This window comes from Alosa alosa, chromosome 8, assembly GCF_017589495.1.
Source record: "Alosa alosa isolate M-15738 ecotype Scorff River chromosome 8, AALO_Geno_1.1, whole genome shotgun sequence".
NCBI classification, from domain to species: domain Eukaryota; kingdom Metazoa; phylum Chordata; class Actinopteri; order Clupeiformes; family Clupeidae; genus Alosa; species Alosa alosa.
This window is the reverse complement of record NC_063196.1, coordinates 15616933-15761111: the sequence shown is the minus strand read 5'-3', so window position 1 is coordinate 15761111 and position 144179 is coordinate 15616933. Positions and strand designations below refer to the sequence as shown.

The window sequence follows — 144179 nt, the reverse complement described above, 5'->3', positions numbered from 1 at the left end:
AAGAACTAGAAAAGCATTTCCTGAAGGAAATACAGTGCATGAAAATGCAAAAATATGATGTAAAATATCATACAGAGTAAAAACAAACTATATTGGTTGCTAGGTAGATGAGGTTTAATATAGTTGGAATGACTGAACAGTTAAATAGGTGTATAGTTTAAATGGTTAAATTATTTAGGTAGCTAGTTGACGATAACTGACAGTTGGAATGGCTCTAATATTTGCTAGCAGTTATGCTAACCATGTTAACAAAGATAATAATGTTAACAAAGTTACTATGCTAACTAGCATGCTAACATGCTAGCATGCTAACTATGCTAACCATGTTACTTAGCTAATCGTTTTTAGCAGTTTTGTTAAAAATGCTAACTAACATGCTAACATACTAGCGCTAGCATGCTAACTATGCTAACCACGTTACTTAGCTAATCGTTTTTAGCAGTTTTGCTAAAAATGCTAACTAGCATGTTAACTATGCTAACCACGTTACTTAGCTGACTTAGCTAATCGTTTTTAGCAGTTTTGTTAAAAATGCTAACTAGCATGCTAACATGCTAACTATGCTAACCATGTTACTTAGCTGACTTAGCTAATCGTTTTTAGCAGTTTTACTAAAAATGCTAACTAGCATGCTAACATGCTAGCATGCTAACTATGCTAACCATGTGACTTAGCTAATCATTTTTAGCAGTTTTGCTAAAAATGCTAACTAGCAGGCTAACATGCTATCATGCTAACTATGCTAACCATGTGACTTAGCTAATCATTTTTAGCAGTTTTGCTAAAAATGGTAACTAGCATGCTAACATGTTAGCATGCTAACATGTTAGCATGCTAACTATGCTAACCATGTGACTTAGCTAACTTAGCTAATCATTTTAAGCAGTTTTGTTAAAAATGGTAACTAGCATGCTAACTATGCTAACCATGTGACTTAGCTAACTTAGCTAATCATTTTTAGCAGTTTTGCTAAAAATGCTAACTAGCATGCTAACATGTTAGCATGCTAACTATGCTAACCATGTGACTTAGCTAACTAGCTCCAGTGGGTAGGAGTCATAGTTGATGACAAGTAACAGTTACAATGGCTGAACAGTTAAAAGGTTCAGTAGTTTAAAGGGTTAAATTGTTTAACAGTGAAATATTGTAGTGAGGACTTTTATTCTGAAACAGTTTTGGCAGAGGAAGCAGTTGAATAGGGTGTGTAGTCTTAATAGGGCCAGTTTGTATGCTTAAAAAGCCCGAGAATGGCAGTTGGGACAGGTGGCCCCAACACCTGCCATAGGATTCTAATTGCTTAACGGCTCTATTGTGATGTCATCAGCCCATGTTAAGTCTATGGGGAAATTTTGAACAGTTTTAATTAATAGTTTAAAAAAGTATAAAAGTTACAAAGCTGAAAAAAATACATAGCACCCATGTCCCAAGTAAGACCTAATGCAAACATAGTTTGAATGAAGTTTCTAATGCTAAACGGTTGAAGCTGCATTAAACGCCTAGAAGAAGAAGAATAAGAAGAAGCCTAGGAAGAACAGTACAGTGCATTTTCATGCACTGTAATAATAATAACTAGAAAAGCATTTCCTGAAGGAAATACAGTGCATGAAAATGCAAAAATATGATGTAAAATATCATACAGAGTAAAAACAAACTATATTGGTTGCTAAGTAGATGAGATTTAATATAGTTGGAATGACTGAACAGTTAAATAGGTGGATAGTTTAAATGGTTAAATTATTTAGGTAGATAGTTGACCTATAACTAACAGTTGGAATGGCTCTAATGTTTGCTAGCAGTTATGCTAACTATGTTAACAAAGATAATAATGTTAACCAAGTTACTATAAGCTAACTAGCATGCTAACACGCCAGCATGCTAACTATGTTAACCACGCTATTTAGCTAATCATTTTAGCAGTTTTGTTAAAATGCTAACTAAAGATGCTAACATGCTAACCATAATACTTAGCTAACATAGCTAATCATTTTTATCAGTTTTGCTAAAAATGCTAACTAGCATGCTAACATGCTAACTATGCTAACCATGTTACTTAGCTAACTTAGCTAATCATTTTTAGCAGTTTTGCTAAAAATGCTAACAATGTTAGCAATGCTAACATACTATGCTAACCACGCTAACTAGCTACAGTGGGTAGGAGTCATAGTTGATGACCAGTAACAGTTACAATGGCTGAACAGTTAAAGAGTTCAGTAGTTTAAAGGGTTAAATTGTTTAACAGTGAAATATTGTAGTGAGGACTTTTATTTTGAAACAGTTTTTGGCAGAGGAAGCAGTTGAACAGGATGTGTAGTCTTAATAGGGCCAGTTTGTATGCTTAAAGCCTGACACTGGCAATTGGTCCAGGTGGCCTGAACACCTGCCATAGGATTCTAATTGCTTAACGGCTCTATTGTGATGTCATCAGCCCATGTTAAGTCTATGGGGAAATTTTGAACAGTTTTTAATTAATAGTTTAAAAAGTATAAAAGTTACAAAGCTGAAAAATACATAGCACCCATGTCCTAAGTAAGACCTAATGAACATAGTTTGAATGAAGTTTCTACGCTAAACGGTTGAAGCTGCATTAAACGCCAAGTAGAAGAAGAATAAGAAGAAGCCTAGGAAGAACAGTACAGTGCATTTTCATGCACTGTAATAATAAATATAACTAGAAAAGCATTTCCTGAAGGAAATACAGTGCATGAAAATGCAAAAATATGATGTAAAATATCATACAGAGTAAAAACAAACTATATTGGTTGCTAGGTAGATGAGGTTTAATATAGTTGGAATGACTGAACAGTTAAATAAGTGGATAGTTTAAATGGTTAAATTATTTAGGTAGATAGTTGACGATAACCGACACTTGAATGGCTCTAATGTTTGCTAGCAGTTATGCTAACTATGTTAACAAAGATAATAATGTTAACCAAGTATGCTAACTAAGATGCTAACAATGTTAAAATGCTAAGTATGCTAACCATGTGACTTAGCTAACTTAGCTAATCATTTTAGCAGTTTTGCTAAAAATGCTAATCCAAGATGCTAACATGCTAGCATGCTAACTTTGCTAACCATGTGACTTAGCTAACTTAGCTAATCATTATAAGTAGTTTTGCTAAAAATGCTAACTAGCATGCTAACATGCTAGCATGCTAACTTTGCTAACTTAGCTAATCATTATAAGTAGTTTTGCTAAAAATGCTAACTAGCATGCTAACATGCTAACTATGCTAACCATGTGACTTAGCTAACTTAGCTAATCATTTTTAGCAGTTTTGCTAAAAATGCTAACAAGCATGCTAGCATGCTAACTATGCTAACCATGTGACTTAGCTAACTAGCTACAGTGGGTAGGAGTCATAGTTGATGACAAGTAACAGTTACAATGGCTGAACAGTAAAAAAGTTCAGTAGTTTAAAGCGTTAAATTGTTTAACAGTGAAATATTGTAGTGAGGACTTTTATTTTGAAACAGTTTTTGGCAGAGGAAGCAGTTGAACAGGATGTGTAGTCTTAATAGGGCCAGTTTGTATGCTTAAAGCCTGAGACTGGCAGTTGGTCCAGGTGGCCCGAACACCTGCCATAGGATTCTAATTGCTTAACGGCTCTATTGTGATGTCATCAGCCCATGTTAAGTCTATGGGGAAATTTTGACTAGTTTTTAATTAATAGTTTAAAAGTATAAAAGTTACAAAAAAATGAAAAAATACAAGCCCACATGTCCTAAGTAAGACCTACACGTAAACATAGTTTGAATGAAGTTTCTACGCTACACGGTTTAAGCTGCATTAACTGGTTAGAAGAAGAAGAAGAAGAACTAGAAAAGCATTTCCTGAAGGAAATACAGTGCATGAAAATGCAAAAATATGATGTAAAAATATCATACAGAGTAAAAAAACAAACTATATTGGTTGCTAGGTAGATGAGGTTTAATATAGTTGGAATGACTGAACAGTTAAATAAGTGGATAGTTTAAATGGTTAAATTATTTAGGTAGATAGTTGACGATAACTGACACTTGAAATGGCTCTAATGTTTGCTAGAAGTTATGCTAACTATGTTAACAAAGATAATAATGTTAACCAAGTTATTATGCTAACTAACATGCTAACAATGTTAAAATGCTAAGTATGCTAACCATGTGACTTAGCTAACTTAGCTAATCATTTTTAGCAGTTATGCTAACTATGTTAACTAACATGCTAACCATATTACTTAGCTAACTTAGCATAACTACTAAAAATGATTAACTAACTATGCTAACTAACATGCTAACTATGCTAACCATGTTACTTAGCTGACTTAGCTAATCATTTTAAGCAGTTTTGTTAAAAATGCTAACTAGCGTGTTAACATGCTAACATGCTAACTATGCTAACCATGTAACTTAGCTAACCATTTTAAGTAGTTTTGCTAAAAATGCTAACTAGAATGCTATCATGCTAACTATGCTAACCATGTGACTTAGCTAACTTAGCTAACTAGCTACAGTGGGTAGGAGTCATAGTTGATGACAAGTAACAGTTACAATGGCTGAACAGTTAAAAAGTTCAGTAGTTTAAAGGGTTAAATTGTTTTAACAGTAAAATATTATAGTGAGGACTTTTATTTTGAAACAGTTTTTGGCAGAGGAAGCAGTTGAACAGGATGTGTAGTCTTAATAGGGCCAGTATGTATGCTTAAAGCCTGAGACTGGCAGTTGATCCAGGTGGCCCGAACACCTGCCATAGGATTCTAATTGCTTAACGGCGTGATTGATGTCATAATCATAATGTTAAGTCAATGGGGAAATTTTGATTAGTTTTTAATTAATAGTTTAAAAAGTATAAAAGTTACAAAGATGAAAAAATACAAAGCCCACATGTCCTAAGTAAGACCTACGCAACATAGTTTGAATGAAGTTTCTACGTTAAACGGTTTAAGCTGCATTAACTGGTGCTAGAAGAAGAAGAAGAAGAAGAAGAAGAAGAAGAAAAAAAGCCTTGGAATAACAGTACAGTGCATTTTCATGCACTGTAAAAAGCCTTGGAATAACAGTACAGTGCATTTTCATGCACTGTAACTAGAAAAGCATTTCCTGAAGGAAATACAGTGCATGAAAATGCAAAAATATGATGTCAAATATCATACAGAGTAAAAACAAACTATATTGGTTGCTAGGTAGATGAGGTTTAATATAGTTGGAATGACTCAACAGTTAAATAGGTGGATAGTTTATATAGGTAAATAATTTACTTGGTAGATAAGGTTTAATATAGTTGGAATGATTGAACGGTTAAATAAGTGGATAGTTTAAATGGTTAAATTATGTAGGTAGATAGTTGACGATAACTGACACTTGGAATGGCTCTAATGTTTGCTAGCAGTTATGCTAACTATATTAACAAAGATAATAATGTTAACCAAGTTACTATGCTAACTAGCATGCTAATAAGGTTAAAATGCTAAGTATGCTAACCATGTGACTTAGCTAACTTAGCTAATTATTTTTAGCAGTTATGCTAACTATGCTAACCATGTTACTTAGCTGACTTAGCTAATCATTTTAAGCAGTTTTGCTAAAAATGCTAACTAGCATGCTAACATGTTAGCATGCTAACTATGCTAACCATGTGACTTAGCTAATCATTTTAAGCAGTTTTGCTAAAAATGCTAACTAGCATGCTAACTATGCTAACCATGTGACTTAGCTAACTTAGCTAATCAATTTCATTTTTAGCAGTTTTCCTAAAAATTCTAACTAGCATGCTAACTATGCTAACCATGTTACTTAGCTAACTTAGCTAATCATTTTTAGCAGTTTTGTTAAAAATGCTAACTAGCATGCTAACTATGCTAACCATGTGACTTAGCTAACTTAGCTAATCATTTTAAACAGTTTTGCTAAAAATGCTAATTAGCATGCTAACATGCTAGCATGCCAACTATGCTAACCATGTGACTTAGCTAACTTAGCTAACTAGCTACAGTGGGTAGGAGTCATAGTTGATGACAAGTAACAGTAACAATGGCTGAACAGTTAAAAAGTTCAGTAGTTTAAAGGGTTAAATTGTTTAACAGTGAAATATTGTAGTGAGGACTTTTATTTTGAAACAGTTTTTGGCAGAGGAAGCAGTTGAACAGGATGTGTAGTCTTAATAGGGCCAGTTTCTATGCTTAAAGCCTGAGACTGGCAGTTGGTCCAGGTGGCCCGAACACCTGCCATAGGATTCTAATTGCTTAACGGCTCTATTGTGATGTCATCAGCCCATGTTAAGTCTATGGGGAAATTTTGAACAGTTTTTAATTAATAGTTTAAAAAGTATAAAAGTTACAAAGCTGAAAAATACATAGCGCCCATGTCCTAAGTAAGACCCACGAACATAGTTTGAATGAAGTTTCTACGTTAAACGGTTGAAGCTGCATTAAACGCCAAGTAGAAGAAGAAGAATAAGAAGAAGCCTAGGAAGAACAGTACAGTGCATTTTCATGCACTGTAACTAGAAAAGCATTTCCTGAAGGAAATACAGTGCATGAAAATGCAAAAAATATGATGTAAAATATCATACAGAGTAAAAACAAACTATATTGGTTGCTAGGTAGATGAGGTTTAATATAGTTGGAATGACTGAACAGTTAAATAGGTGGATAGCTTATATAGTTAAATGATTTGCTTGGTAGATAAGGTTTAATATAGTTGGAATGATTGAACGGTTAAATAGGTGGATCATTTAAATGGTTAAATTATTTAGGTAGATAATTGACGATAACTGACAGTTGGAACGGCTCTAATGTTTGCTAGCAGTTATGCTAACTATGTTATCAAAGATAATAATGTTAACCAAGTTACTTAACTTAGTTAACTTAGCTAATGTTTTCATTTTTAGTAGTTATGCTAACTAGCATTATGTTAACCATGTGACTTAGCTAACCTAGCTAATCATTTTTAGTAGGTATGCAAACTATGCTAACTAGCATGCTAACATGTTAAGTATGCTTACCATGTGACTTAGCTAATCATTTTTAGTAGGTATGCTAACTATTCTAACTAGCATGCTAACTATGTAAAACCATGTTACTTAGCTAACTTAGCTAATAATTTTTAGCAGTTTTGCTAAAAATGCTAACTAACATGCTAACTATGCTAACCATGTTACTTAGCTAACTTAGCTAATAATTTTTAGCAGTTATGCTAACTAGCATGCTAACTATGCTAACCATGTTACTTAGCTAACTTAGCTAATCATTTTTAGCAGTTATGCTAACTATGTTAACTAACATGCTAACTATGCTAACCATTTTATTTAGCTAACTTAGCTAATCATTTTTAGCAGTTTTGGAAGCAGTTGAACTAGCAGTTTTGCTAAAAATGCTAACTAGCATGCTAACATGCTAACCATGTTACTTAGCTAACTTAGCTAATCATTTTTAGCAGTTTTGTTAAAAATGCTAACACTGTTAGCAATGCTAACATGCTAACTAGCTACAGTGGGTAGGAGTCATAGTTGACGATAAGTAACAGTTACAATGGCTGAACAGTTAAAAAGTTCAGTAGTTTAAAGGGTTAAATTGTTTAACAGTGAAATATTGTAGTGAGGACTTATTTTGAAACAGTTTTTGGCAGAGGAAGCAGTTGAACAGGATGTGTAGTCTTAATAGGGCCAGTTTGTATGCTTAAAGCCTGAGAATGGCAGTTGGGACAGGTGGCCTGAACACCTGCCATATGATTCTAATTGCTTAACGGCTCTATTGTGATGTCATCAGCCCATGTTAAGTCTATGGGGAAATTTTGAACAGTTTTTAATTAATAGTTTAAAAAGTATAAAAGTTACAAAGCTGAAAAATACATAGCACCCATGTCCTAAGTAAGACCTACGAAACATAGTTTGAATGAAGTTTCTCACGCTAAACGGTTGAAGCTGCATTAAACGCCAAGTAGAAGAAGAAGAAGAATAAGAAGAAGCCTAGGAAGAACAGTACAGTGCATTTTCATGCACTGTAATAAGAAGAAGCCTAGGAAGAACAGTACAGTGCATTTTCATGCACTGTAATAATAATAATATTAAGAATAATTCAGATAACAATAGAGTGCATTTTCATGCACTCTAATAAGAAGAAGCCTAGGAAGAACAGTACAGTGCATTTTCATGCACTGTAATAAGAAGAAGCCTAGGAAGAACAGTACAGTGCATTTTCATGCACTGTAATAAGAAGAAGCCTAGGAAGAACAGTACAGTGCATTTTCATGCACTGTAAAAAGCCTTGGAATAACAGTACAGTGCATTTTCATGCACTGTAATAAGAAGAAATCGGATAACAGTAGATTGCATTTTCATGCACTCTAATTAAATAAAAAGTATTAAAAACCCCATGACATCCAAGCTAAGTAACTAATCGGATCCTTCATTACAATCTGGTGTAAAAATAAACGTAGACATCCCGCATGAGATGTTTGATTGAAGTAATAATGCTTGCTCAATGTTCCAAACAAAGTAGCAAAACAACCAGATGTGCAAACAATAGCCAAACGCCTAAATTAACAAACGCCATTTGGGGGAAATCAAAGGACCACTCTCGACTGGGTGTTACAGCAGAGACGTTGTGAATGATCGGGGTCGCCAACGTTTTGTGACATCAAAATAGGGTCACGTGGCAAAAAAGGCCGGGAACCCTTGTTTTAGAGGACATTGGGCCCTCAGGCCACCCTCATGAAATCTGTTTCTGACAGTGTGGTCAGAGACATTCACACCAAAGGCCTGCTGAAGGTGATTTGGTAGGGGGAAATAATTCCAGCTGTGAATGGGCTTCAACTCGCAGGCAGGTTGAAGTGCTTTGTTCTTAAAGGATCTTTGTGATCATTGAAGCGTGAAGAAAAGACTACTTTCTCGTGTTGTCACCATATATAGGCACAGACTCTAGAAAAAAAAAACAACCTGAAAAGCATGGCTGGAGATTGGTTCAGATCGATGAGGTCATCTGAGATAGACTTCCCATTGGTTAACATAGAGTGAACTCAACTGAAAGAAAATTCAGTGAAGAAGGCCGTGAAATAGTAATGTATTTATTTGAGAGTGCAACCAGTAGTGATAGATAGATAGATAGATAGATAGATAGATCGCCAAGGGGAAATTCAAGGACTCAATGAAACCTAAAAAGTATGAATGAGGCTTTTGATTTATTTGTGCCAGTTTTTAGTGGAATAAAAACATAATTTATATAACAGTAGCACTGATTATGAGATTTAGGTCTTGATGTGTGGTAATGTCATATGTTTGAGTCAGGAATAACACTATATGTTGGATGTAAAATACAAGTGATAACTAGTTGTAAGCACCTGCAAAATTGAAGTTTTTCAGTATGCTTAATAACCTTGTACTACCCTTTTGTTACTGTATGAATTTACTCCATGTACCAGAATGCTTTGTAATTTACTTGCTTCTGTGATTTACAACATTCTATACAAATGTCTTTGTTTGTTTTGCTTTTATTTGAATTGTTTAAGCAGCCAATGATTATTTGTTATTTGTTTATGCCCGCGAAATCGCGGGGAATGTGAAGGTTCCATCTCCTCAGAGAGAAGGCTCATCAGCCACGTTCCAGAGAGTTATGGAGCGGACTGTTGGGGACATGAATTTTCTGGAAGTTATTGTGTACTTGGACGATCTGATCGTGTTTGGTCGCACTGTAGAGGAACATGAGGAACGGCTCCTTAAGGTTCTGGACAGGTTGAGGGAAGAAGGTCTTAAACTTTCTTTGGATAAGTGTCAGTTTGGGAGGACGTCTGTGAACTATGTTGGGCACATAGTTTCACAGGACGGTATAGCCACTGACCCCTCCAAGATAGAAGCTGTTGTGTCTTGGCCTCGACCACAGACCATCACTGAACTCCGGTCATTTTTGGGTTTCTGCAGCTATTATCGCAGGTTTGTAAAGGGTTTTTCAACTTTGTGCCATCCACTAACAGATCTGTTGCAGGGCTCTCCGTCTGGCAAGAGGAAAAATTTTAGTTCGCAGGCGGCCGATCCAAAACCGTCATTCCGGCCCTCTGAGCCCTTTGGTCCCAGATGGGGTGACCAGTGTGAGTCTGCGTTTCAGGAGCTTAAGTCAAGGTTAACTCAGGCACCAGTGTTAGCGTTTGCAGACTCCTAAAAGCCGTATGTTTTGCATGTGGATGCAAGCTTGGACGGTCTGGGGGGTGTTCTGTACCAGGAGCATGTTGACGGGTTGCGTCCTGTGGCATTCATCAGTCGCAGTCTTTCCCCTTCAGAGAAGAATTACCCAGCTCACAAGCTGGAGTTTTTAGCTTTGAAGTGGGCTATAGTGGATCGGCTGCATGACTACCTTTATGGGGCCGCCTTTGAAGTCAGGACGGACAGCAACCCTCTGACTTACATAACTAAGTCTGCCAAATTGGATGCCACTGGTCATCGCTGGTTGTCGGCATTGTCCACTTATGACTTCAGCTTGAAGTACAGGCCTGGGCGGAGGAATAAGGATGCTGATGCACTGTCGCGACACCCTCACATCAGTCTGTCCCCTGATGATGAGTGGCAAGAGATTCCGGCCCCTGGGGTGCGAGCTATTTGTCAGGTCGTGGCCACGCAGAGAGCTGGTTGCCCTTCTCTCTGATCAGATTTGCAGTCATGAGTCAGCCGTTCCCAAGGCGTACTGTCATGTATCTGCCGTAGCATCTGATGAGCTGCCCACATTCAGTTCTGGTGAGCTTCAAGAAGCCCAGAAAGGTGATCCTGTTATAGGAGAGGTTTGGCATGCTGTAAGACAAGACACCTGTCGGTAGCATTCAGACGAGGCACCCCGATTTGAAAATCTGGAAAAGGGAGTGGCCAAAGTTGTCCATTGATGGCGGGCTACTATATAGGACCGTAAAGCAGGCCGACCAGCGCGTGAGGCAGTTGGTATTGCCTAAGCAGTTTCATAGGCTTGTTTTTAAGTCTCTGCATGATGATATTGGACATTTGGGGTTCGATAAGTCATATAGCTTGGTTCGTGATCGGTTTTACTGGCCTCGTATGAAGACTGATGCAGAGAAATACTGTAAGACGTGTGAGCGCTGCATCAAGCGGAAAACGTTGCCTCAGCGGGCTGCTCCTCTTTCTCACATCCAGAGTTCAGGGCCCATGGATCTGGTGTGTATCGACTTCCTTTCGATTGAGCCTGACTCTCGGAATGTTGGTAATGTGTTGGTCATTACAGACCACTTTACGAGATATGCTCAAGCTTTTCCTATCAGGGACCAGACAGCTGCCACTGTTGCGAAGACTCTGTGGGAAAAATACTTCATTCATTATGGGCTGCCTGCCCGTATTCACTCCGACCAGGGTAGGGATTTTGAAAGTAGGTTGGTGAAAGAGATGCTGACCATATTGGGGGTGAAGAAGTCACGTACGTCCCCGTACCATCCTCAGGGGGATCCCCAGCCTGAGAGGTTCAATAGAACCTTGTTAGATATGTTAGGCACTTTGGAGTCCCACCAGAAGTCAAAATGGAGTCAGCACATAGCGCATCTGGTTCATGCTTATAATTGCACTCCAAATGAGACTACTGGGTATTCGCCCTATTTTCTGATGTTTGGTCGGGAAGCACGGCTCCCTGTTGATGTTTGTTTTGGTGTGTCAATGGATAACCGGTCGTCCTCCTCACATTTGCAATATGTGGCAAAGATGAAGCAGGAGCTACAAGCTGCTTATCAGTTGGCTCAGGCATCTGCTGACAAGCTGAATCATAGTAACAAGGTGCGCTATGATCAGAAGGTCCGGTATCACCGCCTCGTTCCCGGGGATCGGGTGTTGATTCGGAACCTTGGTTTGAAAGGGAAGCAGAAGTTGGCAGATAGGTGGAGTTCTTGTCCATATGTAGTGGACAGTCAGCTTTCTGACCTCCCTGTGTACAGGTTGAGGCCCAGAAAGGTCCTGTGTGTGAAACCACACAGAATTCCCTGCCTGTACTGGAGTTGAACTCCACTGCGCTGTGTGTCTCCACTCCACCTACTGTCCCTAGGTTAGTGCACACACCTAGTGATGTAGTCGCATCTCCCCTCAACACTGCACTCCCCATCTCTCCATACAGGTCCCTTGACGTAATAGAAGACGTAGCAGCTGCAGGCCAGGATGGTAGCCGTCCTGATATTTCTGTAACTACCCCTGCAGCTCCTTCAGACTCAGTGCCCCTTGTAGTGCGTAGGTCACATAGGGAAAGGAACTGCTTGACTTATTGCAAGCTAGGAGTGCAGAGCAGCAACTACATAGTAGCCTCACACATGACAACAGTGCTGCCAGGTTACACTAGTTCTCATGCCTGGTGGTGTAGCTCCCAAGCACTATGTAACACATGTGTACGCATGCCTTTACTTTTGCCATGCACACCCGCCATCACACCCATAGCTAGTGTTTGAGTCCTAGACTATGTTTGTTGTTTTGGTCATTTGATTTGTTTTCTTTGGGTTCCCCCTCATCTTTCTACCTATGTGACTCAGCATGGGGGCATGCTGTTTAATTGGTGGGGGGAGAGTGTAAGCACCTGCAAAATTGACGTTTTTCAGTATGCTTAATAACCTTGTACTACCCTTTTGTTACTGTATGAATTTACTCCATGTACCAGAATGCTTTGTAATTTACTTGCTTCTGTGATTTACAACATTCTATACAAATGTCTTTGTTTGTTTTGCTTTTATTTGAATTGTTTAAGCAGCCAATGATTATTTGTTATTTGTTTATGCCCGCGAAATCGCGGGGAATGTGAAGGTTCCATCTCCTCAGAGAGGAGAAGGCTCATCAGTCACGGTCCGGGTTTGCACTGGAGAGAGAGGATACTTTGCTGCCTGTAGTTTGTGGAGACCATTGGACAAGTTCATAGGCCCACTTACTCCGTAACATCAGCGCATTGTACTTGCTTACCCCTTCTCTTTTAAGTTACCAGTCTGCTATCATTTGTCTAGCTAGCTATTTGTTCAGTGCTATTCATAAATCTATGAGTGCTATAGCTGAAGCTATCCTGACCTGGGTAGCTGACCTGCTAGCTAGCTCCTGTTGCATTCTCCTTCGGAGATGGACTCGATTTGTGCTTCGGTGCTGGGGTTTTATTTGATTATATATGATTAATAATACTGTTGTGATTGGTATATTCTTGTGATTTAACTTGACTTGTGTATATTGTATTGTCTTCCATACAGGTCTCTGTTTAGCTTAACCTTTAACGTTACCATTCGTTAACGTTTGGTTTTCCCCTTGAGTGAATTGTTCGCTCGCTCACATTTCTCAGCTATTGGGTTGTCACTTTTATTACGTGGCTAATTATTATTAAATAAATATTTGATTATTATATTTCATTATACTTTGGGTGTATTGGTAATTCATTTAACTACCTTCACCACTAGTCTTATTATTTTCACATTGATTATTTAAATTCTGTAGCAATACACTATACACGAGCTATACGGTAAGTGTAGTATTTTTACAGTGGAGGCACCGCGCTATTCAATTGAATTTATTGTCTGTAATTGTTAGCCTACTGGTATTCAGGAATCTCAGCCCGCTCACCATTCCACCGCTGAGACCTTCAGGATCCTGTTTGCGCCATTTCATTAATTGTTTATGTATTGTAATAGTGCCTGTGCACACACCCGTTAAGAAGGGGTTACATAGTGAATATAATTTTCTGTGATTCCTTGCTCTGTAGTGAATGATTGCCATATTGTATTCAATGAAGCCAACCCTATAATCTCTAATGTTTAACTCTCTTTTCTACATCTGCAGTTTCTACCATCAGGTTCTCTGTGACATTGAACCAAAACTATGATTTTCGCTTAGATAATAAAGCATCTGTGTTATACAACACATATAGAAGTGATATTATATCTGCAGTGAGTACTTTGATAGTATTGCACACTATCAAAAAGCATTACCAGCCACATAATAATAGTATATTCATGGTTTGAATATTTGAAGAATATTTGCCACCCATATACATCACTACATGCTATTGTCACTTAGGTAGACATGAACTTTAGAAGATTACCAGGATACGAAGCTGATTCAGCAGATGTCACACGTTTCAGGTAATTGTTTGAGCAATGCAGTATCAAACTTATTGTGTTCCTTGTTTTGAATTTCCATGTTTTAATTATGTTGTTCTGCCTCATCAGTCCAGGCAGTGTGATTGTAGACCTGTCCCTTAAGTTGACAGATCCAACCGTCAGTTTTCTGAGTGTAAGCAATGGCATAATAGCGGAACTTAAGGCAAAAAATTACAAAATTGCTGATGACGCCTTTGTTGTAAGTGGTAAGTTATGTTAAAGATGTTTGTTTGTTTTTTTAAAATGTGAAAACAAATGTATTGTTGGATAAATACTTGCCCTGATGTTTTCTTTTCTTAGAGAGAACAAATTTGAAGGTGGGCAGTGGCCGCCTTTTTCCTCAGCAAAACATGGAGTTACAATGCAATGGAAGTGTAACTGAATGGAGATTTAAGGGGCAGACAATTCCTGACTCGTCAGGCAAAAATCAACTTATCAAAATAGTCTCCCCCTCTGACAATGGTAAGTTCTTGAACAAACAATCTGATTTGCATTTACACTTCTCCTTTACTTCAACCTCTACTGATGCCACAGAAAACCAGCCTATGTATGCCTTTTGCTTTTTCAATTGGGGAGTAGTAGTAATGTAACAAAATGTTTTTTTTGAAAGAACAAATTTGCAAAGACAGAACCACCATTGCCATTTATGCCTATGCCACTCATATTCATGAAAAATTGTGCTAATCTATCCATCATTGCATTAAGCATTATTAAAAATGAAATGGGGCATTCCCAAATTTCTTAGATTGTAAGTTAGTTTCTTAACTCATCCTCTCTCTTTCTCTGCATGTGGCCTCACCTTACCTTTACAAAAGTTTGTTTGTTTCAATTGGCTATAATTGAAACAAATTCAATTGTTTTTTGGTTGATATATATTTTTTTATTTATCACACCTTTTATGGTCTTATGTTGGCTTCTGGCACATCCATAGGCCTACAGTTCTAAATACAATACATACAATTTACAACAGTTTGTTGTTATTGTATTTACTTAATTCTCACATATGTAACAGGTTGACGTTGCATAAAAATGTAAAATAAATTGTTGGAATAGAGTAGATGAACCCAAATTGGGATCTAAAGAAGAAGAAGAAGAAGGTTACTCTGGCAGGCCAGCGAACCCTTCTTCTTTTTCGGTGAGCTTTTTTATGGCAGTTTGCAAACAGAGTGCATTACCACCATCTGCTGGACTGAGGTGTAAAGGCAAGTGTACCCTGTAGCCTCGTTCTGGCCGCCCGGTGAATAAGGCGAATTGCGTTTGAGATGGATACCCCAGCGCCAGCTTTTTTTCCTACCTCCCATTCTCGTGTGTGTTTGAGACCTCAGCACAGACACCTGCAGTGCAAAGTAGGGTAGCTTACCCACTTCCCATACAGGGATATTGACTGAGCGATATACTTGAACTGTTTAGCGCAAATGAAAGCTAAAAAGAAATACTCAACTTTTTTTTGTTGTTGTTGCAAACACTAGTGCCACCCTCGGTGGCTGCCCAAAGCCTAGGCTAGTCAAGTGCCCATAAGAAAAACCACCCCTGATTTAGGATGTTGTAAAATAACAAAATTGTTGGACGTGTACATAGGTTAAACTATGCAGGATTAGCTTTATTTTGTCCCTTATGCCTGTTTCATTCATCTGGATCATGAGGGAGGAATGAAACATTATGTCGTCAACCTTTTTCCCCAATTGGAATAACTATTTCTCTTATAGGCTATTATAATGGAGAAACACTAAGGTTAGGAAAATAAACCACATCCAGCATGAATTTGAACTTTTACTTAAAAAGAAATATATGAACAGTGTCTAACTTATTAGGCCAAGAACGTCCCACCCCCTGGAAAAACGAGGAAGGAGTGTCTGTAGTCCCCTCTACAAAGATATGGGACTTCCTGTTGCCAATGATACAAAATTACAATTTGTACAACATTGGTAACAGGAACTGCTGAAATCTGTATTTCTCCTGTCTCAGGGGAAAATGAGGGAATGATGCATGACCATTCAAAATATGACTAGGTTTCTAACGATACAAAGCTTAATGCAAATGGTTGAAGTGTCCCTTTAAAGCAGAAAAGGTGGAGAACCCCTGATGTACTGTACATCGCAAGTACTGTATTACATCAATTATAGCCAAGACAGTTTTGATAATGTTACATGCAATAAAAGGCAATGGTTTAAGCTAATCACTAGTCTGAGAGATTACAAATTATTAGAGCCTCATTATATGAGCGTTGTTTTTGAGTATTGCATTTTTAAAAAATCTTAGTTTTTTTAGTCAAATTATATAATGAACATTGGTTTATGATTGGAACTGACATTTTACAGTTACTGTGGGTTTTGTCTCCTTACAGGTCGATATGAGTGTGTATCAAGCAAAAACTCTCTGCCGTTTATTCGGTGGGAAAACATTGATGCAATACAACAATTACCTATAATTGAGACAAGTCGAAATAAAAGAATTGTGTGTCAAAATGAAAAACAGGTGACCCTGCTGTGTTGCTCAAACTCGGGTTATACCGTTAAGATGGTGAAGATGGATGACAATGGTTATCTCAAGGAGCAAGGTGACTTTTCACTCAAAAGGCAGATGATCACATATTTAGTTTATATTTCATCATATTTACTTTTTGTCTTAATTATATGTTTTTGTAATATTATTATCTGAATCTTTCCTTAGGGAAATCAGATTGCAGGTATTTATACAGTATACAAAACTGTACAAATGGTCCAGGAAAAGCTCAACTCATCTGCAAAGTTGACAACCCAGCCTTGGATAGCTTTAGTTACAGTTCAAAAACCTTTACCTTAACTTTTCAAGCTGAAGGTAAGGTTTCTCCCTCTCCCCTCCATTCAGTATGCAATGCATATTGTATATCTTAACGCCCATGTCTATAAGATAGGGAAAATGAAATCAGTAAACCCTTTTTTTGACTTTCAGGGTTTGATTGTGAGGATGAACAGTTCGGAGGTGGAGACAATGGTCAACCAGGAGAAGGGAACTGTAATGTAGATGAAGTTGGTAAAGTTACAGCTGTATGCAATGGGACTACAGGTGAATGGGAGAACCCAGAAAGGAACTGTGTTTTGGTTGTGATCAAAGAGCTGGAAAAAGAATCTCTGGTAATATGCCTGTTTTATTCATTTCCATAAACCAATGATTATCTTTACGCAATTTTATTGTTTGCTTGGGTTTAATCTTGCACCAAATTTATTTTCAACAATAACAGCCTTACATATAATCAGAAGTACATTTCCTGACAGATGAAACTCTGCCATAAATATATTATCACTGAAATCACAAAATCAAAGATTTCATCAAAACCTTGGGCATATTGTATATTCACAGGGGAAATACAAATTCATCAGCTATTATGAGAATTATTACAACGGAAATATTCATCCTTTTGGGGTATAGGCTAGCTGTTTTTTTCTTATTCTTTTTGACTGATAACAAGTGCACAGAGACAATGGAGAATAGTTCTGAGGCTAATTAAAGCTGACCTGGTCACTGCTTCTGCTGTCTCTCTCCAGTTCCATATATCTGCAGGTACAAAACAGAACTAGGTCAATGGCAGCCATGTTGATGGGTTTGAATTGCGATTCCTAGAAAAAAGTGGCCCAATGTGGTCTGAGTTCCAGTTATAGTTTGCATAACTCCCACTGCACACTTTTGATGTGGAGCTAGCATTGATGTTAAGTGATGAATTGGTTGGATGGACGTTAGGTCTACAGTCTGTAACAGGGGTGGGCAAACTTTTTGGATCAAGGGCCACATTGGGTTTTGAAAATTGGCAGGCAGGCTGTGGTTTGCCCACCCCTGGTCTATAATGGTAGAAATATACAAATACTCAAACAAAATAAGGAAATATTCTAAGGAAGGCAGGACATTAAAAATACATCTAATGTCAATATTACTGAAAGACATTACAAAAGAATAAAAATGATGTTCCTTGCCCAATTATTATTTTGACTACAAAACATGTAATATTTTTTTTCTCAATATTTAGAAATACAAAGTCAAGTGCATATTGACATTGCATATATCAATATGCACTTGACTGTTGTATCCATCTGAGTGCATACACACTTCAGTCAGTTTTGACATACAGAACATGACCAGAGCACGTCAATGCAGTCTTGCAGTAGGAAGAAAAGTTCAAGTGCTAAAATTTTCTAAAGCTGAAACCTTTAAACGTTCAAGTGCTAAAAAGTTTTTTTAATACATTTTGAATACCTCAACACCTCATCTTTGAACCATAGCCATAAGTGGCACACCTATAACTAAAATGGCCTGTGCCATAATGGCCAGTCTGTCCAATATTGTGATAATTCTGCACCATTATATTTCAACTTTATTGCCATATTGTGATACAGATCACAGATTTGCATGATATTTTTGCCTGCACACAGGGTCCAAAATTTGCTCTGTCACTCACCAAATGTGAGTAAAAATCTATGTTAAATCTGCAGAAATTAAATCTGTTGCCATTGACAAATTGATTAAATAGGCCTACTAAAGTAAAATGGCTTGTCCATGAACATGCAATTTCCCATTTTGTTTGTTAGTTTATAGGCCGCAAAAGGACCTTCACGTAGCATTGACAAAATCTGAATATCTAATGACCCAAGATAATGCCTAAGCACTATGCGCTATACAATATACATAAATAAATATATTCATGCGAACTTAAGCATACAAACTCTTTGGACAAATAATTAATTAAGATTGAGTACGGGCTTTCATTTTTGCCAAATTAACTTACTGCCATTTAATTTAAAACCTTGAACATTTAATAGTTTGATTGTGTTATAATCTATCTCTCTCTCTGTCTAATTTCTAGACTCTGACAGCAACAACGCTACCTGGTTTTGTGGAACGATTAAGTAACATCACATTTCAAAATGAAGATCGGATAGCCAACTCCACATCAAATATTGAAAGCATTGTAACAATCCTGAATAATGTTGCAAACATTACACAGGAATTAACAATCAATGAGGATGTCATAGGGGTATGTACACTATAAATATCTTAATGATTAAAATTAAGGGTTATTGCACAGGACCTAACAGATTACTAGTACTGAGTGAATGAAAGAGACACCTACTCAAGCAGGTATACACCATAGTCTCTATGCCTGGCAAACACAAAAATGTCTTTCTTAACATATAGCCTTCTAACCAAGGTCTTGTTACACATTTAGACATTTGCATTGCATCATTGTTTCAACTGAAATTATCAGGACAATGTACGCTTTCCAATAATCAAAACAATATGCTATTACACCGTGTCCTAACTGCATGCGATGAAAGCAAGCACTAGCCACAAAATCAGTTTCATTACATTGTTTTCAATCGGAATCTCCTAACTGGATGCAACTGTGCAGCGCTGGTACTGTGCAGCGTCATAAGGCGCAACATTTTGAGCAAAACTTTTCTTGGATGCCCCGTTTTTTCTGCTATTTTGAACAAGAAATATAATGCAATAGAACAGCATATTTAATTTTCAGTGTGGACATGCCACAGATGCCAACATGCAGTTAGGATACATTGTTAGAGTAAAGGGCTGTTCACACCAAGAACGATAACTATAATGATAACTGTAAAAATGTAATTGAATGATAACATCCACATAAACTATAACGATAATGCAGAGGTGGAAAAATCCAGCTTTAGCATTCACTTAAAGCTGCAGTTGGCAAGATTTTGATCATATTCACTGAAACCGAGTCTATTCACTGTCTAATCAGAGCAGGGCTGTGTGAGATCTGACTGTCAATCACAGTCTGGTGCACACTGACGAGCACAAACTCAATGAGAGGGTGCTAGGTGGTAGTGGGGGAGGGGCATGAGAGTTGTAAACATTCAAAATTTTGGCTAAGTCCCCTCAATCTGTCAGATTTGCCAACTGCAGCTTTAACACAGATGATCGCACCAATTAGCTGCTCTACCTGTCTGAAGAATTGTGGTAAAACACCCTTGCACCCCGTGCGGAAAAAACACCCTTGCAACTTTGGGCCAACGGCCTCAGTGTCAGGAAGTATAACGAGTGTAACAAATGGCTTTACTGCATTTAAATACACATACACGCCAGGCACCGGCTAGAACAAGGTAGCCAGCGTAAAAAAAGCAAAAACCGAGAAAACAGTGAAGAAATTGCCAATACTGCATAGTTTCTCTTAAACTCAATAGCACAAAGTCACAGTTCTCAATACTCTGTATCCAACCACACACAGCAAGTTAGCTCTCTTCAGACTTCTCTTTTTTTCTGTTTGAAATAAGCCTGCCTTTAAATAGGCCAGTCAATTGTCCAATCAGGACCCGGGCTAAACCAACTTAGAGGGGTGACTGATGGTCTGTACCAATATCCCTGACTGTAAATCTCCCCTAGTATACAAGGACACATAGATACACAAGACATAAACACATACACAACAACAAAATGACACCCTTCAATCACAAAAGTAAAAGGTGAGTGCATGTGAGTTTGGATGCACGAGGCAGTCTATTAACAGTTTAAAACAGGAACATAGTTAGGAACAGATTTAAGAACGATAAAAAGCTGATAGCCAATCAGAATCCAAATTTTAGCCATCACACTCATCAATACGAGGAGAGACTTTAACAATAAATGACACACTCACCAATGATATAGTTATCTGTATAGTTCAGATAAGCACATCAGTTTTATAGTACAGTTATCATTCCTGGTGCGAAGACCTTAAAGCTCGCCTTTACTTTTAGTTGTGCTATGGGGGAAAGCATAAGCGTTAAAGGAACATGCCAACTTTGGGAAATTAGTAATGCTTATTTGCATTCTATCACAGAGTCAGATAACAGGACATTTCTTCTCTGTGAGTGCAATAATCCAGTCTGACACGGCTGACGGAGGCTAGTTGGCATGTTCCTTAAAGTTCTGCCTCGATAATCAGTACTTTTTATGTTATTTCCCAGGATTTCATCTACGTCTCAAGCATCATTGTATTAACACAAGACCATAAAGGAAAGTAAGAGAGAGGCCGCACTATGCATATATACTCTAGGAGAGAGGCCGCGCTATGCATATATACTCTAGGAGAGAGGCCGCACTATGCATATATACTCTAGGAGAGAGGCCGCGCTATGCATATATACTCTTTTATTTATGTATAACTATCCAGGCCAGGGGCCTGTACTACGAAGGGAGCTTAACCTACCCAGATGTAACCCAGGGTTACTTTGTTAAACCGGGGTTGACAAAACCTGGTTATCTTAAGTGGTGTTAATCGGTACTACGACGCTGATTATGAAGTTGATTTGAGCGGGTTAACCTAATTGGAGTTTGTCTTGCTCACATAAAAGGGCGGGTTGCAGCAAAAGTCACCACTTTCAATGATGACGCGATCATCTTATTTTACGGATGAGGAATGCACAATTATTATGCCAAGTTATGAGGAATTAAAACCCACTCTACGACAAAAATCAAATACGTCGGCAGTGAACAAAGCAAGGCAAGGTATTGCAAATCGGGTAGCCTAAATGCCTAAAAGTAAAGTTTTATTTCCACATGTTCTTCAAATATGTGTTACGGAGGATTAATAGCTTGCGGAATGTCTGAAATAAGTTGAAATAATTAAATTGCCTATTTTGAGTTCATAGAAATGCCTACAGATGCAACACAATTTTTAATTGCCATGGCAGCATACCTAGGTTAAAACATATCCAGCTTTCGTAGTACGGGTTAATCGGGAAGTTACGCCACACGTGATCAAGTTACTCTCGAAGTTACCCGGATAAGCCAGTAACCCCGCTTCGTAGTACAGGCCCCTGCACTCTTAAAGTTTAAAAATAGACAAATTGAGTGAAGCCTGCTCCTATCCTCACTGATTAACACAAGACCAAACATGAATGTGTCATTCACAGCATACATTTACAGAGATTTTAGAAGTGACTACCAAACCAGTTTCTGTTTTTGGAGTAATTGACTGTATGAAAATATTGCCCCCCTGTGTGGTTTGTTTGAGATGGGGGTGGCCATTTGGCTGCCTTGGTCCAAAGATCCTGGCCTCACATAAGCTATTCATGGGTTTCATCAGGTCCCTTCCGTAGAACATCAAGCACCATGCAGTCTTTATTCATAAACTAGGTACTTGATTTTATAGGCAAGGGACCTGATGAAACCCATGAATAGGCTAACTGGTATGACCTATTTCCAACTAAATAAGCTAATTTCCCAAAGGTTGGCAGGTTCCTTAAAGTTCTGCCTCTATAATCAGTACTTTTTATGTTTTTTCCCAGAATTTCATCAACGTCTCAAGCGTCATTGTGTCCAATTCCACCTTTAATACCTGGGGTGAATTAAATGATGTCAACAAAACAGCAAGGAATGTCAGTGCATCTTTCCTGGGCTCTATTGAAGTGATTGTGAGATCCCTGCAAGGGGACACATCTTTTGAAACAGGAACAGACATTATCCAGCTACGTCAAACTTTTGTCAACAGCTCATACAATGAGACACTAGGCGCAGATTCATCTGCTGCAGTCTTCATCCCAGAGGAGGGGAACTTTGCAATTACAACCATCACATTCTCTACCCTAAATAATGTCCTACCAGCCAGGAATAGTAGTGACAATGATAGCAGTTTATCCAACTCCATCAATGCAGCTGTGGTTTTATTCCAAGTAAATGACACCATCACCAATATCTCGCTAAGCTTTGACCTCATAAATGAAACACTAGAAAATCCTCAGTGTGTCTTTTGGAACTTTGAGCTTTTTGATGGATTTGGTGGATGGGATTCATTTGGATGTGAGCTCATATCGTTCGAGAATAACACCGTCACTTGTGAATGCAACCACACAACTTCCTTCTCAATTCTAATGTCACCATCCATTCCCCCTGGCATAAGATTGTTGCTGGATTTCATCACATACATTGGTGTGGGTATATCCCTTGCCAGCTTGATCATATGTCTTATCATTGAAGGATTCATATGGAAGAGCATGACCAGAAATGACACGTCTTACATGCGGCATGTCTGTGTGGTGAATGTTGCTGTGTCACTTCTGATTGCTGATATCTGGTTCATTATAGGAGCAGCTATATCAGACTATCAATCAGTAGCTGTCGGACCATGTACAGCAGCAACCTTTTTCATCCATTTATTTTACCTAGCGATGTTCTTCTGGATGTTGGTGTCTGCTCTACTCCTGTTTTATCGCACTGTCATGGTTCTCTCACAGATGAAGAGGTCAACAATGCTGGCAATTGCATTCAGCCTTGGCTATGGTGCCCCCCTCATAATCGCCGTGGTAACTGTTGCTGCAACTGCCGGAGGTGGAGGTTATATTCGAGAGGAAAATGTCTGCTGGCTCAACTGGAATAAGACTAAAGCACTTCTGGCTTTTGTGATTCCAGCATTGACCATTGTGGCCATAAACCTTCTAGTGATGATTGTTGTTCTCTTCAAAATGTTGAAAAGGGGTGTTGGAGACACAACGCAGAATAACGACAAACATGCCCTAGTGGTCATAGCGAGATGTGTCGCCATCTTAACCCCCCTCTTCGGCCTTACCTGGGGTTTTGGCATAGGCATCATGGCTGCGCCTGAAGCTGTAGGACTCCATGTTGTTTTTGCCGTTTTAAATTCATTACAGGTACCAACACAACACAATCTGACAATAGTAGTTATCCCAAATCATGATCAGTGTATATTGTTTAGCATAATTGATAAATCCATTGTTTTCATTTTCTAATTGATTTTGGAAAATCATGAATGTAGTAGTTTCCTAAACAAATCAAGCAGCTGATGTACAGTAGCATCACATTCAAGTTAACATCATTTTCATAATATACAACTACACTTTAATAACATGATTGCACTTTTTATTTTAAAGGGTCTTTTCATTTTGGTCTTTGGAACACTACTGGATAGCAAGGTAAATGGTTTTACATGAGTATTTTACATTAAGTGTTTTTATTTTAACTTGCACAGGATGCGGTGGACATGTTGATGTTTGGTGTACAGATCTACCTCAGTTTTCATTTTCTTCTATACAGATAAAAGAGGCCTTAGTAAGAAGACTAAGAAACCAAAGCTCTGGCTCGGGTGGCACAAGGGTAGGCATTCTTTGATAATTAATTTATCCATATTATATATTTTTTGTTGAGTTCCAGTGTGTGTGTTTAGGGATGGCATCCATTGTGTTGTGTATACCAATTCTTGTATATTATGCTGCCTACCTCACACCAGTATCAATGCCCCCATTGGACCTCACGGTGATGCTGAAAGGTCTTGCTTGTGGTGGTGGGGGGTGACTTATTTTAAGACATCTCATCCTGAAAACATGAGATGTCTTAAAATAAGTGCATTAAGTAAATTTGTCTTGATAAGACTCCTTAAAATATGTCAAAGTCTTCTTAAATTAAGTCAAAATGATCTTTCAAGAGAGCGCTTTATTCATTATACTAAAAACAATACCAAATTGTTTTTTTTTCCTCATTATAAGATTAATAGCACTTGGTTAGATTTCATTTTTTGCAGTGTAATTCCTAAAGTAAAACTCCTTAAAACTGAGCCCTCTTTTTAACCCTTTATTCAATAGAGTACAAGTGCTGGGACGTCATCGAACGTACTCGATTTCTTCAGAGGGATTCGAAGAAGAAGTAAGTTTCCTTTGTTGAAACAATTTGGTTTGTATGTCTTCCAGAGTTGGATATTGATAATTTTCACTCAATAATTTGTGCATTAGTCTCAGGCCATTTGACATGGGAATAGTTTAGTGTAACAGTTTGGACTGTGACCAATATTTATTTGCCAGCTTTAATCTTTGATTGCTTTCTTTTTCAGATGTGTACAATGTCTCAGGAGGACCTGTTGTCAACTCAGGATCTGGGACTTCAAGCAGTTACAGCGCTGTCAACTCCTCTGGGAACACTTAATATGAAAACCTTAAAACCATGGTGTGAACTATGGGGGAGCCAGGGGGAACTCCGCTCCCTCTTGATGAGACAATGGAAAGACATGGAAAATTTTGGTTGTCTCTAAAAGTGTTATTGATGTGCTGTTTGCCATGTGTTTCTAGTTTCCTGTATTGTCATTATCATCATCAGGGTCAGGCGTAAAATCAGGGTATTTTAAAGTACAATTCATGCATTTGGACGATTAGTTGACTTAAAGATAGGCTATCCTTAGGAGACGAAACAAGGAGCGATAAGAATAGAAAAAAAGAGAAAAAAAAAAAGTATTTTGAGATCTTAAACTGGACTTATTTCCCCACTGCGAAAAAGGGTCCCTTATGAAAACACAGGTGAGATCTCATTTGAAATGTTGCTTTTCTATGGCCATTACCATAAGACATGACAAATAGAAAACAAGGAAACTTACTGACAAAATTTGGTTTTCCAAAATATCTAAGCAGTGTAAACAATTTAAGAGCAACAACACAGTTTTAACTAAAGCTGTTTTTTTATTTTAACTTCTGGAAACTTGAATCTTGAGAAGCACAATATCTTGTGTAGTATACTTGTGTTTCCATTCAGGTAATGGATGCATTATTGCCATTGTTATTGCCATTCCCTATAGACCTTTTTCACACTTCCGCATTTTCACTTCAATGCAGTGTAGCAGAACTTCCGGTTACCATAGCGGCAGATGATGGATGTGGGCTGGCAGTTTTCATAACATTCAGCAGTTTTGTATAACATTTTTGTATATACAAAAATCTAGTTTATCATTAAAATGACATGGTTGCTGTCAAAATTTGCCGCTGTTAGTTTGAACACATTTTCGAAATATCTTTTTTTTGGATGAATGGGAGTCAATGGTAGTTGCAAATCTCAGACTAGCGGTGAGCAAGGAATATTTTGGTGGATTGTGTTACATCGGTACTTTGGTAGGGTAACCAGGCTCACAGTAAAAATCTAGCTGCCATATCTCCATCAACAAAGCATACAACGGAACTGGATTTACTCATCCTTGACATATTTCCGTTTTTTGCGCAAAAGGTCTATTGGGGTTGCATGTATTGGGGCATTTGCCTAACTACCTCTATTAGTAGGGTGCAGCATGTACATTCTCATCATCCCCTCCATGTGACATCAGGTGTTCTACAGCAGTGGTTCTTAACTGGTCTGGCTTTGGGACCCACAATTTCCCATGTGTATTAAGTTGTGACCCATATATGTTTTGCCTTTAAAGCCAACAGATACAGTGAGTGACATGGTAACACACGCAAAGTGCCTTTACACGCAAAGTGCATTACAGTGGGCGTCGCTTTCAAATGGCCACTTCAGTCGCACATTACGCGGCGTGAAGCTGCGTGAAACTTTAGCACCACTTTCAGCCACTGTGTGTCGCTCTGCCACTGTACATCGCTCTGTTAGTAGCCTGATTGCCACCCCTTCTGAAAAAGCAGGAGGCTACCGTTAAACAAAGGCTAATTGTTGCCGAGAGGAATCCCAGCCTACGAATTCAATAACAAAATAAATCATGCATAATTAAACATTACCTCGATTTAGACTACTTGGGTAGCCTATGGCTTAAGGCTTGACTACACGGTGGTAACGAAAATCGAAATCTGCTTTTGATAGCCTACCGGTGCCGCTCCACAAAACAAAAAAATATCTTAATTTGCTGTCTACGTTATTGTCAGTGTTGGGGGTAACGCAACTACGCAAATCAAAACAGTGTCTTGTGTGATAATTGAGCCAGTAGAGAAATAACTGTTCAGAATTAATCTGTAGCCTTGGGTAGGCTTCTGCAGAAAACAATGTTGTTCTTTTTACACCATGAGTCTCCTTATTATGGGCAAAGATGGCAGCTTTGGTTCTTTTTCGTAGGTAAACTTCAGATGTCTATAGAAGCAGTTTGACCTTCACATCTACTGCCAAACACATTGTTTTATTGATCAGAATTCCTTTGATTATGGAGATGTAATCTATCAATCAGCATGCAAAGGAACTGCAAAAGCTTGATATAATCAATTCAATTTTCAACAAATGCCTTATTTACACATCACTGTCATGTGCACTGTGGTAAATTGGTCCTCTTTGCAAACTCATCTAAAGATCTACTGGTTTACACTTTTAAACAAGGACTTACTGACACTATTAATGATACTGTAGATATTTATCCTGTCTGATTAGCTAGACTTTCCCTTCCACTATCCTTCCCCCTTGAAGTGTCGGTTTGCACTTGCTAGACTGTCATATACATTAGAAATTGTTATTTAAATCTTGCCTGGTTAAATGAAGGTTCAATTGAATACATAAATCTGATTGTTTTTATTTATTGTGTTGTACAACTATAGATACAACAATGCAATTAATGGGATTGACTCAGCAATTCAATTACATGATGTCAACATAACAGTGCATGGTCTGTCAATGACTGTTGACTAGCAGAAACAAGTGATCTACTGATGCATTCTTCAAATGTTCAGTGATTGAACAAATTGCCTGCAATGGAAAAAAAAAACAGGCAAACATCACATTAATATTACAGTCATTCAGCTTCGCTGGTACTTGAGACTTAAAAAAATGTTTTTTACTACATTTATTTGATTCAATGGACATACATTCACACATACATGTGTGTGTGTAAGAGAGAATGTGAGTATGTTTGATCCTGTAGGGCTATTCATAGGCGCCACCTACCTCACTGTCAAATAGAACGCCGCCATATTTACGACCGATCTCGCCCAGTATGGCCGCCCACACTGCACATTTGAATGTGTGTGAGAGAGAGATATGTGAAGAAAATGTCAATTTTAGGCAGTGGGGATAGCTTGAAGGCATTCAAGAGTAGAGGAGAGCCTGGACGATTGAAACACGGGACGAATGAAACATTCCAGTTTTCTCCGAGTGTATAGGCAAAGTCCTTTTAGGCAAGTCCCTCCACTCGGCGGCCATATACCAACGTTTTATGGGCACTCATCGGGCACAGTCTTTGGGTCGAACTGCGCGTGCGCAAGGCTTCACGACACCAATCTTGCTCCAGCGGCAAGATCACAACACATGATTGGCACGATGTCTTCACAACTGTAAGACTAGCCTTTTGCATTCCTAAAGGAAATGGTTACAGAACGTCCTTTGAAGCCAAGATTCCTGTTTTCATTTGATTATGACTATTGTGTTAGCCACCATTTGTCAGGAAACTCTTAAAGCCCCCCTGTGTAAGAAATTCTCCCATCTAGTGGTTAGGAGTTATATAGCAACCAACCTCTCAAGCGCTGCCTCGTTTAGAACTTCGGGAGCCGTCACACATCAAAACTGACACTAGTTCTGGAGTCCTAGCACGTTGAAGCATAAACTTCTCTCTGAAAGCGTAACTCTCGCCAAAATGCACCCTAGGGTGTTTTGTGAATGTACACCAGTCAAACTTTCGTTTAAAAAGCTTAATTATGTCTGAAGCGCCACTTTCAAGCTTGTCCGTGTTGTGGAGTTTTGAATGGGAACTATTTTTGATACATGATCGTCCAAAAATCGCTATTTTTAAAACACTAAGAAGGCTCGACACAGCATGAAACCCCGATCGAAAAATCATCAGTGTCTCTACACATGAACTTCGAGCATTGAGAACATTGTTCGTGTACACAGTGTTCACTAAAAGAAATGTTTTGAACAACTCACTTGGGTTTTGTGCTTGCTGCCATCAGTCAAGGGAGTTGTCCAAAACCTTTTTTTTTAGTAAACTATGTGGACACTAACAATGTTCTCAATGCTCAAGTTCATGTGTAGAGACACTGATGATACTTCGATTAAAGATGTAGATTTAAATGAGGATTTCTAAGTAGGCTTCGAATTGGTGGTGGTCATAATTAAACATGAATGAGGCCACATTTATGAATGGTAAATGTTGATTTAGTTAACAAACAACTGAAAACGTTGCACAGGGGGGCTTTAACCCTGACCATAACAAGCTAAGCTTGTCCATTGCCTGTCTCCACTCGGTCTGGAAGATACTTGAACTCAACCACTAGAAACTGAAATGCAACGGGCAAATGACAAATGATGTATTTGTGTTTGGTATCATTTTTAATGTCTCAGTGCGAGAAGTAAGAGGGTCTCAATTGTACAAATGTAAAATAAGTGTATATCTGTTTTCTGTAATCTGGGAGAAAATGGTCCATCTTCTGCTGGAAAAATCCCACCACCTTTTGGTGGTCTGATAAGGATACCCTGCTGAGACTGGGGTCTCCAGGTTTGAATACTGTCTATATGTTAATTCCTGCTTTGTAGTGTAATGTAAGATGCCCCTGTTCTGGCTGGATACTTAAGGGTGATGAAAACCCCATTCTAGGAGTTTGCCTGCTTCTCAGGACTCTCACCTTATGTGTAGTTGGATTTAATAGGAAACCTTCTGTTTCTCAGAGCCTTCAATCGTAGTTGAAATCTTTGCCAGGTATGCTATATTTTGACCTTAGGTTTATTTTAAATTGATTGTTATATTGCTTTGAGGTTTACCATCTATTATGTGTTTATTGGTTAACTGTAGTGTATGATTATTCCTGATACTAAAATAAATTGTTATATTGATTAACAATCTGTAACAATCTCTCTTGTGGTTACAGTAAGGAAATTATGATGAACAGTATTTGGTGAAGAGGTAATCCGTTGGAATAGCCTATATATTACTGATTGGTGGTTGATTCAACCATGGTAGATATGTGACTAGTATTTAAGATATAAATGGAGTCAGATGGTCAACTAATAATTAATAGTTCAATTAAATCTCATTGAAGCACCGGATAAGACAGAACACGTATTTTCTGGGAATTGTGCTACAATTTCCCGGCTTTCACAACACACCATATGATTGGCTCAATGTATTCACATGTCGACGTTTTGCCGAGGAAGGGGTGGGATATGTGTAGACAACGGCCATATTGGCGTGACAAACTAGCCCCATGCATTTCTATGGAGTATTTTTTTGAGTGCTGTGTCTCCTCATTAGAAAGTCTCTGGTATAGGTACCTTCTGAGCCTACGTCATTACGTTCACTGGAGGCAAAACAAACCATCACCTCAGCTGGGAAGCTAAACGAACAGTCATATTCGGGAGGCTAAAGGTTATCATGGTCTCATCTTGCTGTGCTGTCGGGTGCCAGAACCGAAAAAGTCATCGGTTAAATTTGAAATAAGTAGGCCTAGGCTACAGTTTCCAGTAAGAACGTAGTTATTCGTTTGACTCACGATAACCCAAGCCTTGTATCGGAACCTCACATATTAGCCTACCAATCGTCCTAATCGTATTTCCAACCTCTTTACATGTATGTCACGTATTCATTTCTATACAAACCAAGACTGCGGATTCCTAAAAAAACACAAGCGCCCACACCATAAGTGTATCTAAATAAACTATGTAGCCTACCAAAAATGTAATTTTACTGTGACTCGAAGAGCTAAACCAAATCCTTGATTACTAGCTACTAGGCTACTACTGTATAAGGCCCAGCACTAACTCCGAGCGTGGTAAACAAAATTGGATATTTCAGGCAGTAAAAGCCCCGGTAAGAAACAAACTAGATTTTGTTCAAATCTAGACACCTATGGCTACTGAAAAATGTGAGGTTCATTTATCAAATGTTATTTTGAAGTATTAAAAAACATTGTTGTTTTAGAATTTTCAAACGAAATGGTTGGTAATTAGCACGTTTGCAATAGCAGCTACATCTTTGCCTTGTGACATGGGCGGGCGCTGGCTCGGTAAAATGTCGGTTCGGCAAACACAAAACTCACCACGTCATTGTAGGCCTATTGTAAGTCTTGGACATGACCATTTAGGAGATAGTTATATGCATTCAATGATTTATACACCCTCAGCTTCTCCTTACTGTAGACACTCGGTTTTTCAATAATGTCCGGCCATTCAACTGATGGCAAACCTGTCTTTCCAATCACTGACGGTATTGGGTCTGTCAGGATGGTCCCATCTGATAATGTAGCCCTAGTTTTTTCAAATAATCCTCCCGATCACGTACACTGAGTGTATGTACGTATTGTGTTACATCGTTACACATTTTAGCAAAGACTTTAGATTACTGTCTGATTTTAGCCGCCTCACTAGTACTATTCAAATAGCCGCCTCACTATCCAAACGATTGTTTCTGCCTCCAGTGACGTCACGCCCACCCGAATGTTTATGTTTTCACCACCGTTGCGAAGGGGCTAGTGATGATAGACAGACGTCCTTCGGTCAAAACATAGAGCATGTTAACCTTCTATCAGTATCTTCCTGCTCATTGTATCACAGAGTTATAAACGAGTTTTGATGCGCAAAAGTAAACTTCATTAACGGTTACATTTTTTTTATTATTAACGAGTGTTTTTCATTTAAAGGTTCGACTTAATGCTTATTCAGTAGACCATTTAGTGTTATCCAAAATCCCAGACTTTCATATCACATGCTTGTTTACATGGAAAGCAAAACAAGCTATAGTGACATATGTCATCCCGACCAGGCTGTAACTCCATGTATTTTAATTAAATGCACAAATATCTGTGTTTAAACAATCATTTATGGAGGTGAGACATGGAAAAACAGTTTTAGGATGATGAAAATAGCAGCTACATTTGGGCCCACCAGGTAGGGGGTCGAGTTCCCATGTTATCCTATGGAGACTGACGGCCGGTGGGTCGTTAGCCTACTTGGATGTGCCGTGGCCTAACCCAGGTAAAAACCTAGTGAAACGACATTTTCAACTATAGCCTAAACATGATATAAATGGGAAAGCTTACCATTCTAGTTATAAACATGGCAAAATCATCCACAGGGCATGATATTTCAAAAACTGCTTCATACACGCTCACGATGATGGCAATGAGATGTTATCAGACATGCACGAAGACGTATAGCCCTGCAACAATCTATCTGAAATAACACCTATTGGGAGTAGCCTACCATTCATGATATGTAGTACAATTTTTAAGTTATGGGACGTTTACATCACAAACTGTAGGCCTATGTTTCATTCGTCCCCTTATGTTGTTTCAACGGTCCCGACCAGTAGGGACGAATGAAACACACAAAACAAATTAAGAGGTGAATGAGGTTTCAGAAACGTTTTCTAAACAGTTCACGCACGTCCCACTTTTGCTGTAGCCTAATAATTCCTGAACGGTTTTGTACAAAGCTGAAAATGCATTTGTATTTGACAGAGGACAGATGTAGGTTATTAGTGACCAAATATTAGCTTTCAGTGTGGCACGATCGGTTTGTAAATTACGTTTAATTAAAACGTGTTTCAACTGTCCCGGCTCTCCCCTACTGATGCCTATCAATATGCTGTGGCTGGATGGGTCAAAAACGTAAAAGTGCGGCACCTGGCCACCAAGGATTTATATTTAATCATGGGAAATGTAAGTATTATGTAAAAACAATTCAAATATATGATTTTGGTGGTAGTTTACTCTGACTAGGTACATATAGTAGCGAGTTGTTAGCTAATGGGCTAACAGCTAGTAAGCTACCACTCATTTTAGTGTCAATTAGCTCGCAGCTAGCGGTCATTAATCTGAATAATGTTCTTTAATGTCAGATGTGTTTATAAGTATTTTATACAGTCCGTGGTTTATACTCATTGAAAGAACATGAATGGAAGGGAAACGAGACGATTGTGACTTTATGGGAACAGTTTGTGGTGGGTTATCAGCTGTTAGCTGTCAGACGGTCAGCTGTTGTGACCACTGAGCGGCTGAGCGGGGCGCAAATCGGTCATAAACATGGCGGCGCAAAGCTACAGTGACGTCATGTGACACAAACGAATAGTCTATTATCAAGTGAGTAAGTATCCAAACGAAATAGCTTTCATCAGTGGCTTGTACATTATTGAACCCCATTTTCTAAAAAAAATTGGCCCACTGTGTAAAATGTAAATAAAAACAGCATGCGATGATTTTCAAATTATGTGTACACCATTTGTAATTGCAAAGACAACATATCAGTTGTTGAAACAAGAACTTGTTTGTTTGCTTTTTTGAGTATATAGTTTCCTTTGAATTTGATGCCAGATTTTTTTTAAAAGTGTATCTACAGAGCCCCTAAAGGCACATATAAAAAAAATATATATATAATTTTTTTTTCAAGGTTTTGCCGCACAACAGAAACCAGAAAAAAAAAACCATCACTGTGTTGAATCACCTCTTCTTTTAACAATGGTCTCGAAAAATTTGGGAACAGAGGAGAACATGCTGATAGTGAGAATGAAATGTCCCATTCTTGCCCCCAATATCCAGTATTGGATTTCAGCTGCTATGTTGTCTATGTTCTTTATGCAACTAAATATGGGTTTATGTGATTATCATATTCTGTTTTTATTTGCATTTGACAGTGTCCCAACTTTTTGGAAATGCCATTGGACTTTTATTTATGGATGGGGTTGGCCAGTAATGGTGCCAACTGCTTCTTCCTATACGTTTTGTCGATTAATCTTATACATTTTGTTTACTTACTCTACTTTTCTTTTTATAGAGGTCAATCAATATGTTCACCTAGTTTGTAGAACATATGTGTTTGTTAATTTGTGTGTATGTGTCAGTGTATGTGTGAGAGCGAGAGCGTATGTGTGAGAGACACATATTGACAGTGTTACAAATATGTCCTTACTTAATAATTTCAGGGAGTCGAGGATCCTGGTAGAGCCCATTATGCTTGAATCCGTGGAAACCCTCAAAAGGAACTATCCTGACACTGTTTGATGATTTTCGTGATTTTTGTGCAATCGCAAACAGCTGTTAAAAGAGACATCATGATTTTGTGGTTTTAGGTAACTAAAGGTTTTAGTTGTGATCACGAGATTTTATTTACAGAAAAAAAATCCCCTTGGAAAACCTTGTCACCCTTCTCAGAACATCTCATGGTGCAAAGATAGTCTCATGAGGCAAGAAGCTTTTTAGAATGACGTTAATATGCATACACACCATAACAATACATCTGTAGGTTTTGTCAAACTAGCTAATGGAAAAATAACCCATGTGAAACTTGCTTCGTAGTAATAACAGGCCCCTAATCTGATGCATTTCATCACATCTGAAATGGCAACCCCAGTGACTTACCACAGAAGTTGGTGGCATGTGAGCTGGAACCCCCAATATTTATTTATCAATTAAATCATTGACCAACCATTTACCAAAACACACATCTTCACTTCACACAAACACACAGTGCTCTTATTGATATTACCTCCCGACCCATGTGAAATGGCACAATGTTGTCATCTTCAGCATGAAGAAACAATAGTGGAGTCTTTAGCTTCCTCACACTAAGACATAAAGTAGAGATATTACAGAAGTACATTACAGTAACTATTATGTTCGTGCTCTTATGTTTTTTTTTAATTGTTTTGTAAATGTTACTCCTATGTAATGCACTTACTTTTCATCATTGGGGAAGACCACTTTGTTTTCTGATATGACATCTAAGAAAAAATATTCAAAATATGGGAAATTTCGATAAATCTGAAAAGTAACAAAAACATCATTTTGTTGGATTAAATACAAATTCAACAGCAATAAACACACAATACTTAGGCCACACAAGGTATGAAAAATAACTTTCTGGACATAAATTACCATAGTTCTTATACTTGACCTGATAAAACAACAACCTGTCAAAAGGTCATTTCAAAGTAAGCTTGTGTGTAGATAAAATGTATGATGAAGTATGCTGTGTAAATGTCACCCTGCCTACCCTGGAAAATGGGTGACTGGCTCCTGCTTCCCTTATGTTCGAAAATGCTCCCTCTAATATGACCGCATCCACAGTGACCCCTGGAAAAACAGTTATAGTGGTTAACATATGCAGTACTGTAGGTTAGTACTGTAGCATCATTAAGGTATGAAGGCAAAAACCAAACAATAGGCTTTATGAACCAGTCCATATATCACTTGAGTTTGGTTGGAAACTGGCCATAATGAGGCAAACTAGGCCAGGACCTTCACATTTCTTGTGGATTTTTAGGTAGCACAGGATGTACTTTGACTAGAGAGTTCATCTTTAGGGATATAGTTTTTTGATTGGGCAGTGTTCTAGTTATTAGGGGTCTTAGCAGTGAAGCTGCAGGAACCCTATTGTTTTTGTTCTAATTACCATACATATTTTCCTTCTCCCCTAAAAGTGTTTGTGTAGCAAAAACCTAATATAATGAAACATGTTGTGTTGGCCACAGGAATCATTTTGCGACTTCTGTGACCTTCTAGGGAAATGTACTGCCCCTCAAGGACCCACACACACATAGCTTATTCCACCCAAGCATTCATTAAAAGTGATCATGCATGACATTTTATTATTAATAATGAGGATATTGAAGAAATCAGGTGATCAAAATAAAGCAATCAACAATAACGCTTGACATGCACTTAGTCTCAGTCTCAATTATCTCGTCTTTTGCCACCATGACTTAAAATCTTCTACGCCACAATTAAATTAATATTTCAAAAAGCATCATCAAAACTCAAAGTCTTTAATCAATGACAATGCTCAGAGGTCTTACACCCGGGCTAACTGAAGCGCTCCAATCACTTGTTTTAGAAGACTGGTCTAATTTTTTCGAACAAACACGCTGCTACTGTATCATGTCTGGTGTAGTCAATTTCACTGATTAAAGTGGAAGCTAACTGTTGCAGCAGATGCTGCAGAAACGGAACGCTTCAATTATGTGCCCGGTGTAGCCTCCCTGTTAGGCTTGGATGTACTGTTGCTACATGGCCTTTGTATACCTCCATCCACCTACTCAAATGCAGAGTTGGTCGTTCACCTGCTAAGTGACATGAGTGGCAATACTGAGATTCAGGGTTCAAGTCCTGCCTGTGACGATTTGTCTCTTGAACTCTTTTATCCCACCGCAACTTCAAATCACATTATGCCACAATTAATGTTTCAAAAAGAATCAACAGGATTCACTGCAGTCAATCGTGATTCTAAAAAGATTTATGCTTTTACCAACTATTGCCACTGTTACTTATTGGGTTTGCTGGTGTAGTCTGCCACCCTTTTGCTCCACTCTGCTTGGTGACGCAGATTACACCAAGTGCGGCTTATAATTAACTTAAGCAATAAGCCCAGAGACCCCGTAGGTTACACTGATTTTGGAACAGCTAAGGGGCAACAGGACTTCAGTCAATCACAATTCTCAGATCTTAGGCTTGGACATGGTATTGCCACACAGCTTTTTGGTAAGAGGTTATGGAGCTAGTTATATACGTGTTATTTCTATGGAAATAAACACATTAAGGCTTAAACTGCTATAGATACAGATGAAGTGATGGCAAAATGAATGGGGGTCAATGAAATAATAACTCTTAGTGGTCTCATAATATGAGACCTGGTGGTAAGCTTTCTGAATGTGCACTTGATTGCAAGACTTGCTTCCGGATATGTGTAGGAGTGGCTACAATCTGTAGAGTTAATAATACCATTCTGCATCTCACAACAACTGATATTCACAGTTACCTTTCAGGTAAAGAAACACAAAACATGACCAAGGATATTACAACAACAAGGATTTTAAAACCCAAAAATAGACAATTTACCTTGGTCTTGAAGTTCCAAAGCAGTGTTAGTGGCTACTCTGTGGATGGATTAACATAATTCAGTAACATATATACCATTTTTGATTCACCTAAGGTTGCATAGTAATCCCTTGCCAAATTATACAATTACATGTTCAAGGTCCACTCAGTATTTGCTAAGTATAAAGACTTGCCATTTTATGTGGACTCTGTTGCACGAGTTTCCACACTGAAGTGACAGATATGAGTGATAATTGAATGCTGTGATCATTAGAAGATCTGGGGCGCGTTTCCCAAAGCCATAGTTGCTAACTAAGTTAGCAACTTTGTTGGTTGCAATGCAATTTCCCATTGCCAACCAACTAAGTTGCTAACAGGTTGGCAACTATGGTTTTGGGAAACGCACCCCTGACTGGCCAATAAGTTAGTTCATCGGTAAATTGGTTGCCGTTCATTAAATGAGGAGTGTTGCGCTGTGTACTGCACTGTGTAAAAAAACGTATTATGGTTATACTGTGAAATAGCTGCAGCTGTATTCTAACGTTTCAAGGTGTGCAGTCTCTTCTATATTTAAAATTTTTAAAAAGAATAAAAGAAATCAATAAAAGCAGTGCACAAGAGATATTACCCATACACAGCATGTAAACATAACTATTAATTTGTGCAATAGCTTGCAAAAGTCTTTTAAAATGATATCAGATGAGTAAACAGAATGAGTAAACAGAATGTGCCTTTGCACCATAGATGAATGGTTGCTGATAATGGGCAATGTAGATATTGCATTAAAGATCAGCCATTTCTTTCTACAACAGTCAAGAACCCTTTTGCGGTTATGTAAGCACATCATGTAATCTGAAAACTGCTGCCCTGATTAAATACAACTGATCTCAGCTGGTATTCTGTCTATAATGGAGTGGAATGTAAATGTCTATGTGACCCCAAACTTTTGACCAGTAGTGTATCTGTAATGTTGTACTATTTCTGAAGGCTAAATAACTTGCTTGTCTGTTGAATGGGTTGAATATTTTGCAACCCACTGCATGTTCAGTGTATTCTAAATACCATCACTCACCCGGTGCCCAGTGAATGTCCCCAGAGCATCACTGGGCTGCTCCCACTGCGTGCTTTTACCCACTGGTACACATAGAGGGTGTCAGTAGTCAGGCCTGCTTCAGTCGGTTCACCAGAGGAATCTCCAAAACCTACCCAGATGTCAAGGCTATTAGGCAAGGATTACACTGCAAGTCTTAATGATCAATTATGATTTTTTGCTCAAATCCAATTTTTTTGTTTGTTCACATTCTTTTTATTAAATGTGGCAAATATGAAATTCCTACCCCAGTGTGCAAAACAACAAACGAACACATGTACAGCACGCAGCTAGCCCTGACTGACTTCCTTCATAGCTCTCTTCCATTTCTACCATGCTATAACCCACATCTGCAAGTATGCTCCCAACTTCCCTGACACTCCAGTGAAATGTTTGGAATAACTTGATCAAGATTGAAGTAAAAGTTGCATGAATTCTGATATAATCATTCAGACTGCAGCCCCATCCCTATATAATATTATATATATAAAAATTAGACCTTTATCTGATTTGGACCACATATATGGAAGTGCCATTAATCAGAATTGGAAAAATTGTATGCGAGTTGCACTGTTTACACCGTTTTGAAAACATCAGATACAGTATGTGTTACATCAAGTGAAAAAAACAGATTTGGTCTATAGTAGTGTATTCATTGAGAGTAAGGATACTGACGTATGTTTGTATAGTTCAACCAACCTCTGTAGTCCAGGGACACAACATGGAATCCCGCAGCAGTCAAAGCCTGCAATAATTTAGAGCAATATCAATAAATTATTTAGTTCAATGTTTACACTAATTGTAAATCTATATAAAAAAAAATAACTCACATTCACAAGACCAACTCTGTGACTGGTACCTCTGTTCCAAAGAAGTGAAGACAGAAAAAGAGACAAACACATTTAACTATTGGGTCATTCCACGTCAGTTCAACCAGGGCCCACGCACTTAGGTCTCAAAAAATTCTGAAAAAATTACCAGGTGTACCTATGTTACCCAGGAGACACACTGTAAAATTACTCTTATGTAAGATCAATACTTTCCAAGATACAGCCAGTTTTACAGGGGGAGGGGGGTGTCGATTTTGTTCGGCCTCTTTTTTTTGTCAAGACATATTTGTACTCAACATAGGCTCTTGATTTATTTTCCTTACTGAGATAAGTAGAAACACTCTCACAAAAAGCAATGAACAGAAAACAAATCCCTTCAGGGTCTGAACAACAGACCTCACAAGTCTGAAAAATCATTTTGGTTATCATTTTCAGAGCACCCAAACACCTTGTGGGAATATACAAAGATTTTTTAAATATGTTTTTCTTTATTCTCCATGATCCTTCTTTTTGAAAACACCAATTTGACTTGTCTTATGCAAATCTTTATTTGAGTACAAATATGTCTTGACAAAAAAAAGAGGCCGAACAAAATCGACACCCCCCTCCCCCTGTAAAACTGGCTGTATCTTAGAAAGTATTGATCTTACATAAGAGTAATTTTACAGTGTGTCTCCTGGGTAAAATAGGTACACCTGGTAATTTTTTCAGAATTTTTTGAGACCTAAGTGCGTGGGTCCTGGTTGAATTGATGTGAAATTAGATGCTAAGCTGCGCTATAGAGACAGAGTTGAAGCTGATTTCTTGGAGGGTGATCCAGCACGAGTGTGGAAAGGACTCCGAACCATCACTGGCTTTGAAAGAAAGTCCCCTCCTATGATGAATGTGAGTAAAGCCCTCCCTGATGAACTTAATGCTTTTTATGCTCGCTTTGACATGAAAAACACAGACTATCTTGTTTCATCACACTTCAAAACACACACACACACACACACATATCTGACTTTCTCCAACTTTTGCACATCTCCATAGAAATTTTTATTTATTATTTTTGATTTCTCCTCCATCTACCCATGTCCTTGATTGCCCAGCCTTTTTGCACACTGCCCTCTCCCCACATACACAGCACACTATCCCATCTCCCCTGTCATCCCCCCAACACACACACCAAGACCCCTGGCAGTTGGGTTAGCCCCTTGAGCCGTGGATCTGCCCAAGGTTTCTTCCTTGGTAAGGGAGTTTTTCCTTGCCCCTGTTGCTCTTGGGTGCTCCTTGTTGGTGCCCCCCGATTCCAATCCTCCCCCACCTTTCTTATGCAGCCCTTGCCACTTAATCTACTAAACCCCTCTTCTACTGCACTTTTTACCCCCCCACTTTGCACAAATAGGCTGACACCAGACATAATTTCACTGCATTTCTTACTTCCAGTAACTATATGCATGTGACAATAAACTTCCTTGTATCCTTGTATCCTTGAATGACCCTATTGCTAAATTCATCTGAAAACTGCCAATCCTTTAGATTGAATTGGGTCAACTGTCAATAGGCCAAAAATAGGTCAAAAATGGCTGACAGAATATTTCATATCAAATCACCAACACGGATCTATTCTCTCTCATTCCTCCATGATTTGCAAAGCATCATTTCAAAATCCTTTCGAACACCTAAACATAGTGCACTCCATTCTCCTGAAACCTCATGCAATTCCTCACCTTGTGCCCCCATTTCCATGCAGGTAAATGAGGACTGGAGCTCCATTTTGTAAGGTCTGCTCATACCATCCCAGATCCTTCCCCTGAGCTTCCTGCCAAAGGGAGTCTGGAACGGTATGCCTGATTACAACAAATGAATGACTGAATTTTGGAATAACACCATTTTAATTCATGAATTTCAGTGTGATGATGACCCATTCAAACAGAATTAGGTTACTTAATTAGACAACATACAACTGTCACCCTGGCAGAAGACATTGCTCAATCAACACAAAGGGCATTAGGTGAGAGTTCTAATTGTTGTTATATTCAGTTTTACATGATATGAACAGGAAATAGGCCCTACCAGACTCCCAGAGTTATATCCTTCTCTGATGACATGTAGATGTTATATGTGTGATTGAGACCAAGGTCTGCAGGTTGACTGAGATCAGCGAAGAATGGAATTCTGGCTATGAAGGAAATCAGTAGGCTAAGAAATAGGCCTACTAGAACATGTGAAAAACAGTGTTGCTTGTGCCTTGCCCTGAGTAGGCTAGAGGTCAAGTTTGAATAAACTGTGTATTTTTTTTCAGTGTAATATCTTACCAACATGAGAAAATACTGCGTGGTACAGTATTCCGGGAAAAAGTCGCACTACAAACGGTATGCACAAATACAGGACCCCAAAAGCCACAACCAACCGCTTCAGTGTCTTCATGCACCGCCTAAAAGAAGAATAAATAGGCCTATTGATAGGGTGGTAATGGTAAAAGAGTAGCGTTGATTAGTGATTTCTTATTATAATTTATTATTATTATCTAAACAAAATCCCAACATCATCTAGCCTATAGACTAGGCTGTAACATAGGTTACGTGTCTGAAACCAGTTCACAGTCGACGCCAATTAGTCCAGTGGATCTTTAATCTAAACGGTAGCCTACCTTTCTTGCGCTTTCTCATGACTTGTTTCCCGATGAACTACCCATGGCTTTTCATCTGTAGATTTGCCAACTCGGTCAGATCGTTTCCGCATAGTTATTCGTTGGAGGTATTTCGACTCAGCTTTTAGGAGAAAGTGGGCTATCCTATCCGCTTTGTAGCAGCTCATACAAACTCCACTATGATGTCAAGTTTTTAGCTCACGGGAGGAAAGTTCACAGTGTCGTGAAAGGATTGCGCTAGACATGGGCCATTGAAACAACTGAGCACATAACTCCCTTAGAAGTCATTAACAAAGCAATCAAATTTCTATAGCCTACAGGATAGGACACAAACATAATATGCTAAATGTAGTCTTAATGAAGCCAAATGCTATATTGCGCTAGCGTTACTTCCTTGTTATCCTATCCGGACCAATTACATCCTTCGTTTCGACATGACATGACATTTGTAGGCTAGATTTCAGCGTTTGGCACAGACAACACACACATCTTTGTAGTTTTACCTGCACGTTTGTTTTACATAGGGGTGTGACTTTCGAAACCGACGTCTCGAATCAGTGTCGAGGCTTCGAAGCACAAGTGTTTCGAAACACTGCTTCGAAACGTGGTTCAAAACAGCCATGTCATGTGATCACTGCTTCGAAACATCGTTCAAAATCCCCATGTCATGTGACCAAAGTTAAGTGAACCTTCGGTGCCTTTCACCGGTGTCGACAGGCGTGCCCGCACGTTCAATTAACAGTGTAGCAATATGCGTTATGCAATAACCATGACGGTGTAGTGGTTAGTGAGGGTGTTTTTTGCACGGTAGCCCAGGCTGCTCAAATGTGGTTCGATCCCCGTTTGATTTGTAAGGTATTGTTTCAGATCGTATCTGTTTATGTTTTCTTACTTCACCATTAACCACACAGTTTCAACTAAACTCTCAGAATGGTCAAAAATCGAGAGTTTTTATAAGAAAGTGATTTAGAGAACACATAGTGGCAGCAATAAGACTCCCTTTATTGTGACTTCATGTGGTCTCCCATCCAGTAATTGACCAAGGGCATGCTGCAGCTTTTGATAAAGACTGAACACAGGTAACACAGCGAGCCACGAACTTTAAAGACTGAATCTCTAATACGAAGCATTTGACAGATTTGTTTCACCCTAAACAGCTCTGAGGTGTCGGAATTGTTTCAAAGCTTCGGAACAATTCGGCACAATTGCTTCGAACGTTTCAATGTTTCGTAAAGCCTCGCTTTGCCCATCCCTAGTTTTACACCATAGCTGTGACGTGCAGTGTGGACAGGAGCTGGATAAGTAGCGTGCATTCACAAAACCAAATGTAGCATATTTGTTGGTTCCCTGTATTAGCCTATTTACCAGCCCACTTTCGCATAGGGGGAGGGGACATTATCTGTCACTCTAAAACAGGAATGTCAAATATACGGCCCGCAAGATGATTTTAAACGGCCCGGCCGCACGTCAGTCCCTCAACAACGAGAGAAAACTTCCCTTGTGTGTGTGTGTGTGTGTGATGTATCACACCAAATTGGCCCACCATTCCTTCCCAACTATGCACAGTATTCCATTATCTGCATGCCATCAGGCTATTTACAAATTTCTATCAGGTAAAGTTGAACACGTTATTAAAATTAACGCGCACAGATTTTGTTTGAGCAGGAGACAGCATACGCACGCAGGCACGCAACTAGGCTACTTGTTTTTTTTTTACTCGGCTATATGGTTATCAGCACACAATGTTGAGCTAATTCACTAACTCAATAGGCTATTCATCATGGATATCACAAGTTTAAACAACGAAAACAGAACGGATGGAGGCAGCAAAGCTAGAGGAGTTATTCCAGATGGACAAGAACAAAGTAGGCAATTGGTGTGCTTGTCAGAACGTTAGACTGCATTAGGCCTACAGCTGTTTAAAACCAGACGTCACGACGCTAAAACAAAACTAAAGGTTTTACTTTAAACCTTTACTTTAAACCTTTACTTTAAACTTTACCTATAGGGCTGTATCAAGTTGTCCAAATGAATAGGTCATCGTAGATGTTGTTGTATTATTGCATGTGGATACTGTTATGCTATGTAGGCTACTTTTTTACAATGCACGGACCTAAAACCGGGAAACGGACAAATATTGTACACGCGTGATTTTTTTTTTTTTTTTTTTTTGCGGGGATGGGGGTGGGTGGGTGTGCGTACCGTAGCTCTCTCTTTCTCTCTCTCTCTCACAAACACACACACCTTTCTTGGCCACAGTTTCTATTAGTGGTGAGCACAAACAAGTGTTATGGACATTGTTATGGTCATTATTGACTGCAGTTTATTGTCAATGTCAGTCCATGAATGAATATTGATCAGTTGTTAAACTAATAGGCCTAGAAGTTGCATTTGAAAATGTTACTGTTGTAGGCTATGTTTTTTTTTCAGCCACACTGTTTTAAAGTGGTTAGGACCATTATTTCACACCAATTTTGAATAAACCATACTGCAATACAGATTTCATGGTTGCACCATGCACATGTTCGCCGATTATGTGGCCCTCACCTATAAATTCAATGATGTGGCCCTCTATGAAAATGAGTTTGACACCCCTGCTCTAAAAGCAGACAGGTTACTGCAAGTACCTGTTCAATCCAGTCATGGAACAATGGCTTGAGAAAGACAAAACAATTCCTTGACTGCATCAGAGAAATTCAGTGCAGATAAGAATCATGGTGATAGTGATAACAAACGTGGATAAGAAGATAAGAAAAAAATCTGCATGAAAAGACACTGAAAAGATGCCTGCAATAAATGCACCTATTTTTGAACCAAGTGCAGGAAGCTACGTCAAAGCGGGAACTCTGAAATCTGTTGAAATGGACGAGAACTCTCCATTGAAGTGAAATTGAATAAACCAATCACAAGCATGCAGTGTTAGAGGCCGTTTACACGACATGCCGGGTGGATTTTCTCTTACCGCTTTCACACCTTTAACGACTCCGGCAAGAAAAAACCTGTTGTACACACAGAGGTGTAACCGGCTAAATGTGCTGTAGTGCATATGCCAGACCAGTCGGTGGCGCCCGCTGTGCAGAAGCTTCCGCGATAAATTAGCGTGAATCGGCGTGAAAGAAAACATTGTTGAAACAGTTTGTTAAGCCAGAGAATGTCTAATAAGTGCTCTGGTTAAGCAGTCGCATGAAATAAGGAGCCTACAGACAATTCGATTTTCAATTCAACTGTTAAACTAGGGATGGGCAGAACGAGGCTTTGTGAAACAACGAAACGTTCGAAGCAATTGCGCCGGAATGTGTCGAGGTTTCGAAACAATCCGACACACGTAACTCCATGGTGACATCTAGTGGCCAGTTTTGCTAACATCACATTTTGACCGTGAAGCACAACTGCTTCAGACAAAAGAATATAAATAGCCAACATGGAGCGCGTATTTAGGTCCACAGCCACGTGGTTCAGTGGTTAACAAACTTGCATTCGGCCGGAGCGGCCGGAGTTCGACTCCCTGCAGGTGCTTAGAAATTTCAGACTAGTATATAGAACATTTTTTTACATTACATTACATTACATTACATTTGGCTGACGCTTTTTAACCAAAGCGACTAACAACATGGTAAACAGTAAGTTTTAGAACAATTCTCACAATTTTAGGACAGTTTAAAAAAAAAACATTAGAGTACAGTAAGAATAAGTCGTCGGTGAGTGCTGTTTTTAGCAGTTACTTGTCAGTTTAAAACGGCTGGTGAGTGCTAGGATCAGTAAGACTTGTTGTAAGTGTTGCTAAGAGAGTAGATGTTCTCTAAAGAGCTGGGTCTTCAGGAGTTTTTTGAAAGTGGAAAAGGATGTCCCTGCCCTTGTAGGAACTGGCAGTGTGTTCCACCAACGAGGAACAACAGATGAGAAAAAGTTTGGATTGGCTTGAAGCGTGCGGTGGTAGAGCTAGGCGTCGTTAGATCAGAGGGCGCCTTGCGGTCTGGAGGTAGTGTAAGTCTGTATGAGGGCATTCAAGTAGGTGGGAGCAGAACCGGAGACTACTTTGTAGGCAAGCGTTAGAGACTTGAATTTGATGCGGGCCGCCATAGGTAGCCAGTGTAGCTGGATGAGCAGCGGGGTAACATGTGCCCTTTTGGGTTGGTTGTAGACCAGGCCCGCGCCCAGCGTTCTGGATCATCTGAAGTGGTTTCACTGCGCAGGCTGGGAGACCTGTCAGGGAGGGCATTGCAGTAGTCGAGTCGTGAGATGACTATTGCCTGAACCAGAAGTTGGGTAGCATCTTGAGTCAAGTAAGTCCTGATTTTCCGTTATGTTGTAGAGTGCGAAACGGCATGACCCGGGCGACTGAGGCAACATGATCTGAGAAGTTTAGTTGGTTGTCGAGAACAACTCCTAGATTTCTTACAGTCCTGGTCGGTGAAACAGACAGGAGTCAAATTTGATGTTGATGTCGTGGTGTATGGTAGGTTTAGCTGGGATGACCAGCAGTTCAGTCTTTGAGAGGTTCAGCTGGAGGTGGTGTGCCTTCATCCATGTAGCTATGTCTGAAAGGCAATCTGAGATCCGTGCTGAAACCAGGGGTGCGTCAGGTGGAAAGGACAGATAGAGCTGTGTGTCGTCTGCATAGCAGTGGTATGAGAAGCCGTCGCGAGCGGATAATCTGTCCCAAGGAGGTGGTGTAGATAGCAAAGAGGAGGGGCCCATCACTGAGCCCTGGGGGACCCTGTGGTGAGATGGTGAGGTGCGGATAGCTGACCAAGCCATGATACGTTAAGCGAAGCGTCCTGTGAGGTAGGATTCAAACCAGGAGAGAGCAGAACCGGGAGATTCCCATGTCAGCGAGTATAGAGAAAGGATACGGTGATTAACCGTGTCAAAGGCAACCCGATAAGTCAAGCAGAATGAGTACTGATGACCGGCGGTGCGCCCTGGCTTCTTTAAGGCTTCTGTTACAGACAGCAGAGCCGTTTGGGTAGAGTGGCAGCTTTTGAACCCAGACTGATTTGGATCCAGAAGGTTGTTCTGTGAAAGGAAGTCAGAGACCTGTTTGGAGACTGCTCGTTCAATGCCTTTGGATAGGAAAGGCAGTAGTGAGAGACAGGGCGGTAGTTCTCGACTTGAGCAGGGTTAAGAGAAGCTTTCTTAAGTAATGGTGTTACCGGGCCACTTTGAGCGCTGTTGGAAATGTGCGGAGGTTAGCGAGGCATTGATCACATGTGTGATAGCTGGAGCGATGGTCGGGCTGATGGACTGAAGTAGGCTCGTAGGTATAGGGTCCAGCGAGCATGTGGTAGGACGGCTGCATGTCAGGAGTCTGGACACTTCACTCTCGGAGAGAGCGTGAATGCTGAAAAAATGTTCCAGCAGTCCCTAGAGGTTGTAGGAGTCGCGGTATCTGAGTCAGATCGTTGAGTGGGCATGTAGAGAATTGACTGCTGATTGCCGCCACTTTGTTTGTAAAAAATGAGGCGAGGGTATCTGCAGTAAGGCTGGATGGAGGAGGAGGCAGCTGAGGGTTGAGTAGCGATTTGAAGGTTGAAAAAAGTTTTCGAGTGTCTGTAGCGCTGTTGATTTTGTCATGGTAGAAAGCAGTCTTAGCAGCAGTGATGCTGGCTGAGAAAAGGAGGTCAGGAGTGTCTGGTAGTTTTTGAGGTCGTCAGCTAGTTTGGATTTGTGCCATTTCCTCTCCAGCGGCTCTGAGTTTGAGTGCTCTGTCGGAGGGTATCATTTAGCCATGGATGAGAATGTTTGGATCGAGCTGGCCTTGTGGTAGAGGGCACAGCTCGTCTAGACCGCGAGGTCAGTGTGGAGCAGAGCGAGTCAGTGGCTTCATTAACCTCCAGAGGAGAAGGTGTTGAGTGGAGGTGGACCGGAGGCAACCACAGAGGAGAAGTGCGTTGGAGACAGGTTCCGGATGTTGCGGGGAGCGTGACCATCGGCTGAGGAGCGGAGGCTGTTCTGACAGGCTGGCGTTGAACTGGATGAAGAAGTGGTCAGAAAGATGGAGAGCGTCACCATGAGGGTGTCTGTGCTGCAGTTCCGAGTGAAGATCAAGTCAAGCTCTTTGCCAGCTTTGTGAGTCGGTGGGCTTTGAACCAGTTCGAGGTCAAAGGAGTGGACCAGGGCCAAAAAGTCCGTTGAGCCTGGGGCATCTAAGTGGATGTTCATATCCCCGAGAACAAGAAGCGGACAGTCATGCTCAGGGATGGAGGATAGCAGAGTGTCAAGTTCGTCAATAAAGTCGCCTAGTTGGCCTGGAGGGCGGTAGATGACCAGCACGTAGAGTTTTGCTGGGGCGATCACTGTGATGGCATGGAATTCGAATGAGACATATTTGTTTGAAGGCAGTAGCGGGGTGAATTTCCATTTGTTGGAGATCAGCAGGCCCGTCCCGCCTCCTAAGTCCAGATAGGCGAGGGGGTGTGGGATAGTGTAAGGTTAGTGGAGAGTGCAGCCGGGGTGGCAGTGTTCTCTGGTTTGATCCAAGTCTCAGTGAGAGCAAGGAGTTCCAATGAAAGGTGGTTGGCATAGCCAGCTATGAAGTCGGTTTTGTTGACTGCGGATTGACAGTTCCACAAGCCCATGGAGAAGGAGGTTTCTGTCGGTGAGGACCGTTTAAGTTCCTGGAGGTGAAGGGGATTTCTGCCCCTTTTGACATTTCTGCCCCTTTTGGCATGATGCCGTTTTCTGCAATGGCCGGTGATAACAGATATGGTGGAACGGCACATTTTTCCTTTGTCGGTGCCTGTGCTCGGTGAACTTGCACAGGTAAACTTGCTTGTCTTGACCGTGTCCGTCTTACACGCGGCTGGCTGAAAGCGGGGCTGCAGCTTATGCTGCCGCTTCAGCAGCAGCCACTATTTTATTCTGCTAGGAATTGCATGCAGCTGTCCTCCTGTCTCACTAATGATGCATCAGCGTGGGCCGCCCTCTGGCGTTAAGCACAGCTTAGATTGTTCAAAAGGGTGTTAATTACTGTCAACTGAAAGTCCGCTCGCTCACACCGACCGAAACTCACAGTTTCAAGTAGCCTCCTCCCTCAGCTGTTCCCAAACGCCCAGAGTCCAATTCTAACAGTTGGAGAGGATTTGGCCAGTAGTAGCCTATGTGTTCTTGCTTTCTCTCTCCCAACTCACTGCAGTTGTTGTCTGATTACCTGAGAGGTGCTCCGATATTATCAGGAGCTAGTCACGTCTGATCCCGCCCTCTGACGTTCGCACAGCTTAGATTGTTCAAAAGGGTGTTAATTACTGTCAACTGAAAGTCCGGCTCGCTCACACCGACCCGAAACTCACAGTTTCAAGTAGCCTCCTCCCTCAGCTGTTCCCCAACGCGTAGAGTCCAATTCTAACAGTTGGAGAGGATTTGGCCAGTAGTAGCCTATGTGTTCTTGCTTTCTCTCTCCCAACTCACTGCAGTTGTTGTCTGATTACCTGAGAGGTGCTCCGATATTATCAGGAGCTAGTCACGTCTGATCCGCCCTCTGGCGTTCGCAGACAGCTTAGATTGTTCAAAGGGTGTTAATTACTGTCAACTGAAAGTCCGCTCGCTCACACCGACCGAAACTCACAGTTTCAAGTAGCCTCCTCCCTCGGCTGTTCCCAAACGCCCAGAGTCCAATTCTAACAGTTGGAGAGGATTTGGCCAGTAGGCCAGTAGTAGCCTATGTGTTCTTGCTTTCTCTCTCCCAACTCATTTTTATATCTGCCAGTTAGATGTTTTGTTATTTCAGTTTCATAGTACATTATCCTTTGGAATATGCTGGAGAGGAAAATGCTACAATGGTTTTAAAATGTAGGCTATGCTTATGGCCCAGGGTTTTTTTTGGGAACATGTTGTAGGGAAATAAAGGATACATGTGAAGCAGGTTAGACTAATCAGGTACAACATGGGAAAAACATTTTTTGTATGTCAACATACATTTTTATTTAGGAATAACAGTTGTTCTGCCGTCTTGGCATTTAATCTGTTTCTTGTTTTTGAATAAACCTCCCCAGCCTTGGAAAAAATTCTTTCACAAGGCACACTTGTTGCTGGCATGCACAAATATGTTTTTGCCATCACAGTTAGGTTTGGATAAACCACTCTCCTCTCCTGCCAGTATTTCAAAGGGTCAGCTGTTCTTGAAATAAAGGCATCAGTCATATACTTTTTTTACTTCTGCTACTACCTAAATATTAACGTCACTAGACTATATCTATCTAAACTATCGATTACTGTCTGTCTCTAGCCTGTCAATTAATCTATATCACTAACCTATCAATCACAAGAATGCACTATAAATCGCTATATCTCTATATGTCTCTATGTCGCTATATCTCTTAAAATCTCTCTCCTCACAAATAAACCACAAAGATAGGATGTGTTTGAATGACTTTTAAGCATTCTGGGACTTTGTCATTTAGATCAAACAGGTGTTTACTTTCGGGTAATTGGCTGTGACGGCAAGTGTGCCACCTGTCCAAACCAAATTGAAACACCATGAAGCCTCACCAAGCCATGGTCACGTGACATGGGCGTTTTGAACCACACTTCGAAACACTTGCGTTTCGGAAGCTCGACACTGTTTCGAAACGTCAGCTTCGAGAGTCACATCCCTATGTTAAACTAATAAAGTTCATTTTCAAGGTATGTGACTGCTATGTGAAATTTCAAATGCTTAGTCTACGCATTGCATTAGGTCTGAGCACCACTGGAGAAAACACTAATGCAGTAAGCTAAGTTAAGCTAACGTGTGCTTCTAACTTAGCCACTAAAGGCTGATAGGCTACATTGTGCACATAAATCATGACCGGGGAAAGAAAAACATTTTAATATAATAAATAAATGGTTTGGTTTGTTTTGACAAGAATGTCAGGTCGAGTGCCGTGGCTGAGTTGAGAGGTGGGGCTATGTCGTCATGAAGTTGCCGGCTTCGCACCTACAGGCGTCTACACGGCGAAAGTTAGCGGGCGGTTTCAAAAGTTCCCGCCGGGAAGCCGGTTTCAAAAGCTATCGGTTTCAGTCTCCTAAACTGCCGGCGTCGTGTACATGCAAGGCGTAACCGTTAACAAAACCTCACCGGTTTCACAAAAACCGGCGTCGTGTGCACGGCCCCTTAAATTCTGATCTATCTATCTGTTTATCTTTAATTAACTTTGGTCTGACTCAGCCCACTTCATGCATGACTTTGCGCATGCACTGTTGGCAACGCTGTTAAAGGGGAACTTGGCAACAATTTCAATGTAATAAACCCGTTTAGAAATCATTTGGATGGTTAAATGACCTGTTCCGGTGAAAATGGTGACTTTCCCCGCTGTGCCTAGCGTCCCCAGGCGGAAAACCAACCTTGCAACATTGAGACTACCGTCCCGGAAAGAGGGTCATTTTAAATTGTGTTTCTTACCTTGTAACATCCACATAGTTCTGCCAAAACTTATGCTAACCGTTCGCTAGCTTGTAAACAAAACCATGTGCTTTATTGTTACCTTTTCCCACAGTTTGAAATAGCACAATGCACAATTTCTCCAGCAGAGGGGGAAATCCTGCCAAGTTCTCCTTTAAACTCACACCCCATATCTTTAACAAACATATTGATAGACTACACGTTTTGCCCACTATATGACCTGATGCTATGGATATGGCTAACAACGTGCCCAGAAACCTACAACTGTTGTATGTTCTACAAATCCCATTTGGGGGTGCGTATTGTTAACACCTCATCAGAAATAAACTCTTTACATTTCCAATTTCCAAGTGTGCTTCCAGCAGACACCTTGAGTTCAGTTTTCCACCTCTGGTCTGGAGTCATGCCAGTAGTTCTAATGAATTCAGGGCAGTTGATGTGGGGCCGGAACGTGCATGTCTGAATACAATAAAGTTCATAAGAATTTTCAAATACATTCATAGAGTTTGTAAAAACTGGTAAAAGATAAATAAAACATAATGTAGCGATCTCACCCTCAGACAAGAATCACCTTTGGCCAGGACAGCCATTTATTGGAACAGGCAGACTCATACACACTTAGACAACTACATAGGGCAACACAGGGGTAGTCTCAGCCGCACAATAAGGGTTTACCACACACATCGACATGGGGATAAACACATGAGGTACCATTAAAGAGACTAACACACTAACAAATACACAACATGGTACACGCAACTACAACTATTATAACCGACATTACACATTATAGAATTCACTTGCACTGCATTCTGGGAGACACTCATTCAACGTTAGACATGTACATCCACCGACGCTACAATAATAAATAAAATATTGAAAGACTAATTGACTTAAATAGAATAAATGAAAAGAAAATATCACAAAGGATAAAAATGGTAGCCTGACAGACTCAATTCTATGCTATGGGGCATATTGTAGACTGTCTTTGTGGCTTAAAGGGACACCAGGCAACGTTTTCGTGTTAATTAATCATCTTAGTAAGTCGGTATGGTTAAATGACTCATTACAGGGCGAATGAAGACTCTCTCGCCCACCCCTACTGCCTGTAGGAAGAATATCCCGCTTGCAAGTTCGGTGTATCCTACCCGCGACCTTCAGTCTCACTTCAAGTCTCAGACATTACGAGAAGCAGGATCAGTTTATATCCTGCATCCCCAGCACAGAGGCAGCTAACGAAACCCGGCTAGCGATTGTTGCAAATGTGTGTATAATGGCAGAGCCAGCGAAGAAGCAGTAAAAACCCTTGACGGAAGATGCAAAAGAAAAGGAAAAAAGCTTCAGACCGAGCAAGGGCTCGCACACGTATTGACACATACTGTACAGACGCTAGGGGGAGCTTCGTAGAGAAAAAGCACTCAAAGGTCCCTATTATGACAGTCTAAAGCGCATGGTCACTGGCGAATAGTTTAAACAAATTTTGGGTTTTGTCCAGTCCGTATTGGGTGTGGTTGAGTTATGAAACGTCTGACGCACGGCGCAAGAAGGTGGGCCTTATGTTTTTTAATCAGTCATGGGTGTGTTTTGGGCGTAACATCATTTAAAGCAACACCAAAGAGTTTTTTGTACCTTAAAATAATGTTTCCAAAATTTTTTCCGTGGTTCATCAACTCGTAACAGGGTGAACGGCACTTCTGCATTCGCTTCGCGGCCCTCTATAGGCTATAATCGCACTATGTAAGTTTGCCAGATCGGGTAGCGGGTTTGTAGTTCGATGGAATGAGACATAAGAAACTACAAATTTGACTTGCATGATGTCGCAATACATCGTACTTTCATAAAATCATGCAACATGCGACAGAGGAAAAGTTCTTTGATGTTGCTTTAAACGAATGAGAATGACATCTGTCATTCCCTTTAATTGCGCGGAGTGCAACTTCAAACTGTGCATCGGTATTTTTTTTTTCCAGCTGTGCTCTCGGCTAATCACTTTTAACAGTCATTACCAATTTGCAAATTATGGTGAATAACTACTCATTGTGAGATGTATTTCGTAATATCTTTATTCTAATTATGTTTCCCATTGTAGCCTAATCATGTAATTTGTAATGTGTTGCATGGATGATAGAAAAAATTGGTGCTTTGTGCACCCGCCCATCTGACTGTTGATAATGCGCTTTTAAAATAAACAACTCGCCATGGACTTCTGACCAGTGGGATGTACTACAAACCTCGCTGAACATCCCCAGGCTTTCTTCGGATAACCTAGATCGACAAATATGAAACTCGTAATCAAAGTTAAACGGTACCACGAAGCTCACTGATGACTCAATTTGTCAAGCCAGGTTTTCCTCTTTAGGTTCAATGCGCGTTCACATAAAAAGGGCGTTTATCGTGTCATTTTACTCACCGTCAGAAAATGGATAGATCAAGAGCGCTGTATTTCACTCAGGACGAACAGGTTATCATTATGAACTCCTACAAGGAGTTCAAGCAGCAAATCACTGCGAGGGGCAACACTGTTGCTCATAACAAGGCTAGGGTGGCATGCTGGCAAAAAAATAGCAGATAGTGTAAATTCGTAAGTGAAGTCTCCTGCATATTGTCTGCAAAATAAGTAGGCCTATGCCACAGGCTGAATTGTTATCCGATTTCAACTTGAAAAAAAATGTTCAACCTGCTTAGTGTAAATGTATCTTATTCTGTAATCTAATCAACCACCTTATGCAAGAATCATATACCATATGTTTGAAACAATTGGGAGTGTACCGCCACACATTTAGTGGTTTTGGATGACCTGAAAGTTGATAGAATCCTTCCTTCACAGTTTGAGTGGGCAAAAAGCCAGGAAATACCATGAACACGTCTAATAATTTATTGAGTGCAGCTACAACCTTTTGAATTGCACGGCACACCGTGTTTTTGCTTAGATTTTCCGCATCACCAACTGCATGTGTTCCCGTGGCAAAAAAACGCAGTGAAACACAGACACACTGCGGAACAGTAAGCGCACGCCTTCTTTTTGTGGCATTAACTACATAAGGTCCAACAAGGGCGATCAAATAGCGAATGCCCTCTGATGAGAACCTGTATCTCTCATAAAGAATATCCTCAGGCAATGCTAAAGGATCGGATCTGTCCCGAAACACCCTCTGTCTCCGGAGGGACAGGCTACGTGTGTAGGCTACGGCCCGTAGACATAGGCTACATTGCTTGAGAGTTAACTCCAAAAAAAATCTAAGATGGAGGAGCTATGCGCTCAATTTATTAAATCGTGAGCTCCTTTTAGTAAATAGTGCTCTCATTTTACAAAACTTAAAGTGAGAGCACAATTTAGTCAAATGAGTGCAAAATTTAGCAAATGAGCCCACTATTTAGTACACATACATAGTATACAATTTACAAAATTAAGCTACAAAAATTAAGGTGAGAGACTAGACTGTGAAAAATTAAGTTTACACAGGTGGAATGATCATTATTTCACCAGGTGCACGAGTTCACAAATTGTCAAACGAACATTGTGCACTCACAGATGTGTCGATCAGGGGTGTAGTGGTAAACTATGAATTATGTGATCACAGTAAGGTGGACTGCGCCATATCCACATATTGTGAATGTGGATAATACAGTGTGAATTTTGAATGTTAAAAGTTGCAATTGGTTAATAAATTCTTTTGAGAGGTAGATAAACTCTAATAAGAGGTAGATAGACTGGAAAAACCTAAGGTGAAATTTCAGATTTCACAGTTCAGATTAAAAATCACGTGTGTCTACAGTGCGTGGGCCATGATTTGATGCCTGGCTGCACTTGTTGAGCCGTAGTTTTTTTCACACAATTGTTCTTACCCACGCATATGACGGCACAGCAAAGAAGGTATGTCTGAAATGTTCCTGGACTGGAGTGACCCAACCCTCTGTGATAAAAAAACCAGGTGAATACTTTCTTTTTATAATGTGTCCAAGTGAAAGAATGGAAGGATGCTACAAAAAAAGTGAGTGGACTCATCCCATCCATCTGCTTTATTTATTCTGTTTGATCATTTAGGGCTTTTAAAGGTTAGCACAGGTATGTCTGTTTTCCTGTTATATACCCTGAGTTAACATTTTTGTAGATTAATTGAAATACCATACAGCAGTGTAGTCGTGTAGTGTATGGTCTTTATAAAGGTGCAGAGAGATAAAATGATTGTTGACAACACCTAGGTCATATTAGAAATAAGGAGAAATAATTTACTCAGTCAGCTCTAGCCTACCAGGTTTGTTTTCTCTTGCATTTTGTGAGCCACATATACAGAATAAGATAACCCTCAGAACAACATGCATTAAGGTATACATTTGTCTTAACATATGTATCTGATTAAATTGAACAAATACACCATGTTTTCTGTTATCACACAAATTATTCCATTGACCTTTTCCAAAAGCTCTTTTGTGTCAGAAGTTAGCAAACCTGTATTTTAATTAACGTATCAAGTGAGGACGTGTGGGTGTGGGTTAGCACTACTAGGCTACTGTCTACCTCCTACACTCTTACTGTAAATAAATTAGGCTAATGCAAACAGGTCTAGCAGCCTTTGGCTGCAGAAATGCTCTGAAAACTGTAGTTGTGTGGTGTGTGAAGGATGAGGAGGAGACGGAGTATAGAGATCTGGTCATGTTGTGGAAACAACCACTTCCTCTTAAATGTGGCCAAGACAATAGCCTAGAAATTACATTACATTTAGCAGACACTTCTTGACCAAAGTGACTTACATATGTCCCTCTATATTACAAGGGATCACATTGTCCCCAGAGCAACTTGGGGTTAAGTGCCTTGCTCAAGCACAACGGTCGAAGCCGGGAATTGAACCGACAACTTTCAGGCTACTGCACGCTAGCCCAGCTCCTTAACCACTACGCTACCACCACCCAGCACCGTAGCAGGGTAGTCTAGCAACTCTCCGTTGGCTGCGAGCTGGAAAAATGAAACTTCAATCAGGCCAATCACATCGTATATAGAGTCGGCAACGGTTCCGTGTGAATTCTCTGCTACTTGAAAACAATGAAAATGGATGCTGCTGCTGGTTAAATGTGTGCAGCAGGATGTTAAACATTGTCAGGAGATAAAAATCTGTGACATGAAATTAAGTTCTCGGCTTCCTAACTGAAAGGAGAGAGCATGCACAAAGTGTGTTGGGCCGTTCTCATGTTGATTGTGTGTGTAAACAATGGATAGATACATAGGCTGAGGGTTAGATGGTTAAGTAATTATTAAAGAGGCCCTATGCAACAATTTTTAGCAAAAATGACCTTAATTATGCAGGTTAAGAGTCGTTCTGATGGTTCTACAACACTTTTGGGTCGTTTGGTGGGTGCTTCGTCTCCCCTAGTGCTTCTCAGCGGAAAAACCGAATATGCAACTTTTTGAATCGCGGTCGAACACATCCGGATGTAACTTCGGCGGAAATACTCGAAAATGTAGTCAGATTGTAGTTTCTAGACTGTAAAACGGACTCCGACTTGGCTTTGTTGCTGTTGAAATTGTAAGTAGCCTACCCTTGGATGAACTTCGTTTTTGTAATGTGATTTGATAGTCTCTTGGACAATGTGTTTGCTCAACCGTTTTATTGTGAGCCCTATGTGTTTAGCTTGGTTTATTGATGGCTAACTCGCTAGCTAGTGGGGATTTAGCGTAGCAGTCACTTGCTATCGAAGCTGCAGGGGGAGCTATGTTGTGAAAAATGGCAGCCCAAATCAGACAAAAACCCAGAAACAGCGAAGGAATAATCAGACCTGCATAGGGCTTCTTTAAGAGAAAAAACATGATTATCTGACTCCATAAGATTAATGACTTGTATCTCTAATAGATTACCAAGTAACTGGTTTATTATCTACAGTATAGGGTAAAACATGGCATGGCACAAGGCTTTGAGATATGCAATTGGTGGGTAAATTAACAGTTTATTAGGCATTAAGCCTTAACGGTAAATGTATACCCAAAATCACTTAAGTTGAATGTAAAAGTAAACTCAAGTAGGTAAACATAGCCTACTGTAACAGTGGAACAAAAGGAAGCTTAACCAAAACAACAAACTTAAAGGAGAATTCCGGTGTGATATTGACCTAAAGTGTGTTGAAACATGATACCGAATGTGAACGTATGTCTCATAGCCCACCTCGGCTTGTCCCCTGCACTCCAAAATCTGGCGCTAGTTAGCCGATGCTACCAACAGCTTTTTCAATGGTGGTGCTTCGGCATCGGGCTAGCCATGCAAATAAATCACTGTTTTACACCATTTACGAGACTTCCGAGGGCCCTGACATTTAAAACGAGACATTGAGAACTTTGAAAAAGCACTGGTAGTTTACTTACAAGACGATTTATACAGACAGTATCAGGGCTCTCAAGTTTTGAGGACCGGCAAGAGTGACATTCCCCGTCGACAATCAACTTGACTTCAAAGGGTATTCTGAAACCATCTGCTTTTGGAACGTAAAAGGCTGGTCTTACAACATGTAAGTCTACTGTTTCTAGTGCAATTTTCTTTGCAGCCATCTGTTGGGGCAGCAGCATCAGAGCAAATGACACCAACAAATTCAACAGGCCATATTTTAACGATCTGAAACTCACAGTCTTAAGCAGATGGCTTAGGGTGTGGCCAGTCCAAAATAGCTATCTCAGTGTAAGATCGCTGATTAGTTTAGGATAAATTCGCCAGGCGCCAGGCACATAAAGGGTTGTTATTTTTATGGGTGTGTTTAGGGCGTAACATCCATTAAACCAATGACAGTGACAACTGGTATTCCCTTTAAGAGCAAGGAGTACAACATCAAACAGCACAACATCAAGGAGCACAACATCAAACAGCACTAAACCTTGTTTTACTAAAATGTGTGTGTGACAAACAGAGTATAGCCTACATGCATCTGCACTCGCCTATTATTTGAACTCATCCAAACTGAAACTAACTTCACTGTGGTTTCATAGGCAACAATAAAACAGTTTTACACTTAGTTGTTTACTTTCACTATTGACTGACAAGGGTTACAATCGAAAACATAGCCTGAAAAAAGCAATACTTCCCCCAATAATGTTTGAACGACTGAATAAAAAACCTAAGGATATTCATCCTACGGACAAGTCACTAAGGGCTGCTTACATTTTGTGACAGTGCACCCTCAGAATAGCTGTGCTTGTATGCACTTTTCACTTTAGACCAGGATTTTTCCTTGGTCAGTGGCGTAATGATTTTTAGTAGGTGTAAGATAGCGATTTTTGGATCATGCACCTGACCACACATATTTTTTTAATTGATACCATGGGCACAATGTTCACTCGAACTGGAGAGCATAGCGAAAAAATCATCACTGTCTTGGATGTAAGATCATCATGTGTGATCTTGGGTGTAAGATCATCAAGTGCATCATGCTTGGCGCCACGTTGTGCAGAGTATAAGATAGAGTCCATTAAGTTGATTGAAAGAGCTGCCTCTGTGCTTGGAAGTACCCCCCTAGAGCTGGTTGTTGAGAGAAGGATGCTGCAAAAACTCCTTAGCATTATGGACAACACCTCGCATCCACTGCATGGTCAGACAACAGTGTTTTTAACGGGAGATTGCTTCAACTTTGCTGTAATAAGGACTATTATAGAAATACATTCCTTCCCACTACTATAACAATTTACAATAACTCCCCTTTGCGTCATGAGAGGAGAATCATATTCTGAGAGGCAATGCACAGTTTACAGTTTACAATCAATTGCATAAAGACTCCATATCATAATAGAAAAAGACATCAATTGTTGAGTTCTCTCCACCAGATTGTGTCTAATGTGAGCCCTAAATCCAGCAGGAACACACATACACATACACACACTGATAAGGCAGTATTTATTTATTTATTTATTTTAAGTTTAATTACACAGGGAACAAGATGTAGGTTTAAATAGCCCATTTTCCTCACATTCAGGCCATTCAGGAGGCAGAGCGTCTTAGAATTGACCCCCAACCTGGCCCTATGCCTGATGCTGAAGAACCTGTTTGATGCCCTCTGTCTCAGCCTGAACCTGAGGTTCTAGCTAACCCTGAAGTTTAGTTTATGGCTAAACCCTTGGTTGACATGGTGAGATGCTGTCAATGAGCCTGGAGCTCAGTACCTACCATCACAAATATTGTCAATAATTGTTTTATCTCTCACAGATGAGTCAATCTAGATATGACGATCAAGTCTCACTCTTATTCTGTGAACTATCTCCCAATCTATATGAGAGGCACTGGCAGAGAGTTTGGAACTGGAGAGAGAATGAGTGTTCCATTAGTGTTATGAAGTTCTACAAGGCTCCTGGATGCAACCGTGGTCTCACCACACTGGCTGCATAAGTGGTTGTGATTGGTTCCTGGGGTTTTGGTGATTTGGAAATCAGCTTCAATGGAACTCCAATGAGACCTCCAATCTCGTCTCCAGATTCAAATTTGCTTATTGAGAGGCTAGATACACTGATTGGGTACTTAAGGTCATGGGATCAAGGTCACATTGGTTTCTACACAGTGTGTGCACAATATCTCCCAAGTGGCTTGACAGAACTACATCAAACATTCCAGTTAATCACTTCAAAGGCTAGATGTGCTGATTAGGCACTCAGGGTCAGATGTACTAATGCTTTTGCGCCCACTTCAGGCGTATTTGTTTCACAACATGTTTGTAAACATGGCGAGGTATGTACAAACAGGCCCCACTGAGGTAAAAGTGCAGACGGTCTGTCACGGGAGCTGAGAATGGCAAATTGTGCCATGTCATGCATATGCATTCATAGGAGAGTTAGGGAAAAGTAGGAGTTTTGTGTAAAAACATGGGAGAAGAAGCATAAAATGTGCCTAATTAGGTATTCCCCTGTATGTGCGAAAACTGTGAAAACAGTCTTCTCTGTTTTCTGTGTTTCTGTTAAATGTCAACAGGCATGGCAGTTCCAAACTCGGTCATCATCATAATTATCTGCTGTGGTATGGTAACAGGCGCATTCAACCAAACCCCTACATTTCGGGTAAATGAGACATTTTTGTATTTGTTAAGTGAAATCTATTTATTTAAGTTGCAAAGTAATGTTATCTAGAGAGGATGTCTAGTCACTAGAAGGCAACATACCATATGTTTTGTATAATTTCAAGCAATTCTGAAAATGTAATATTGATCCATAATCATATAATTTTTCTTCAATAGCTCACAAACAAACATGAAAGCCACCCCCACCTTAGAGTGAAAAGAACAGGCAAGTAGATTGACTTTTTTGGGACAGATTTCTGTTACACAAGGTAAGCTGTCATAAGGATAAAAGCCAACAACTGTCCTAGCAAGCTCAATATCATCTAGGCTGTGTGCGTGAGTTCTTTGAACAGTGGCAGCACGCTGGCATGGGAGGCAGGGCCAGACGTTGATAACACGCTGGGCCGTGCTCACCAGCATGAAGCTGAAAGCACATAGGGGACATGTTCGGTCAATGTAGGCATGCAACATTCTCACTGGAGAGTTTGTATAACCATATCTCCTGCTGGGAGATGGCCTTTGACCTTTGAATCACCTACAGTACAGCAAACTTAATGTAAGCAAGTTTGACAAATAGGGCCATTAGGTCACTCACATGTTCGACCGATGTCAGAGCAGGCAAAAGCGCCATTTTTAGGGACAGCATCTCAAACTCAATATCGCCTTGGTGACAGGTGCCACAACAGATGCGAGGCCTTCCTGAACTCTCTTAGAATTTCAGGCCAGAAATGTGGCCAAAGAATGATACCCAGATTGCCCATGCCTTCAGCCAGCCCTGCCCATTGGTTAACATTATGTGATCTCGATGGAAAGAGAAACTTCAGTACACACCAAACACAATCCCATAAACGATGATAACTGATTTTATAACGGATTATTGTTATTATTCCTATTTTCAGAGGTGATTTATTTAGACCTAAGCACAAAAACAAGTCAATACAAAACCTATTTATTTAGATATTTTAATGGGCACATTGTCATGTTTTCCTTTTTTCAGAGTCCCCAGTTTCTCTTCCAGTTCAGGTGAGAATTACCTGTTTTATGTTCAACAAATAGCATATTTGCAATGTTACTTTCACGTGTTCACATGTACAGCATTTTTCACTTGACTGTGTAATCTTTTCATGTTTAGTGTCCAACAACACAAGTCAATGGTATGTTTCTTGTACAAAAGAATAAGACATGATTTTGAGAATTTTAGTTATCTCCAGTGCCATATCAGTAACTTAGTAAGTTTCTCTACTTAATGTCTCTTTCTTTGTCTGCCATAGCGAGCAGAATTTGTGAAGGTGTTAATAGGTAAGTAATATGGCCTAACAAGTGCGGAAAGGGAAGCACTGACAGAATGGACACTTTGTGCAAATTGGGGACAAATGTCATTATGATGGAAAACTTAAATTCTGAAGTGTAGCATTTCATATTTTAGAGAGAAGGGTGATAATGCATGACATATTCATTTGTAATTTGCAATGTTTTAATCATTTTTATAATCTTTACAGCACTGCCCTGCAATTGTATTTGGCAAATGGACAGGTCCCTTGTAACTTCACTCTGGAGCATTATGCCTGTGCAGAGGTACAGGCACATTCAGATGAATTCAATAAAATATTAGCTTTTTAGGAAAATGCTTTGAAAGTGAAACTTTGTTTTTGTGGAATACTGTTTATGTTTCTGCAAACACACAGCTCTCAGAATTCTTTGCAGAGCAACTGGCCCAACTCCTGTTGTGTGATCTGTCCAGCAACATGAGCCACTCCAGGGAGATTTGGAAGCTCCTCTTCACCAAGACCTCGGTTGGCTATGGATATCTCAGTAGCCTCTACTACTACATGGTCCCCAGCTTGGTATTGTGGGCATTTAATACTTGTTTTGATACTGCCACACTTCAGGTTATATGTATGATTTGCTCAAGATCACTGTGATAATTTCTCTTTTAATTTCCACTCCTTACAGCCTCTGATAGTCATGAGTCCATCTGTGACTCATGTCCTGGACGTCCTTGGGGAGCTCCATTTGAACTTGATCAGTGACCTGCAATGGAAAGACATCAGTTTAATATCCATTATATTTGGTCAAAGCCTGCGTCCATTTTTACCTTCAGCCTCTGCAAGCCTTCTGCAGTGTGTCAGCAGCAAGAACCTTACGTGTCAAACTTACCAGCACATGTATGTGATGTATTGATACACATGATACACGCAACAACGTGGCATGATACATTGTGATGCACTGCCTGTGCAGTATTCATTTATTCCGATATTATGTATCACTGAAATTAGGGCCTTGGTACCTACGAAATTACAGCTGTGGGGATGTCCTTTACCAACTCCACTCCCACTCGTGTCATATTGCTTAGTATAACAGATATGATATGATGTATGACATGATATGAACAGATATTGCACATTATTATACATTCTAAAACTGATAGTTCCGGTGCTTGATTGTGATTGGCTGAATCACGTTTCATGCCGTTGTAAAATGCAGCATAAACATACACCTTGACCGCATTTCGTTCTATATTACTACGCTACCATAACTTTGATACAAAAGTTTAAGTAGCTGCGTCTTGATGTTGCTTGGCAACCATTCAGATAGAGGAAATATATTTATTGGCGGAAGAATGATTATCTAGGAATAACTCGTTATATTTCTAGTTGCTGTGCCTTTACTTTATGAAACTTTGCCAGGTATTTATAGTAACAGTTTTAGAAAAGCAATAAGCCATTCAAGTCCGTAGGTTACACTGATTCTCCGCTGGCGTGTTGTGCCTAACAACACCCCTTAGCTGTTGTAGAATCAGTGTAACCTATGGCCTCTCAGGACTTATTGCTTAAGTATATTGCAAAGCATTACAATCGTAGGGCAGACACAGTTTTCTGTGAATATCTCAAGAACCGTACAGTTTAGGAGGACCATTTTTTTTTGTATGTTGATCTCAAGGAGCCATGTCAACCCATTCCATAACCACTCATTTCATGTATAGCGCCACCTAGTTAAACACAAAAAAGTAAAAATGAGGTGTTGTAATCCCAGGTATCTGTGACCTAACATAGTAAAAACTGCACGAAATTGGAAGGGTAGGATCATTATGACACCCTCTGAATGCATGCCAAGTTTCGTGGAATTCCGCTCATGGGGTGCCACACAATAAATTAATTTATAATTTATGTTACTATACACCAACTGGCCTGTAGGTGGCCGGAGACAGTTTTCTGAATATCTCGAGAACCGTAGGGCCTAGGAGGTCCACCTTTTTTTGTATGTTGGTCTTAAGGGGGCATGTCAACCCATCCCATTACCACTTATTTCATGTATAGCGCCACCTAGTTAAAAATTAAAAAGCCAAAAATTACTGGGCGGCGGTCATATTTTGTACCGCTCTGCGGTACATCTAGTTATCACTAATTTAATGTTTTGTCTTCCCCAGTTTGAGTGAGCTGAGTTATGGGTTTGATCATCTGGGAGAACACCAGGCAGAGAGGGTCCTGAGATTCTTCATCATGCCTTTCCTGTTCAGAAACTCAACAGGTGGGAGACTGGATTTCCTTTTTGAGGACTTAAAAAGTGGCGTGTTTGTTTCACATAGATCTATCTTTCTTGAGGTCACCAAGTACTATTGGTATGAAAAAAACCCCCGAGAACAATTGGTTCTACCTAGCTCGAGTTGCTGCAGCTACAGTGCTACACTCTGGGGGCATGAGCATGGGGGCTCATTAACAACACAAGTCTTTTCTATTGTTCAAGCTTGCTGCGTTCTACTTTATATTTTCGGAGTGTCTATTTACACCCCTGGTACGAATAGCCTTGGCCACACAGCTGATCTATTCACACCCTGTGACATAACAACAAAAAGACGTTGCTCACATGCACAAAAAACGTGGCGGACATTCATTTGTTGTGGAAGTAGATAGTGCAGTGGTCAAAGACATGGTTTAGTACGTGGGAGACTGGGGTTGGATTTCTGGGTGATGTGTTTTGGCAGAGTGAGTGCGCACGTGTACCAACGTTTGAACAAGAAATCGGTTCTCAAACGGAAGTTTTGATTGCAACAATTAGCTAGTTCACGCACCAGGGTGTAAATGGCATACATAACAATATAGCCTACACCAGGGTACAAATAGCATCCACTTCTAACTATACATTGATGCAAACAGCATAGCCTACCGTGTCTATTACACAGCTGAGCTATTCACACCTTGTGACATAACAACAAAAACATTTTGCTCGTTTTTTTTTATTACATTGTATGATCAATATGCCAGAGTAAATGCACAGAGGTGCAAATAGCATACACTGATATTTGTACCAGACAGGGTATTAATAGAACACATTGCTGTGTGCACCGGGGTACGGATAACATACATTGATATTTGTACCAGACGGGGTATTAATAGAACACATTGCTGTGTGCGCCGGGGTACGAATAGAATTCACTTCTAATTGCACCAGGGTACGAATAGCATACTCTGCTAATTGTACCAGCGGTGCAAATAGCCTTACCCATATATTTTTCATACTATATGACATGTCATTCACAACGCAAGTATTCTCATTACTGATTTTAAAGGTAAACTTTTTGACAAATGGTATAGGGATATACATTCAGTTGTATATGAGCAGATGAACAATACATTCTATTCTAATACATAATCAAAAATATATTTGTGTTTTATTCTCAGACTCTGGATGTATCTGTAACAACAGCACAGCTTGGCTAATTGACAACTTTGGTCCATTCACTGTCCTTATCCAACTCAAAAGTCTATTTGATCTCAATACGCACTTTGATCCAGTATGCACACATTCTTTTCCCAATCAATCTCTTGTCAATACATAAATAAATAAATCACTAATCATTCATTGTGTCTCATGATCATTGCTAAATCGTGTGTCCCTCTCCTTCTACCCCTACCCCCCTTCTCTTCCTTCATTGTTCTCTCCGTCCTTCCCTCTCTCTCGGTCTCCTCTCCCCCGCATTCTTTCTTTGTCTCTCTATCTCTCTTTGCAGCTGGCAGTGTTGGATCTTCTCAGTCCTAAGCAGAAAGCTGAATTAATGGTTCTGCCCCTCCCTCATCCCCAAGGGAAAGGTGAAGTTGTCACCAGAGTGTTGGATCACCTTCTGAAGTCACCAGTAGAGAGGAATCTTCCAGAAGTTCTAAATCAGACCATCTTGCTGGCAAAACAGGTGAAACATCGCAGTTACTAAAGCCCAATTTATGGTTCTGTGTAGAGTTGATGCCGTTGCCACGCAGAGCCTGTGAGTCACCGTGTGTCCCCCTACATGCCCTACAGCATCACCACACAACTCCTCAAAATTCTAACTTCATGTTGAGGCGACGCTGGTTGCAAGGACCGTCTCTGGCCAGCTCCTATGGAGTTTGTGCCTCTTTTATGAGCGAGCAGTAAAACAATTTGAGCGCAGTTTTAAGCAAGCACACAAATTATATTTTAAGGAAAAATGAAACTCGAGCATAAAGAACTTGTAGTTGAGCAAACAGATATCTATTCTGTGCTCCATAAGCTCGCCCTGTGTGTTGATAGCCAGTATGCTTCAGCAGCCTGCTGTTGGTTATAGCAATAACTTGGTTACAATGACCGGGTTATCCTATTGTACACTCTCGGACTATCTTGATTTCTGAAACATTAACTCTGTTCACTCAAATTAGATTGTTATTCAAATGTATTATGTTGACCTGACTCGTAAAGATCTTCCCTAATATCATGAACCTCTCCTGCCCATAGAATGAAGCACCTTGTGAGTTTTTTCAAGCAATGTAAGTCAACTCAACTTCCTATAGTAACACAGATATGCATTTAAACACTGAGGGCATTTTAAAGGCAATTCCTGCAATGACTCATGTGATTATAAACTTAGAACATTTTGGATACTAATGCCTATAATCCCAAATGTGACTTCTTACAGCATACATATTTCCCCCCACATCCTCACATTAAAATATTGTCACTTGACTTTTGTTTGTTTATTTTTGTTTTGTTTTATTTTTGACATGTCCCAAGGCTGGATGGATCTCTTACTTTAGCACCAGGAACTCAGGAATCCATCATCAGAGGAGCTATGGAACAACTGCTTCTCCTCAGTCCAAATGGTAAACACACACACACACAGACACACACACACACACAGACACACTTGAGTCCTTTAATTTGAATCTATCAATCACATATCTTATAGAAATACAGCTTTGACAATCATGGGGACAGAAAACATTGCCTGTGCCACACAGCAAGACTGCCTATCACAGCTGACACAGAGCAGAATTTTGCCAGCTGTTTGGATTGTCTCTCAGATAGCCCTGCCAGTTGTAGCCCACTGACAGCTAGTGTAAGAACATGCCCCAGGCTGCCAAATACCAATAATACTGAGAAAAGTCTGAAAGGAAAAATAAAAGGTGAATTTTAGCTGTTCACAAACTCATTTTTGTCTTTCTTTTTTTCTGCCTGTACAGATTGCCTAGTGTCTAAGGTGAGTTTACTTTTTAATAAGATAATTACACTTCATGCATAGTCAGTTTATGTAACTTTCATGTTTGTGTGCATAATTTCATATATTGTACATCATTTACATTTCGCTTCATTTCTTGTTTAGTGTCTTAGAACACCAATCAATGGTAAGTGTAACCAAACTAATAGTTGGTTTTAGGTTATTCAACTTGCTTGAGCAATGAATTGTTATCACCTGCTTAAATCTTCCATTTCTTAACCTAACTTTCTTTTTCTTCTGTAGAGAGCCAAATATGTGATGGAGTAAACAGGTAGAGACCACAAGGCCAACTCAGATTAAATAAAAAAGAAGGTCTGACAAAACTAAAACGTTAGAGGGCTTTTCAGTAGGCAGACACTATAATGATTGAAAATAGTACTGTAGTTCTAAATTTTGAAGTGCCATGTTTTGGTGTGTGTGTTTGTGTGTGTGTGTGTGTGTGTTGGGCACGCAAACCTCAGTTTAAGTCATTCAATCTGACCTCTGCCATGTCTGCTACACCCCTGAGCATGATCTTGTTTTCATCTCAACAGCACTGCCCTGCAGTCAAATCTGGTGGCTGGACTGGGCCTCTGCAACATCAATCTGGAGCATTATGCCTGTGCACAAGTGAGATAAATTAAAGTTTCCAGAGTAACTTTGATGCAAATAAACTAGTCACATACATACATGCACATGGAGTATCTTATGGCAAGCCGATTGAGCATTTATTCTGATATCTTGATATCAGGCATAATTGTCATGTACATGTAAGCCATTTTTGTCAACTACTTAACTAGTGAGCCATGTTTGTGTGAACTAGTTTACTAGTGAGGGCCAAAACATGCACACTAGTTAACTAGTGGGAGCCAAAAGGCTCACTAGTTAACTAGTGAACACATTTTAGCTTCACTAGTTAACTAGTGAGAACCAGAAATGCCCACTAGTTAACTAGTAAAGGCCAAAATGCATACCAGTCAGCTAGTTGAAGGCGTTTGGGTGTCACTAGCCAAAAATGTGAAGGCAAAACACCTCACTAGTTAACTAGTTGCAGTAGGTCAATGTCACTAGTTAACTAGTGAAGCATAAATGGCTGACTAGCTAGCTAGGTGATGGCAGTAGGCTCACTAGTTAACTAGTTGATGCATTATTTGTCCAAACTAGTTAACTAGTGAGGTCATACATGTATACTAGTAAACTAGTTCAAGACAAAATTCACACTAATCAACTAGTGGCGCAGAATTCAAATTAGGAGGCAGAGAATTCCGGAAATTGAGGCTTTCTATTGGCTCCCTATGTCCAAATAGAACATGACAACCAATCACAGTGCAGAATTTCACAAAATCCCACCCACAACATTTGCATGTGGCACACAAGTTAACATGCTGGCCAAAGGAACTAACTAGTGGCTTCAGTGTGACACTTACATGTAAACTAGTGAAGGCAGAACTGCCCACTAGTTAACTAGTAAGGTCTAAAAAGTGTCACTAGTTTACTAGTGTGCCCCAAAATGCCCACTAGTTAACTAGTGAAGGCCATTTCAGCCCCACTAGTTAACTAGTGAGATGCCAAAATGGTCACTTGTTAACATGTAAAGGCCAAAATACCCACTAGTTAACTAGTGGCATGCATATTTTGTTCACTAGTTAACTAGTTACACCTAAAAACACAAACAAGCTGACTGTTTTTGTCCACTAGTTAACTAGTGGAACAATTTAAGTCTCAGTTTGCATGTGTGGCAGTGAATCAGCTCACTAGTTAACTAGTGCGCACAAGACACACACTAGTGGCTGTTTTTGGAGCTATCTAGTTCACTAGTAATGCAAAAGGTACTGTTTCTAGTTAACTAGTGACACACTGGCCTTCACTAGTTAACTAGTTGACATGTTTGGCCTTACTAGTTTACTAGTAATGGAACAGGACATGCTCACTAGTTAACTAGTGAGCATATCTGCATTATTAATGCCTTTCACTAGCTTATAGAGGGCATTTTGAGCCTTACATGTGAGCTAGTGAAGACAAAACACTGTCCATAATGAACTAGCAGGAGAAAAATGCTAGTATAACTAGTGGAATTTGAATAAATACGGCTGGCATTTTGTGCAACTAGTTAACTAGTGGGGCATAACATTGGCCACTAGTTAACTAGTGCGCAATGTCACACTTGCATGCAAATGAAGAAGGTGGAACAAGGATTTTGATTGGTCCATTTAGGACTCAGAAACCTAGAAAACATGTCTGACTTCGTCCAGGCTGTTCTAAGAGCAAACTTTTATAAACTAAGATCGTTTGAGCATAAAAATATGTTTTGATAACATGTCTAGTGACAAAATGGTGGTGTATTGCTGTAATCTTCGTTCAGTTAATGTCTACAATCTTTAGTTTTTCAGTTATTAGTCTGAAAATCGCGATAAAACTGGAGGTATTTGTATATGGTTGCCTAGCAACAAAACGTTTCAGTAACATGAACATTGATGATAGCATTGCTGATGTGGCAAGACTAGCTCAAGTGGTTAAGCAGCAGGAGATCATGTGGGAGACCAGAGTTCAATTCCTTAGAAGTGCATGAAGTTTTTTTCTTGAGCTTTTAATTACTTTTGAAACCATGTGCAGTTAATGTGTGCAGTTAATGTGTACAATATTTTGTTTTTCAGTTATTAATCAGAAAAGCGCGACTGAGTGGATTCATATCTGTCTGTGGTTGCCTAGCAACAATAAACAAAGAATAATATTAAAATCGATCCTTTGAATCTTTGATGTGGATCACTAAGAGCTCACTTGTTAAAGCATGGGGTTTCCCTGTTATGATTAAAAAACATTTTGACAGAATATGAGATACTGCAGGCTCTGCTTTACTATCTATACCAGGGGTCTCAAACACCCGGCCCGCGTCCGGCCCAATTCCGGCCCGCGACGTATGTCAAAACTAGATGTACTGCATAGCGGTACAAAATATGACCGCCGCTCAGTCCTGTACATCCGTTCCGCGAAAATAAATCACACTTCAATTTGTCTCCATATTTTACTCCATCCCCCACTCTTGAAACTTTTGTGTATGCTTGTTTGGCATGCCTGAGTGTGTGAATGCGGCTGCACAGAAAGTAGCCTACTGGTGCTGAAAAGGTGAATAGATTGTAGAATAGCCAAAGAAGATGTAGCATTGTTATAAAACCTTTAAAATCTCTAAACAATCACAAGTAGGGCAGTTCATCACAGTTCATCCATTGCAACTGGATTGATGAAAGGTCACTTACACCTGTAGGCTACATTGTATTTGGGAAAAACAAAAGGTATCAGCATAATGTTATTTATTTATTTATTTTTATGTATTTATAAACAAAAACATCTCTGTCAGTTCCATGCCGTTTTCAACAGCTATCAAAACAAAGGTCATTTTGGATGGATGGATTTTTTTGTGAATGTTTCTTCTTCTACATAAGATTTTAGTCATCTTTAGTTCATGTAATACTTTATTGTCAATGCACAAATTAAGTAACAGTAGTCTGAAACGTTATTGTTAATGCACAAATTAAGTAACAGTAGCCTAGTCTGAAACGAAATGCTGTTTTACATCTAACCAGTGGTGCAAATAACTGACATGTCCAAATGGGCCTTGATGAAATGCGTCGCTAGACTGTTCATACACATTTTAACGGGCCAAAGTTGAAGAGCTTTTGTCCGTTATTGTTTGTGCAAATATAGGCTGATTCATGTTCCCTTGCATTGTGTAACTGAGGTCCATGGCTAGTCTGGCTTTCATCAGACCAAGCTCAATCTTTTAAGAAATCAAAAAATAAATAGCGGGCAGATCAGGCTGGGTTCACCCAGCCTAGTCCATAGGCACCCGATATTGTTTAATTTTCCGATTGACATATACACGCTCTGGCTATTCTAAATGCAAAAATGCATCAGGGAGTTATGATAAAACGGTAACTAACAAACTAGATCCTAATAGAAAGCTGTTAGCTTCCCTAAGCTACAGGTAGGATTATAAGGTAGGCCTATTTACAACATAAATTGTCAATAGGCTATGCTGGCGACACAAATAAAATCTCCTTTGAAACCAATGGTTTACGCCTTTACAGTATCAAGCTGGACTTAAACTGTCATATCGTGGCGAAAAGTTGTAATAACATTCACGCAGCTCCATGAGTCAAGGAAAGCGAATGAAGTAGCCACTTCTAAATGGGACCCACTACACAGTAGCTTCAGGTGTGTTGCTAAAGCAGCCATAATGAAATGAAGGTGTCATTGTTTGGATACTTCACACACACGTGCTTTTTAATTTCACAGACTACAACTACCAAGCTGTAATCAAAGCACATCGATTCCCCTCTCACACCCTGCACGCACTTAAAACAAAATAAACAGGCGCCTCAGTCTCACGATGTATAGGCAAAACTGTATCAGACCGGTGTAACGTTGGTAAATCTTCCATTGCACAGAATGATTTTGTAGCACATGCAATAAATGACAGTCGAAAGATACAAACAGTGCTGCTATCAATTTGCTTGGTATAACCGCATTTATAGTTTTCTACAAATGCAATCAATCAAATGCCTCCATCACTCAACCAACGCTAACGGTAACATTACCTAGGTCCTTATTGATATTACAAGATTAACGTACCTGCAGTAAAAACCAAGCATGTCCGATAAACATCCTCAGATTTATTTCGGCTTCAAGAAGAAATGGGAATTACACTTCATGTGAACATCGTCCTATCCTTATTAGATGTTCGCTACGGTAAATTACAGTCCTTGTAGGAAGCGTCCATTGTTTTTTCCATCCCACTTTTAACTTCCAACAAAATTACGTCTCACTGCAACGATGCGCCATCTAGTGGACAAACGACTACTTATCGCCAATACTGAAAATGCAGCCATGATGATGATGAATATTTATTTTGGCTTTCTTTTAATCCTACTGAATTTGTAATTATGTATCGGCCGTTCTAATACCGATAGTATGTGGGTGCCTGTGTGTGTGCATGTGTATATGTGTGCACCGCCATTTACAGGCCAATGAGTGTACAGTCACTAAATGTACACTCATGGTGGTGGTGGTCCCCGGGGACGAAATGAAATTTTTCCGTAAAAGTCTAGTGGGGCTACATACCCACCAAATTTCATGTACCCCGGTGGTTCGGTGTCCCGGGTATCAATGACCAAAAATTCAGGGAGTAGATGACGGGAAAAAATTCTTGAAATGTGCGCGGTACAAATTTATGTTTATGTGTGTGGGTGTGTGTGTGTGTGTGTGTGTATGCGTGCTTGTGTGTTTTGCCTGCGATGTGTGTTTGTGCATGTGCATGCATGCGTACATATGTCTACTGTGTGAGTATGTGTCATACGTATGATTACTGTAAATGTATGTGTGTGCATGTGTATCTGTTTATGCACATGTGTGCACATGGAATGGGTTAACATGACCCCTGGAGGCAAACATAAAAAAAAAATTGGTCATCCTAGGCCCTACAGTTCTCAAGATATTCACAGAGAACTGTGTCTGCCTTACCCTCCTTTCGGGGGTCCAGTCCAGCTGGGGCTACAGATCAAAACGAAGAATGACGGTTCCATGCTATCCTTGTGGGGGTACATGCCCACCAAGTTTTGTGTACCCGGTCTTTCAGTGTCCCGGGAATCATTGACGGAAATTTGGGCATGCGAAAAAAAAAAAAAAAAAAAAAAAAAAAAAAAAAAAAAAAAAATCTGACTAAACCTATATGACAACCGCCGCTGCGCGGCGGTCATAATAATAATGTAATCCGCCCTTGAGGCTATTTCTAATTGCGACAAACAACGATACTGATTAAAATAGACGATAGATACAAGTACGGTGACAAATCTTATTTGTAGCCTACTCTGCTCCACTATGTGCTAGACATCCAGAGCTTGATTCAAACCCAAAATCGCTGCGCAAAGTTTTCAGGAATTACTTGTATTACACGCGAGAAACACAAAGACGTGCATTTGTAATGACGCGGAAGCGATGCAGGCCATAGTTTTGCACAAATTGAAGCAGAAATAGGCCTACACTTAATGTTGAAAACGCTCACGTGTGATGAAGTCTTAGGTAGGCTATGTTATTCACCTATTCTGATTCTGAAGGAGAATATCCTTTTGGAGATTATGATCGATTGTCTATTGACAGTGATAGTCACAGTCGTCTGTGAATGGAGGTGCGCCTTTTTGTGTATCTGACGGTGTCCACTAAGCATACCATGCTTATTTCGACCCTCTGCCCAACATAGCTTGGAGGTTGCAGTGGTAATCGTGATGAAAGTGTCCGTAATGGACGTGGTACAGACAGCAGGGCTAGTAGAAATAGAACTACAAAGTCACCCGCAATATGATGCGAACTTCTGGGTACTCAGATTACCCGCGATAGGAACTGATTTGATCAGAATACTTTATTGTAGGCCTTGTGGTTTAGTAATACATCACTAAACCATATACATCTTAGGTGTTGGTATACATCTTAGGTGTTTTCCTGTTAATTTGTTATGTGGGTAATATGAAAAAAAGGAAAGTAAACCTGCTCAAATATGTTCATCCAGTATTTACTGAAAGGTGCATAATTTGAGGTGCTTGCCATCCAGTGATGGGTACATTTACCCCCTTCATAAACTTTTGTTTATACTTAAAGATTTTTACATTTACAGTAGGACGTTATCTCTGACCACTTTCAAGCCATGGCCTTTTGAAATTTTGATATAAAAATCCAAAGGTGTTGCTTTCTTAACCCTGACGCCTAGTTTGCCAGGTTTAAAAAAGTTATGAGAGGAAAATATTTTTATTTGATGTGAAACACACACATACCCGTTTTTATGCTTTTTGTTTGTTTTATAGCCTAATTTGTATTAATATTTATGTTATCATTATTTTATTTATAAGCTTAGGTTGCTAGCACAGGTGTCTAAAACTAGATAAAAACACTTGCACTTTCTGTTTGCAGTTTTGTGTGGTATTTGAAAAAAAGAACATTGCATTTTCAGAAATAGCCGGCCCTCCAATCAGATGAAGTTGGCAGAAGTGGCCCCCAGCTCATTTGAGTTTGAGACCCCTGATCTATACTGAAGTACCGTTGCAGAGCAGTGTGTCACTTTAGCCACTAGGGGCACCCATCAGGACCTGATCGCGAGGCTATGAACAGTAAATTTACATATAGACTGGGTGGGATTCTTACATAATACCCAATAGGAGTCTTCTACCCACCCTCTCATTAGAATTTGCATAATAGCCGTTTCAGGCACTAGTTAACTAGTGAGCTGCTTCACTGCCACACATGCAATCTAGTGAGACTTAAATTGTTCCACTAGTTAACTAGTGGACAAAAACGGTCAGCTTGTTTCTCTTTTTAGGTGTAACTAGTTAACTAGTGAACAAAATATGCATGCCACTAGTTAACTAGTAAGGCCTACAACACCCTCATTAGTAAACTAGAGGGTATTTTTGCCTTTACATGTTAACAAGTGACCATTTTGGCATCTCACTAGTTAACTAGTGGGGCTGAAATAGCCTTCACTAGTTAACTAGTGGGCGTTTTGGAGCACACTAGTAAACTAGTGACACTTTTTGCACCTCACTAGTTAGCTAGTCGACTGGAAATTGCCATCACTAGTTTACTAGTGGGTGTTTTGGTGCACACTAGTAAACTAGTGACACTTTTTAGACCTCACTAGTTAACTAGTGGGCATTTGTGTCTTCACTAGCCCTTAGAACCCTAAGCTGTTTTTAGGGCATTTTCACTACCCTTATTCATAAGGATTTATTCTGGTCATTGTAAGTGCCACACACACATATTATATATTGTTTTTTTTCAGCAGAGTCTAGGCTACCCAGATCTGCCATCATTTCATGTATTAGTACTAGCATTGATTTTGATTTTTAAAGAATTAAAATATAAAAATCATATTATAAAAATTCTTATATTTGGACCTGTATCTCACCACAGCAAGCTCATAGCTCTACATGCATTTCATGTGTGTGTAGGGCAGACTGTCCTGAATCGGGCAATATAATTGCCATGTTGGAGGGATACTCTGGGGCTGAGCAATTTACAGAAATATGTGGTGTGTGATTTACAGAAATAAATGCCATTTTTTAGTTAGCGGTGAAAAATGACCATTCTGCGCTCCATATCTGTGACACGAACTGATCTGACCTGACTTGACCCAAGTTTGCCGGTTAGCATGTGTGACTATGGTGTATGCACTCATGATGATTCTCAACTTTTTACTGCATTGCCATGAACAAAGTAAAGGTAAAAAAGGTGTTTCTTTGTTGAACAAATTGGGATGCAATGTGAGCCTTGAATTGGATGCCATGCAGGAATTTGCTAGGATCTCAAAACCGGATTATTAACATGTTTTGCCATAGAGAAACAAATGATGGCGTTGGATTATAAACATGCTTTACCACTTCGTCTGTTTTATAACCCAGAAGGATGTTATATTGGTATATCAAATGATAGCTCTGTGTCTCCTCTTCCATCTGACATACGTGGCATATCTATCCGATCACGGGTCCGCGAGTAATTCAAACGAGAGTAATGGGTGTGCAGCACATGACGTTAATATTTTGCAGTCACTTCGTCTGTTTTTATAAGCCAGAAAGATCGATATCCATGGTACCAATGGATAGCCCTGTTTCTCCTCTTTCATCTGATATGCTTGCCATATCTATGCGATCTTGGGTTCGCGAGTAATTCAAACGAGAGTAATGGGTGCGCAGGTGAACGCAAAGTATAGACTGTAAATATGATGCAATTTGATTTAATTTCATGATTTTTTTAATTTTCATACTTGATCGTACAGACAAGTGCGTAGTCTCTTTGGAAAGCCCCACTTCTTCTCTGTCATGCAATAAAGGTTTCATCTCGTTGCGATGAACAGTCGCGGAGCAATGTAACAGAGAAGAAAGGGTGTGTTTTTTGACGCACTTTGCGTCAATCGGGTTCTAAGGGCTAGTTAACTAGTGAGCAGTTCTGCCTTCACTAGTTTACATGTAAGTGTCACATTTGTGGTGTTATGTATGTTAACTAGAGCTGCATGATGACATTATCGGCAGGGTCAGAGGTGAGGGGAGTTACCGCCAGAGTTGGGGAAGGTTCACAATAAAGAGACACGTTAACTTACAGTCGGACTCACGGGTTATTTCATAACACGACATGTTGTCAGAAGTCCTGTGAGTACGTGGAGAGAATAGACACTGTTTTGGACGTTTGGGCATCACGAGTTTGGGTCTGAAAGTTTTCTTTATCGCGTTAAAGTGTCGAAAAAAATCACCGGAATGGAGGATGAGCAGGATGTGCAGGATGTTGGCAATAGAGCGGCAGCGGCGGCGGCGGGTGCACAGAGAACAGTTTGGCCGAGTGCAACATTCAACATACAACCACCGGAGAGTTTCGACTTTTCAAGACCGCAAGAGTGGGCCAAATGGATCCGAAGGTTCGAAAGATTTCGCTTGGCAAGTAATCTGAATGCTAGCTCCGAGGAGAATCAGATTAACACTATGATATATTGTATGGGAGATGAGGCGGATGATGTTTTACGTGGATTGACGTTCACACACGGAGCAAGGGGAACATACAGAGCAGTGGCGGAGCTAGGGGGTGGCTTAGGGGGCTTAAGTCCCGAATCTTTTTTCAAAAGCCCCGAATCTTTTTTTAGTGTTTTAAATTCCCGGCAACTCTTATTTCCAATATAACTTCCCCTCGGTTTCTCTATAAATGTCACAAAATGCTCTATTACTGAGGAATTATATCCCTTATTTTCAAAGCCCAATATTGAAAAATAATTTGACTTGCTACACGATCTATGCCAGATCTCTGGGCTATCCGCTATGGTGATTTCAATGGTTAGATTGATTTGTTTAGATCCAGTGAAAATGCTGCCTTGACAACGCTACGTCATGGCTTCGGTGTTCCAAAAAGCCTCTGTCAGAAGTCTGTCACTTTTACAGTCTGTGATAAAACACTTTTTGTACATGTTGTTGAAACGTTATGGATATTAGAAAGTTTTTCAAAAGACCACTCAGCTCCGTTCAAGCAACAGCATCGCCCAGTGAACTGACGGATGGTGTTGTTTCAGGTTGGTGATTTCACGTTAAGAGCTTTCAGTCAGTTAGGCAGGCTAACGTTAGGCTACTTGGCTAGCTCCCTAAATGCTTAACTTTAACGTTAAATGTCCTCGTTCGTCGGCGGAAAAGGCAAATTCAGTACTCTCATAGGCTAGCTAAGCCTACTGCAGAATAAGAAATTCCAGCTCCCAAAACAAAGTGATCCTCGTCTCAGAGTCCTGTATGGGTTCGGGTACCCGCAAATTTTGCTAGAACGGGTGAAAAATATCCAACCGTGTCGGATACGGGTGCGGGTCGGGTCGGACAAGGGGGAAACACGGGTCTAAAGACGGTTTTAAAACAGTCACGTGCAAACGTAAAAATATAGGCCTATGCATATTTTAACACATCCACAAGAATATGTCTGTATTTCAAGTTGATAAAATAATTTAAAATCCATATCAGTTTATTTATGCCCGCGCTTTCCCAGAACTCTCTAGGCCTACTTTCACTTTTAAAAAATCACAACCGCGCGATCTGCCGGCAGTCGTCGAGATGGATCCTGAGGAGTTAAAGAAAAGAATAGCTAGTGGAGATTGTAAAGTTGTCGACAATACCTCATCAAAAATCAAGTCCAGTGTGTGGGAGAAATTTGGAGTTATCTCAGATGAGGAAAACAATATTGTGAAAGGCTTTGCTGCATGCAAAACCTGCCTTAAGGTTTTTGTGTTCGATAGCCGCAAATGGGGAACTTCATCGCTGAGGAAACACGCAGACAACTGTGGTAACAAACCAAGCAGTTCTATCGAACAGTATTTTTCAAAGGGAACAGAACTTAAGGTGCCTCGTAGAGATGATAAGGACACCATAACCAGACTGTCTGTGAACTTTGTATGCAATGATATTAGACCCTTTGAGGCAGTACACGGAGAGGGTTTTTGCATTAGCACAAGGGTTGATAGATGTTGGTGCTCGAGCTGGTGGTGGTGGATGCTAAACAACTACTGCCTGACCCTACTACGGTTTCTCGTGGAGTTAACAAATATGCAGAGGAGATTCGCCAAAAAATAATCCCAGAACTTAAAATGCAGTTGGGGGGGAGTAATGGAGCTGTTACCTTGGACATGTGGACTGACGACTACAGAAAAATCGGCTACCTTTGTGTTACTCTGCACTACATAAACAATAAGTGGGAGCTGATCGAACGAGTGCTCTGTACCTCTGAGTGGGACAGTTCACTGCGTAAAACGGCCGACAACATTAAACCAGCAATCGTCAGCGCATTGCGCAAATTTGGCATTGATGAATTCTACTCCAAACTGGTCTACGTGACAGATAGGGGCGCAAATATAGTTGCGGCCCTGCGTACAGTGACCAGATTGAACTGTGCTGCCCATATTTTCAACACTGTCCTGTACACTACATTCAAACCATCCCAGGAGGATACGTATGGAGAAGAAGTAGCAGCTATGATTGACTCTGCCAAGTCACTGGTGACCTATTTCAAGCAGACCAACCTTCAGGCTCGCCTGAAAAAGACTCTTAAAAACTCTGTAGAGACTCGGTGGAATTCCCTGCATACAATGCTAGAGTCTATCAGCAGTCAATATGAAGACATCCGCACACTTCTGGAAGAGCGAAGGGAAGTTAACCGCCTCACAAACTTGGATGAAGAGGCTCTCTCCGACTTTGTTGCATTCCTGGAGCGATTTAAGGAAGCCACTAAAGCTTTAGAGGCATCGAAAACCCCGACGCTCCATCTAACCATTGTTTGGTATGAGCGCATCAGACGCCATTTGCAAGCTTCTTCAAATGATAGCATGACCATTTCCTCACTGAAGGAGAAATGCCTCAGTATTCTCCAGGACAAGTTCGACATTCATCTTTTACATAGACTTGCAATGTTACTGCATCCTAAACTGAAAAGTTTGAAGCTACTTGCTGACAGTAGTGAAGTGACAAGCGTGCACAGCGAGTTGCGGCGCCTTGTGAAAGGTAGCCAAACTTAACGTTACCTACATCTGCCTATACAATATATAACGTTATTTTGCACTGCAATGTTTGTTTACATTTATCATAGACCTCAAGGATAAGCGTGGAAGTCCTGAACAGCAGTGCCACCGCCCCCCACCGGAGAAGCGAGTTCGAGTGTCGGCGGACACTTTATCAGACGTAGAAGATTCCAGTGACGAGGCCCCGCAATATCAGGACGAAGTGGCTGCTTACATCGATCACAAAACGCCAAAAGATGACCCTTTTGACGTTTTGTCATGGTGGCAAGATCATGCTCGCCTTTTCCCTTATATTGCCCAGATTGCGGAGGTCTATCCCTCGCCATCCCTGCATCCAGCTGCAAGTGAGCCGAGACTTCTCTTGTGCTGGATACGTTATCCAGGAGCGGAGGAGTCAGCTGAAACCATCAACAGTGGACGATGTTCTTTTTTTACACAGCAATTTAAAACACCACGCCACCACAAACAGGATCTAATCCCCTCGGGAAAAGGTACAGGCCAAAATTGCCCTCATTAGATATTGGATCCACGTCTCAGCCCCAATTGTAGGCTATAGTTAAGTAGCCTAATGCACAGGCCGGTTGGTAGCCTAAAATGTTATCACTCAGTGTTTTGGTAGCCATGTTCTTCATATAGCCTATAGGGTAGCCTAGCTCTTTTGACAGCGTAGGCTGTTGTCATTGTGTTAATGGTCGTGTGATAACTTCTGTATGACCTGGCAATAAACATTTTTGTAAGTGTGTCTAAAATTTGGCAGGCTAAACTGATTTTATTTCGGGTGCGGGTCGGGTGTCGGTTCTATTTTAAGCAGGTCGGGTCGGGTGCAGATTTTAATCAGTGCTGCTGTCGGAAAACGGGTCGGATGCAGTTCCAATGACTGCGGGTACGGGCGGGTGCGGATTTACAAAATCGGACCCGTGCAGGACTCTGCCTCGTCTTGTAATAAATTAGGCTACACTGTTTTGAAATGTCAGAAAAACCAAACAGTTATCTACCCATGTCAACTTTTCAGTGTCATATGTTGCACAAAAGAATGTTAACTGTTAGCCTACCTTAAAACCTTGTTGATATCCTATCCACCACCACAGATCTTATAATCCAAGAGTCCACATAAATATAAAAGTCATGTTATGTAGTTTTGGCTGCCTAACTAATTATTAACTAAAAAAAAGTGTGTTAATCATAAGTGTGTTAATCAAGCACCATGCAGTCTGCATTCATAATCTAGGTGCTTGATTTTATGCACCTGTGTAAAGGGACCTGATGAAAACTATGAATAATCTTGCTAAATTACAAAATTAATATAATTTAGAAACGCCTATGTCAAGATGATAATGCATTCCTTCTTAAATACCCTTGTATCCTGATGACTGGCCATACTGTAATTATATCATAATATTATGTATATTATAGTATAAGATATTCTATTTATTTGTCACACAGATGAGATCAGGGAAGAGGAAGAAGGAGAATAGCAATAATAAACAATAATGTCATATCAAACAATAGCCTAATGAAAATAAACAAATACTATAATATGCAAACCATAAGAAACGCTTAATTAACTAAGTACATGCTAAATAGATATGAACAGATATTGCCTCTTGAAAGACCCAAAACTATAATTTTACACAGTGTAGTGCCAGTCAGATACCTTGAATCTGTTGAATGTTAGTTTCACATTTTTTAAGTCTCAATGTGTCCATTAGTGTACACAAAATTCACTAGAAGTCATTATTTAAGGGGTTATTTAAAAAAAAAATTAAATGGGCTAAGCCCCGAATGTTTACAATGTCTGGCTCCGCCCCTGATACAGAGGCGTTCGCGATGCCTTCCAGAACTTTTTTTATTGTTAAGAAGAATGTGATATATGAGCGGGCAAAATTCAACATGCGTGTACAAGGCGAAAACGAAACTGTAGACTCGTTTGTCACGGCCCTCTATGCACTAGCTGAACACTGTGACTATGGACTTCTACATGATGAACTTCCGAGACAGGATTGTCGTGGGGCTGCGCGACATGCGGCTGTCGGAGAGAATGCAGTTGGATAAGGATTTGACACTGGAGTCAGCGATCACAAGAGCGCGACAGAGCGAGGAGGTGAAACGCCAGCAAGTCACGCTGAGAGGCTCTGGGTCAGATGCCGGTGACAGCAAAGCCATCGACAGCGTGTTCAAAGGCAGTGACAAGGCAAAAGATAGAGGTAAACCTGAACATTCTAAAGCACAATTTAGGCCTAAGCAGCATGGCGCTCAGTACAGCAAGGCAAAGAACATCCAGTGTAGTAAATGTGGTGGTTCCTCATCCCATTCAATACGTGACTGTCCTGCCAATGATGTAAAGTGCCACTCATGCGGTAAAAGGGGACACTATCAGAGAGTGTGCACAGCACCAAAGACTGTTAACGAAATAGAAGAGGAGGATGACAATGGAGTGTTTCTCGGCAGTGTCATAGCAAATGGTGAGCCATGGATGGGTAACATAGACATAAACAAAAGACAGGTGCCATTTAAAATTGACACAGGTGCCGATGTTACAGTTTTGCCACACACTGTATTCAAAGAGCTTTTTCATAACTCTCATGCACCTATCCTTGCTGCTGCATCCAAGCCTCTAATGGGACCTGGGAGGAATCCATTGGATGTTGTGGGTGTCACAGACATGCAGCTACGGAGAGGCGACAAAGCGGCTATGGAGGAGGTGTACATCATCAAGCACCTGCACACGGCATTGCTGGGGAGGCCAGCTATCAGCAAACTCAAGCTTGTTGCACGCCTGGACAGCATCAGCATAGAGACACTGAAAACGAGCTATCCAAAGCTGTGCAGTGGTCTGGGAGAGATGCGTCAGCCATACATCATCCGTCTGAAACCAGGCGCGGAGCCATTTTCTCTCAAGACGCCCAGGCGGATTCCACTGCCTTTAATGGACAAAGTGAAGCAAGAGCTGTCACGAATGGAAAGCCTTGGGGTGATCAGCAGGGTGGAGGACCCGACAGACTGGTGCGCCGGCATCGTAGTGGTGCCGAAGAAGATGGGTGCAGTGCGTATATGTGTCGACCTCAAAAAGCTTAACGAGTCGGTGTGTAGAGAGAAGTACATCCTTCCTTCTGTGGAAGAAACATTAGGAAAGCTGGCAGGCGCAGAAATCTTCAGCAAACTGGATTCAAACATGGGGTTCTGGCAAATACCTCTAACTGAAGATTCAGCGAAGTACACCACGTTCATAACACCTTTTGGGTGCTATCACTTCAATAGACTCCCATTCGGAATAGCCTCAGCCCCTGAGCACTTCCAGAACAGAATGGTGACGGAGGTCACAGACGGTCTTCAGGGGGTTGTCTGCCACATGGACGACGTTCTCGTGTGGGGCCGGTCTCAAGAAGAACATGATTGCCGACTGCATACTGTACTGGAGAGGATCCAGAGGGCAGGTATCACATTGAACATCGATAAATGCGACCTGTCGAAGCAAGTGGTGACCTTTTTGGGCCATACAATCTCCAGCAGCGGCATCAGCCCAGATCCGAGGAAGACAGAGGCTGTAATGAAAATGGAGCAGCCCACAAACGTGAGTGAGCTGAGGAGTTTTCTCGGCATCGTCAACCAACTGGGGAAGTTCATCCCACAGCTGGCAGAGAGAGACAAACCTCTGCGAGATCTCCTCTCAAAGAAGAACTGCTGGGTGTGGGGAGTTGATCAAGCCCATGCTTTTCAGAATTTGAAAGAGGCACTCACTAGCCCACCAGTGTTGGCGATTTATGACCCCAACAGGGAGGTTAAAGTTTCGGCAGACGCTTCTTCCTATGGCCTGGGAGGAGTTCTCCTTCAACTGTGGGAGGATATGTGGAAGCCAGTAGCCTATGTGTCACGATCGCTCACACAGACTGAGCAGAGATACGCGCAGGTTAAAAAGGAGGCATTGGGACTGACCTGGGCCTGTGAGAGGTTCAGAAATGTCCTCATTGGCAAACACTTCACGCTAGAAACTGACCACAAACCATTGCTGAGCCTTTTGGGGTCACAAGCATTAGATGCCCTCCCCCCGCGAATCCAGCGATTTCGCATGCGGCTGATGCGCTACTCCTATTCCATTGCTCATGTGCCAGGAAAGTGTCTGGGGACAGCCGACGCACTGTCAAGGGCTCCAGTCAAGAGGGGTGCGACACCAGAGGAAAATGATTTCCTAGAGGACTCTAACATATATGCTGATTCCATCACCGAGAACTTACCTGCAAGGTCGGAGTATCTGGACGAATTGAGAAAGCAGCTGAGGACAGACAGTGTATGTGCAAAGGTGATGCGGCTGTGTGAAGAAGGCTGGCCAGAGCACAGCATTAAGGAATCTCTACTCAAAGCATGCTGGGCGGAATGTGCATTTCTTACCATTCATAAGGGACTCTTATTGAAGGGAACCAGGCTGGTAATCCCCTCAGCTATGAGAAATGATGTTCTGGCCAGACTGCATGTAGGCCACCAGGGCGTGGAAAAGTGCAGAGAGCGTGCTAGACAGTCAGTGTGGTGGCCTGGCCTGAGCCAGCAGCTGAAGGAGCTGGTCCTCAACTGCCGTGCATGCTGCAAAGAAAGGCAGAACAGCAAAGAGCCACTAATTCCATCAAGCTATCCTGACAGACCGTGGCAGAAGCTGGGAGCTGATCTTTTCATGCTGGGAAGCAAGACCTACCTGCTTGTGGTGGATTACGCATCCAGGTTCGTGGAGATTGCTCAGCTCACCCCTTCCAGATCGGCGGATGTCATTGTCCATCTAAAGTCTATCTTCGCACGTCACGGTATTCCCGAGACGCTGGTGACCGACAACGGGCCGCAGTTCTCAGGTATGGCTTTTGCAGCATTTGCAGAGTCATATGGCTTCTGCCATATCACCAGTAGTCCAAAATTCCCACAGAGTAACGGTGAAGCTGAGCGGGCGGTCAAGACCATCAAGGAGCTTCTCAAAAAGGCAGCAGACCCCTACCTTGCTCTGCTGTCATACAGGGCCATGCCACTGCAGAACGGGTACAGCCCAGCCCAACTCTTGATGGGGAGGCGCCTTCGCACAACTGTGCCAACACTTCCGGCATTGCTTGACCCTGCTCTTCCCGACAGCGGAACTGTGGCAGTGAGAGAAAGGGTGAAAAGAACAATAGACGCTCAACACTACAACAGGCGTCATCGCACGCGCAACCTCAATGATCTCCCACCAGGACAAGAGGTGTGGGTAACAGACTAAAGAACACCTGGAACAGTGATCAGCAGCCACAACACCCCACGTTCCTACCTTGTGGATGCACCTCACGGAACAGTGAGACGCAATCGCCATCACCTGATTCCCATGGGGGCCTCTCCAGAGCAGAACAGCGGAGCAACGCAACAGCCGCCACCATCAGATGGCATTCCTGAGCAGACACCTGCAGAATCACAGACTGTTCGTAATCTGCCATCTACTCCTAGAACGAGGTCTGGGAGAGCTGTGGTGAAACCAACAAGGTTGGACTTGTAAAGACATAGGTTTCTGAAAAGAAAACACACATGCATGTTCTCAATGATCTGTGTTTATAAAAAAAAAATGGGAAAGATTTTTCAGTTATGTCTACTTGTTAATAGGGTAAATGCATATTTTGATATTTTGGTATTTGTGTTCAGAAACTGAAATATACCATGTGGAAAAAGGAAAATACAGTTTACAGTATGAGGTTACAGCAGTGATAAGTTTACATAAAGTAAGGCAGAGATATAGGTTGAATGTATTTGTGATGTTCAAGGAAAAAAAACAGACCTTCCAACAAAAGAGGCAGAATAATCCTCTAAGGTCTGAGGAATCAACTGGTAGTCCACCCAGTGATTCTAGAAAGGGAGATGTGGTGTTATGTATGTTAACGAGAGCTGCATGATTACATCATCGGCAGGGTCAGAGGTGAGGGGAGTTACCGCCAGAGTTGGGGAAGGTTCACAATAAAGAGACACGTTAACTTAGTCGGACTCACGGGTTATTTCATAACACGACAACGTTGAAGCCACTAGTTTACTAGTTAAAGTTCCTTTGGCCAGCATGTTAACTTGTGTGCCACATGCAAATGTTGTGGGTGGGATTTTGTGAAATTCTGCGCTGTGATTGGTTGTCATGTTCTATTTAGACATAGGGAGCCAATAGAAACCCTTAATTTCCAGAGTTCTCCGCCTCCTAATTTTAATTCTGCGCCACTAGCTGACTAGTGTGAATTTAGGCTTCAACTAGTTTACTAGTATACATTTATGACCTCACTAGTTAACTAGTTTGGACAAAGGATGCATCAACTAGTTAACTAGTGAGCCTGCTGCCGTCACCTAGCTAGCTAGTAAGCCATTTATGGTTCACTAGTTAACTAGTGACATTGACCTACTCCAACTAGTTAACTAGTGAAGAGTTTTGCCTTCACTAGTAAACATGTGCACATTTTTGGCTGTCACTAGTTAACTAGTGAGACCCAAAAGCCTTCAACTAGCTGACTGGTATGCATTTTGGCCTTTACTAGTTAACTAGTGGACATTTCTGGCTCTCACTAGTTAACTAGTAAAGGTAATATGTGTTCACTAGTTAACTAGTGGGCATTTATGCTGTCACTAGTTAACTAGTGTGCACAAACATGGCTAACTAGTTAACTAGTTGACAAAAATGGCTTGCATGTTGGCCTGATATCAAGATATCAGAATAAATGCTCAAGCGGCTGGCCAAATTACATAGAAGTTAACAAGTGGGAATTTGACATTCAGTAGTCAGCTAGTAAACATTTTTGTACCTTACTAGTTGACTAGTAAAATATAGAAGTCTTTAAACTAGTTAACTAGTGCACATTTCAGTGTCAACTAGTTAACTAGTGAACATGCTGAGCATTACTAGTTAACTAGTAAGATATCAAACATATGAACTAGTTAACTAGAGAAAATTTGGGCCGTACTAGTTAACTAGTGAGCATTTTGGCTGTCACTAGTTAACTAGTTCACACAGAAATGGCTCACTAGTTAAATAGTGGACAGAAATGGCTTACATGTACATGACAATTATGCCTGATATCAAGATATCTGAATAAATGCTCAATCGGCTTGCCATAGTATCTGGGTACTCTTCATAACAATGTTAGGCCTACTAGGTAACAGGCAGAGACGTACAAGCAGACATCATTATGGAGGTTGTTACATTTGTTACTTATCAACACTTAAGTCCATGCTTTCAAATGGGGCTTGAGTCCGCCATAATGTGATGATGTGATGCTGAGTTGCATTGCACCCATTGGATGTTTGAAATCCATTGTCCAAATTTGGAGTGAGTGCACACGTCAACATTGTAGCAATGTAGTTTTTAAAGTCTAATAACACCATTCATTTTGAGTTGAGGCCAGTGGGTGTAAGCATTGGTTATGCTTGGTTTTAGGCCTCAACTAATTTTAGTGTTGTGGGATCATTAAAGCAGTCTACATTTATTCAGTTCAGCAGTATCTTGGGAAAATGCTTTGAAAGTAAAAAGTTGTTTATGCTTCTGCAAACACACAGCTTACAGGATTCACCGAAATACACCTGGCCCAGCTCCTGGTGTGCGAACTGTCCAGCAACATCACTTACTCCAGGGAGACCTGGAAGTTGCTCCTCACCAAGACCATTGCCATTCTGGATGGAGCTCTCATCCTCTTCTCCAACATAGTCTCCAGCTCGGTATTGTGGGCATTTAATAGTTATTTTGATACTGCCACACTTTAGGTTATATTTATAATAGTAAGAATAAATGTAAGATTACTGTGATACCTGCTTTGTTAAAGTTCTTTGAGTTCAGATTGCATCTACTGATGTATTCAATGTAAACAGGCTCATTTTGTAATTCAAATTAGTTTCCACTCCTAACAGTCTCTGACAGTCATGGGTTCATCTGTAACTCATGTCCTGGATGTGCTTGGGGAGCTCCGTTTGGACTCGATCAGTGACCTACAGTGGAAAGACATCAGTTTCATCTCCTTACTGTTTGGTGAAAGCCTGCGTCCATTTTTACCCTCAGCCTCTGCAGGCCTTCTACTGTGTGTCAGCAGCAAGAACCTCTCGTGTGAAACTTACCAGCACATGTATGTGTAGACAAGATAACATGAAATGTTCAAATACCATTTGGTTATGACAAGCCACAAAAGGAATTGTAATTGTATAGACCCTTTCAATCTGTTCCTAGAGGGTTTCCAGTTAAAACACTCAAAACTAGCGCAGATACTTTGAAATGTAAATGATTCAGACTTTAAAATAATCCTCTACAAAATGTCAACTTAATATTTTATTTTTTTGTCTCCAAGAAGCAAATAGCTTATTGTTGTTTTCTGTGCCACCGGATATGCTTTAGTAACGCACATGTTTGTTTATGCAGTTGAAAGGGTCTGTTTAACTGTCTAGTTGTATAAGAGTTATTGTTATGAAATAATTTTAGAAAAAAATAGGAAATGATTTTACAGTGAATAGAGGTAAGGCACAAAAGGATATGATGCAATACCATATGATACAATTGAGTGTGATGCCATGCAAAAAGATGCAACGTGATATCATACAATATGACAAGAATTGATGAGATTAGATATGATTCTAATATTATTATAATATGATTATTATATTTCCATTTCCTAAAATGTTCCTCTGACTCTTCCAGTTTGGGTGAGCTGAGTCATCCGTCTGATTACACGAGAGAAAACCACTCAGAGAATGTACTGAAATTCTTCATCCAGCCTTTCCTGTCCAGAAACCCATCATGTAAGTGTTAAGCTCAAAATAGCCTTATACAGTACTTCAGTGGTGGTTTGGAGAGAACCATACAGACAAATTGAAGTATTTTAAACTTTGAAAGTGTACAGAGATGTTACAATAAGGACTGTTAATGAAGTCAGTATAATTACCTTCCTTCATGTTCTGGTAGCTTCAAATCAGTGGGCACCTTCGACTTCTTGCAGCGGTCCGCATATATATCTGAACGGGATGCAGGTATACAGCACCAACTTCCATCACGTTCAGCCAGATCTGCGCATTTTTGCAACACTGCAAGAAGTCAAACGTGCTCACTGATTTGAAGCTACCATATTGAATGGTTTGAATATTGCAATTTATTTTGATGTGGCTCTATGCTAACCTGACCCTAGCCAGATGAATTTCGCTCCGCCTAGCTCCACTCATCCATCTGGAACCGATCCATTGAAGTGTTTCTTCAGAAGGCTGGGCCTAATCAAAAAATGCTTGCATATGATTGAATAAGCCACTTGTCCGTCATCTATTGACGTGCTACTTCAACCACTCACATCGAAGCCAACCCGTGACGCTGATAACAGTCTCACAGTCGCTTCTACGCTATGCCACATCTATGAAACTCCCGCCCTGCGTCCTGATTGGCTGTACCATAAAATCAGTTGCAGAAATCACTGTAAATGGAAGAGGTCCCAGATGGATGTGAGTGAAGCAAGGCGGAGCTAAGCGGAACGAAATTCATCTGGCTAGGGTCAGGTTAGCTCTATGCCTGTTGCTAATGCAAATAATGTTCTAGCTCAAAACCCCTCCGATTAAGGTTTACTCCCAAACTAAAGTTTGACTCAACTCATTATTAATCATAGAGCCCTTTCACACTGCCAAAATAGACCCCTGGGTAGTGTTTACCGCAAACCAATCCTTTAAGCAATATGGCTCAAGGGAGAGTTAGGTCGTTAAAGGATATACCTACAGCACAAAGTCAATTAAAGACACTGCATTTAAATGCATTTTGCATTACTATCCCTTACAGGTCCTACAGAAGTGTACACATATGAGATTGATCTTGTGATGAGAACAGTAGATGCTGACCAACTAAAGATGGAGTTGTCTGAACTTGACCTTCCTCTCCCGCTCGCAACAACTGAACAAATTGATATCACTAACATCAATGTCACAACAGGTGAGAATAACATCAGATTGATGTTATGTGGTGTTTGGTTCTTTCAATCAGCTTTACGTATTATTCATATTATACTCACATAGTTGTATGTGCTCCAGAAAGCCTCATAAAGGTTTAATTACCGTATATGTATATAAATAATGAATATACGTACAGTATACGGTGAAATCAAGTTGCAATGATGCTTCTCCCCAACTATAACCATGATAGTAACTGATTGTCCATCATCCATCAGTGTGTTACTCAAACACGAGTGGATATCGGTGTGTCTGTGAGGAGCAGTATGCCTGGCCCCATGACAGCTGTATCACTTATGGAGCCTGTGATGAGTTCAGCGAAGGCACCTGTGGATGTCTTAATGGTTTACCGACAAATGGGCCGTTCTGCCAGAGAGGTTGGTTCACATCCCGTTTCATTCAACTGAACTGTTACATAGGGGGTGGTATGCAAAACCACAAGACATTTAATTAAATTTAATCTTGAGTATGGCAGTAAAATAAGATATGACGAGGGCAAATAAACAGCCTCACTTTGAAAATGTCACAAAAGCGGCGTTTGGTTCTTTCAATCAGCCTATGCATCCAGGTCAGAAGATTTCATGTTCTACGCACATATCTTTGAATCGTTTGTCCCTATTAGTTTCCCAATGTTTGTCCTTTTTTCTGCTGTTGATAGATGTAAACGAATGCGACTTTGATCCATGTGGTCTGAACTCCACCTGTGCCAACACCATTGGCAGCTACAACTGTTCTTGCTGGAGAGGATACACTCCAAGAAACACATCTTTGCCCATTGACACCAGCAATCCATGCATAGGTATCTAGCTTTTTTTTTATTTCAGTGTGTAACCTTTTTTTTCCCTCAAGTGTGGGTTTGGGTGTGTAAAAACTCTCTGTGTCAATTATCATGTACCACATGCATAGTCCCTCTTAAAATAGTTATTTACTCAATAAATTCAGTATTTTTCCCCAAAAAAATTAGAGGTTAGTTTATTTATATAGCGCAATTCATACACAGAGGTCATTCAATGTGCTTTACATAAACAAAAGCAAACAGTAATAACAAATAAAAACATAAAAGGGCAATAGTGAAATAATAGTTTAAAAGCTAAAGATCATAATAATAAAAAAATAAAAAATAAATGAATAAAAAAACCCCCATACAAGCACAAGGTAAAATCGTTTTAAAATAAAGAATAATTAAAAAGACAAAATAAAAGACACAAGGTTAGCAGAAAGCATCTGAGAACAGTTTGGTCTTAAGTCTAGATTTAAAACCGGCTACAGTTGGGGCCGTTTTAATGTCATCCGAAAGTTGGTTCCAGAGCTGAGCCGCATAGCAGCTAAAAGCTGCTTCACCATGTTTAGTTCTAACAGCAGGTTTTACTAACAGGTTTTTCTCCTGAGACCAGAGGTCTGGAGGGTGTGTACTGCTGAAGCATGTCTGAAAGGTATTTAGGTCCTGCTCCATTTAGTGATTTATAAACAAGCAGTAGTGCTTTAAAGTCAACTCTTTGGCCTACTGGAAGCCAGTGCAGGGACTTATGAATTGGAGTAATGTGGTCAGTTCTTTTTAGTTTTTTGTGAGAACCCTAGCTGCTGCATTTTGTATCACCTGAAGCTGTTAGTCTTTTTAGGAAGGCCTTTGTAGGAAGTCCATTGCAGTAATCAACCCTGCTGGAGATAAATGCATTAATGAGTTTTTCTAAATCATCTTTTGACATCAGCCCTCTAAGTTTAGCAATAATTTTGAGGTGGTAAAAAGCTGATTTAGTTATCGCTTTCATGTGGCTGTTGAAATTTAGATCACTGTTAATTAATACACCAAGATTTTTAACAGTATCGTTTGCCTTCAAACATTTTGTGTTATGGACAGTGGCAACCCTAAGTCTTTCCTTCCTTTTACCAAATATAATTACTTTACTTCAGCTTTTTCTTTGTTCAGCTAAAGACAATTTTGAGACATCCAGGTGTTGATTTGTTCTATACACAGTGATTCAAGGGGGCCATAGTAGTTTGGTGATAGAGCAAATTTAAATTTAAACAAAAGTAAATTTGTGTCATCTACATAGCTATGATATGAAATCAGATTATTTTGGATGATTTGTCCAAGTGGGAGCATACAGTATACTGTAGAGGTTGAATAATAGTGGCCCCAAGATCGACCCCTGGGAAACACCACAGGTCAAGGACGTTGGTGTTGAGTTACAGTTTCCAATGGCAACAAAGAAACTCCTTTCTTGAAGATATGATTTCCGCCAGTTGATAACTATGTTTGTAAATCCAACCCAGTGTTCTAGTCTGTGTAATAAAATATTCCAGTCCAGTAGCACTAGGACTGAGGTTTTACCTGAATCTGTATTGAGGCTGTGGTCAAAATTAATCCAAGACAACTGGTGTGAGACTGCAGCTTTATTCACGACGCCGCGAGCATGTTACACACATGAAATGTCAAAGTAACAAGCCCACACATCTGTGGGTGAAGCCAACTCTTATACCCTTACCCCACACCCATGGAAAATCACAAGTTGTCACCCTCCAGTGATCACTTAACCATCTGGTATTTTAACAGAGATAAGAAATGTTTACGACCCCCCATCCTGAGGGTTACCCACAGTTCGGTGACACAGGGGTTAATTTAACTAAACATTCCAACATTGGAGTTTCAGAAAACACAAGGGTCAGAGTAAGGAGATGACAATTAGATTTCACTACATGTATATAAGGTATACTAAACATTCAATGAAAAAAAATATCCCACAAGGCGTATGTCATTGAAAACCTTAATGAGAGCTGTATTAGTACTGTGATTTGCCTGGAAACCCGACTGAAAGTAATCAAAATACCTATTTGATGTTAGGAAGGTGGTAAGTTGATTAAAGACTACTTTTTTAATAATTGTGCCAATGAAAGGCCATGCACAGGTGTGTTTCTCTCTTTGTATAATTTCCTCATTTCGCCTATATCTATTCTTTATAGATATAAATGAATGTGACTTTGATCAGTGTGGTCCAAACTCCAACTGCTCCAACATCATTGGCAGCTACAACTGCTCTTGCTGGGTAGGATACACTCCAACAAGCTCATCTCTGCCTATTAGCGGCAGCAACCAATGCATAGGTGTGTTTCTCTCTTTGTATAATTTCCTCATTTTTCCTGTATTCTTAGTGATGTTTCAAGGATTGGTTTGGGGTAAACACAACCTAGGGTCTATTTATGGATGATAACGGTGATACCTTTCATTTGGGGGCCAAATTATGTTCTTGTAGCTTCTTGCAGCGGTGCGCATATATGTTTGAACGTGATGCATGAGTTATGTTAAACCAGATCTGCGCATTCCAGCAACACTGCAGGAAGTCTAACGTGCCCACTGATTTGAATCTGCCATATTGAACTTTGTCAGTGATTTGAAAATTGCTCTTTATTTTGACGTGGCTCTATGCCTGTTGCTAATACAAATAATGTTCTAGCTCAAAACTCCTCCGAATAATGCAATTTTACTCACAAACTAAATGTTTAACTCATCATTATTCATAAATAGACCCCTAGATTGTGTTTACGGCAAACCAATCCTTTAAGCAATATGGCTCAAGGCAAGAGTTGGGTCGGGAAAGGATATACTTACAGCTGTGGTTTTGCCATATAAGGCATAAGGAAAGACACAATTGCATTTTACATTACTATCCCTTACAGGTCCTACAGAAGTGTACACATTTGAGTTTGATATTGTGATGAGAACAGTAGATGCTGACCAACTAAAGATGGAGTTGTCTGAACTTGACCTTCCTCTCCCACTCGCAACAACTGAACAAATTGATATCGCTAACATCAATGTCACAACAGGTGAGAATAACATCAGATTGAGAATGCATTTGGTATTGACAAATGACAAAAGCTTTACATATTATTCACATCATATTCACATAGTTGTATGTGCTCCAGAAAGCCTCATAACGGTTTCATTACTGTATTCGTATAATGAATATACGTACAGTATACGGTGAAATCAAGTTGCAATGATGCTTCTCCCCAACTATACCATGATAGTAACTGATTGTCCATCATCCATCAGTGTGTTACTCAAACACAAGTGGATATCGGTGTGTCTGTGAGGAGCAGTACACCTGGCCCCATGACAGCTGTATCACTTATGGAGCCTGTGATGAGTTCAGCGAAGGCACCTGTGGATGTCTTAATGGTTTACCGACAAATGGACCGTTCTGCCAGAGAGGTTGGTTCACATCCCATTTCATTCAACTGAACTGTTACATAGGGGGTGGCATGCAAAACCACAAGACATTTAATTAAATTTAATCTTGAGTATGGCAGTAAAATAAGATATGACGAGGGCAAATAAACAGCCTCACTTTGAAAATGTCACAAAAGCGGCGTTTGGTTCTTTCAATCAGCCTATGCATCCAGGTCAGAAGATTTCATGTTCTACGCACATATCTTTGAATCGTTTGTCCCTATTAGTTTCCCAATGTTTGTCCTTTTTTCTGCTGTTGATAGATGTAAACGAATGCGACTTTGATCCATGTGGTCTGAACTCCACCTGTGCCAACACCATTGGCAGCTACAACTGTTCTTGCTGGAGAGGATACACTCCAAGAAACACATCTTTGCCCATTGACACCAACAATCCATGCATAGGTATCTAGCTTTTTGTTTTGATTTCAGTGTGTAACCTTTTTTTTCCTGAAGTGTGGGTTTGGGTGTGTAAAAACTCTCTGTGTCAATTATCATGTTCCACATGCATAGTCCCTCTTAAAATAGTTATTTACTCAATAAATTCAGTATTTTTCCCCAAAACAATTAGGGGTTAGTTTATTTATATAGCGCAATTCATACACATAGGTCATTCAATGTGCTTTACATAAACAAAAGCAAACAGTAATAACAAACTAGAAAAGCATTACCTGAAGGAAATACAGTGCATGAAAATGCAAAAATATGATGTAAAATATCATACAGAGTAAAAAAAAACTATATTGGTTGCTAGGTAGATGAGATTTAACATAGTTGGAATGACTGACTGAACAGTTAAATAAGTGGATAGTTTAAATGGTTAAATTATTTAGGTAGATAGTTGACGATAACTGACACTTGGAATGGCTGTAATGTTTGCTAGTAGTTATGCTAACTATGTTAACAAAGATAATAATGTTAACCAAGTTACTATGCTAACTAGCATGTTAACAATGTTAAAATGCTAAGTATGCTAACCATGTGACTTAGCTAATCATTTTTAGCAGTTATGGTAACTATGCTAATTAACATGCTAACTATGCTAACCATGTTACTTAGCTAACTTAGTTAATCATTTTTAGTAGTTATGCTAACTAACATGCTAACCATGTTACTTAGCTGACTTAGCTAATCATTGTAAGCAGTTTTGCTAAAAATGCTAACTAGCATGCTAACTATGCTAACCATGTGACTTAGCTAACCTAGCTAATCATTTTAAGCAGTTTTGCTAAAAATGCTAACTAGCATGCTAACTATGCTAACCATGTGACTTAGCTAACTTAGCTAATCATTTTAAGCAGTTTTGCTAAAAAATTTTGCTAAAAATGCTAACTAGCATGCTAACATGCTAGCATGCTAACCATGTGACTTAGCTAACTTAGCTAACTAACTACAGTGGGTAAGAGTCATAGTTGATGATAAGTAACAGTTACAATGGCTGAACAGTTAAAAAGTTCAGTAGTTTAAAGGGTTAAATTGTTTAACAGTGAAATATTGTAGTGAGGACTTTTATTTTGAAACAGTTTTTGGCAGAGGAAGCAGTTGAACAGGATGTGTAGTCTTAATAGGGCCAGTTTGTATGCTTAAAGCCTGAGACTGGCAGTTGGTCCAGGTGGCCCGAACACCTGCCACAGGATTCTAATTGCTTAACGGCCGTGTTGTGATGTCATAATCATAATGTTAAGTCAATGGGGAAATTTTGATAGTTTTTAATTAATAGTTTAAAAAGTATAAAAGTTACAAAGCTGAAAAATGCATAGCACCCATGCCCCAAGTAAGACCTACGTAACATAGTTTGAATGAAGTTTCTACGTTAAACGGTTGAAGCTGCATTAAATGCGTTAGCGGAAGAATAAGAATAAGAACTAGAAAAGCATTTCCTGAAGGAAAAATATGATGTAAAATATCATACAGAGTAAAAACAAACTATATTGGTTGCTAGGTAGATGAGGTTTAATATAGTTGGAATGACTGAACAGTTAAATAGGTGGATAGTTTATATAGTTAAATGATTTGCTTGGCAAAACCACAAGACATTTAATTAAATTTAATCTTGAGTATGGCAGTAAAATAAGATATGACGAGGGCAAATAAACAGCCTCACTTTGAAAATGTCACAAAAGCGGCGTTTGTTTCTTTCAATCAGCCTATGCATCCAGGTCAGAAGATTTCATGTTCTACGCACATATCTTTGAATCGTTTGTCCCTATTAGTTTCCCAATGTTTGTCCTTTTTTCTGCTGTTGATAGATGTAAACGAATGCGACTTTGATCCATGTGGTCTGAACTCCACCTGTGCCAACACCATTGGCAGCTACAACTGTTCTTGCTGGAGAGGATACACTCCAAGAAACACATCTTTGCCCATTGACACCAACAATCCATGCATAGGTATCTAGCTTTTTGTTTTGATTTCAGTGTGTAACCTTTTTTTTCCTGAAGTGTGGGTTTGGGTGTGTAAAAACTCTCTGTGTCAATTATCATGTTCCACATGCATAGTCCCTCTTAAAATAGTTATTTACTCAATAAATTCAGTATTTTTCCCCCAAAAAATTAGAGGTTAGTTTATTTATATAGCACAATTCATACACATAGGTCATTCAATGTGCTTTACATAAACAAAAGCAAACAGTAATAACAAACTAGAAAAGCATTACCTGAAGGAAATACAGTGCATGAAAATGCAAAAATATGATGTAAAATATCATACAGAGTAAAAACAAACTATATTGGTTGCTAGGTAGATGAGGTTTAACATAGTTGGAATGACTGACTGAACAGTTAAATAAGTGGATAGTTTAAATGGTTAAATTATTTAGGTAGATAGTTGACAATAACTGACACTTGGAATGGCTCTAATGTTTGCTAGCAGTTATGCTAACTATGTTAACAAAGATAATAATGTTAACCAAGTTACTATGCTAACTAGCATGCTAACAATGTTAAAATGCTAAGTATGCTAACCATGTGACTTAGCTAACTTAGCTAATCATTTTTAGCAGTTATGGTAACTATGCTAACTAACATGCTAACTATGCTAACCATGTTACTTAGCTAACTTAGTTAATCATTTTTAGTAGTTATGCTAACTAACATGCTAGCCATGTTACTTAGCTGACTTAGCTAATAATTTTAAGCAGTTTTGCTAAAAATGCTAACTAGCATGCTAGCATGCTAACTATGCTAACCATGTGACTTAGCTAACTTTGCTAATCATTTTAAACAGTTTTGCTTAACCCTCTATACCCCGTAGCGGCCGTCGACGGCCGTTCTGTATTCTCCTGTAACGGCCGCGGCCGGCCGCAATTCTTAAAGAGACATCTGCTACAGTATAACCTTCATACATGAAATAATACAGCGTTAGTGGATAAATAAACACCAGACTTTTATTTTGACACACTTAAATGGCTAGGTCGCTATTGACATTTCTCCGGTATTTTTGAGTTTAGCCTGTTGACTGACCGGCTGAGGACTTACGGTGCCTCTGGAGTTATGGCTTCTAACAAGCGTCCGCGTCTTTTCTCATTAGATGAGATGGTATTGATGTGCATCCACCATGTTTTGATGTAAGTGACGATCATATTGATGTAAGAAAATGACAAAATAAAAACATGAAAGTGTAATAAATTTAACGTTAGCATCCTCCCGTTTGTCATGACTGACTTAGCTGCCTCTCTGGCATAAAAAAATTGTATGGCTGTCACTGTGAAAGTCAGTTTGAGTTTAGCTAGCACCAGCAAAATATAGGCATAATTCAATGATGGGTCATGGCCTAATTAACAATAAAGTTTATGATAAACCCATGCCAGGTTTATTTGCAGTTATATCTTAACACATAACATTAACATTACCCCTTTCTGGCATGTACAGTAAAGCTAACATTATCGTTATCCCACTTACAGATAGTTATTGCAAACTACTACTTATGTATGTCTCTCTAAATGAGTTTTGTTGACTAATAACCAAAGCGGGAACCACCGTTGTGTTTTCTGCTTATGGATGTCAGGAAAATGTATTTGTATACAAGTAGGCCAATGTCTCGTCATCTTCGATTACAAAAAGCCTGCTAATTTGCTACCTTCACTGATGTAACGTTAACGTTAGTCTGAGACTCGTAATGTTAGCACAGGATAGGTTGAAGGTTAGTGAACGAAAGTGCAACAGGTTCATTATCATCAACTGATCAAGTTTAGATAAATTATATAACATGATGTGCATATAAAACAAAACGTAAATCCATGTCAGGATTAACAGTCCCTGTTGTTGGTGACATGCTTATCAAATGAGTCACGATTTCATAAGCTATGCTTCATGGCCTACGTTAGTTCATATCCTCATCATTTTTTTAGCTGTAAGGCTCACTGTCCAGCTAAATCCCAAATAAGTGCAAGATATGCCAGTCTATTTCAATGAAATCGGTAATCATATAGTATCGTGTTTTCCAGCTTCTAATACAGAAATATGTGAACCATATTTATAACTTTTTGTTAGTGAAAAACTTTGAGACTGTAAGTGAGTAGGCCTATGGCTGTCTATGGGAAACATGAATATATCATTTTTAATGGATCATATATCATTTGAAAGAGCAATTTCTAATCTTTAAACTGAAAGAAACTTACAATTGACACTTTTCATTAGATTTTTAGTTATTCTTGGTTATTTAAAATGTTTCTCAAATTGCCCTTTTCTCTTAGAATTCCCAGGAATCTGAAGCATTGTTGTAGAATTCCACTGGGGTATAGAGGGTTAAAATGCTAACTAGCATGCTAGCATGCTAACTATGCTAACCATGTTACTTAGCTAATCATTTTTAGCAGTTTTGCTAAAAATGCTAACTAACATGCTAACACGCTAGCATGCTAACTATGCTAACCATGTGACTTAGCTAACTAACTACAGTGGGTAAGAGTCATAGTTGATGATAAGTAACAGTTACAATGGCTGAACAGTTAAAAAGTTCAGTAGTTTAAAGGGTTAAATTGTTTAACAGTGAAATATTGTAGTGAGGACTTTTATTTTGAAACAGTTTTTGGCAGAGGAAGCAGTTGAACAGGATGTGTAGTCTTAATAGGGCCAGTTTGTATGCTTAAAGCCTGAGACTGGCAGTTGGTCCAGGTGGCCCGAACACCTGCCACAGGATTCTAATTGCTTAACGGCCGTATTGTGATGTCATAATCATAATGTTAAGTCAATGGGGAAATTTTGATAGTTTTTAATTAATAGTTTAAAAAGTATAAAAGTTACAAAGCTGAAAAATACATAGCACCCATGCCCCAAGTAAGACCTACGTAACATAGTTTGAATGAAGTTTCTACGTTAAACGGTTGAAGCTGCATTAAATCGTTAAGAAGAAGAATAAGAATAAGAACTAGAAAAGCATTTCCTGAAGGAAATACAGTGCATGAAAATGCAAAAATATGATGTAAAATATCATACAGAGTAAAAACAAACTATATTGGTTGCTAAGTAGATGAGGTTTAATATAGTTGGAATGACTGAACAGTTAAATAGGTGGATAGTTTAAATGGTTAAATTATTTAGGTAGATAGTTGACGATAAGTAACAGTTGGAATGGCTCTAATGTTTGCTAGCAGTTATGCTAACTATGTTAACAAAGATAATAATGTTAACCAAGTTACTATGCTAACTAGCATGCTAACTATGCTAACCACTTTACTACTTAGCTAATCATTTCGTTTAGCAGTTTTGTTAAAAATGCTAACATGCTAACCATAATACTTAGCTAACATAGCTAATCATTTTTAGCAGTTTTCTTTAAAAAATGCTAACTAACATGCTAACTATGCTAACCATGTTACTTAGCTAACTTAGCTAATCATTTTTAGCAGTTTTGCTAAAAATAACTAACTAGCATGTTAGCATGCTAACTATGCTAACCATGTTACTTAGCTAATCATTTTTAACAGTTATGCTAACTATATTAACATGCTAGCATGCTAACTATGCTAACCATGTTACTTAGCTAACTAGCTACAGTGGGTAGGAGTCATAGTTGATGACAAGCAGACAAACAGTTACAATGGCTGAACAGTTGAAAAGTTCAGTAGTTTAAAGGGTTAAATTGTGAACAGTGAAATATTGTAGTGAGGACTTTTATTTTGAAACAGTTTTTGGCAGAGGAAGCAGTTGAATAGGGTGTGTAGTCTTAATAGGGCCAGTTTGTATGCTTAAAGCCCGAGACTGGCAGTTGATGCAGGTGGCCCTCAACACCTGCCATGGGGATTCTAATTGCTTAACGGCTCTATTGTGATGTCATCAGCCCATGTTAAGTCTATGGGGAAATTTTGACTAGTTTTTAATTAATAGTTTAAAAAGTATAAAAGTTACAAAGTTGAAAAATACAAAGCCCACATGTCCTAAGTAAGACCTACGTAACATAGTTTGAATGAAGTTTCTACGTTAAAAGGTTTAAGCTGCATTAACTGCGTTAGAAGAAGAAGAATAACTAGAAAACGCAATTCCAGGGAATTACCAGTGCATGAAAATGCAAAACATATGGTGTGAAATATATTGTTAAAACAGATGATGTGCTAATTGGCAACCAACATGATGAGGTTTAATATAGTTCAAAATGACTGAACTAGATAGATGAGGTTTTATATAGTTGGAAATGACTGAACAGTTAAATAGGTGGATAGTTTATATAGTTAAATGATTTGCTTGGTAGATAAGGTTTAATATAGTTGGAATGATTGAACGGTTAAATAGGTGGATAATTTAAATAGTTAAATTATTTAGGTAGATAATTGACGATAACTAACAGTTGGAATGGCCCTAATGTTTGCTAGCAGTTATGCTACTATGTTATCAAAGAAAATAATGTTAACCAAGTTTTTGCTAAAATTTTTAATTAGCATGCTAACTATGCTAATTAACTAGTTAACAAGTTAACTATGTTACTTAGATAACTTAGCTAATCATTTTTAATAGTTTTGCTAACTAGCATGCTAACATGCTAACTATGTTAACCATGTTACTTAGCTAACTTAGCTAATCATTTTTAGCAGTTTTTTTAAAAAATGTTAGCATTGCTAACATGCTAGCATCTTAACTATGCTAACCATGCTAACTAGCTACAGTGGGTAGGAGTCATAGTTGATGATAAGTAACAGTTACAATGGCTGAACAGTTAAAAAGTTCAGTAGTTTAAAGGGTTAAATTGTTTAACAGTGAAATATTGTAGTGAGGACTTTTATTTTTTGAAACAGTTTTAGGCAGAGGAAGCAGTTGAACAGGATGTGTAGTCTTAATAGGGCCAGTTTGTATGCTTAAAGCCTGAGACTGGCAGTTGGTCCAGGTGCCCGAACACCTGCCATAGGATTCTAATTGCTTAACGGCAGTATTGTGATGTCATAATCATAATGTTAAGTCAATGGGGAAATTTTGATTAGTTATTAATTAATAGTTTAAAAGTATAAAAGTTACAAAGCTGAAAAATACATAGCACCCATGTCCTAAGTAAGACCTAAACTAACATAGTTTGAATGAAGTTTCTACGTTAAACGGTTGAAGCTGCATTAAGTGCGCTAGAAGAAGAAGAAGAAGAAGAACTAGAAAAGCATTTCCTGAAGGAAATACAGTGCATGAAAATGCAAAAAAATATGATGTAAAAATATCATACAGAGTAAAAACAAACTATATTGGTTGCTAGGTAGATGAGGTTTAATAGTTGGAATGACTGAACAGTTAAATAAGTGGATAGTTTATATAGTTAAATTATTTGCTTGGTAGATAAGGTTTAATATAGTTGGAATGATTGAACGGTTAAATAGGTGGATAATTTAAATGGTTAAATTATTTAGGTAGATAATTGACCCATAAATGACAGGTTGAATGGCTCTAATGTTTGCTAGCAGTTATGCTAACTATGTTATCAAAGATAATAATGTTAACCAAGTTACTTAACTTAGTTAACTTAGCTAATGTTTTCATTTTAGGTAGTTTTGCTAAAATGCTAATTAGCATCTTGTATGCTAACCATGTTACTTAGCTAACCTAGCTAATCATTTTAGCAGTTATGCTAACTATGCTAACTAAGCGTGCTAACATGTTAGCATGCTAACTATGCTAACCATATTACTTAGCTAACTTAGCTAATCATTTTTTAGGAGTTTTGCTAAAATGTTAACTAGCATGCTAGCATGCTAACTATGCTAACCATGTTACTTAGCTAATCATTTTTAGCAGTTTTGCTAAAAATGCTAACTAACATGATAACACCTATTACTAGCATGCTAACTATGCTAACCATGTTTAGCAGTTTTTTAAATAACTAACTACAGCTACTGTGGGTAGGAGTCATAGTTGATGATAAGTAACAGTTACAATGGCTGAACAGTTAAAAAGTTCAGTAGTTTAAAGGGTTAAATTGTTTAACAGTGAAATATTGTAGTGAGGACTTTTATTTTGAAACAGTTTTTGGCAGAGGAAGCAGTTGAACAGGATGTGTAGTCTTAATAGGGCCAGTTTGTATGCTTAAAGCCTGAGACTGGCAGTTGGTCCAGGTGGGTCTAACACCCGCCACAGGATTCTAATTGCTTAAACGGCCGTATTGTGATGTCATAATCATAATGTTAAGTCAATGGGGAAATTTTGATAGTTTTTAATTAATAGTTTAAAAAGTATAAAAGTTACAAAGCTGAAAATACATAGCACCCATGCCCCAAGTAAGACCCACGTGAACATAGTTTGAATGAAGTTTCTACATGTTAAACGGTTGAAGCTGCATTAAATGCGCTAAGGGAAGAATAAGAATAAGAACTAGAAAAAGCATTTCCTGAAGGAAATACAGTGCATGAAAAATGCAAAAATATGATGTAAAAATATCATACAGAGTAAAAAACAAACTATATTGGTTGCTAAGTAGATGAGGTTTAATATAGTTGGAATGACTGAACAGTTAAATAGGTGGATAGTTTAAATGGTTAAATTATTTAGGTAGATAGTTGACGATAAGTAACAGTTGGAATGGCTCTAATGTTTGCTAGCAGTTATGCTAACTATGTTAACAAAGATAATAATGTTAACCAAGTTACTATGCTAACTAGCATGCTAACTATGCTAACCACTTTACTTAGCTAATCATTTTTAGCAGTTTTGTTAAAAAATGCTAACATGCTAACCATAATACTTAGCTAACATAGCTAATCATTTTTAGCAGTTTTGCTAAAAATGCTAACTAACATGCTAACTATGCTAACCATGTTACTTAGCTAACTTAGCTAATCATTTTTAGCAGTTTTGCTAAAAATGCTAACTAGCATGTTAGCATGCTAACTATGCTAACCATGTTACTTAGCTAATCATTTTTAACAGTTATGCTAACTATGCTAACATGCTAGCATGCTAACTATGCTAACCATGTTACTTAGCTAACTAGCTACAGTGGGTAGGAGTCATAGTTGATGACAAGCAGACAAACAGTTACAATGGCTGAACAGTTGAAAAGTTCAGTAGTTTAAAGGGTTAAATTGTGAACAGTGAAATATTGTAGTGAGGACTTTTATTTTGAAACAGTTTTTGGCAGAGGAAGCAGTTGAATAGGGTGTGTAGTCTTAATAGGGCCAGTTTGTATGCTTAAAGCCTGAGACTGGCAGTTGATGCAGGTGGCCCGAACACCTGCCATAGGATTCTAATTGCTTAACGGCTCTATTGTGATGTCATCAGCCCATGTTAAGTCTATGGGGAAATTTTGACTAGTTTTTAATTAATAGTTTAAAAAGTATAAAAGTTACAAAGTTGAAAAATACAAAGCCCACATGTCCTAAGTAAGACCTACGTAACATAGTTTGAATGAAGTTTCTACGTTAAAAGGTTTAAGCTGCATTAACTGCGTTAGAAGAAGAAGAATAACTAGAAAACGCAATTCCAGGGAATTACCAGTGCATGAAAATGCAAAACATATGGTGTGAAATATATTGTTAAAACAGATGATGTGCTAATTGGCAACCAACATGATGAGGTTTAATATAGTTCAAATGACTGAACTAGATAGATGAGGTTTTATATAGTTGGAATGACTGAACAGTTAAATAGGTGGATAGTTTATATAGTTAAATGATTTGCTTGGTAGATAAGGTTTAATATAGTTGGAATGATTGAACGGTTAAATAGGTGGATAATTTAAATAGTTAAATTATTTAGGTAGATAATTGACGATAACTAACAGTTGGAATGGCCCTAATGTTTGCTAGCAGTTATGCTACTATGTTATCAAAGAAAATAATGTTAACCAAGTTTTTTTGCTAAAAATTTTAATTAGCATGCTAACTATGCTAATTAACTAGTTAACAAGTTAACTATGTTACTTAGATAACTTAGCTAATCATTTTTAATAGTTTTGCTAACTAGCATGCTAACATGCTAACTATGTTAACCATGTTACTTAGCTAACTTAGCTAATCATTTTTAGCAGTTTTGCTAAAAATGCTAGCATGCTAACATGCTAGCATGCTAACTATGCTAACCATGCTAACTAGCTACAGTGGGTAGGAGTCATAGTTGATGATAAGTAACAGTTACAATGGCTGAACAGTTAAAAAGTTCAGTAGTTTAAAGGGTTAAATTGTTTAACAGTGAAATATTGTAGTGAGGACTTTTATTTTGAAACAGTTTTAGGCAGAGGAAGCAGTTGAACAGGATGTGTAGTCTTAATAGGGCCAGTTTGTATGCTTAAAGCCTGAGACTGGCAGTTGGTCCAGGTTGCCCGAACACCTGCCATAGGATTCTAATTGCTTAACGGCCGTATTGTGATGTCATAATCATAATGTTAAGTCAATGGGGAAATTTTGATTAGTTATTAATTAATAGTTTAAAAAGTATAAAAGTTACAAAGCTGAAAAATACATAGCACCCATGTCCTAAGTAAGACCTACGTAACATAGTTTGAATGAAGTTTCTACGTTAAACGGTTGAAGCTGCATTAAGTGCGTTAGAAGAAGAAGAAGAAGAAGAACTAGAAAAGCATTTCCTGAAGGAAATACAGTGCATGAAAATGCAAAAAATATGATGTAAAATATCATACAGAGTAAAAACAAACTATATTGGTTGCTAGGTAGATGAGGTTTAATAGTTGGAATGACTGAACAGTTAAATAAGTGGATAGTTTATATAGTTAAATTATTTGCTTGGTAGATAAGGTTTAATATAGTTGGAATGATTGAACGGTTAAATAGGTGGATAATTTAAATGGTTAAATTATTTAGGTAGATAATTGACGATAAATGACAGGTTGAATGGCTCTAATGTTTGCTAGCAGTTATGCTAACTATGTTATCAAAGATAATAATGTTAACCAAGTTACTTAACTTAGTTAACTTAGCTAATGTTTTCATTTTAGGTAGTTTTGCTAAAAATGCTAATTAGCATGCTAACTATGCTAACCATGTTACTTAGCTAACCTAGCTAATCATTTTTAGCAGTTATGCTAACTATGCTAACTAGCGTGCTAACATGTTAGCATGCTAACTATGCTAACCATATTACTTAGCTAACTTAGCTAATCATTTTTAGGAGTTTTGCTAAAAATGTTAACTAGCATGCTAACTATGTTAACCATGTTACTTAGCTAACTTAGCTAATCATTTTTAGCAGTTTTGCTAAAAATGTTAACTAGCATGATAACACACTAGCATGCTACTATGCTAACCATGTTACTTAGTTAACTTAGCTAATCATTTTTAGCAGTTTTGTTTAAAATGCTAACATGCTAACCATGCTAACTAGCTACAGTGGGTAGGAGTCATAGTTGATGATAAGTAACAGTTACAATGGCTAAACAGTTAAAAAGTTCAGTAGTTTAAAGGGTTAAATTGTTTAACAGTAAAATATTATAGTGAGGACTTTTATTTTGAAACAGTTTTTGGCAGAGGAAGCAGTTGAACAGGATGTGTAGTCTTAATAGGGCCAGTTTGTATGCTTAAAGCCTGAGACTGGCAGTTGGTCCAGGTGGCCCGAACACCTGCCATAGGATTCTAATTGCTAGTTAGCATTTTTAGCAAAACTGCTTAAAATGATTAGCTAAGTTAGCTAAGTCACATGGTTAGCATGCTAGCATGTTAGCATGCTAATTAGCATTTTTAGCAAAACTGCTTAAAATGATGAGCTAAGTCAGCATTGGTTGACATGTAACATGGTTAACATTGTTAGCATGTTAGTTAGCATAGTTAGCATAACTGCTAAAAATGATTAACTAAGTTAGCTAAGTCACATGGTTAGCATACTTAGCATTTTAACATTGTTAGCATGCTAGTTAGCATAGTAACTTGGTTAGCATTATCATCTTTGTTAATATAGTTAGCATAACTGCTAGCAAACATTAGAGCCATTCCAAGTGTCAGTTATCGTCAACTATCTACCTAAATAATTTAACCATTTAAACTATCCACTTATTTAACTGTTCAGTCATTCCAACTATATTAAACCTCATCTACCTAGCAACCAATATAGTTTGTTTTTACTCTGTATGATATTTTACATCATATTTTTGCATTTTCATGCACTGTATTTCCTTCAGGAAATGCTTTTCTAGTTCTTATTCTTATTCTTCCGCTAACGCATTTAATGCAGCTTCAACCGTTTAACGTAGAAACTTCATTCAAACTATGTTACGTAAAAAGTATAAAAGTTACAAAGCTGAAAAATACATAGCACCCATGTCCTAAGTAAGACCTACGTAACATAGTTTGAATGAAGTTTCTACGTTAAACGGTTGAAGCTGCATTAAATGCGTTAGAAGAAGAATAAGAAGAAGCCTAGGAAGAACAGTACAGTGCATTTTCATGCACTGTAACTAGAGAATGTAATTCCAGGGAATTACGAGTGCATGAAAATGAAGCTAGGACAGATATAGCATAGCTTAATAAAAAGTTGATAGTTTAGACGTAGACAGTTTAAAAGTTGAATGTTGATAGTTTAACAGTTGTTAATAGACAGATAGTTTAATAGACAGATAGTTTAATGAATGTTGAAAGTTTAAAAGTTATATGTAGATAGTTTAAAGTTTGTTGACATACAGTTAAATAGGTGGATGGTTTAAAAGGTTAAATTATTTGCTAGGTAGATGAGGTTTAATATAGTTGGAATGACTGAACTAGGTAGATGAGGTTTAATATAGTTGGAATGACTGAACAGTTAAATAGGTGGATAGTTTAAAAGGTTTAATTATTTGCTAGGTAGATGAGGTTTAATGTAGTTGGAATGACTGAACTAGGTAGATGAGGTTTAATATAGTTGGAATGACTGAACAGTTAAATAGGTGGATAGTTTAAAAGGTTAAACTATTTGCTAGATAGATGAGGTTTAATATAGTTGGAATGACTGAATAGTTAAATAGGTGGATAGTTTAAAAGGTTAAATTATTTGCTAGGTAGATGAGGTTTAATATAGTTGGAGTTAAATAGGTGGATAGTTTAAAAGGTTAAATTATTTGCTAGGTAGATGAGTTTTAATATAGTTGGAGTTAAATAGGTGGATAGTTTAAAAGGTTAAATTATTTGCTAGGTAGATGAGGTTTAATATAGTTGGAATGACTGAACAGTTAATTAGGTGGATATTTGAAAAGGTTAAACTATTTGCTAGATAGATGAGGTTTAATATAGTTGGAATGACTCCATTTGCTAGATAGATGAGGTTTAATATAGTTGGAATGACTGAATAGTTAAAACAGGTGGATAGTTTAAAAGGTTAAATTCATTTGCCAGGTAGATGAGGTTTAATATAGTTGGAGTTAAATAGGTGGATAGTTTAAAAAGGTTAAATTATTTGCTAGGTAGATGAGTTTTAATATAGTTGGAGCAAATAGGTGGATAGTTTAAAAGGTTAAATTATTTGCTAGGTAGATGAGGTTTAATATAGTTGGAATGACTGAACAGTTAATTAGGTGGATATTTGAAAAGGTTAAACTATTTGCTAGATAGATGAGGTTTAATATAGTTGGAATGACTGAACTAGGTAGACGAGGTTTAATATAGTTGGAATGACTGAACAGTTAAATAGGTGGATGGTTTAAAAGGTTAAATTATTTGCTAGGTAGATGATAACTAGGTAGATGAGGTTTAATATAGTTGGAATGACTGAACAGTTAAATAGGTGGATAGTTTAAAAGGTTAAACTATTTGCTAGGTAGATGATGTTTAATATAGTTGGAATGACTGAACTAGGTAGATGAGGTTTAATATAGTTGGAATGACTGAACAGTTAAATAGGTGGATAGTTTAAAAGGTTAAATTATTTGCTAGGCAGATGAGGTTTAATATAGTTGGATTGACTGAACTAGGTAGCCTAGATGAGGTTTAATATAGTTGGAATGACTGAAAAGTTAAATAGGTGGATAGTTTAAAAGGTTAAGTTATTTTCTAGGTAGATGAGGTTTAATATAGTTGGAATGACTGAACAGTTTAATAGGTGGATAGTTTAAATGGTTAAATTATTTAATAGGGAATTATTGTAGCAAGGACTTTTATTTTGAAACAGTTGTGGAGAGAGGAAACAGTTGAACAGAATGTGTAGTCTTAATAGAATTATTATGAAACAGTTGAAGGCAGAGGATACAGTTGATGGGAGTCATAGTTGACTGACAGTTACAACAGTTGAACAGTTGATAACAGTTGAACAGTTTAAAAGTTGGATAGTTTAAAGGGACTTTTAATTTGAAACAGTTGTGGGCACAGGAAGCAGTTGAACAGGATCTGCAGTCTTAATACAGCCATATTGTATGCTTAAAGCCTGAGACAGTGGCTCCAGGTGGCCTGAACACCTGGCATAGGATTCTAATTGCTATTGTGATGTCATAATCTAATGTTAAGTCAATGGGGAAATTTGAGTAGTTTTTAATTAATAGTTTAAAAAGTATAAAAGTTACAAAGTTGAAAAATACATAGCTGAAGTCACATAAGTAAGACCTACGCAACGCAGTTTGAATGAAGTTTCTACGTTAAACGGTTGAAGCCGCATTAAACGCACAAAAAGCGTTAGAAGAAGAACTAGAAAAGCATTTCCTGAAGGAAATACAGTGCATGAAAATGCAAAAAATATGATGTCAAATATCATACAGAGTAAAAACAAACTATATTGGTTGCTAGGTAGATGAGGTTTAATATAGTTGGCATGACTGAACAGTTAAATAGGTGGATAGTTTATATAGGTAAATGATTTACTTGGTAGATGAGGTTTAATATAGTTGGAATGATTGAACGGTTAAATAAGTGGATAGTTTAAATGGTTAAATTATTTAGGTAGATAGTTGACGATAACTGACACTTGGAATGGCTAATGTTTGCTAGCAGTTATGCTAACTATGTTAACAAAGATAATAATGTTAACCAAGTTACTATGCTAACTAGCATGCTAACAATGTTAAAATGCTAAGTATGCTAACCATGGGACTTAGCTAACTTAGCTAATTATTTTTAGCAGTTATGCTAACTAGCATGCTAACATGCTAATTATGCTAACTATGCTAACCATGTTACTTAGCTGACTTAGCTAATCATTTTAAGCAGTTTTGCTAAAAATGCTAACTAGCATGCTAACATGTTAGCATGCTAACTATGCTAACCATGTGACTTAGCTAACTTAGCTAATAATTTTAAGCAGTTTTGCTAAAAATGCTAACTAGCATGTTAACATGCTAGCATGCTAACTATGCTAACCATGTGACTTAGCTAACTTAGCTAATCGTTTTAAGCAGTTTTGCTAAAAATGCTAATTAACATGCTAACAATGCTAACCATGTGACTTAGCTAACTTAGCTAATAATTTTTAGCAGTTTTGCTAAAAATGTTAACTAGCATGCTAACTATGCTAGCATGCTAACTATGCTAACCATGTTACTTAGCTAACTAGCTACAGTGGGTAGGAGTCATAGTTGATGACAAGTAACAGTTACAATGGCTGAACAGTTAAAAAGTTCAGTAGTTTAAAGGGTTAAATTGTTTAACAGTAAAATATTATAGTGAGGACTTTTATTTTGAAACAGTTTTTGGCAGAGGAAGCAGTTGAACAGGATGTATAGTCTTAATAGGGCCAGTTTGTATGCTTAAAGCCTGAGACTGGCAGTTGGTCCAGGTGGCCTGAACACCTGCCATAGGATTCTAATTGCTTAACGGCTCTATTGTGATGTCATCAGCCCATGTTAAGTCTATGGGGAAATTTTGAGTAGTTTTTAATTAATAGTTTAAAAAGTATAAAAGTTACAAAGTTGAAAAATACAAAGCCCACATGTCCTAAGTAAGACCTACGCAACACAGTTTGAATGAAGTTTCTACGTTAAACGGTTGAAGCTGCATTAACTGCGTTAGAAGAAGAAGAAGAAGAAGAAGAAGAAGAAGAAAAAGCCTTGGAATAACAGTACAGTGCATTTTCATGCACTGTAATAAGAAGAAGAAATTGGATAACAGTCTAATAAGAAGCCTAGGAAGAACAGTACAGTGCATTTTCATGCACTGTAATAAGAAGAAGCCTAGGAAGAACAGTACAGTGCATTTTCATGCACTGTAATAAGAAGAAAAAGCCTTGGAATAACAGTACAGTGCATTTTCATGCACTGTAATAAAAGCATAAAAGGGCAATAGTGAAATAATAGTTTAAAAGCTAAAGATCATAATAATAAAAAAATAAAAATAAATGAATAAAAAAAAACATAAAAGCACAAGGTAAAATCGTTTTAAAATAAAGAATAATTAAAAAGACAAAATAAAAGACACAAGGTTAGCAGAAAGCATCTGAGAACAGTTTGGTCTTAAGTCTAGATTTAAAACCGGCTACAGTTGGGGCTGTTTTAATGTCATCCGAAAGTTGGTTCCAGAGCTGAGCCGCATAGCAGCTAAAAGCTGCTTCACCATGTTTAGTTCTAACAGCAGGTTTTACTAACAGGTTTTTCTCCTGAGACCATAGGTCTGGAGGGTGTGTACTGCTGAAGCATGTCTGAAAGGTATTTAGGTCCTGCTCCATTTAGTGATTTATAAACAAGCAGTAGTGCTTTAAAGTCAACTCTTTGGCCTACTGGAAGCCAGTGCAGGGACTTATGAATTGGAGTAATGTGGTCAGTTCTTTTAGTTTTTGTGAGAACCCTAGCTGCTGCATTTTGTATCACCTGAAGCTGTTAGTCTTTTTAGGAAGGCCTTTGTAGGAAGTCCATTGCAGTAATCAACCCTGCTGGAGATAAATGCATTAATGAGTTTTTCTAAATCATCTTTTGACATCAGCCCTCTAAGTTTAGCAATATTTTTGAGGTGGTAAAAATCTGATTTAGTTATCGCTTTCATGTGGCTGTTGAAATTTAGATCACTGTTAATTAATACACCAAGATTTTTAACAGTATCCTTTGCTTTCAAACATTTTGTGTTATGGACAGTGGCAACCCTAAGTCTTTCCTTCCTTTTACCAAATATAATTACTTTACTTCAGCTTTTTCTTTGTTCAGCTAAAGACAATTTTGAGACATCCAGGTGTTGATTTGTTCTATACACAGTGATTCAAGGGGGCCATAGTAGTTTGGTGATAGAGCAAATTTAAATTTAAACAAAAGTAAATTTGTGTCATCTACATAGCTATGATATGAAATCAAATTATTTTGGATGATTTGTCCAAGTGGAAGCATATACTGTAGAGGTTGAATAATAGTGGCCCCAAGATCAACCCCTGGGGAACACCACAGGTCAAGGACGTTGGTGTTGAGGTACAGTTTCCAATGGCAACAAAGAAACTCCTTTCTTGTAGATATGATTTCAGCCAGTTGATAACTATGTTTGTAAATCCAACCCAGTGGTCTGTGTAATAAAATATTCCAGTCCAGTAGCACTAGGACTGAGGTTTTACCTGAATCTGTATTGAGGCGTATGTCATTGAAAACCTTAATGAGAGCTGTATTAGTACTGTGATTTGCCCGAAAACCCGACTGAAAGTAATCGAAATACCTATTTGATGTTAGGAAGGTGGTAAGTTGATTAAAGACTACTTTTTTAATAATTGTGCCAATGAAAGGCCATGCACAGGTGTGTTTCTCTCTTTGTATAATTTCCTCATTTCGCCTATATCTATTCTTTATAGATATAAATGAATGTGACTTTGATCAGTGTGGTCCAAACTCCAACTGCTCCAACATCATTGGCAGCTACAACTGCTCTTGCTGGAGAGAATACACTCCAACAAGCTCATCTCTGCCTATTAGCGTCAGCAACCCATGCATAGGTGTGTTTCTCACTTTGTATAATTTTCTCCTTTCACTTGTATTCTTAGTGGTGTTTAAAGGGTTTGTTTAGGGTATACACAACCTAGGGTCTATCTATGGATGATAAAGAGTTCAAACTTTCAACTGGGAGCCACCAGTAACCATTACCTTAATCTGAGGAGTTTGGAGATACTGTAGACCGTTGTTTACATGAGCAATGAAATGGGTTATAGCTTGTAGTAGCGGGCATAGAGCCACATAAAATAAATTGCTATTTTCAAACTACTGATTAAGCCATGACTTCTTAAGAAAATTGTTTTAGCCCATATGATTTTGCTGTAAAGTGTTACTTTTATTGTTAATGTCAGGTTTATTCTTGTTTTTGTAAATTGCTTTGGACATAAGTGTCTGCCAAGAACCATAAATATAAACAAAATGCATTATAGCATCTGAAATAATAACCAACAAACAGATGTCTCACATGTTGTCCGAATTGTTGTCAATAACAACTAGAATATTTCTTAATTCTCAAGATGCTGTATTGTCATGAATGTTTACTGCCCAATTATACACAATGAATACTCCTACATCATATGATTTTTCTATCTTAGTATGAGTAATTATTCAAAGTAATTCTGTTTTTCCTTCTATAATAATCATGCAAGGTTCAACAACCACCCGTTCACCATTGTCAAAAATGACTCCTGGCACCAACAACATTGTCACAACAACAATGGCACCATCAACACTGTCAACACCATCAAAACCAAAATCAACACTGCCAACGCAGGAGTCAACACTACATACACCACCACCACCACCACCACCACCACCACCACAATCAACAGAACAAGCACCGCCACCAGGAACTTGTATGTGAAAGATAAGATAATGTCACATTTTCTTTTGTGTAGTGTTGTATGAGAATTACACATACAAAGAACTGCACTACTCAGCCACTGAAATGGCTAGTAGGCATCTCTTGTATCTTAATGTGAAACCAATGTCACTGTTCTTATAGTTGGTTCGATTTTTGTCAAATTCAGCAGATCGTAGGCAACGAAATAGCCTACCATTAATCCTGTAGGGAGAACAGGAAAAACATCCTTCTTCTCGACAAATGCCTTAATCACTTTTTTCAGTTTTTTAAAGTTATTGCACTGTCAATATCTTGTACAACAGATGCAATAGCGACATCTAAACATTTAGCTTCTCTAGCGACAGCCTCTTTGTTGTGAACAAAATCAACCTAAGTGCACTCAGGTCATGTGAATGACTAGGCTCCGTTGCTCATCTATCCATCATCTATCCCGCCCAGACGACAATTTGATTGGTCGCAGAGTTTTCATATGGGCATAGAAGCTTGTCAATGGAGCAAGACCAGACTGAATTTATTAGCTTAGCCTAGCTTCATTTATTGATACAAAGTGATCAAATTAATAGCACAAGTTCTGCAGCATCACAAACTGTAGCTTTCAAAATGACCACAGCTGAATCCACAGCTTTCTAAAGTAGTTTAAACAAATACAGATTATAACCTTCATGAAGCAAAGATTTATTGAAAGACTGGAATACAAGACTGCATTCATTTTAACTCAGATTTCCTAATAAAGTAACCACCAAGTGTATAGTCACAGACATTGTTCCAATTTTACTGATTTATGCAAAGACGTTGAAAACAATAAATAAGAGTATAGGCTTTGAAGTGTAGTAAATTATAATTTTCTGAGCTTCTCTGTCATATTATATTATAGAGTTTTCCCACAGACGTTATTGGTATTGTGTTACTAATGTTGCTGTGTCCAACTCTTTTCTTTAACGTCTGCAGTTTCTACCATCAATTTGTCTTTGACAATTCAGAGTAACTATGATTTCCGCTTCAATGACCCAACAAGTCAGATATACAACAGATATAAAACAGATATTGAAAATGCAGTAAGTAAAATTGTATAGGCATATTATTATTATTATTATTATTATTATTATTATTATTATTATTATTATTATTATTATAATTAATTACCAAATAGTACACATTTTTCATATATAATGAAAAAATAGTACAAACAAAAGAAAAATAATTGTCCAGTGTTTCAAAAATGTTTCTTTAGCAAAATATCTGCTACGTGACTAAATGTAATTTTCATCACAGGTAGAAGACAATTCTGATAAATTACCAGGTTACAAGGTCAACTCAGCTAATGTCAGAGGTTTTAGGTAAGATGTTTTGTTGTTTATATGTTGATGTCTATTATTGTGTGCTCTGTTTTATCACTGCAATAATGTTGGTCATATCTTTCATTTAATCTATCTTCACAGATCAGGTAGCATTATTGCAGATTTTTCTCTTCAGTTATCGAATCCAAGAATCATTTTTGTGGATGCAAGCATTGGCATCATAAATAACCTAAAAGCAAAAAATTATAAATTTCCTGACAACCCCTTTGCTCAAAGTGGTAAGAACATTCTGTTTCCTACAGTAATATTCTAAGAACAATCACTTTTTGCACCAAAAAAGGCTCAAATTTTCCTCTTTTTCCTCTCTTAGAAAGACGAAATTTGAGTGGTAGCACAGGCTCTCTTTTTCCTGGGGAGCAAATGGTGCTTAACTGCAATGGAACAATAACTGAATGGAGATTCAATGGGCAGACACTTTCTGGTGCTTCTGGTGAAATATTCAGTATAACAAATGTTAATCCAGCTGATAATGGTGAGTTGCTGGGTCAATGAGAGTTTTCTGTAAGTGGACTGGTACCTTTTACTGTAAGTGGTACCTTTTCCTGTTTCCCTAGAAAGCTAGCATATTTGTCTGTCCCATAGTTTTTCAGAGGGCAACAGCATTTTACATTTTTTCTATGCTAGACAACTCGTACTTCTGCATTCTGCAATGGTAATGTAACAACTGTGTTAGGATTATTTTGCTTCGATTTTAAGGCAAAGATATGAGTGAATTAGTAATTTCAGCATTTTCCAAGGCGGCACAGGCCAACTATAAAAAAAAATATATAATGCTAGACCTATTTAGTCAAAGAATAGTCAAATGGTTTATTAGACATAAAAGCATTTCCCTATAGTTCTAGGAGAGTATGAAATAGTTCACTCAATTCAAAGTCTAATATGGGTCTAATATAAGTAAGCATCATGTGCCAACAGCAGGGTAAACAAACAAAACAACATATAAATGTATGACTTATTCATCATTGCAGTCAAATATATTTTTATCAGGCCAAACTAGTCATATCCATGTCCCTTATGGTAAATCTTTTCCATCGCAAAATTGCTGTTATTTCCACAGGACGCTATGAGTGTGTATCAACAAAAAACTCAGTGCCATTTATACGGTGGGAAACCATTGATCGCATAAAACCATTTCCAATCATTCAGACAAGTCAGGACAAAGGTTTTCAGTGTGAGGTGGGGCAAAAAGTGACCTTACAGTGTTGTTCAAGCCCAGACTATGGGGTTGAGATGGTGAAAGTGGATGATGTCGACAGCTATCTCCAAGACCAAGGTGAGATTTTACACATAAAACATTGATCACAAATTAGTCATATATACTTTTTTGTCTTCATTACTGTTGCTTAATCTTGTAAAAAAAGACCTTTCAAGCTAATGCTGCTTTCTGGTAACTGGTTTAGCATCAGTGGAGGATTGCACATATTCCTACATTATACAGAACTGCGGTGGCAATTCAGGAAATGTTGTATTCAACTGCAAATTAAAAAATGCAAATTTGCAGAGCTTTGATTACAGTTCAAGACGTATAACCATAACTTTTGAAAACAAAGGTATGGCTTCTCCCTGTCATTAATTATGTATTTAATTCAAAATAATATCATACAAACCCATGTACATACACTTAAACATGCAATTAAATAAGCTCTTTTCTAACTTTTAGAGTTTGATTGTTCCAATGAGAGCTTTGGGGCTGGAAATGTTAGCCAGGTGGCTGAAGGGAACTGTAAAGACGATGAAGTTGGTAGTATCACAGCAGAATGTCAAGGAACTGATTGGAAGATAATAGAAGACAATTGTGTTTTGTTTGTGATCAAAGAACTGGAAGAGGAATCAGAGGTAACATTGTAACATGTGGCCTTATTTAACGCATAATAAAAGGGAAAAGCCACAAACGCTGTAAGGTACAGGGGCAGATACATTTATCATTGCTGTTTAATCAGCAGAGTTTTGCCAAGTAGGCTAGAATCAACAATAGGTGATTGGTGCCATGGATTTAGGCAACCATTACAGTACAACATTCCACTTTAGTATTTGTTTTGAATATGATGCATCAGTCCAGTGGGTGGGGTTGTATAGTAACCTAAACCGCCCTCTACCATTTTAGCTGGCCCATCACCCGACAAGATACCCAGCAGCTGGTCAGTCAGTACTAGATACCCAGAAGTCTGTAGACTACCCCCTGCTCCCAAACTTCAGTTTAATCTTTTTGTTGTTGACAACAAACGCCTGTTTTAAAAAATCACATTACATGCATGCAGAAATGCCAGATGTCCTGACAGATGATGACCCTCAGCCTTAAATGTAGTCTAATCTGAAATGGGGCAATTCCACGGAAAATTTACTTTTTGTCACATCCATAATCCCAGTCAAATGCCTTGGTATTTGTATGATGTGAATGATAACATTAATTTTTTGTGCATTTTTTCTCATTTACATTCTTCAGCCAAAAATAGCAAATGCTCAAATTTCACGTAATCATTCACATCATACCATACCATCACATTTTATTGGCATTATGGATGTTACAAAAAATGTAATTTTCCATGGAATTGCCCAATATCAAGTGGTTCATCAAACTGTTATTTTCATTTGCCAAAAGTAATCAGAATTTATGCAACTTGCAGCGTGCAAGCAGCAATATATGCAGACTTTTTTAATATGTGGGCATATGGATTATGATTCTGTATAATGTGATAGGCTGTTCTGCGACCTAACATATGACAAGATAGTAGACAACTTTCATGATCGCTAATGTATGGCATCCGCAATGGCATGTCAATATTAGTCTCAGGAAGAAAAGTTTAAAGAGGATTTACCTTTAAGTTATACTTTTTTACCTTTGTTACCTAAGAGGTTGTGTAAAATATTAACAATCTGTATGTACTACTATCTCTAATGCATTTTCTTAGTTTTTGACAGCAGAAACCCTACTAGAGTTTGTGGACAGATTAAGTCGCGTTACAGCAGAAAATGAAGAACGGATAACCAACTCAACAGCAAATATTGAAAGCATCGTAAATACCCTGAGTAATGTTGGAAACGTTTCACGGGCCTTAACAATCAGTGGGGAAATTATACAGGTATGTACACTGTAATGTATCACTTAAAGGCCCATTCACAACAATAACTATAAACAAATATCGTTCTCGTTAATATGAATGACAATGTTCACACATAAACTATAACGATAACGACATGAAGAACAATATCATTGGGGATCACTTTCAGAGCGATTTTAATAACGATAAAAAGCTAATAGCCAATCAGAACCCATCAAATTTTAGCCGTCACATTCTTTAACACAAGGAGAGATTTTGTTTATCATTGTTCAGTGTGAACGCTTTTATCATTATGGTTATAGTTCATTCTTGGTGTGAATGGGCCTTAAGGGCTCTATTTTAGCGTTCTGAAACACCTGGTCAGAGACGCAAAGTTTAAAGACATTTAAGGTGTCCAGTCCACATAATTAAACAGTGTAATTTTGTGATCAGAGGCCGGCCTTTTTTTTAAAAGGATTCTTATGTTTCTTAATCAGTCATGGGTGTGTTTTAGGCATAACATCCTTTAAACCAATGAAAATGACATCTGTCATTCCAGCAGCACAACATCAGCTCATCGGTATTTTGACAGTCAGCACATCTGAAGGAATCTGCTTGCACGATTCCACTAGTACTTGCTTTACTAAAACCTGTGTGTGACTAGCAGAGTACAAGGATACAAGGAAGTTTATTGTCACATGCATATGGTTACTGGAAGTAAGAAATGCAGTGAAATTATGTCTGGTGTCAGCCTATTTGTGCATTTATGGGGGGGTAAAAAGTGCAGTAGAAGGGGTTTAGTAGATTAAGTGGCAAGGGCTGCATAAGAAAGGTGGGGGAGGATTGGGATTGGGCGGGGGCACCAACAAGGAGCACCCAAGAGCAACAGGGGCAAGGAAAAACTCCCTTACCAAGGAAGAAACCTTGGGCAGATCCACGGCTCAAGGGGCTAACCCAACTGCCAGGGGTCTTGGTGTGTGTGTGTTGGGGGATGACAGGGGGAGATGGGATAGTGTGCTGTGTATGTGGGGAGAGGGCAGTGTGCAATATGTGTGTTGGAGAAGCTTCCTCATGAGACAATGTGCTGTGTATTGGGGGTCAGTGTGCTGTAAGTATGTTGGGGAGTGTACTGCAAGTATGGTGAAGGGACTTACTATTGCAGCGTACTGTATGTATGATGTATGTGAGTGATGACGGTGAAGATGTGTGTGTGTGTGGGCGGAAGGGGAGTGGAGCAGTGACTGTGTGTGTGTAGTGTGTGTGTGGGTAGGTGGGGGCAGTGTGCTGTAAGTATGTAGAGGATGTGTGTTGGAGAAGATCCTGAAGACAATGTCCTGTGGATGTAGGGGGCAGAAAGGCTAGGCAATCAAGGACATGGGTAGATAGATGGAGGAGAAATCAAAAATAATAAATAAAAAGTTCTATGGAGATGTGCAAAAGTTGGAGAAAGTCAGATATGTATGTGTGTGTGTGTTTTGATGTGTGATGAAATAAAAAAATAAATAAAAGGTCTGTAGCATAGGGAGAGGCATGTAAAAGTGCTAAAAGTCATGTAGGTGTGTGTGTGTGGGGGGGGTCATGAGTGCTGAGGAGTGAATGAGTGCAAAGTCAGTATAGTGTGAGTTCAGAGTTGGGAAATGTTTGAGTGCTGAGGAGTGAATCTGTGCAAAGTCAGTATAGTGTGAGTTCAGAGTTCGGATGGCCTGGGGATAAAAACTTCTCTGAGTCTCTCAGTTCTGGCGTGACTACATAGGCGTCTTCTTGATTTCAGCGGTAGGAATAATTCATTATTAGGATGAGAAGAGTCCTTCAGAATCTTTTGGGCTCTTAGGAGTACTCTTCTGGAATAGATATCTTGTAGAGCAGGGAGTTGAGTTCTTATAGTATGCGTTCAGCTGAGCACTACTCTCTGCAGAGTACTACAATCTCTAACTGTGGAGTTCCCATACCAGGTGATGATGCTACCAGTTAGAACACTCTCAACCGCTGAAGTGTAGAAGGCCTTCATGATGGATGTATAAACTTTGAATTTCCTTAGCTGACGAAGGAAGTAGAGTCGTTGTCTGGATTTCTTCAGAACATATTGAGTGTTAACAGTCCATGTTAAGTCTTCAGTAATGTGGACACCAAGGTATTTAAAACTTGTGACTCTCTCTACAGGTTGCCCGCTGATCATTAGTGGGGTGTAACTGTAGTTCTGCTGCTGCCTTCTGTATTCTGTATGAGTATAGCCTACATGCGTCTGCACTCGCCTATTATTTGAACTCATAGGCAAACTGAACTGTAACTAAGTTCTAAGTTATTTACTTTATTTATTGACTGACAAAGGGTTACAATCGAAAACATAGCCCCAATAACGTTTGAATGACTGAATGAAAATCTTATGGATAGCCTATTCATCCTGAAAATGAGTCGTTGCCTGGGTAATTAAGGGCTGCTTATATTTTGTGAAAGTGCATCTTCAATGCTGTGGTTTATATGTGTTTTTCGCTATGAACCAGGTATTTCGTAATTAATTCTAGTATAAGATTTTTGGATCAAATGCCAGACCATGCCTATGTTCGTTCATTGACACACCCGTGAGTGCAATGTCCAATGGAAGTGGGGCGATATTCATCACTGACTTCAGTGTTTGAGCTCAATATTTTTAGTCTATTTCACAATATACAATATATATCTCAATATTTTGTGTAGCCCATGGCAGCACTTTGTACGCTTTTTCTGATACATTAGACCATTTCCTCCTCCCCCTTTCTGTCTGCGCACATACACGGTCAGGCCTTAGGGCCCAGCGGGAACGTGGTTAGGTTAATGAGGTCTCACTTAGGCCTTAAAACGTCATCTGTAAATCACCTGGCACGAGACGACGAGTCTATTGTTCATCCGAGTGCACCTGTCTCGTTGGTAAGCATGGCCTACTTTGCCTCCATACTGGAATGTTTGTGGATTGTATCGGATGTGCGTTTAAGTCTTTATCTTCATACTGGATTGTTAAGTCAAGCAGCCTCGCTGGTGGTGTGAGCCCAGCTGTAACGCTGTACACGCAACGAGACGAGTTTCGGGGTTAAGTGAGTCAACCAAGGAACGAGTCTATATTACTACACAGTGGCTTGCCGCGGCCGTGGTCCTAATTGGTGTTGCTACGATAGAGGGGGGCACCACTGTTTTTCCCATGTTGATTTTATGGTTCTTTATTCCGTTTGTTTCTTATTGAGCTCTCGTGAATTTAGTGGGCTATGTGCAATATCTGACTAGGCCTAGGCTTCTGACTAGTGTGTGCTGTCGCAAACTGAAGAGGCGTATTGGGTTAGTGCAATATCTAAGGTGATCTCTATTGTATGTCTAGTGATTTTGCATTAGTTGTGTTAATATTCAACGGGTTTGTGCAATTATATCTATGTGCAATTATCAGTGGCTATATGGGCTAAGTGCAATATCTTTCAGTCTTTGATGTTAGTACACAGGTTAACTAAGGTGTGTGTGTGTGTGTGTGTGGCCAACCCCAGTTATTCTCACCCTTGTGAGCTGTGTATCTTGGGCACTCTAAATAGAAGTTATCTTCTCTTAAAGCGGCAGCTGCATTTATTTTCATTTGTAGCCTACATTAGGTGTTTTGTTTGATTTTGTTTAGTGTTTGCTGTGAAACATCTTTGCTGTGTGGTGTGTCTTATTGGTTGGTACCATCACTACATCTCTGAGCCTCAGTACTAGCTGTTGAGTACTGGTTGTATTGAGCTGAAGTCCTGGACTATTGCAAATTTGCACAGTGTACTGTCTGACTGTTGGATGTCATTTATAATCCTTCAATAGTAACTTATTTCAGTGACTATATTTATTGTTCCTATTTACTAGTGTTTGCATAATAATATCTGCCATATTTATTACTTCATGCCATTTTGCACAATATCTGTGATACTACTTACTGCCATTTTGCACACTATTGAGATTGCCTTTTGCACATTGCCTACGATTACCCTTACTAGTGGCGATTTATAGCCCATTGTCTTCCTTGTGTATAAAAACAACTTTGTGAAATAAATAAGAATTTGAATACATGACAGCTGTACCCTGATCAGTTTATTCTCTTAGAGAACTTGCTGGGGAATTTACCTATGTGTATGGTATAGGGCTCTCCCACCCTTCTAACCGGGAGTGGCGTAGTCACTGTTTAGAACATTATGCTACAGGCCACATTTGAATGAAAAGAATTAATGAATTCTCACTTTCACCCTGTACTGTGATGTTTTAAATCATACCAGTACGATGCAGTATGCTAGGCTCATACCATAGGCTAGGCTCATCATACCAGTCCAATCCCTGCTAATATCTGCATTAAAACATTCTTGGTTATTCACAGGTGGTTTCTATCTTATATTTGCATGTCATTTTATATTTGCATGTGAAATGTAAATCCATTGAAAAACATGCACCTCCTGAGAATTGTACACTGGGTGCTGGATCCTTACCTGTAAATTACTGGATATAAAGAAAAGGACAGCACTCACAGTTCCTTAAACTTTTAATTGCCCCATGTTTTATATTTGCATGTGAAAACAGGGGTGAAGGTAGTTTTGAATTCTTGCTTAAATAGGGTACATCAATTGATTTATTTTAGCCTATTTGCAAATCGGAACTGCTTCCAACCTAGCTCAATGCTGAACAACACTAGCCTATGCTACCAATAGACAATAATGCTACCACTGAACTGAAAGTTTACTTCTTCTCGTCTACACCTAGGCGTCACATTCTCTTCTGAATAGACTGTTCAGGATTGGTTGGTGAGTGTGTGATGTGCGTTGTTCACGTCGTTACTCAGAGGGAGGAGGGAGATAAGGACACGAAACGGCAAAGCAAGTGTTGCCGCTTAATACAAATGATGATGGTGAATGATTAAAGTAGATCTGGCTGAACTACCTTTTATTTTACTTTCCAGGATTTCCTCAACACCTCATCTGTCATTGTGTCCAATTCTACCATCAATGCCTGGAGTCGTATAAATAACGGCAATGCAACAAGGAATGTCAGTGCATCTTTTTTGGGTTCTGTTGAAGATATATCAGGATCCCTGGAAGGGGACACGTCTTTCGAAACAGGAACAGAGATTATCCAGCTACGCCAAACTCTTGTCAACAGCTCATTCAGTGGGACACTAGGAGCAGATTCATCTGCTGCAATCTTCATCCCTGAGGAGGGGAACTTTACAATTACAACCATCACATTCTCTACCCTAAATAATGTCCTACCAGCCAGGAATAGTAGTGACAATGATAGCAGTTTATCCAACTTCATCAATGGAGCTGTTGTTCTAGTGCAAGTGAATGACACAATCAACAACATCTCGCTAAGCTTTGACCTTATTAATGAAGCACTAGGAGATCCTCAGTGTGTCTTTTGGAACTTTGAGCTTTTTGATGGATTTGGTGGATGGGATTCATTTGGATGTGAGCTCATATCGTTCGAGAATAACACCGTCACTTGTGAATGCAATCACACAACTTCCTTCTCAATTCTAATGTCACCATCCATTCCCCCTGGCATAAGATTGTTGCTGGATTTCATCACATACATTGGTGTGGGTATATCCCTTGCCAGCTTGATCATATGTCTGATCATTGAAGGAGTCGTATGGAAGAGCATGACCAGAAATGACACGTCTTACATGCGGCATGTCTGTGTGGTGAATGTTGCTGTGTCACTTCTGATAGCTGATATCTGGTTTATTATAGGGGCAGCTATCGCAGACTCTGAATCAACAGCTGTTGGACCATGTACAGCAGCAACCTTTTTCATCCATTTCTTTTACTTAGCGTTGTTCTTCTGGATGTTGGTGTCTGCTCTGCTACTTTTTTATCGCACTGTCATGGTTCTCTCACAGATGAAGAGGTCAACAATGCTGGCAATTGCATTCAGCCTTGGCTATGGTGCCCCCCTCATAATCGCCGTGGTAACTGTTGCTGCAACTGCCGGAGGTGGAGGTTACATCCGAGAGAACCAAATCTGCTGGCTCAACTGGAATGAGACTAAAGCCCTTCTGGCTTTTGTGATTCCAGCATTGACCATTGTGGCCATAAACCTTCTAGTGATGATTGTTGTTCTCTACAAAATGTTGATAAGGGGTGTTGGAAACACAAAACAGATTGATGAAAAAAATGCCCTAGAGGTCATTGCAAGATGTGTCATCATCTTAACCCCCCTCTTTGGACTTACCTGGGGATTTGGCATAGGCCTCATGATTGCACCTGAAGCAGTAGGACTGCATGTTGTTTTTGCAGTTTTGAATTCTTTACAGGTACCTTATGACAATGATTATTATGATTTAAATGCAACATTTACTTTAGATTTAGATTGCAAGTTACTTTAAAGTTCCATCAAATAAACCCATATTATTAAAAAATAATTATAAATTATAAAAAATATTATTTTCGCATTGTATTGTTAACTTGAAGTAACCTTTCATTCTTTTTCAGGGTTTTTTTATTTTGGTGTTTGGAACTCTGTTGGATGGCAAGGTGCATTTTTGTTTCATAAAATATTTTTGTTATATTCACTTAACATAAGGTATACAGGCATATTTTTATATCAAACTTCTCATTTTTAACTCTTTTCTACACAGATCAAGTCCGCTTTAGTAGAAATACAACTCTCTACCTCAGGTGGTACAAGGGTGAGTAATCGTCTATATTCAATTTGATTCACTGAGTCATTTATCAATTATCATATCAGTCATATGTTTTAAAGCTGGTAGTGTTTTTTGTTTATGCATACCAATTAATTGATCGTTTTATTGATTCCATGTTACGCTGCATAATTTTGAATGTGGTAAAAAGGAATGAAAATCCTGTCTAAGGAGAGCATCTACACATCATTTTGTTGTGTAGATGCTCTCCATTTTATTCTGCTTCGCTTTACTTGCTATCTCATCTATCATTTCATTCATCAGAGCACAAATGTTGGGACATCCTCATCAAATGCACTTGATTTCTTTAGAAGGATTAAAAGGAGAAGTAAGTGCATTGACTTAACAAAGTAAAATATACCATGTTAAAAACACTTCTGAAAGTTAATTGTTGATAATTCTTCATTCCACTATCATTTGTGCTTCAGGACAAGCCTATACATTTCTTTGCATGGTTCAGCCACTAAGTTGAGTTTTCTTTTTCTATTTCAGATGTGTACAATGTCTCGGGGGCTCCTGTATCTTCAGGTTCTGCTACTTTAAGCCATACTTAGTGTGACTGATTACACTCTGTACACTTTATATTTAGCAATATTTAGAGTTAGCAATTCATTAATATTATTCAAACTATGTGTAATACTCTAATTACAAATAAAACTGATGGCACATTTTATACTACTGAGAATAAATAATGTCAGTGCTTACATTTGTTTTAACGATTTTTATTTGTCAATGTGTATACAACCTAATTGACTGTTAGCTGTAGTCTACATAATTTTAATGTGAATGATGCTACTATGATAGTGTTGTTGTCAGGCCGTAATAGTCACCATAATCTTGCCTGCTTATGCCAAATTATGTTGGTTCCTTCAAGTGTTCAGTGTGGATTTAAAAACTGCAAAAGAGAAAATAATCAGGAATGGGAGGAGATGAGGGCATGTGGGGTCTTTGTGCCCCATAAAACACGACTGCCCACTCCCCGCTATCCCAACCTTCCACAGGTGAAGTTAGCGATGACATCCTACCTTGCCCTCCAGGGCATGATGGTCGGTCTGGACTTTGACAAGCCTATATGAAAACTTGAGAATTGTGCGGACCATTCCAATCGTCTGGGCGGGTTTAATACAATGATGGACAGATGGGCAACGGTGCCTATTCAGTTATGTGACCTGAGCACGCTTTGGTTGATTTTGTTTACAACAAAAAGCTTGTCACTAGACAATTGTTACTATCGTGGCTGTTTGTAACTTTGTGCAGAGACATTTTTCCCCTCGGTTGTATATGACCCACCAAAGCAGAGACCAAACCTACGCCCTTGATGTCAGGCTACAAAGCTACTGGATCGTTACCTGATGCTAGTGCTGGATGTACTGAAACTCCGTACCAAAGAGTATAGAAGTAACACGAGGCGAAACTCAATAGAACGTTCCATTGCAACAAACGCACCCATAACCGAGCTGTAGCTCCGCCATCTTGGACTGAACGCAACACAACTGTCATAGAATACAGGTAGGCCTACAGGTTTCAATTCAAAAGCGGTTAAAGCAACTCAATAGTAGTTACTAGTTTTTAATATTTCTATAGCCTAAACTAAAACGACATGTTGAATAATGCACAACAAAATAATGCTTATGGATCCGTTTCTAATTAAACAATTTCGTCATTAAGCATGAAGCTGTCAAATAGGCTATTTATTTACCCTAATAACTTTGGGGATAACTCCCGTTTTCCTCAGCCAGGTGATTAGCAAATGAACAAGGGCTTGGCTAGGGGATTAATTGCTGATGCCGCACACACTGTATAGCCTACAACATTAATAAACGTAAACCTTTTTAGTCTTAAAGGTTGTATTAGCGATTGCAGGCCAAACATAAATGATCACATTCATCTAATCTTTCCTAATGATCCGCTAGCTGCCCGCCCCATAAGCAGGTCGCCAAAAAAAACTTTAGGCAGCCTAGGCTCTGAGGTCTGCACACAAAAACAATTGCTAACAACAACTGTTGCCAACTACTCAAAAGTAAATGTGTTCCAACCAATAACTGACGAGATGCGCGTTCAGGTGAGTTTAAATTGCACGAAAGGGAGTAGCGAGCTAGCTCTCTGTTTTGTTTGAACGTCAACAGAAGTGACGTTACCCCGCCATCACTGATACAACCTTTAAGAAAGGCTAAGGTGACTTAGGCTATTCAATAAACTCTGTTCTGTTCGCATCAAGACTGCAAGGATATATCTTAAAGGAGCCACAGCACAATTTTACAACAGCCCATGTTCCTCATGAAATGATTGACCAATAAACAATGAGTAGATGAAAGGGACAACACATTAGTCAAGAGGGAATATTTAATAGTAATAGGTCATCACACAATTAACAGTAATACAATTGTACACAAAACAAAGCAAATATTGTGCAAGTAAAGTGCACACATTTATTATGACCGCAGCGTGGCCAAATTTCCAGATTCCAGATTCCCGGGACACTGAAAGACCGGGGTACACAAAACTTGGTGGGCATGTAGCCCCACATGGATAGCATGGAACCATCGTTTTGATCTGTAGCCCCCCCGCTGGACTGGACTCCCCGAAAGGAGGGTAGGGCAGACAGAGTTTTCTGTGAATATCTCGAGAACCGTAGGGTTTATGTCAACCCATTCCATAACCACTCATTTCATGTATAGCGCCACCTAGTTAAACACAAAAAAGTAAAAATGAGGTGTTGTAATCGCAGGTATCTGTGACCTAACATAGTCAAAACTGCACGAAATTGGAAGTGTAGGATCATTATGACACCCTCTGAAGGCACGCCATGTTTCGTGGAATTCCGTTCATGGGGGGCCACACAATAAATTAATTTATGTTACTGTACACCAACTGGCCTGTAGGTGGCCGGAGACAGTTTTCTGTGAACATCTCGAGAACCGTAGGGCCTAGAAGGACCACCTTTTTTTGGTATGTTGGTCTTAAGGGGCCCATGTCAACCCATCCCATTACCACTTATTTCATGTATAGGTGTTTTAATCACAATTACTCTGGCTGACATGGTCAAAACTGCACAACATTGAAAGTGTAGGATCATTATGACACCCTACGAATGCATGCCAAGTTTCGTGAACTTTCGTTCATGGGGGGCCATACAATAAAATAATTTATGTGTACATTTAGTGACCGTACACCAACAGAGTTTTCTGTGAATATCTTGAAAACCGTAGGGCCTAAGATGACCAATTTTTTGCGTATGTTTGCCTCCAGGGGTCATGTTAACCCATTCCATATGCACAAATGTGCATAAACAGATACACACGCACACACATACATTCACAGTAATCATACGTATGACACATACTCACACAGTAGACATATGTACACATGCATGCACATGCACACACACAGGCACATACGCAGGCACACACACAAGCACATGCACGCACACACACACCCACCCACACACATACATAAACATGTACATGCACACAATTCAAGAATTTCTCAGAATTATGAACAGGCAAGATGGGGGTGGGGTTGTATAAAATGTATTTTACATGTGAAATCTATGAACTAATCATGTTTTGGTACTTGTTGTCTAGCAGATACCAGTGAGAATTGAGTGTGCATAATGCAATTCAGTGAGACAGTTAGAATCATATATGCCTTTCAGCTTGACTTATTTTTGTGGAAAAAATGTGCTGGACTGGGCAGCGGTCATATTTTGTACCGCTCTGCTAGTTTTTGATGGATCTGTGTACACATGAATATTATTTACATACTTCTCTGACATATATTTCAAATGCACAATTATCAATAGTAACTCCACTCTCCCTTTCCAATAATGCTAAATCTAGCACTGAGGATGAAGACATTTTTATGGTATGTTGGTTTCAAGGGCCCACATCAACCTAGCCCATAATCACTCATTTGTGATTTGCACCACCGGTAAAAAAATGAAAATGCAATATCATTCTGCTTTAATTGCCCCTCTCTTCAGTTAAGATGTTCAGAACTGCACCAAATTGTATGTGTATGATTAACCTGACATTCTCTGGGGGTATGCCAAGTTTCGTAGAATTTCATCCATGGGGGGGGGGGGGGACCATCGTTTTGATCTGTAGCGCCCCCGCTGGACTGGACTCCCCGAAAGGAGGGTAGGGCAGACAGAGTTTTCTGTGAATATCTCGAGAACCGTAGGGTTTAGGAGAACCAAGTCCCCCGTCATCTACTTCCTGAATTTTTGGTCAACGATACCCGGGACACCGAACCACCGGGGCACATGAAATGAAGGCTCTTCAGCCAGCACATTTATTTCCGGTGGAGCGTCAGTAATGGCATCTTCTGTTATATTCTGCTCCTTTCATGTTCACTAAATATTTTGTTTATGCCCAACAGGGCAACTCTTTATTCAACTTTGACACACACATAAATCCTTCATCATTTTAAAGTGCTCCATGTAAACAGGTGCTCTAAAACAATAGCTGCAACACAGGTAATAGTCCTCAAAAAACATGCGGGGCGCCAAGGCACTCTTCTTTGAAATAAAACAGCTTTAGTAAATATCCTAGTTCATAATGGAACTTGTTAAAAACAATAATGGTAAACAGATGATGGTCCATTGGAAATGTTTGTGCTGGCTAAAAAAAGCCTTCCAGGAAGTGTGTGGAATTTGAAGAAAAGAATGTTCCAGAAAAGGGTTGTAATCAGCTGATGAAATGAAAGGAGCAGTTTAATATTTTTTTTTTTTAAAAGAAGGCGAAATATCACATCACATCAGCAGCTCCTAATTTCTGGACGTTAGTATGTGCCAGCAACCACTGCTTTTGCAAGAGGAAATCGTGGCCATGGAATGTTTCAATAAGATTAGAAGATATATGCACCAGAGGTGGGACCAAGTCACTGTTTGGCAAGTCCCAAGTAAGTCCCAAGTTACATCAAAGCCAAGTCGAGTCCAAGTCCCAATCTTTTTCAAGTCCTGAACAAGTCATCAGGTGCTCTTTACTTAATAATGCCATTATTAGACTATCGATCATAATTTTAACACATCAATCTAATCTACAGTGTTTTTTATAAATGCAGATTGAAATATGTTCAATGTTTCTGTCTTGAAATCCTTTACGATATATGCATGCGCATAGCTGTGAAATATACGCATGAGCATACCTGAGTAATCTGTACGAAACGGATAGCTGCATGACACTCCAAATTGCGGCATCCACTGTTAAGGATGAGTAATAATTTGACTGATGGCATTTCACTGCGCTAGGCCACAGATTTGCCTGCAAGCAATTTATTAGGCTGTCTGCCAGTGGCGACTCATAAGGGAAGCCAAGGTCATGGTTAATGATTACAATAAATGGTGACGAGAAAAATCGTCACATAGGCTACATTAGTAAATTGCTGCGGTTAATTTTTTTACGTTTTTATTAGGGCTGTCAAACGATTAACTTAAAAAAATAACTAATTAATCTCATATTTTGAAATGAATTAATCTAGATTAATTGCGATTAAAAAGTACATTTTCTCCCTAAAGACTGAAGCTTCTTATATGGCATATTAAATACAGCATAAATCACAAAATGACTGATTAACCACAAAGGTAAAAGTTAAACACTTTTTAAAACACTATTTAAAGCACTTTTCCTCTGTCACACGCACACTATTTGTTTATCCAGCACCAGCTTTGCAAATACCGACGTCCACAGACAAGGTAGAGTATGTTGCATGATTTTATGAAAGTATGATGTATTGCGACATCAGAAGCATGTCAAATTTGTAGTTTCTTATGTTTCATTCCATCGAATTACAGATCCGCTACCCGATCTGGCAAACTTACATAGTGCGGTTATAGCCGTTAGAGGGCCGCAAAGCGAATGCAGAAGTGCTGTTCACCCTGTTACGAGTTCATGAACCACCAAGACAATTTTGGAAACATTATTTTAAGGTAGGCCTACAAAAAACTCTTTAGGTGTTGCTTTAAATAATAATGGGCAATCCACGGAAAATTAATTTTTGTCACATCCATAACGCCAGTGAAATGCCTTGCCATTTGTATGATGTGAATGATAAAATTCATTTTTTTGCATTTTTTCTCATGTACAAGCCAAAAATAGCAAATGCTCAAATTTCATGTAATCATTCACATCATACCATACCATCAGATTTTATTGGCGTTATGGATGTTACAAAAAACATAATTTTCCATGGAATTGCCCTTATAATGACACAGTAATTTTGTTTTAAAGTATTCCACACGTTCTCCTAATGATCTTTTTTTTACTAGCTCCAATATAGCTATGGCTAGTCCACAAAATCTAACGTTGTGTTCATATTCTTGTCCATTTTCCAAATCACAGTGAGTGCAGCCTATGTTAAAGTGCCCTGGCTCTCACAGTTTATAACAGTAGTGAGAACCGGATAAATCCGCAATTTCCTATAATCTCATCTTTGTTGCCTTTATGATTTCCTTTTATAAATGACTTATGTTTAAAAGGAGATATCAATCATCATCAACAATGAGCTGGAAACTGTCATTGTTTTCTCTCCCTTTCCTGCGCGCTGAGACGCATTCTTAATTAAATGGAGTAGGCTAGCATTCATTCAAGTTGGATCTTAATGGAGAGGACCTGAAAAGTATCATCTTTATGTAACATGCTGTTGGTGCATTTTGACATTGTAAACGTTCTCTAACAAGAGTGCAAATCAGTTTGCAGTAAAGCTACTATTTATTTAATGTTGGTCCTTCCTCTGTCTCTTGATTCTCTACACACACTGTGCGTGATGCGTGTGGTGTTAGCAGCAGCACTGATCACTGTGCTCTGCCCAGTCGAGTCTGAAGTCATTAAAATCATGACTCGAGTCCAAGTCATGTGACTCGAGTCCACATGTCTGGTATGCACACAATATTCAAGATGAGATTGATAATATCAAAAATGTAGACACAGCAAAGATAGAAAATGGCACACCCTCTCACAAGGAAGTAGTTCTATGAATTTGGAAAATACAGTACTTTCACTTCAACATATTTTCAAGTGACAGCATCAGCATCTTAATGGTCTTAATAGGCTCTACAGCCAGTTTCTTTTTTTCCCCTCAATAACTTTCTTTGTTTAGTTAGACCATTTAGAAAATGTAGACTTTAGTAGCATGATTGTATGTTATTTACTGGTTACTGGAGAACAATTATTAATTAAAAAAACATTGATACAACATTTTAATGGCATAATAATGGTAACATATTGTGTTCAACATATTTTAAATGTTTTGTTCTCACGTTGACTGCACATTTTGCACAACAAATGGAAATAGCTCAGCGCTCATGGAGCATTCTAAGTTCATCAGAGACTTACTTTAAAAGTGCTTCAGTCATGTTTTGCTGCTGTTGAGACTGATTGATGCTGTTGAGACTGATTGATGAGACTGTTGATTGTGGTAATTGTTGAAGGTGATTTTCATGCGCAGCATCTCAAAATCCAATAACACCATAGCTATTCCCAAGTGTGTGTGGACTGACCAAAACCATTTGTTTTGTGGGTTAAATGTTAGTACCACTTAAAAATGAAAGGGAAATCACAAAAAGAGATTATAGCCACAAAAATGGGCAATATAGTTTTAGGCATAATTGGTAGGTCATACAGAGCTTTGAAGTCATGTTGTCCCTCATTGAAATCCTATTCATTCATCTGTGTTTTATTTAGGTGTGTCTATTCATAGACATTTGTAACTAAACATTTCCTTTTCCTTTATTATTTTGTTATTGTCATTGTTGTTGTGTTGGTCCAGTCGGGGTGGGTGGGGGGTGTTTTGTAGCCTGGGTGTTCCCATGCTGCCTTGCGCGCGATTTGATTCACGCTGCTAAGGCAGCCTGGAGACCATGGAGCAAATTTTCGCCCGAGATAGGGAACCAATCACAGAACAGGGGGGAAAGCAAGACGATGATGAGCTATGCACAGACGCATTTGATAGACATCCGTGGCACCCAATAAACGGATCTGGGCATTTTTTTCAAATACGAGAAAATTAACGTTTGGTTCCCAGACCACGTCTCATTGAGAAGTGGTGGCGCTAGCCAGGCTAGGTGTTTTGTGTGTATAAAAAGAAAACAAATTAAGAAAAATCTTTTGTAACTTTGCTGATAAGTCATTGTCAATACTGTTTTTTTTTTATGATAAAAAAATGTGCAATATAAAGGTTTAAAGTTATGTTGGTGATCAAAAGCCTAATCAGCTGCTTCATTTGTAAGCAATATACTTTAAATATGATGGAAACTATTTTTCTCTTCAAATGTGATATGAAAACTTGAAGGTGGTTTTTCATGCTCAGTGGCTTAAAATCCATGAAATTCTCCTAAAAGCCATTGCCACACACACACACAAGTGGGGGCAAAATTGGAAATTGGTGTCGTAGAGTGACAATGCATTGGTTGATTTGGTTGAAAAGTCACAGGTTATTGATCGTAATGATGCTATTCATAAAAATAATCCTTTAATTGTCTCCCAAAGGAGAAATTTGCATTGTTACAGTGTCCAAGACAGTGAAGGAAAAAAATAATAAGCTGTAAAGTAACTCAGACTTTTAAAAACACATTTTTAAAGGATATTTTTTTTTTTTGTCCATGTCGCACACCCCTGCTTTCCACATACAATAGAAAAAATGCAATATCTGAAAGGTTGCAAAACCAGTAATGTTGGTTTTGTGTCTATTATGCCCCCTGCCAGACCGTGACAGTGTTTGTTTGTCTGGGAATGTTGAGATCATTCATCAAGATTGGCAAGGTACAGGGTTTTAACTTTTTAACTTTTGTCACTCCTCTCCTGTCTCTTTCTGGCACTGTGCAATAGGGCAGAACCCATGCATGTGTGAGCAAGAAATAAATTGCCAAAACACGTATATTAAGAGACAGAAGAACACTCTAGTTATATAAACAACCTGTTTAAAATGAGAATCTAATCCCGCCTACTCTGCCATTGTTTATAAAATAGAACACAGAATAGGTTGACATTGTTTCTGAGACTGTGTCCTCACTTCAAGTGGTGTTCTTGTTCAACTTTCATGCAGGGGTCTAGACCACTCTTAAGCAACCTAATGTAGTTTTTTAGATAACACAAACCTAAAAATTGTCAAATAAAGATAATCTAAGAGTTTAAGAATCTTACGCTAGTGGCAAGACGTGCATGTTAAAGATTCTAGACCCGCCTTTTTTGCAGCAATCTGGGTTTTGAGGCAGGAACGATTCTTCGCCATCACTCTGGCCTTGTACTCACTAGTTTATGGATTGAGGTCTGGACTCTGGCTGGGCCACTCTGAAATGTTGATATTTCTCTCTGTTAACCATGCTAAAAAGGTGTGATCTAGAATCATTGTGGAGACATGGAGAAGCTTGGTACAATAGGTATTATAAGAACCATTTTGAGAGCTCTGATGACAAATAAAGATGTTTCCATTGATTATTTAAAAAGGGTATGAATTATTCTTGAAACATTTTTTTACAAATACACATGATTCCATGTAGAAACATGTTTCTGCCCAATTGTCTTACAACCTTTGGCAGTGTCATTTTTTTAGTCAGAACAAACATATTGGTCAAGTAAAAAAATAACATTAAATCAATATTTGCCAGAGATGTGAATACTTTTGTTCTTAAAGGAACACACCACCCAATGTCAGTAGTAATATATGTACCTTAACTTTCACGAGTTGAGTCATACCTCTTCCATGTCGGTGCGTGCACTCAAAGCTCTGGTGCACTGTGCTGGCGGTCATTAAAATCATGCGAAGTCGAATGTGTTAGCATGTTGCTATGCTAACGGGCTCAGGCGTAACCCTACTTAAATACAGTTGCACGAGTAGTTGATAAAAATGTGTAAGGTCACACAACATGAAGCGTGGCGATTTTCCAAATTGCGAATAAACAGACTACAATGTGGGCGCAATAGCACTTTGGGAGTACTTCGGCGTGTAGTAATATTAATTAACACCTAATTGTAGATCCTATCCACCACAGAGTTTAGAATCCATGCTTGATCGACCCTCAGCCTCCCCTCCCCTCTGGCGAGAGAGGCACACACACTAGAGATGCGCAGATGGGCTATTATTTCAACAGTAACTGCATAGCAAAGCGTATCATCCATCCGCCATCCATCCGCATCCACAAGTTTTTTGACCTATTTTCAAAACCGCACCCTGCCGCCATCCGCTGGTTGTTTTAATGTATATGGGTGATCTTGGCTGCTGACGTGAGGCTAGAAAGCTTTTGCCTGTTCTAGAAAGACTGATCCAATGCAGCAAATATATTAAAGGCTAAAGTCCTACATTGGCTATGTTGTAGCCTATCCCCAGAATATCAGCAGCAAACTCAGTCTCTGTCTCCAAAAACAGTCTCCAAATAAAACGCACATTTCAAGTCCCATTTTTTCCGCGAGTCCCCCGAGAGTTTAACAGGTGCGATATTTCAAAATCCCCATGTTATTTTCCCATAGGAAAATGGGATACGGATCTCCTTTTATGGGCAAAGATGGTGGCTTTTTTTGGTCACACATAAACAACACAGCCACACACATACACATGAAGACACACACACACACACGCATGCACACACATGCACACACACACACACAAAGCGTCGCGTGCACATAAACACACACACACACACCCATAAACACACCCACACGCAGCACACACTTAAAGACATACACACAACCACGCACACACACACACATGCATGCACGCACACACATAAAGACACGCACGCATAAACACATGCACACATACGCACAAACACACACACATAAACACACACATACTCAGTGGAAGCTTTGGCTGAGGGCAATTCCATGGAAAATTATGTTTTTTGTAACATTCATAACGCCAATAAAATGTGATGGTATGGTATGATGTGAATGATTACATGAAATTTGAGCATTTGCTGTTTTTGGCTGAAGAATGTACATGAGAAAAAATGCACAAAAAATTAATGTTATTATCATTCACATCATACAAATGCCAAGGCATTTCACTAGCGTTATGGATGTGACAAAAAGTACATTTTCCGTTGAATTGCCCCTGACATGTTCAGAACTGCACAAAATTTGACACATAAGATCATTATGACATCTGAAAGCAAGTGAAATTCCATGAGTTATAGCATGAGTTATTGAATCTGAGGCAACAGAGATTACTGTTATTATTGCTGCTTTTAATATCAGCATTGCTCTTATTGGCGGTGTTTTGAGTGTTCTGCCATGTGTTTCAGTAGGCCTACATTTTCATATGTTCCATAATGCTATGTGTGCAATATATCAAGACAATGGTCAGCTCGTTTTCTCTGAACTTCTTTCTACTGTTTTTTGTTGTTGTTTTCTCTCTTAAATGTAGACAGACATGATGGCAGTTTCAGAATCAGTCACCCTCATCATAATCATTTCCTCTGGTTTGGTAACGGGGGCATGTAATCAAACTGCCACATCTCAGGTAAACGTTTTGACATTGTAAACGTTCTCTAACAAGAGTGCAAATCAGTTTGCAGTAAAGCTACTATTTATTTAATGTTGGTCCTTCCTCTGTCTCTTGATTCTCTACACACACTGTGCGTGACGCGTGTGGTGTTAGCAGCAGCACTGATCACTGTGCTCTGCCCAGTCGAGTCTGAAGTCATTAAAATCATGACTCGAGTCTGACTCGAGTCCAAGTCATGTGACTCGAGTCCACATGTCTGGTATGCACACAATATTCAAGATGAGATTGATAATATCAAAAATGTAGACACAGCAAAGATAGAAAATGGCACACCCTCTCACAAGGAAGTAGTTCTATGAATTTGGAGAATACAGTACTTTCACTTCAACATATTTTCAAGTGACAGCATCAGCATCTTAATGGTCTTAATAGGCTCTACAGCCAGTTTCTTTTTTTTCTCAATAACTTTCTTTGTTTAGTTAGACCATTTAGAAAATGTAGACTTTAGTAGCATGATTGTATGTTATTTACTGGTTACTGGAGAACAATTATTAATTAAAAAAACATTGATATAACATTTTAATGGCATAATAATGGTAACATATTGTGTTCAACATATTTTAAATGTTTTGTTCTCACGTTGACTGCACATTTTGCACAACAAATGGAAATAGCTCAGCGCTCATGGAGCATTCTAAGTTCATCAGAGACTTACTTTAAAAGTGCTTCAGTCATGTTTTGCTGCTGTTGAGACTGATTGATGCTGTTGAGACTGATTGATGAGACTGTTGATTGTGGTAATTGTTGAAGGTGATTTTCATGCGCAGCATCTCAAAATCCAATAACACCATAGCTATTCCCAAGTGTGTGTGGACTGACCAAAACCATTTGTTTTGTGGGTTAAATGTTAGTACCACTTAAAAATGAAAGGGAAATCACAAAAAGAGATTATAGCCACAAAAATGGGCAATATAGTTTTAGGCATAATTGGTAGGTCATACAGAGCTTTGAAGTCATGTTGTCCCTCATTGAAATCCTATTCATTCATCTGTGTTTTATTTAGGTGTGTCTATTCATAGACATTTGTAACTAAACATGTCCTTTTCCTTTATTATTTTGTTATTGTCATTGTTGTTGTGTTGGTCCAGTCGGGGTGGGTGGGGGGTGTTTTGTAGCCTGGGTGTTCCCATGCTGCCTTGCGCGCGATTTGATTCACGCTGCTAAGGCAGCCTGGAGACCATGGAGCAAATTTTTAAGCCGAGATAGGGAACCAATCACAGAACAGGGGGAAAGCAAGGCGATGATGAGCTATGCACAGACGCATTTGATAGACATCCGTGGCACCCAATAAACGGATCTGGGCATTTTTTTCAAATACGAGAAAATTAACGTTTGGTTCCCAGACCACGTCTCATTGAGAAGTGGTGGCGCTAGCCAGGCTAGGTGTTTTGTGTGTATAAAAAGAAAACAAATTAAGAAAAATCTTTTGTAACTTTGCTGATAAGTCATTGTCAATACTGTTTTTTTTATATAATAAAAAAATGTGCAATATAAAGGTTTAAAGTTATGTTGGTGATCAAAAGCCTAATCAGCTGCTTCATTTGTAAGCAATATACTTTAAATATGATGGAAACTATTTTTCTCTTCAAATGTGATATGAAAACTTGAAGGTGGTTTTTCATGCTCAGTGGCTTAAAATCCATGAAATTCTCCTAAAAGCCATTGCCACACACACACACAAGCGGGGGCAAAATTGGAAATTGGTGTCGTAGAGTGACAATGCATTGGTTGATTTGGTTGAAAAGTCACAGGTTATTGATCGTAATGATGCTATTCATAAAAATAATCCTTTAATTGTCTCCCAAAGGAGAAATTTGCATTGTTACAGTGTCCAAGACAGTGAAGGAAAAAAATAACAAGCTGTAAAGTAACTCAGACTTTTAAAAACACATTTTTAAAGGATATTTTTTGTCCATGTCGCACACCCCTGCTTTCCACATACAATAGAAAAAATGCAATATCTGAAAGGTTGCAAAACCAGTAATGTTGGTTTTGTGTCTATTATGCCCCCTGCCAGACCGTGACAGTGTTTGTTTGTCTGGGAATGTTGAGATCATTCATCAAGATTGGCAAGGTACAGGGTTTTAACTTTTTAACTTTTGTCACTCCTCTCCTGTCTCTTTCTGGCACTGTGCAATAGGGCAGAACCCATGCATGTGTGAGCAAGAAATAAATTGCCAAAACACGTATATTAAGAGACAGAAGAACACTCCAGTTATATAAACAACCTGTTTAAAATGAGAATCTAATCCCGCCTACTCTGCCATTGTTTATAAAATAGAACACAGAATAGGTTGACATTGTTTCTGAGACTGTGTCCTCACTTCAAGTGGTGTTCTTGTTCAACTTTCATGCAGGGGTCTAGACCACTCTTAAGCAACCTAATGTAGTTTTTTAGATAACACAAACCTAAAAATTGTCAAATAAAGATAATCTAAGAGTTTAAGAATCTTACGCTAGTGGCAAGACGTGCATGTTAAAGATTCTAGACCCGCCTTTTTTGCAGCAATCTGGGTTTTGAGGCAGGAACGATTCTTCGCCATCACTCTGGCCTTGTACTCACTAGTTTATGGATTGAGGTCTGGACTCTGGCTGGGCCACTCTGAAATGTTGATATTTCTCTCTGTTAACCATGCTAAAAAGGTGTGATCTAGAATCATTGTGGAGACATGGAGAAGCTTGGTACAATAGGTATTATAAGAACCATTTTGAGAGCTCTGATGACAAATAAAGATGTTTCCATTGATTATTTAAAAAGGGTATGAATTATTCTTGAAACATTTTTTACAAATATGAAAACATGATTCCATGTAGAAACATGTTTCTGCCCAATTGTCTTACAACCTTTGGCAGTGTCATTTTTAGTCAGAACAAACATATTGGTCAAGTAAAAAATAACATTAAATCAATATTTGCCAGAGATGTGAATACTTTTGTTCTTAAAGGAACACACCACCCAATGTCAGTAGTAATATATGTACCTTAACTTTCACGAGTTGAGTCATACCTCTTCCATGTCGGTACGTGCACTCAAGCGCTCTGGTGCGCGGCGCGAATGTGTTAGCATGTTGCTATGCTAACGGGCTCAGACGTAGCCCTACTTAAATACAGTTGCACGAGTAGTTGATAAAAATGTGTAAGGTCACACAACATGAAACGTGGCGATTTTCCAAGCGAATAAACAGACTACAATGTGGCGCAATAGCACTTGGGAGTACTTCGACGTGTAGTAATATTAATTAACACCTAATTGTAGATCCTATCCACCACAGAGTTTAGAATCCATGCTTGATCGACCCCTCAGCCTCCCCCTCCCCTCTGAGCGAGAGAGAGAGGCACACACACTAGAGATGCGCAGATGGGCTATTATTTCAACCGTAACTGCATAGCAAAACGTATCATCCATCCGCCATCCATCCGCATCCACAAGTTTTTTGACCAATTTTCAAAACCGCACCCGCCCGCCATCCGCTGGTTGTTTTAATGTATATGGGTGATGCGGCGCTGCTGACGTGAGGCTAGAAAGCTTTTGCCTGTTCTAGAAAGACTGATCCAATGCAGCAAATATATTAAAAGGCTAAAGTCCTACATTGGCTATGTTGTAGCCTATCCCCAGAATATCAGCAGCAAACTCAGTCTCTGTCTCGCAAAACAGTCTCCAAATAAAACGCACATTTCCAAGTCCCATTTTCGTCCCCGCGAGAGTTTAACAGGTGCGATATTTCAAAATCCCCATGTTATTTTCCCATAGGAAAATAGGATACCGGATCTCCTTTTATGGGCAAAGATGGTAGCTTTTTTGCGATGCACACATAAACAACACAGCCACACACATACACATGAAGACACACACACGCATGCACACACATGCACACACACACACACAAACGTACGTGCACATAAACACACACACACACACCCATAAACACACCCACACGCGCACACACTTAAAGACATACACACAACCACGCACACACACACACATGCATGCACGCACACACATAAAGACACGCACGCATAAACACATGCACACATACGCACAAACACACACACATAAACACACACATACTCAGTGGAAGCTTTGGCTGAGGGCAATTCCATGGAAAATTATGTTTTTTGTAACATTCATAACGCCAATAAAATGTGATGGTATGGTATGATGTGAATGATTACATGAAATTTGAGCATTTGCTGTTTTTGGCTGAAGAATGTACATGAGAAAAAATGCACAAAAAATTAATGTTATTATCATTCACATCATACAAATGCCAAGGCATTTCACTAGCGTTATGGATGTGACAAAAAGTACATTTTCCGTTGAATTGCCCCTGACATGTTCAGAACTGCACAAAATTTGACACATAAGATCATTATGACATCTGAAAGCAAGTGAAATTCCATGAGTTATAGCATGAGTTATTGAATCTGAGGCAACAGAGATTACTGTTATTATTGCTGCTTTTAATATCAGCATTGCTCTTATTGGCGGTGTTTTGAGTGTTCTGCCATGTGTTTCAGTAGGCCTACATTTTCATATGTTCCATAATGCTATGTGTGCAATATATCAAGACAATGGTCAGCTCGTTTTCTCTGAACTTCTTTCTACTGTTTTTTGTTGTTGTTTTCTCTCTTAAATGTAGACAGACATGATGGCAGTTTCAGAATCAGTCACCCTCATCATAATCATTTCCTCTGGTTTGGTAACGGGGGCATGTAATCAAACTGCCACATCTCAGGTAAACGGAAAATTTGGGTAATATTTTATTTTAGTGAACACATGTTAGCCATTAACGCATAGCTTCTATATAGTATGTTTGTGTTAGTGCTCAACAAGGTCTGTATTAAGCACCATTGTACATTTATTAAGTCTGTATTGAACAATTTCTTATTCTTAATTAATAAGTCAATTATTCTTGATAAATTGTTAATAAACACCCAGTTGATCCTGATCTAAGGTTACTGGTATATAGTAAACATACAGTACTTCCCATGTTTGTGTGTGCGTGTGTGTGTGTTATTTTAGTGTACATTTATTTTATGTCTAATGTTCACTGAACTTGTAGTCAACAGTTGTGATATCAATAGTAAAAAGGAGTGGCACATATTATCTGAAATAATGTATCATTCAGTGATCAATGATGTTTTTATTGCTTCCTTATCCGATAATCAGGTGGCGGATGACCTGTCTGTCTTGAGACCCGCAGGAAGTTTTGCAAGACACTTTGTTTTTTTTATTAATCAGATAACAGAGTATGAATAAATGAATGAATGAATAACAAGTATTATATCTCAGTGTACTACTAAATACTGTAATGACTTGAAGAGCTTTTTTTCTTATAGGTATTTCACATCATAGGTAATAATATATATTGATATATATTATATACAATATGATGTTCTTCTGATACAATGTAATTTATACCACAGTTAGGTCCGGTAGAACTATTTAATAATTTTTGATTGGATGAGAGGCATTCTGTGAGTAATCAATTATCTCAGGACATCCCCACTCAGGCATTTTGTTTGTACTTTGATGTACAGTCATGCACAATAACTCAACAGCAGTGTTTCTTTCAGACAGTTTTTAGCTGTTTGTTGCTGACAGTATGTCCTTTCTCTGGTCTTGTTCCCTCTCCAGCATAACCTCACCATGTTAAGAAGTGCAACATTAATCCAGTCCATACTAAACTGGAGCTTGAAAGAACTGTCTGCTCCCTACAAAAACGAGGACAAGGTGACCTTGGCCATGCTGGACATGAGTAACTAGTTCCAGCATGGCATCAGTCCATTTCTGAGATGCCCCCATGAGCAGACAGAGATCCCCATGTCCATCACTTAGTCATTGCTAAGCCTCACCTCTCTTTGTCCATCTTACTCTCCTCTTTTTCCCACTTGTTCTCTGTCTATCAATCGTTCTGTCTCTCTGCAGCTGGCAATACTGAATCTTCTCAGTCCTAAGCTGAATTAGTGGTTCTGCCCCTCCCTCCCTCATCCCCAAGGGAAAGAGGAGGTTGTCAACAGAGTGTTGGATCACCTGTTGGAGTCACCGGTGGAGAGGAAACTTCCAGAGGCTCTTAAACACACCACCACAGGTCAAAGATCTTATTATCTTACTGAGTCACTAAATCTAAGCAGACTGATGTGATTTTTCATATGTCTGTAAAAGCATCAAAATGCATTTCATTTTATTATCAATCAGTAAATTGGAGTGTTGTTTTGAAGTTTAGTCCCATTGTACCGAATTTTGGTTGCAGTTCCACCAGAGTTCCACTGGGGGCGATCGCTATGAGTGCAGAATGAATGGTAATCAATGGAGCTAGACGGCTAAATTTGTCTCTCTCACCTGATTGTCGTTGACAAATCTCAGATTTGATTGTAGTTTGTATAACTTCAACATGGGTTATAGGTCAAAAGTTGAATGAACGAGTACTTATGTCCTTTTGATTTCTTACAGGTTGGGTCGTTGTTGCCCATAACACGCTAGCATTGTGCTAATGAATGACGTCATTGACACGTTTGAAAGGCTTTTTAGAACAATTAAGTGACTTTAAAAAATATAACACTCAACCAAGTGTATTTTCTTTGCCTCCCCTTTCGAATACAATATTCAAATTACTTGAAATAAAAAACTAGATGTACCGCAGAGCGGTACAAAATATGACCGCCGCCCAGTCTAGCACATTTTTTCCACAAAAAAAATCACGCTGAAAGGCCCATATGATTCTAATTGTCTCACTAAATTGCATTATCCACACTCAATTCTCACTGGTATCTGCTAGACAACAAGTACCAAAACATGATTAGTTCATAGATTTCACATGTAAAATTAATTTTATACAACCCCACCTCCATCTTGCCTGTTCATAATTCTGAGAAATTCTTGATTGTTTGTGTTATGTTATGTGTGTGTGTGTGTGTGTGTGTGTGCGTGCTTGTGTGTGTGCCTGTGTATGTGCCTGTGCATGCAAGCGTACATATGTCTACTGTGTGAGTATGTGTCATACGTATGATTACTGTGAATGTATGTGTGTGTGTGTTTGTGCACATGTGTGCACATGAAATGAGTTAACATGGCCCCTAGAGGCAAACATACGGAAAAAAAATGGTCATCCTAGGCCCTACAGTTCTCAAGATATTCACAGAGAACTGTGTCTGCCCTACCCTCCTTTCGGGGGGTCCAGTCACGCGGGGGGGCTACAGATCAAAACGAAAAATGACGGTTCCATGCTATCCATGTGGGGGTACATGCCTACCAAGTTTTGTGTACCCCGGTCTTTCAGTGTCCCGGGAATCCTTGTTGGTGTACGTCACTAAATGTAAACATAAATTATTTTATTGTAAGGCCCCCCATGAACAAAAGTACACAAAACTTGGCATGCATTCGGAGGGTGTCATAATGATCCTACACTTTTAATTTCGTGCAGTTTTGACCTTGTCAGCCAGAGATATTGTGATGAAAACACCTAATCTTTTGCTTTTTAATTTATAACTTGGTGGCGCTATACATGAAATAAGTGGTAATGGGATGGGTTGACATGCCCCCTTAAGACCAACATACATAAAAAAAGGTGGACCTCCTAGGCCCTACGGTTCTCGAGATATTCACAGAAAACTGTCTCCGGCCACCTACAGGCCAGTTGGTGTGTAGTAACATAAATGAATTTATTGTGTGGCCCCCCATGAACGGAATTCCAGAAAACTTGGCGTGCATACAGAGGGTGTAATAATGATCCTACACTTCCAATTTCGTGCAGTTTTGACTATGTTAGGTCACAGATACCTTCAATTACAAAACCTCATTTTTACTTTTTTGTGTTTAACTAGGTGGCGCTATACATGAAATGAGTGGTTATGGAATGGGTTGACATGGCCCCTTGAGATCAACATACAAAAAAAAAAATGGTCCTCCTAAACCCTCCTTTCGGGGGGTCCAGTCCAGCGGGGGGGCTACAGATCAAAACAAAAAACGATGCTTCCATGCTATCCATGTGGGGTTACATGCCCACCAAGTTTCGTGTACCCCGGTCTTTCAGTGTCCCGGGAATCATTGACGGAAATTTGGGCATGCGAAAAAGAAAAAAAAAAGAAAAAAAGAAAAAAATCTGACTAAACCTAGTCTGCGCGGCGGTCATAATTATATCCCGAGAAAAGTGGATTTTGAGGGGTACAGCTCCATAGACTTCCATGCATTCTGCACTCGTGGACGAGCGCCCTCATGTGGAACCACAGATGGAACTGCAACCAGCTCAGAAACCGGAAGTTTTTTTCCGAGAGTGGCAGTTCTCCCCTTATTAGACATTCTCTGGTGTAACGAAGCCAAAGATTGTTAAGGTGGAGCAAGATACTTCGTTGTAGTTCATGTCTATGGGCGCGAAATGGGGATCGAATCCTGTCTGCATAAAGAGGCATGTCGATGACGTATTGATGAGCGTACGTTGCAACCGGCCAACAGCAGCGGCATAAATAACCGGCGCACACCTGATATAAAGTCAATTTTCTCCAGACATGGAATGCTCAAAAATGTTAAAAATGTACCTGAAATGTTCAAAAGGGTTTGAGGATAATGAAAATGTGCCCAAAATTCACATTCTTAACTCTATAGAACCAAGACCTTAGCATATGTGGTAAAATTCTGAGCTATGCCCATAGACTTCAATGGAGCAGTCGCTGCCTCTGCTCTGCATAAAGGGGATTTTGACCCCCTCCTCGTGCGATCCGGGTTCCCGGAAGTGGCTCCTGATGAAATATCTTGCTCCGCCTTAACAATCTTTGGCGAAGCTTCGGACATCACTGGTCACGTGATTATCACAAAACAAATCAAGCTCCGAAACAAGTTCCATTCGGAGAAGGAATGGCGGCATCTGGAGGAAAGGAGCGTAGACGTTTGTCTGTTGAGCGTGAGCTACAGGCGGTTGGCAACAACTGGACTGTGAATGGTCAGAGGTCAGGAAATGACGGATCAGGAAGTGAGGATGGGGAGATGGATGTTGGACGCGGGAGTTTGGATGAGTGGAAAGTAATCATTAGGAAACGGAAAACTAAAGATAGAGACGAATCAGATTATAGTGACATTGATAAAGAAATAAAAACGGTGAAAAGGAGTGAAGATGAGTTCAAGGTGTTTATCAAATTGTTACAAGAGGGGACTACTTTTAACGAGTGGAGTCCAATCCAACTAACCAAAAGTCTGCATAAAGACATTGGGGAGGTAAGGAGCTAAAACAATTGAGGAATGGTTCTTTACTGGTAATATGTAAAAGTGATGAACAACAACAGAAAGCAATAAAGACAAATAAACTAAATGGACAGTGAGTGAAGTGTTCAATGGCATATGACAAAAACTTTGTTAGGGGTGTGATCTCTGGGATTCCTCTAAGTGAGTCAGTGGATTCAGTGAAAGAAGGAATACAAAATGTTAAAGTAAGGGAAGCAAAAGCGACTTAAAACAAGAAGGAATGGAGTTATATGTGACAGTCTATCAGTACTGTTAACTTTTTGACGAAAGCTAAACTCCCAGGAAAAGTCTTGATTGGTTACATGAGCTATGAAGTCAAGGTTTACATTCCTCCACCACTGCGGTGTTTTAAATGTCAAAGATATGGGCATGTAGCGGCGATATGCAAGGGCAAACAAAGATGTAGCAAATGTAGTGGTGAACATGAATATGGAAAGTGTGAAGAAGGGGCAAAACTAAAATGTTGCAACTGTGGAGGAGAACATAGTGCAGCATATGGAGGTTGTGAGGCTAACAAAAGAATGCAGGAGGTACAGCGAATTAAAGTAGTCCAAGGGGTTTCCTATGCAGAGGCAACTAAGAAAGTCCCAAGAGGTATAGGTGTACCGGTAGAAACAATAAAGGATGGGACTAAAGATGTAAAGGAATGTGTAAAGTGCGATCAACTAAAAGAAGATACGTTGATTGTGAGTAAAGGTGATTTTGTGCTCTTCATGGCTGAGATAATCAATTGCTAAGCACAGACCACTAGTAGAACTGAAAGAATTAAAATAATTGTTAAGTCAGCTGAAAAATACCTGGATGCAAAGGGAATGCCTTGGGAAAGAGTAAGAGATATTCTTAATGATGAAACACAACAATCACAGTCATGGAGTGGGCCTGTATAATGGTTTTAATTATACTTCAGTGGAATGCTAGGAGTTTAATTGCAAACGGCCAAGAATTCAAAAAATATGTTGAAAATGTACAAGAGAAACCTAATATTATTTGTATACAAGAAACCTGGCTAGTGCCTAGGTTGGATTTTGTAATAAAGGGGTATGACTCTATAAGAAGGGATAGGGAAATAGGTAAAGGA

At 39.2% G+C, this 144179-nt stretch overlaps 3 protein-coding genes across 10 annotated transcripts in view; 2 read left to right on the top strand and 1 right to left on the bottom strand.

Annotated features, from left to right (window-relative positions):
• Window positions 1-26389, top strand: part of LOC125299134 (adhesion G protein-coupled receptor F4-like) — a 30199-nt gene extending 3810 nt beyond the window's left edge. Inside the window, exons 2-14 of the mRNA XM_048250275.1 lie at window positions 13754-13860; window positions 13991-14055; window positions 14143-14279; window positions 14374-14535; window positions 16418-16630; window positions 16744-16890; window positions 17005-17186; window positions 18908-19078; window positions 22344-23702; window positions 23943-23984; window positions 24106-24165; window positions 24651-24711; window positions 24896-26389. Of these exons, the coding sequence (XP_048106232.1) occupies window positions 13997-14055; window positions 14143-14279; window positions 14374-14535; window positions 16418-16630; window positions 16744-16890; window positions 17005-17186; window positions 18908-19078; window positions 22344-23702; window positions 23943-23984; window positions 24106-24165; window positions 24651-24711; window positions 24896-24987 (2685 nt within the window). The 5' untranslated portion in view covers window positions 13754-13860; window positions 13991-13996 and the 3' untranslated portion in view covers window positions 24988-26389. The remainder of the gene's footprint in view (window positions 1-13753; window positions 13861-13990; window positions 14056-14142; window positions 14280-14373; window positions 14536-16417; window positions 16631-16743; window positions 16891-17004; window positions 17187-18907; window positions 19079-22343; window positions 23703-23942; window positions 23985-24105; window positions 24166-24650; window positions 24712-24895) is intronic.
• Window positions 26390-27311: 922 nt separating this feature from the next.
• Window positions 27312-41756, bottom strand: LOC125299748 (lysophosphatidylserine lipase ABHD12-like). Of its 5 annotated transcripts, none has more exons than XM_048251169.1 (13): window positions 41613-41756; window positions 40775-40893; window positions 40533-40638; window positions 40187-40306; window positions 38475-38505; window positions 38344-38389; window positions 37627-37756; window positions 36576-36613; window positions 34735-34814; window positions 34420-34502; window positions 34228-34306; window positions 33652-33776; window positions 27312-27504 (listed from the first exon to the last, which is right to left on the bottom strand). In XM_048251169.1, exons 1-13 carry the CDS (start codon window positions 41729-41731, stop codon window positions 27477-27479), a joined length of 1104 nt encoding a protein of 367 aa, XP_048107126.1. In that variant the 5' UTR covers window positions 41732-41756; the 3' UTR covers window positions 27312-27476. The 5 variants fall into 5 exon arrangements, 4 of the variants coding, with proteins under 4 accessions (XP_048107126.1, XP_048107125.1, XP_048107123.1 ...); XM_048251168.1 differs by having other exon boundaries at window positions 40775-40914; window positions 41613-41755; XM_048251166.1 differs by lacking the exon at window positions 41613-41756 and adding an exon at window positions 41110-41606 and having other exon boundaries at window positions 40775-40914.
• Window positions 41757-54393: 12637 nt separating this feature from the next.
• Window positions 54394-123071, top strand: LOC125299457 (adhesion G protein-coupled receptor F5-like). Of its 4 annotated transcripts, XM_048250735.1 has the most exons (44): window positions 54394-54480; window positions 59422-59507; window positions 59684-59732; window positions 60504-60529; window positions 60639-60660; window positions 60778-60805; window positions 61006-61081; window positions 61192-61350; window positions 61460-61671; window positions 62934-63034; window positions 64186-64298; window positions 64515-64691; window positions 65249-65280; window positions 65525-65613; window positions 65974-65990; window positions 66114-66135; window positions 66252-66279; window positions 66542-66617; window positions 85588-85746; window positions 85936-86147; window positions 86714-86814; window positions 87830-87979; window positions 88215-88373; window positions 88655-88795; window positions 90958-91098; window positions 91672-91821; window positions 92051-92209; window positions 92491-92631; window positions 94476-94616; window positions 110295-110435; window positions 111081-111287; window positions 112244-112350; window positions 112568-112632; window positions 112735-112871; window positions 112964-113125; window positions 113711-113926; window positions 114054-114203; window positions 114314-114489; window positions 115563-115733; window positions 120625-121980; window positions 122159-122200; window positions 122305-122355; window positions 122632-122695; window positions 122860-123071. In XM_048250735.1, the coding sequence occupies exons 1-44, from the start codon at window positions 54441-54443 to the stop codon at window positions 122919-122921; spliced, it is 6114 nt and encodes a 2037-aa protein (XP_048106692.1). In that variant the 5' UTR covers window positions 54394-54440; the 3' UTR covers window positions 122922-123071. The 4 variants fall into 4 exon arrangements, with proteins under 4 accessions (XP_048106692.1, XP_048106693.1, XP_048106696.1 ...); XM_048250736.1 differs by lacking the exon at window positions 94476-94616; XM_048250739.1 differs by lacking the exons at window positions 88215-88373; window positions 88655-88795; window positions 90958-91098; window positions 91672-91821.
• The last annotated feature ends 21108 nt before the right edge of the window (window positions 123072-144179 follow it).

Excerpts from the sequence above, each read along its gene's own strand:
- LOC125299748 (XM_048251166.1), bottom strand. The coding sequence starts at position 41,276 with ATGAGCTGCTACAAAGCGGATAGGATAGCCCACTTTCTCCTAAAAGCT. Across the intron at positions 36,614-37,626 it reads GGACATTCACTGGGCACCGG|AGTAGCCACTAACACTGCTT; the intron begins GTGAGTGATGGT and ends ATCCATCCACAG. Across the intron at positions 34,307-34,419 it reads GTCTTCCCCAATGATGAAAA|TGTGAGGAAGCTAAAGACTC; the intron begins GTAAGTGCATTA and ends TTTATGTCTTAG.
- LOC125299457 (XM_048250735.1), top strand. The coding sequence starts at position 54,441 with ATGTGTCCAAGTGAAAGAATGGAAGGATGCTACAAAAAAA. Across the intron at positions 63,035-64,185 it reads CCTGTTCAGAAACTCAACAG|ACTCTGGATGTATCTGTAAC; the intron begins GTGGGAGACTGG and ends TTTTATTCTCAG. Across the intron at positions 122,356-122,631 it reads CTACCTCAGGTGGTACAAGG|AGCACAAATGTTGGGACATC; the intron begins GTGAGTAATCGT and ends TTCATTCATCAG.